Source organism: Mauremys mutica, chromosome 3 (genome assembly GCF_020497125.1).
Source record: "Mauremys mutica isolate MM-2020 ecotype Southern chromosome 3, ASM2049712v1, whole genome shotgun sequence".
In the NCBI taxonomy this organism is placed as follows: domain Eukaryota; kingdom Metazoa; phylum Chordata; order Testudines; family Geoemydidae; genus Mauremys; species Mauremys mutica.
The window spans coordinates 117699984-117844162 of record NC_059074.1 but is presented as its reverse complement, the minus strand read 5'-3'; the positions used below and the strand labels follow the sequence as shown (position 1 = coordinate 117844162).

Below are 144179 nucleotides of genomic sequence, written 5' to 3'. Positions count from 1 at the left end.
GCATGCCTGCGGGAGGTCCACCGGAGCCGCAGGACCGGTGACCAGCAGAGCGCCCCCCACGGCATGCCGCCGTGCTTGGGGCGGCGAAATGTCTAGAGCCGCCCCTGGGTATGAAACAGATTCTGTATGAGGAGAGATTAAAAAGACTGGGACTATTCAGCTTGGAAAAGGGACGACTAAGGGGAGATATGGTAGAGGTCAATAAAATCATGTCTGGTGTGGAGAAAGTGAATAAGGCAGTGTTATTACCCCTTCACAGACCACAAGAACCAGGGGGTCACCCAATGAAATTAATAGTCAGTAGGTTTAAAACAAATGTAACAGGATTGGTCCATCAATGACTATTAGCTAAGATGGTCAGGGATACAACCCCATCCCTAAGCTTGGATGTCCCTAAGCTTCTGACTATTAGAAGCTGGAACTGGGTGACAGGGGATGGATCTCTTGATAAATTATCCTGTTCTGTTCATTCCCTCTGAAGCACCTGGCATTGGCCACTGTCTGAAGACTGGATACTGGGCTAGAAGGACCATTGGTATGACCCAGCATGGCCGCTCTTATGTTCTTAATGCACTACTGGTAGATGCTTGGGTACTAAGGTGATGAGGGCAGTATAAGATCCTCTGTAGAATAGAATATGCAGGGTTATTTCATGTGTTTTGGAATGTGTAACACCACATTTTTCCAAGATGCTGCATCGGCCTTGTTCCCTCTGAATAGACTAGGATTTTCATAATGTTATTCAGAAAGAGCTCTTTTTATTTCATGACCTTGTGCATATTATGTGGGCTACACTCTGTCTGAATGTGTAGGTTATCACGGTCCATTGACTGACAGAGTCCATTGTTATGTACAGGAAATGTGTTAATCCTCTCATAATTAGCACCTTGTTTGGGGTCAGTGAAAGTCAAGGACATAGTCTTTATTCATTTTGTTAAATTTACTCAGCTTTTTTTCTCCTCCTTCAGCTTTCACCCATTTTACTCTCACCTTTAGGTATGACTACTCAGCACAAACTTTTCTTTATTCCCCACACGCTCTTTCTACTGTTACTCTAGTAATACTGTGGCTTACAAAAGAGAATGAAACAATGCAAAGGAAAACTTTCCTAACAGCATCGTTTCTTATTTTGAGCAATAATTGCTCATGGTGGAAGCCAATAGCTTGAGCCACTGAAAACTAGACAGATATTTTTCAAGTCAAACTTCTTTGATTCTGTGACCCTAAGAATAAAATAAATGTGTAAACTCCAAAATGCATTAGTTTAGGCAACATTTATTAGTAGTATTGGTATTATACTAGTACCCAATAAATCCAATCAAGATTGAAATCCAATTGTGTTGGGTGCTGTACAAACATAAAATAAAAGGTAGCCTCTGTCCTACATTATAAACAATTTAAGGCCTTGATCCTGCAGATACTAAAGCACATTCTAATAATCCTGTACCTGACACACTGATTTGCTGTGTGGCCTGGGGAAAGTCACTTACGCTTTCATCCTACAAACAATATGCACGTGCTTAACTTTACATATGCGTGTAGTGCCATTAAAGTCAATGCTCAAATAAGTAAAGTTAAGCATGTGCCTAAATGCTTGCAATACTAGGTCTTAGTATTATTCTCTTCTTGTTCTTTTTTCTTCTTCTTGTTGTTTATGAAAAACCATCTATATGCTTGGAAGACGGTTTTTGACTAGGAGCTTAGATATAGATGTTTAATCTGCCAGATGGAGGGTCAAGGTTGACTCGGTGCAGAAATCTTTGGGAGTTCATTATTGAAAAGCATCTGAAAAAAATGATTTAAGAAGTGATTTGAATGGAGAGAGGGCAGGTCACTGGGTGCAGGAGAAGGGGAGAGTCTGAAGCATGAAGACATGCAAGAAAGCATAAAACTTAAGTAAAAGAGTACAAACAGGGTAAGCAGAAGGAATTGGTAGAAATGAGAGGAATGAATGAGGATGAGATGCTTAAACTCAGTGAGGAAAGTGAGAGGAAGCCAGAGAAGGTATTCAAAGGAGAGAGTGATATGGTCCAAGTACCAGGACAGTAACAAGATTTTAGAAGTGGCATTTCGAATAAGCTAGAGGGGATTGCATTGGGAGGAGAATGCAGTTGTTAAAGTGAGAGATGACCAAGATATGGATAAGGGATGAGGCAGGCATATATGGAACTGGGAACTAACCCCTATGGCTCTGTCAAAAATCTCAGCCTTATGCAACAGGAATGGAGACGAAAGATTGAATTTTAGAAATGACATAAGAGAAGTTGCAATAGGATTTGGTGAATGCCTGGGTGTAGGGGAGACTAAGAATATCATGCTACATATTCACAAAGAGTCTTATTTTTCTTAGTGAAGACTTCTGACGTGTAATTAACTTGAGATCTTGAAATGCTGAAATTCATATCCGTTTGACCAGACAGCATGTGGCTTTTCAGTGCTCATTTCCATGGTATTTAATGTGTGACCTGGCCTTGCTTTGTCCTGTTTCTCTAAACCTCCCCTGCCCATACGCCTTCTCCTCTCCTCCCCCCCAGCCCCCGCCCCGAAGGCCCCATATATTTGAAGATTTGACTCTGAGTTTGTCAAGTGCTCATACATTGAAAATGTGGAATGTGCTTGGGAACGTTTGTCTCAGAGTAAATACTGATTGCTTTTATTGTGAGGTCACTTTTGGTTTATATTGTAAAGCCTACTTCTTCTGTACCGCCTACAGTTCAGCTAGTACGTTGTGATAGTGCCTCACAGAGTTTTCTGGTCAGCTTGAAAAACGTTTAACCTTTCCTGATGCTGACTACTGTTTCCATGGAAATGTGTCCTCTGTTTTATTCTACATATATAATTTGTTGTATGTTTGTTTTAGAACTGACAATGGAAAAAAAGGAAGTCCTCCAAAGCAGCATGATTAAAAATATATCCTGGGTTAAAAAAACCAAACCAAACCAACCATCACCCCCAACCCCCCACCACTACATCACGTGCTCAATTAATATTGCTTCTGTGGTGGACAGGAGTGTTCAATGACAACTCGATGGAAGCCACATTGGATCACAAATGCAGAACGTGAAATATCTCCTCTGCTGTTCATTAGGACCCAGCCTTAAAGAAAAACAGCTGGAGGTGCTTTCAGAGCTGTGTGTGTGGAAGGCTCACTTTCAAATGGCTTATGCCAGTCAAACCTGGGACTCAAGTTGAGGCAGCAGACTTCATTGCCTGAACTGGGTTGCTTCTACCCGTCACATCGTTACCAAAACAGACAACTAGAAGGAAGACTGTAGTCATGTGGCATCCAAGTCTATAAGAAAATGTCGACAGCACTGGGCAATATTTGATTGTATGAGGAATATCTCGAGATTTACTGACTCTTACCATGGGCTGACTCTGCGCTTCAGAATTCCAGGGCTAACCATAGAATTCACAGCTGGAATAATGCAGCTAAAAAATGTCCTTAGGGCCAAACTGCACAGACATACACTGTTGTGGGCACAGTAACCATTCACCTTTGCTTGGATGTATGATCCCAGTCAAGCCTCCAGAGCACAAGGGGAAGTCACATCACCACCAGCCGTATTGGACTATTCCAAAGGAGGGGTGGCGATGGCCAAAGCCCTGTCCCACAGCAACTATCAAGCCACACCTGGTGCTTGTCTAAATAAATAAAAGTACTGCTGTATTCCAGTGTAATACCAGTGTAATGTCCCCAAGTCCTGCAGTAACACTGTTGTAAATCCTGGGGTTTAGGGCATTACTGTAGTATGGTGTTGCATTGTATCTGATAAGGGAGAGACCGAACAAAATGGAAGAGACTGGACCTAAGCATTTCCAGGCAATAACACAGGTGTCGCTAGTCCTGATGCTCTCAAAAGAATGACGTTAATAATCGGTGGCACAGCATTCGATAAAGCCACAGAAATGTCTAAAGGGAAATCTAAAATGCTGCAAGCTGACTATTTTTAGGTTACAGCTAAGCTACTAGAGACCTGCAACTCAGACTCCCCGGAATATCATACTTCACTACACATTAGTCAGAATTATCTACTACCTTCCAATACCACTGAGACAGGGATGCAGGCATTAAAAAAAAAAGGCAAAATACAGCAAGGCAACAAAGAGTTAAAAGGAAGAAAGGTAACAGATGTGCTTCACTGTCTTGCCCCAACTGGGTGACACTTTAATCGCTTTCTTATTCTGCCTTGTTCTGCTAAGAGACTGGAAGACAGATGTCACTTTTCCACCTTAACTGTGCATTTTCTAGTTTGTTTGGATTTATGTCACAACCTTAATGGGATTTAAATGGAATTTTTATATGTGAATAATACTCTGCATTAATGCAAGAACTTTAGGTTGCTGTGCTCCTGGCACAATTTGCATAAAGGTTTTTAAATATGAAAGAAGATTAGCCAGGCTATTGTAAATGGCAAAGTAAAAAATGACACGGGGACAATAGTAAGGGGAGGCAACAAAGCCACCAAAGCACTGGCTTCCCAAGGGGTTAATACTCCAGTATTTAGGGTGCAGGAGGAGAAGCTGAAGGTGTTGCCCATCAGTATTTAGATATTGGAGGATCAGGAAAGGATTAAACGGGTGCAGAGACCAGTTCAATATCATGAGGTTTGTATTTTCTCAGAAAACACCTTCGGTTACATGCAACTACTGGACATAATTTGCAAATGCATATGTACCTGGTTATTTGGTGCCACGTCCCTTTAGTCAGGTAATGAATTCTGTGTGTGTGCCCATATCTATCTATCTATCTATCATACAATTATTTTACATTTTAATTCATACAGTAAAACCTAAAAAGCAACAAAAAGATACAATGAAAATTGTACCACATTGTCCAGCAATATGCAGAGAACCAACAATAATAGTACTTTGTCCTTCTACTTAAAGCATTGTATTTCTTACCAAACTCTGTTAGCTCAGTACTCACCTGTAAGATAGGAGAGTATTTATAGCCCTGTTTTACCAATGGGGACACTGAGGGTTTTTTTTAAGTGACTTCCCCCAGATCACACAGAAATTCTGTGGCAGAGTTGGGAATAGAACCACCAGATAGATTGCCTGATACTTAGTTCTGTGCCTTAAACATAACACTATTCTTTCAATGGATCAGGCCTTAATTGTTGCTAGCAGCTTTGAGTTGAGTTACTGATGTACTGGTATTTTTTTTTGTTTGCATACCATTATTATTTTTTAACATGTATTATTTACAGAATGCCCTTGGTGCACGTGCTGCTTTGCATATGTATAATAAAACATGGTTCCTGCTTTGAGGGGCTGACAATTTAAGGACTTGATCCACCAATCATTTATTACTGGATGAAATGCTTACTACCACAAGTAGTTCCACTGATCTGGCCTTAAATGAATTGGATAACTCAACAAATAAGAAAAGAAAGGATGGGGGAGCCACAGCAGCAAACAAAGGTTTATGAGGAAAGACGGTAATACAAGCTTGTTTTGGTTTGAGTCACTTATTGATTCTCTTCTCAGTTTGCGTTAGATTTTTAATTTTTTAATGTTCAGGTACTGTCCTGCTTTGGTAGCATTATATACCCTCTTTGCATTGATATAAATGATGACAAAGGGTGCGAGGCAGGGGCCCCAAATGACTTTTTCGCATGGATTCTTAACCTGGGGTTTGCTACTAGTGGCAGGGTCTTGTAAGTAGACAATCCTGCTCTTTCCATATTATTATTCTAGGGGTGTGGGAGGATGGGCGGGCTAGATCCTGGCTAGATCGGAGGGGAATTTCAGGACTGGAAGGTGTGGCAGTATGGAAATGAGGATTGTAGTGTGGGAAAGTTTGAGAAACATTGGCTTGGAATGCTTAGTAGGACCCTGATGGTTAGATACACTGGGCCAGATTCAGTACCTCACTTCTGCTGATATCATCCAGCAGAACTGAATCTGTGAGCCTCTAACAACTGAGAGTTCACTTGGGGCATGGGCACAATGGCACAGGGTGCCCACAACTCCCCTTTCACCATGTGGCACAGTCTACAAAGTAGTCTGGGTAGTGGGTGGGGCCAGGGAATACAGGAGTTGTGCTTATTTAGCACAAGCTGACCTCCTGTGATGGAAAGTGGTGGCAGTACCCCTGACTGCCTTGCTCCCGGGGGTGAGTTCTTTGCCAGGTGCAAATGCGGGTGAGGTGAATTGAGTCAATTATAGTCACCATGAAATGGAATACCAAGTAGAAAAACAAAATGAAGAGTGGAACTTGAACAACTTGTACAAAATAAAACCCTTATTATAAGAATTCCAATTCAAGATTTGTTTCTCATCTTTAATCTTTTTGTTGGGATTTCCTCTCAGACCTTTTCCACTCAGTTTACCCAGAGCACCTTGTCAAGTTCTGGGAGAACTCTTCATTCAGTTTTATGGGATCCAAAAAACTTTGTTTGACTTCAGATTTTGTAACTCAGGTATCCTTTATTTGGCATACAGCAAAGTTACACAATCTCTTCCTTTATACATTTACACATTAAGTTATATTTACTATACAGTGCATTACATGTTCTGTCCATACATTGACCATGCTAGACTATTCTTTACCTCATCTCCACAATCCTATCTTATCTTGTCCATTGTTAGTATATGGTTCCCTGAGTGTTCTCCCTCTTATCTTAGCTGGCTCAGACTTTCTGTCTTTTTACGATACTGCCCTATTTACTTGTCTTATTTAGTGCACACATTCTGTTTTCACTCTAATGATCTGTTTACCTCCCTAATTCTCTGTGTGTTAATTACTCATTTCAGGCCAGGCCTCAGCTACATTTTTCCTTTTGACGTATCATACTTCATGTCATAACTATAAAGGGAAGGGTAACAGCCCTCCTGTGTACAATACTATAAAATCCCTCCTGGCCAGAGACACCAAAATCCTTTTACCTGTAAAGGGTTAAGAAGCTCAGGTAACCTGGCTGACACCTGACCCAAAGGACCAATAAGGGGACAAGATACTTTCAAAGGCTTTTGTTTGTGCTCTTTGTTTTGGGGGTTGTTCGCTCTTGGGACTAAGAGGGACCAAATATCAATTTATGTTCTCCAAATCTTTCTGAACCAGTCTCTCATATTTCAAACTTGTAAGTAACAGCCAGGCAAGGCGTGTTAGTTTTATCTTTGTTTTCTCAACTTGTAAATGTTTCTTTTGCTAAGGGTTTACCTCTGTTTGCTGTAACTTTAAACCTAAGGCTAGAGGGGGTTCCTCTGAGTTCTTTAAATCTAATTACCCTGTAAAGTTATTGTCCATCCTAATTTTACAGAAATAATTTTTACCTTTCTTTCATTAATTAAAAGCCTTCTTTTTAAAAACCTAATTAATTTTTCCTTGTTTTAAGATCCAAGAAGGTTGGATCTGGACTCACCAGAAATTGGTGGGTGGGGGGGAAGGAGGGGAAATGGTTTATTTCTCCTTATTTTAAGATCCAAGGGTTTGGCTCGGTGTTCACCAAAAACTTGGTGGAGAAGTCTCTCAAGGCTACTCAGGGAAGGGTTATAGTACTTGGGAGGAAAATATTCTGGGGGGGAGGTAGACAGAGTTTCCCAAATAACTCATAAATAATTTGGGTGGTGGCAGCAAAACCAAATCTAAGCTGGTAGTTAAGGTTAAAGTTTCTCATGCAAGTCCCCACATCTGTACCCTAGAGTTCAGAGTGGGGAAGGAACCTTGACACTTCATAAGAAAATATTTCCTCACCCTCTCAGATCATGATGAAATTAGAGCATCACACTACAGAAGCCTCTCTCTCTCTCTCTCCCTCTCTCTCAAAAACTGCAGGGATAAAAGTTTACTTATGTCTTAGTTTCTTGCTGGGATTTTGAAATCAGTGCAGCACATAGTGGGTTATAAAATGGCATGAATATTTGTATGTCTCATGTTAAAATTTAGTTTTGGTGAAATAAGGAGTAATAATGGCGTGGATATTGGATTAACAGAGGTGACCTCAGATTAGCATCAAATAGGAAATGTATTTATTAAATGAATGAAGAAGTAACTACAAAGGGACCTAACTGTGGGAGAAACACTGGAAAATATATTTATAATACTAAGGACTTTTCTACCCACCATTTTTGTAGCACTCTCTCTAAATGTATATGCAGTAAAGTTACAAGAATAATCTTTACCAGTATAAGCACCTTTATACCAGTATTACTGCATCAACATTAGGGGATTGTACTGCTTCAGGTATATTGGTTTCTGAACCAGTATAGTAATAGTAATACAATGTACTTTATTCCACTGTGGGGACTAAAGCTGAAAAGAGAGGCAGAAAAATAAGTTAACGAGACAGCACTAAAGCAGCTCCTAGAGATTCTAACATACTGCAGGCAGAAAGACAGGAAGAAGGGCAAGTGCCATGGAAATGATTATTGCCAGGTGATGGCTGCCTGGATAGAATGGAAACTGCACAGGTGGTTTCGATAGAAGTTGGTTTGGTGATTCACACTAGAGTTGATATTTAGTGGCTAAGAAAACATTGACAGGGATTGATAGAAGCAACTACTTGGAAACTAGGCAGGGGCTGATTTTCATGGCATCCCAGTTGTTTGAGATATGGCCCCTTGTTTTAAAAAAACAATTCTACCCAACAAGCTGCAGGAGGTTTATTCATGGTCTGCAATCCCACAGTGCTCTTCAGCAAAGTCTAGTACCGTAGAATGTCACTGCTTTAACAAGGCTAGCCCATGGCTAATAAACAGGGTCTTTTTGCAAATTTTTGTTGTATTTTTTTTATTGTTTTTTGTGTGTGGGCTCTTAGACAAATCACATTGTCTCCCTTGTAGACAATCTCCATAGGGGGCCAAAATTATGAATGGACAGGTGCAAAATGATACTCTCACCTCTAAAGCTGGTACCTCATGTCAGGGTTCAAGTGCACTCATGTTCCCACCAGAACCACTCACTCGCCTAGCCATGAGCAGAATTGGGAAATTTACTTTGAAGCAGGGGAGGCTCTATGTTTTTTGCTGCCCCAAGCATGGCAGTCAGGCAGCCTTTGGTGGCGTTTCTGCGGGTGATCTGCTGGTCCCGCGCCTCACGGTGACCGGCATGCCCCCCACCCGGCTTGCTGCCCCAGGCACGCACTGCCTGGAGCTGCCCCTGCTTTGAAGAGGGAGAAGTAATCAGGAATAGTCTGTGTGCCTGCAGAGCTCAGGAGACCCAATGATGTTTTGTGGCCCAGAAGTCCCTTAAACTTTTCCATAAAGCAGAAACATTACAAGCATGAGGGCACCAGACTGCTTGCTACCTATGAGTTGCCATATTAATATTTCATTTGTGGAATCCCCAGAAATAGCATCACTTCACAGCAGGTGACCTGAAGCCTGCTCAACCAGTGAACTAGGTATATGTATGGATAGCAAAAAAACTTGGTCCATCTGAAGCTCAGTTGTGAGCCCCGTCTTCAGAAAGATCTGAATGTAAAATGTTGCAGTTATTAGACTGTGGATCCTGGATTCAGTGTCGGACTCACTCACATGTTTGAGACTAAGTTGCCCTTGAATGTCTGCCTTGTGGCTTTGCCACTGTCCATCCCATCCACTCCCTATGCCCCTGCTGGTTCTGCCCTTCTCCTCCCTTTACCACACCCTGTCCAGTGCAGGTCAGTGGTTGGCAAAAGAGGCTGATATCATCTGCTGCCCTACAGCCTCTTGTGATGTGACTGGTGATTGCATGGTCAACTACAGAAGACTGCTGGGGGGTGCAATGGGAGGGCAGCAAGCAGACAAACTGGTAGACTAGCAGCTTCAAGGAAGCCTGCAGACACCAACTTTCTTCACCTCACAGCATAAGGGGAGTTTCCTGCTGTGAAGGAAGCAGCTTTTCTTACTCTTGCTGGTTCTTGGCTTTCCTTTGCAGCACTCCTTGCTGCTTCTCCTTTGTATTACGTGCAAAATTGCATCAAACCTCTTGCAGACTAATGCTTTTCATTGTGTCTTTTTAGCAGCTGCTGTAGAGTTCCTGGGTTGTGTGAGCCTGGTTAGAATAATATATGGAGATATACCTATCTCATAGAACTGAAAGGGACCCCAAAAGGTCATTGAGTTCAGCCCCCTGCCTTTACTAGCAGGACCAAATACTGATTTTTGCCCCAGATCCTTAAGTGGCCCCTTTAAGGATTGAACTCACAACCCTGGGTTTAGTAGACCAATGCTCAAAGCACTGAGCTATCCCTCCCCCAAATCTTATACCTCTGTCAAAGTTCTGTCATCACTGCCAACCCAGACGTTTGTACCCCCACAGCATCGATATACTGAAGTCCCTCTTTCAGCTCATTACAACATATGAACGAACATACACACACATCCTGTACACACATTCATCACAACTTTGATTCCTACCTAGGATAGTTGGCATTTGGCACCAGTCCCTCAGTTTCTGTGTGTGTTCCTTCATTACTATGTTGGCTGACTTGGATAGGTTGAAAATGCTGAAGATCGAAGGGTACAATATTAACTCCTGACCAAAAAGCTTTTAGAGTTTAGTCTCCTGCTGAGTGATACTGATATGGAAAGGATCAATTGTGGTAGATGCTTTAGGGAAAAAAATCTAATAAGTACTTCAAAACATTTCCCCTTTGACTGGCAGGGGTGGCTCTAGCTTTTTTGCTGCCCCAAGCACGGCAGTCAGGCTGCCTTCGGCGGCTTGCTTGTGGGAGGTCCCCGGTCCTGTGGATTCGGCGGCGTGCCTGCGGGAGGTCCACTGCCCCCCACGGCTTGCCGCCCCAGGCACACGCTTGAAGCGCTGGTGCCTTGAGCCGCCGCTGTTGACTGCTGTGGAATCTTTCTTGTAATGACAGAAAGGAGCAAACAGGATGTGAAATAAGATATTACAAATATAAAAGGCATTCTCCAAAAGAGGAGCTGTTTTCTTATCATGGTAGGTACTGTACTATTTTCATCAGATCTCCATAGCTCTTTTGTAAGGCAAACAAGTTCAACTTCAAATCAGTCTTGACTAGATGGGAAATGGTTTACTTGTAACGCCCTGTGTGTCTGATCTCTATTTTATTGATACAGAGAGATTTTTAACTTACAACTTTTGTTTTGATCTTCAGGATACACTGTCTTTAACTGATAACTGCATACAGGTGATGTAGCAAAATATTCAGTACTGCTCCTCTGAGGGTAACAACCACGATGCTGCGTGTGAATTTATCTTATACCCATGGCCTGTTTAGGAGGGGACAATGTTATACCCTATCTGTTCTATTCCTAAGCAGTTTTGATCCTTATTAAGCAGTGTGATATAATAATATAGCTTTTTTAAAGGCAAGATTGGAAGCGTTTGGAGAAGGATGATAAACATTGAGTTTGACGGCATCTTGGCATTCAAGAATCATTCAATTGCCTGAATGAAAGTATAGAGGGATAAGAGCGACTCCTCAGCTGGTATAAAATGACTTCAATGGAGCTATCACGGTGGACACCAGCTAAGGATTTGCCCCACAGGATTCTCTACTTTCTAGTATTTTTTTTATTTTGAAACTTCATATTTAACTAATAGGGATACATGGATTATAGAATGGCATGCCATCAAACGGTGTGTTGCTGGGCAAAGAACCAGTTATACATCAGTTATACTGATCAATATAGGAAACATCACAAAGGGTCACAAAGCAGTTTTCAGATGTGCTCGTTTGTACTTTACACTGTCCTTTCCAGTTCTCTGCCTCCACGAGAATTTCTTCAGTTCTTTCTTAGGTTTAAAAAGTCTATTTCAGGGCTAGCAAAGTGCCAGCGAAAGGAAGCCTCGTACATATTAAATCAGGTCTCTGTGTGCTTGTGATGTCTGAATGAACCTCACAGCTCTATGCAGATTTATTGTAACAAACATACAAAGCAAATATAATAAATAATATAGTCAGGACAAGTCAAGAGGTCAGTCCAAAAACTGGCAAACCCTTCCTTCTGCCCCACTAGATCTGGTTGTGCTTGGGAACAGCTAAGATTTTAAAATGGAAGGACACCTCCCAGTAGGCCAGGAGGATGCTGCCAGATTTCTTTTTCCTCTAGCCTTTCACTGATATGTAAAATGATAGGGCTAGAGTCAAAAAGTTCCTGTTGACTCCTCTGAAGAATTTTTGAGATTATCTGTCAAGTTCATCCCCTTAAAGACTGATTCATCTGAGAATACAGAGTCAAAGCTTAAAGTGAGAGCAGATCCACCTTGACTTTGAGGAGCAGGGTGAAGTTGCTTGTTTGTATTTTATTGGGGAGGTTGAGCCCTGCACTGTCTGTCTAGACATGGGACTTTCCTGTGTGGTTAATCCAAATTTGTATTGAAATCAGTGACAGAATCTGTTCTAATGTGGGATATGACAAGTATGGGCAGTGTTTGAAGGAGGAACTTTTTTAAGGATGCCGTGCAGGCCTCAGAAGGAGAGTAGCATACAATGGACACATGAGGAACGAGTAGTGAATGATACTGAACATTAATTTGTTCAGCCCATCAAACTGGCCAGGTTCACTAAGGTTCCCCAGCCTATTGAGTGAACTTGGTCAAACAGTGCAAAATGATGTACCTTATGTTTGAACGGTTTTGATGCAAAATCTGGCATCTTACATTCAGGTTTGATTATGATATTTTGTTTTCCCAATGTAAATTCAAAATTCAAAGTGTAATTTGAGCAGGAGCATATGTGAAACTACATGGATCAAACTGAAGAAAATAGTTGCACACAACCTCCGAAGTCAAGTCAATTTTGCACAGCTTTAGACAATGCCAGGGTGAAGAATAGGACAATAGTTTTAATCAAGGGATGCTCCAGATCTAGACATTTTCTATGAGTACGGGTCAATAGGAAAATGATACAAACTTTTGCACATGAAACAATAGTTAAACGAGGAAGAGGGCGTGAGAGAAATCACATCTGATATCTGAATATTGCTGAGCCCAGTACAGAAAAGACTATAGTCGCTGATAAAAATTAAGACAGGAACACTTCATTTATTTTAATTCCTAGAAATCAATTTTGTGATTTCCAACAGTCATATCAGAAAACATTACAGAAACGCTGAGCTTTAGCATCTAATGGAGATGTGTTTGATGTTACTGGGCAACCTGCCAAAGACTCATTGCCAGATGCCGGTGTGGGAATTATTGAGACAATAGGTAAAAAGTTTCAAGGGACTCACATCAATATTTTTTTCCACAGTCATAAATTGGAAATGTTGCTGTTGGGAGAGAGTCCTTGTGGAGTGTATGCCTGCATGTCTGAAAGCCACAGAGGACCAAGAAAATGAACCTTAAGCCAGCAATGGAACTGTCAATGAACATTAGAGTGGACACACCTGCAAGTTAGCTAGGTAATGAGGTGAGAAGAACATAAATGTGGTGAGGGTGGTGGGAAAACCTTTGTATTATGTGCAAAATGACATCACACTTCAGAATTGAGAATGATACCCTCAACCAAAACAAGGGCTCAGGAGGGAAACTATTATCTTCAGTCACTCAGGCCTGATCTACACTAAAAAGAAAGGTTGACCCAACTACATTGCTCAGGGATGTGAAAAATTCATACCCCTCAGTGACATAGATAAGCCAATCTAACCCCTGGGATAGACAGCAGTAGGTCGATGGAAGAATTCTTCAGATACAAACCTCCTGATTGACCCGCTAGCTTGCATTTAAAGCATCACTTAACATGGGCAAGAGATGTGTGTGTGTGAATGGGAGTCAGTTTAGGGCATCACTTGAGTTATACCTTGAGCTAACACTGAAGTAAGGACAAGACCCATGAGAGACCAATGGGTTGATAAGGAAGATGTAATGTGTCAAAGTGTTTATCCAACCCAGAGTAGTTCTTTATGGTGCAACAGCAGGACGTTGAAAATTCTTAGGTAGCACTAACCAAGAAAGATTCTAGATTAGGGAAGTCATTGAGAGGGCCCACCTCCATTTTTATTACCATAGTGACTGGTGTAGACAGCACTAAGTCGACAGAAGAATTCTCCCATCAACCTAGCTAATACCTCTCAGGGTAGTGGATTAACTACAGCAGGGATCGGCAACCTTTGGCATGTGGCCCATCAGGGTAATCTGCTGGCGGGCCACAAGACATTTTGTTTACGTTGACCATCCACAGGCACGGCCTCTCACAGCTCCCAGTGGCTGCGGTTCGCCATTCCTGGCCAATTGGAGCTGTGGGAAGCGGCGGACAGCCTGATGCCCTGAACTACAGTGATGGGAGAACCGCTCCCCTTGCTGCAGTGTGCGGCTATACTGGCGCACTACAGTGGTGTAGTTGCAGCACTGAAGCTGTACTGCTGTATTGGTTTAAGTGTAGACATAGGCTAAGTGACCTGCCCTGGGTCACTCTGAAAGTCAGTGGCACAGCCAGGAAGTGAAACAAGATCTCCAGTGCCTCAGTCACAAGACCTTCATTCATCTCACTCTTTCACGTGCCTACTCCTTTCCTGCTCAAGCTTTCTCCTCTTTTCCTTAAAGTACAGTCACCTAGCTCAGGTATGCCCTGGCATCTATAAGTTATTATGGTCCATTGAAAAAAAATAGTATTGCATTTAGACCAAAAGTAATTAATACCAATTCCATGTTGAGAAAAACATCCTTGCTAATAGGTATTTCAATAAAGTTGAAAGAAAAATGATGCTGTCTAAATTGTTTGAGACAGTCAGACCTATTCTATTACATCTCTGTGGCAGCAGGATATAATAAAGCTTAAGATTTAAGGCAATTTTGACACCTTAAAGCAAAACTGTTAGCACTACATAGACTTTTAAATCTAAAGAGGATTCAACCTGCTCACTTATTGCCTTCCACATCTTCAAAGAGACAAGGTTTCTTTTTTAATCTTTCTGCTTTGCTGTGAAACCATAGGAAGTTATTGACTTGATAGGCACTTTTAGTACACAATCAAGCAAAAAAAGGGACATTAGTGCACTCTGAGGCTGTGAGTTCAAATTCTCATCTCTTTATATCACTCTCCTCTCTGCTCCAAGACAATTTAAAAGTGCAGAACAAATGGTGAGTTGTTATAGCAAGGTTTCATTTTGACCCTCTTGTTGAGCCATAACTATCTGCAGCCTTTCAGGGAAGACTTCATTACCTGACAGCTCTTCAGGGCATCACTGGAAGATGTTTTCCACAACATGATGCGTACTTGTAGTAAGAGATGGTTCAAATTCTGGATCTGAATTATGACTCAGTCTTTTCTCTACTTGTAGCAGCTGTGTGTTATGCTGGTGGTTGGGTGGCTCCAAGGGAGGGTGTATTTGATCTGAGGGCAGTCACAGACTTCATTGTAGATGGTGGGTGTAATAACTGTCTTCCATTCAGGCTAAATGAAGGAGTGGTTAAATGCCTTTTGTTCAGTGATCGGTGAAATAGTAGAAGCCACTGCCCAAATCACAGACCAGCATGGCAAGGAGTTGAGCCATATGATTTGAGGCAGCTTCCCTGGAATCTAAATGGAAACACGGGGGCTGGATACTGTTGGGTGGAGCTGTGTGTGTCTGTGAGTGAGCGGCAGCCAGAAGGCAAGGAGGAAAGCAAGCAGAAAGTCAAGGAAACAGCAAGAGAAGGAAGTGTGGCCCTGAGAGAATTCTCAACAAACTCTCCTGGATGAGTGCTAACTGCAAAGAGTCTTGGAACTGTGAACAAAGAAACGCCTCCTGTGATTTGATTCAGAGAAACAGGACTTTGTACATTCTTTGTAAATAAATAGGATTATATGAAAGAAATACTCATATAATCGATTTCTCCTCGTAACACAAACCAACAAGACCCTGAATATTGGCTAACCATGTGGCCTAAAAAGGGGTAACATAAACTAAATTAATTAATATAAGTAGAGAGTCCCAAACCATTACCTCAGATATGAACTTTGAGGAGGATTCAGAAAACAAACCTGGATCCAGATCCAAACTGAGCAGCTGACCCTTATCTCCGTAATGGGTTGAATCAATTGTGTTGGGTCCCAATTTTCCTGGGTTAGGGTTGTATTGTCTCTAGGTCCTCCATGGTTCCACATAGAAAGCCTTATAAGGCCCCCCTTTGAGTTATCCCCACATACATGAAAGCTCAGAACTGGCACTCTTGCAGAAGAGTTTGACTAAGTTTAAATAACTATGCTCAAAGAGACACTAACTTATTAGCTCTCTTTGGAGGTACCCAGTTGGAAAAAAATGCCAGGATATTCCAAAATAATTCAGTGGGCTTGGGAACTGCAATTTTTGAGTGTCCAATTTGAGACACCTTAAAGAAGCCCTGATTTTCAGAAAGTTCTAAGTACCTGCCCTGTAACATGTGTCCAAATGGGAACTTAACAATTGAGATACCACAAATCACTAGTCCCTTTGGAAAATATTGGACTACAGCTTTCAAGAAAAGTGCTTAGTGGCAATGTACTGAGTAGTGGAGAGCTGCAGGAGAGGTGTTATATAGGTCTTGTTTAACATCTTTGTTCTTCCTCTAGAAAAGAGGGGCAAACCGTATGTTCATTAAATCTGCAAACAGTACTAAATTTCAAGGTGTTGTGCACACCAGTTTGAAATAATACAAAGGAGGGAACTAAAGAAGTTATAAATATGATCAAGAAATAATAGTCTTAGAGTCAATCATAACAAATAAACAAGTTAATGCTGGAGAAAACTAATTATAAAACCCAGACAAATCTTTAATGGGAAGGAGACATTTGGAAAGCAGCAATACTTAGAGATATAGTGGTGATACTGTTATTTTTTTATGGGCTGAAAATATACTCTGACCTCTACTGGTCTGAAGAGTGTCCCTGCGTTGGACAGCTCAGAATCTAGACGAGAAAAATAAGAAGAAGAAATGAGACAAGAAACCCTGAGGGAAGGGGTTGGTTTTGATATTTTTTCTCTTACTCTTGTAACTTTTCATTTATTAAGATTCTGAGCCTCACGGAAGTGGATTTATAGGAAGGATTTGAATGAGAACAGGGTGGAACTCTGAAGTGTGAGATTGAAGAGGGTCACATAAGGGATCAGAAAATTTAACAGGTTTCCGTTTGATATGGCAATAAAAAAGTATGTTAAGTGTTACTAGGTTTCCATAGTTTTCTAGTGGCCCAAAGTTTGGATCCGCACTGTGCAGTCATCCTCTTGATCAAGTCCGGGGATATCTGGGATCCAGTTTTCAAAATAATCCAGTCAAAATTTCTCTTTCCTCTGAGGCAGTAAGTCCCAGGAGTCTAATACTATATGCTTGTGTTTGGTTTTCTAGTAGTTCAATTTCATACATCAAAGCTTTATTAGCCTTTGCCTTCCCATTAAGTGAGGACACCAGCTGTGTGCTCCTGCCCTCTTCCTTTTTCGGCCTCTCAGCAGAATTCTCAGTGCTCTTCTCAATTGCATCCACTAGGCTATCCTCCTGCATTATTCACTCAGTAGGAGAGGTGGTCAAATTTTACATCTCTTGCTTTTACACCAGTTCGTGCCTTTAATTGTTTGGAGAAAGACTTGGGAAAAAATAATCTAGTTCAGGTGATAGTCTTAGCATTCAGATCTCCGACATGTTAGACTTATCATGATGTTGCTCTTAATGTCTGTATTGAGAATCTTATGCCAAATAAATTTAATTGACCTGTCCATAGAAAGGTAATGTAATGAATGCACATCAACATGGGTTTATGGAAAACAGATCATGCCAAACTAGCTTGATATATTTTTTTTATGAGATTACAAGTTTGGTTGATTGAGGTAATAATGTTGGTATAATATATCTAGATTTCTGTAAGGCATTTGACTTGGTTCCACATGACATTTTGGTTAAAAAATTAGAACAATATAAAATTCACCTGGCACACATTCAATGAATTAAAAATGGGTTTCATTCAATGAATTAAAAATGGTTTTCAAAATGTAATTATAAATGGGGAATCATCATTGAGTGAGTGTGTTTCCAATGGGGTCCCGTACGGGACTGGTTCGTGGTCCTATGCTATTTAATATTTTTATCAATGACCCGGAAGAAAACATAAAAACATCACTGATGAAGTTTGCAGATAACCAAAAAAAAAAGGGGTGTGGTAAATAATAAAGAGGATCTGGATTGCTTGGCAAACTGGGCGCAAGCAAACAATATGCATTTTAATGACAAAATATAAATGTATAAATATAAGAAAAAAGAATGTAGACCATAATTACAGGATGGGGGAGCTCTATCCTGGGAAGCAGTGATTCTGAAAAAGATTTGGGGGTCATGGTGGATAATCAGCTGAACATGAGCTCCCAGTGTGACGCTGTGGCCAAAAGAGCTAATGCGTTTATGGGATGCGTAAAGAGGACTCTTGGCTAGGAGTAGAGATGTTATTTTATCTTTATATTTGGCACTGGTGCAAACATGCAGGGATACTGTGTCCAGTTCTGGTGCCCACAATTCAAGAATGATGTTGATAAATTGGAGAGGGTTCAGAGAGGAGCCACAAGAATGATTCATGGATTAAAAATATGCCTCATAGTGATAGAGTAAAATAGCTCAATCTATTTATCTTAACAAAAAGAAGGTTAAGGGATGACTTGATTACAGTCTATATGTATCTACGAATATTTGATAATGGGCTCTTCAATCTAGCAGAGATTGGTATATAACACAATCCAGTGTCTGGAAGCTGAAGCTAGATAAATTCAGACTGGAAATAAGGTAAATTTTAATGGTGAGAGTAATTAACCGCTGGAATAATTTATCAAGGGTCATGGTGGATTCTCCATCACTGACAATTTTTAAATCAAGTTTGGACATTTTTCTGAAAGATATGGTCTAGGAATTATTTTGGGGAAGTTCTATGGCCTGTGTTATACAGGAAGTCAAACAAGATGATCACATTGGTTCCTTCTTGGCTTGGAATCTATGAATCTATGATACCAACATTATGTACGTGTTTATACAGTAGGTAATTTTTCCTGCTGTTCCCTATTTATATAGTCTCAAGTAAAACAGTTCAGACCAATTTAACAGGCAAATTCTCGGTTTTATGTCCTACCTTCTCAATACAATTTTCTGAGTAAATTAAATGGATGTGAAAGTCAGGGTCTAATAACATTGGCCCTGAGACAGACAAGTTTCCCACAGGGCCAATCTCATTTTGCCAAATTATATGGTGGTTTATGATGTGGACTAAATGAAAACACCGAAATTACTTACACTTATGACCTAAAAGAGGGATTGAGCACAAGGCTTGAGAGGTAAAAGACCAGTGTAAGCCACTGGCCTCTCTGGAAACAGTAAAGTTGCTTTGTTATATGTTACTGTTCAGGTCCACCAATTTCTACATAAAACTGAAATAAAAAGACACCAAAAAACCAGAGGGTGAAAAATACCGAATGTTAAGATCTGAGGCAGGGATGCCTTCAGGAGATTAATATGGAAAAGTAATGAGAAGAATTTAAAATCACTTGTGCCACTTCCTAGTGCCGATTTAAGGGCTCCTACTTCCTTTTATGTCATGCAAAGAATAAAAGACCTGATTCAAAATTCAATGAAGTCAATGGAGAGACTGAATGACATTGAAAAATCACATTCTGAAAGAGAAAAGAGCATCTTCCACTTTTGAAGCCAAACAAAATGCAAAACAATGGGGCTGAAAGTCAAGACCTGGAAAGACAAAAAATAAACAAAAAACAAACAGACCAAAAAAAACCAACCTCCCCCCCCCACCACTTGAAAGAATTGTTAATGAGAAAAGCAAACATCACAAAGGTGAAAGTGGCAGAGCTACTAATTCAAACAAGGACAGGCTCTTATTCTTAGGTATTTTGTAATTTAATATGCCCTAATGTAGCTCAAACACAAATAATTCAGGTAATACAAACTTAATCCTTTGGAGACCACAGAAATACTATATATACATACATTCACCGAAGCATTCGTTTGGCTGGCAGTCTGGAAAATTCCAGCATTCTGTGAATGTGCAAACATAGTAATGTGCTGCCATAATTTCAACAAGGGGCTTCCTCCAAAATTTGCCTTCTTGGTTGGTGGTATGTCTAGCTGCCAAATAGGGGTCCTTGGAAAAGGTTTTTTCTTTTCTGTGGGAAATTTTGGGGAAAAAAATGTTTTTTTTCAGCATTTCCCAGAATTTTTTGTTTTGTTTTTTCAACAAAAATCTTGAACTGAACACTGAAACATTTTTGGTTTTTGACAATCAATTTTTTTTGTTTGTTTTCCAGCTTTGTGAGGAGAGAAGGGAGAGAGAGCACAGGAGGGGAACCTAAAATCTGGAAAACAAAAAGTTTTAAATATTTCAAGTTTTTGAAATGTCAAAATGGCTCATGAAAAATGTCATTTATTCAAAAAGCCACTTTCCATTTAAGGTTTTGATGGAATTTTTTAGACCAGCCCTTCCGCAAAGTTGTGTGCAGTCCCACATGGGACATAAATCAGAGAGAATTGCTGATTTCAGGGCAGTGGGAACAGCTGTGGAGTGCAGACAAGAGCCCATCCCTCAGAAAGAGCGTGTATTGTGACTAGAGCCATGCAATTAACTGAGATTTTTGGTTCATTGCCGGAACCATAAAAATGATTTTTTTTTTAAATTGAAAAATGTTTGTTTTGCAGTCATTTTGTTTTGTTTTTTAATTTAACCCTTTTTGGAAAATAAAACTAAAATAAAAATGGAAACAACGTCATTTCAAATCAAAATATTTAGTTTAGGAAATGTCAGAACAAAGCATTTTGATGTTCATAGAACCATAGAAGATTAGGGTTGGAAGAGACCTCAGGAGGTCAGCTAGTCCAATCCCCTACTCAAAGCAGGACCAACCCCAACTAAATCATCCCAGCCAGGGCTGTGTCAAGCTGGGCCTTAAAAAGCTCTAAGGATGGAGATTCCACCACCTCCCCAAGTAACCCATTCCAGTGCTTCACCACACCCCTAGTGAAATAGTTTTTCCTAATATCCAACCTAGACCTCCCCCACTGCAGCTTGAGACCATTGTTCCTTGTTTTGTCATCTGCCACCACTGAGAACAGCCTAGCTTCATCCTCTTTGGAACTCCCCTTCAGGTAGCTGAAGGCTGCTATCCATTCCCTCCTCATTCTTCTCTTCTGCAGACTAAATAAGCCCAGTTCCTTCAGCCTCTCCTCATAAATCATGTGCCCAATCCCCTAATAATTTTTATTGCCCTCCGCTGAATACTCTCCAATTTGTCCACATCCTTTCTGTAGTGGGGGGCCCAAAACCGAATGGAATATCTAGATGTGCCCTCACTAGTGCCAAATAGAGGGGAATAATCACTTCTCTCGATGTGCTGGCAATGCTCCTACTAATGCAGCCCAATAAGCTGTTAGCCTTCTTGGCAACAAGGGCACACTGCTGACTCATATCCAGCTTCTCATCCACTGTAATCCCTAGGTCCTTTTCTGCAGAACTGCCGCTTAGCCAGTTGGTCCCCAGCCTGTAGCAGTGCATGGGATTCTTCCGTCCTAAGTGCAGGACTCTGCACTTGTCCTTGTTGAGCCTCATCAGATTTCTTTTGGCCCAATCCTCCAATTTATCTAGGTCATTCTGGACCCTATCCCTACCCTCCAGCATATCTACCTCTCCCCCCACCTCACTTAGTGTTATCCACAAACTTGCTGAGGGTGCAATCCATCCCATCATTCAGATCATTAATGAAGATGTTGAACAAAACCGGCCTCCGGACCGACCCCTGGAGCACTCCGCTTGATACTGGCTGCCAACTAGACATCTGGCCATTGATCACTACCCATTGATCCCAACAATCTAGCCAGCTTTCTATCCACCTTATAGTCCATTCATCCAATCCATACTTCTTTAACTTGCTGGCAAGAATACTGTGGGAGACCATATCAAAAGCTTTGCTAAAATCAAGGTATATCCTGTCCACCGCTTTCCCCATATCCATAGAGCCAGTTATCTCATCATAGAAGGCAATCAGATTGGTCAGACATGACTTGGTGAATCCCTGTTGACTGTTCCTGATCACCTTCCTCTCCTCCAAGTGCTTCAAAATGGATTCCTTGAGGACCTGCTCCATGATTTCTCGAGGGACTGAGGTGAGGCTGACCGGTCTGTAGTTCCCCGGATTCTCCTTCTTCCCTTTTTAAAAGATGGGCACTATATTTGCCCTTTTCCAATGGTTCAGGATCTTCCCTGATCGCCATGAGTTTTCAAAGATAATGGCCAATAGCTCTGCATTCACATCCAGGGCCAGCTTTAAGCCGATTCCCCCAATTCCCTGGAATCGGGCCTGTGCTTAAGAGGGCCCCGCACCTTAGGCGTCTTTTTATTTTTTAAATTTTTTTTACTCACCCAGCAGCGTGTGTGTGTGTGTGTGTGTCTGCTCCGGGTTTTTGGCGGCATTTCGGGGGTAGAGGGGGGGTGTCTGCTCCAGGTCTTTGGTGGCATTTTGGCAGTGGGGGGGTCCATTGGTGCCACGGAAGACCCAGAGTGGACCCCCTGCCGCAGAAGCGCCGCAGAAGCCCCGGATGGCCGCCGGGGAATTCGAATCGGGCTCCGCCGTTCATAAAGCTGGCCCTGTTTACATCAGTCAACTCCCTCAGCACCCTCAGATCCATTGCAGCCAGCCCCATGGACTTGTGCATGTCCAGCTTTTCTAAATAGTCCTTAACCTGTCCTTTCACCACTGAGGGCTGCTCACTCCTCCCCATACTGTGCTGCCCATTGCAGCAATCTGGGAGCTGACCTTGTCTGTGAAGACCGAGGCAAAAAAAGCATTGAGTACTTCAGCTTTTTCCACATCATCTGCCACTAGGTTGCCTCCCCCACTCAGTAAGGGTTCCACACTTTCCCTGACCTTTTTCTTGTTGCTAACAAACCTATAGGAACCCTTCTTGTTACCCTTCACATCCCTTTCTAGCTGCAACTCCAATTGTGATTTGGCCATCCTGATTACACCCCTGCATGCTTGAGCAATATTTTTTTTTCAGAATGTTTTCCCAATCAAAACAATTTGATGAACTTGACACAAATTTGTGAAATGTTTTGGTCAACCTGAATGTGCATTTTTTTATTAAAAAAAAATTAATCCAAAAATTTTTGCCCACCTGTAGTTGGGACCCAAGGGCAGATAGGGTCTTTGAGGTATCTGCAGAAACCAGGCTGTTGGAGGGAGTGGAGTGCAGCATGTTTTTCCTGGGTAAACTGTTGAGAGTATTTCCAGTCTGAAATCTATAAGAGTTGATCTTCTTGTAAGAGAAGCCAGGGGCTAAGTCTGACTCATCAGAAATGTTCATTAGACAAGACAGAGACATTTTAGTTTGGTTATCATAATGTACTTAAATTAAGAGGAAAGTATCATGTGCTATGTGGGGCTAAGCTGCAATTGTGGAGTAAACAATACCTTTCTCCTAGTGATGTGAGCCAGCGAAACCACATTCTTTCCCTTCCTAATTGAAAAGTCCTCTTTTTACTTTTGATTTTTACGTCTTCATGAGGTTAATGGGTGTGTCCTCAAAGGGAAAGGTAGAGATGTCATACTCTGCTAGTTGGTCCTTTTGCAGAAGAGGAGGGAAATGGTTTTGAAAAATGTTATATATAGTTACTGGGACAGCTAACTCCAGATGTTTTAGCCTGTTGGGGGCCATGTAAGTGGTTGTGTGTGAATTGCCTAATGGGAACCACTTCCAATGGATTAATATTTAAGTCCAGAGCTTTCCTCATATTGATTCAGTAAGTCACAGGGGAGGGGAGTTAGGTAGATCAATACATCAGCCCAAAACAAAGATTTGTCTATGTATTGGCTCTATTTGGATGGCTTTTGCTAGTAATTCAATGACAAGAATTGCATAAAGGGGAGATGATACGGCATATCTCTGCCTAGTACCTCCTTTTAAATCCAAGGGAGCTGGTTGAGTGTTCTAGTTAGTACTGTAGCTGTGGGGTATTGGTAAAAGGGTTGTATCCCAAATCTAAATTTAAATGTTTACACTTTTAACGCGTACGATAAATATTCCTAGGAGATGCTATAGAAAGCTGTATTGAACTCAAGACTGAGAAGCTATACATCTTTTTCTATTGTAAATGATGTATAATATTTAACAACTCTTTAATCTTGCTGATGACTGCACAACTGTAGGTAAAATGTAGTTATAGGTAGATGTATTGGCTTGTAGGAGGCACATTGTTCAATATATTGCTTCACATAGGGTTAGTAGCAAGTGTCTTTATTGTCTTGGTACGCATGCATACACTGCAAGAAGAGGGGTTACCAAAGTGTGTAAAATTGTTAAAAAATGTATTGTTACCATCTGGTCCAACTACTTTGTAGACCAGTAATTGTTGCATTGCTGTATTTATTTCATCTTGGGACACACTTGCTGCTAGGATTTTTGGATAATTGTGTGTCTAACAAGGGTAAAGTTAGTTTGGCTAGAAATTTTATGGTGTTTGGATATGGAGTTTTCTCCAGGGTCTAAAGTTTCTGATGATGTTCTGTAAATTTTCATTTTCTGTGTCAGTCTATTGTTCTGCCTGGAGTTTTGCATTTGAGAGCTCCAATATGCATTCTGTGTTTGCTGAGTGATGTATAAATTTGCTAACCTTTTCCTTGGTTTATTTTCTAATTTAAAGAACCTTTACTTTTGTAAACTATTTGCTACGTCATTCAAGAGAAGTTTTTTATTCTTTTATTGTCCAGGCAAATATCATTTATGTATCAAGGCACCGTGTTGTAAACAGGAGACACTGGAGTCATATGTTTCTTGGGTCTGACCCTTATTGCCATTGAAAGGCAACCTGGTCCAGTTGGGATGGGATGCTGCACTGGGAGCTGGACTTGCCAGTGACCTCCTGTGTGACCTTGGGCAAGTCTCTGCACCTGTTTCCCTTCCTACCATTTGTCTGTCTTGTCTGCTTAGACTGTAAATTGTTTAGTGCAGAGACTGCTCTCTTACTAAGTGTTTGTACTGTGTGTAGCATAATGGGGTCCCAATTTTAGCTGAGGCCTTTGGGCACTTTAATAATACAATTAATTAAAAATACCTTATGTTCTAAAATGATTTCCAATTGAATTTAGTGTTAAGGGGATTGTTTCTGAATTCAGACTGTGTGTAGGGTAATAATTACTTGTAGCAAAGGTTGGTATAATTCCCACAATAGGCAGGGGTTTATGCCGATGTCATTGAACTCATAAAATTGTTTTGTATTAACTTTTATCAGGGTTTTAAAGGATGATCTAGAAAGTAAATGGGAAATCTCCACTTTGAAGTTGAGATTTTGATGCTAGATCTGCTACAACCAGACAGGAATATAATCTGAAATTATAATGGATCTAATATAATGGATGTAATACATCTACCTACCTCGGTCAAAAATGGGTTTAGCCTAGAATAGGGCTTGAACTGGATGTCAGTGGGGCATAGGTCTCATGCTAGCCTTCTGCACAAGGGAGGATTTCACCTTACAAGAATAAAATGAAAAATCTTTACCATTTAGCTTTAAGTACTTCCGAGCTTCAGTAATCTATGATTGTTATTACAGGACAATAGCGATCAAATATCTTATCCAATTAAACCCACAGTGGGATCTGAGATAGGCATAACATGTTGGAATTTGGGCAGGATGCTTATCTGGTGGTAGCTGTTGCTTAGAGTAAGTAGAGTCATCATAGAGTAAGAGACCTTGCTGAAAATATTCAGGCACATAATTTTATATATAAGGAAAATGGCATTTGGAAAACCGGAGCTGAGTGCTATGCAAGTCTGTTATATAAGAAATCCACTAAGATTTTGTCCCCATATGCAGTACAAGGCAGCACTCTGTCATGTATCTCTCTGCTTGAGAGCAGAATGAAATCTTTAGTGTTTGTGTTCCCCTTTGTGAACCCAGAGCTCTGTTGTTTGATTTGCTTTAAAAAACAAAAACAAAGACAAAAAATAAAATGAAAAATGGTTCTTCCTGCAAACTGACCCCAACACAGTTGCTACAGAGAATTCTTTCCCAGGTGTCTAGCTGGTGGGTCTCACCCACATGCTCAGGGTTTAACAGATTGCCATATTTGGGGTCAGAAAGGAATTTTCCCCTGGTCAGATTGGCAGAGTTCCTCAGGATTTCTCACTTTCATCTGCAACATGGGGCATGGGTCACTTGCTTGTTTGACCTATAGTAAATGGTGGATTCTCTGTAATTTGAAGTCTTTAAATCAAGATTTGAGGACTTCAGTAACTCAGCGAGAAGTTATGGGCCTATTGCCAGAGTGGGTGGATGAGGTTCTGTGGCCTGTAATGTGTAGGTCAGATTAGATGATCTTGATGGTCCCATCTGGCCTTAAAATCTATGAGCTCAGGACCATTGTGTTGGATATCCCTATGTGTCTATAACTCTGTGCCTTGCCTGTATAAATTTATATAATAGAACCTCTTGGTTGGAAAATCAAATTGACTTAGATACTTATAATTTAATTCACCTTCTGATCTACCTGTAGGATGCTTTTCTTGTATGACATTAAAAATTAGGGGTCTTATCCTGCCCCATTAAAGTCAGCTGGATTTTTGCCATAGACTTCTATGGGAGCAGGAGCAGGCCCCAGAAGTCACTTATTGAAGTAATCTTTATTCATGCAGGTATTCACACTGAAGTCAAATGGGATTAATTGCAGGACTGGATCCCAGGAAAACAAAATAGTTTTGGTTAGTACAAATAAAGGAGTGGGAATAACAATCAGAGCAGACTCCACAGCATGTTACTGGGAGTCTGCTGAGAATGGGGAATAGAAATAGAATTAAACTAATTTTCACTCACTATTAGATAATGACATCTATCTCCGAGGTATGTGACAGAACTTGTGTTATAGTCTTCATCTGAGAGAGAGAGAAACAAACACTTGCGTCTTTGGAGACTTTGAAACTGCTGTTCGGCCTGATATGCCTGAGGAGTCACTTGATTTCGATGAAGTGAGGTTTCCATTACCAGTTGGATTAGTCTCAGCCAGCAGAGGTCACTTCTCCAATCTAGACATGTCTAGGAAGGAAAATACCCTATTCTGTATTATTGCCAGAAGTACGTCAGTGTCAGATTCAATTATGAGAGAGACAGAGCGAGAGAGATGAGGTGGGAGGGGGGGCACCTTACTTTTAGATAAGGCCTTCTGCCCAATACTGTATATTCTCATATTCCAAGTACTTTCCTTAGTGGTGAACCTATTTTCCATCTTTTTCCATGCATCTTCACATCTCCTTCTTGATATTATCTTGAGACCGTTGAAGTGTAGCTGCTGCTCAATCACTTAAATATCACAAAAACACCCATAAATAGGAAACAAATCTATATGCTACTGTAAGAGACGCACAAGAGCACTTTGGAAAGGAATGCATGATGGACTCAGACTGATTCAAGATGACTTAACTACATTGAGGCTTCTTTCCCCATCCTTTAGATTAATGGGATTAGTCACATTTTCAAATGTTTACTACTTTGGGCGGAGAGAAGGGGAGAAAGTGGCACTGCTACCAATTCCATTAATATCCTTTGCATGGTACAAAGGAATGGAAAGCGTCTCTCTGTTTTTTCTCTTTCTTTTTTCTTTTTCTTTTCACGTACTCACTATAAAAACGGCACAGTTCTTTTGAGGGGAACCTTTATTTACAGTTTCTTTTTGTTTTGTTTGGAGAACATGCCCTTTACTGTGATTAAGGAATAATTGGATTCATTTTGAATTGTGGTAAATGGCACAGTATTCTTTTCATGAAGTTTCTGGATCCGCAATTACATTTCTGCAACACTGTCTAGCAGTCATGAGAGATTAGCAGTGTTTTCTTCTTCTGCCATGCAGTTCTCTAATGGAACACAAATAAATCAAGAAATGTAGATTGTATCAAAACCCACTGTATATTGCTTTGAAACTATTGGGTCATTCTTGGATACAGAAGACTGACACATAAATCTATAAGAACTATTTCCAGAAAATATGTACTGGGCACTGTCCTCCCTTTCTTCCTTTTAGGTTCAAATTTCATAATTAGAACAAGATGAACAATAGTATCCTCTCACAGAAGAATAAAGATGCGCTCGACTCCCTTTCTGCTGCCTTTGAAAGATGAATAAATGGATCTTTTCTTCAGCCTTGCTAAATCTTCTCTTCCTCTTCACACCTTGCTCCATTTTTGAGCATTTCAATAGGGACGAGTGAACTGCTTAGATAAGAGCCACCTCTAGAAAGAACTTCAAAGAAAAAGACAGGGACAGGCAGGCATAGAGAATTCCTTTGGAACACAAAATACAGGTCTATTTGGCTCCTCGGTGTTGGCGGTGACCTTTGTTTTGTTATAATTTTAGTTTCTGTGACAGCAGAAATTGTGCACTTTTTTTTTTGTCCAATAAAGTTGTCAGTTTTGGAAACGTTTGTTCAGGTACAAGGACTGAAGGCTGGCTGGAAGAAAATAACCCTGCATGGTACAGTGGGATGATCCTGTGCCCATCAGAGTGGGACTCTTTCCCTTCTACCCATGTCTACAATGTGCAGACAGGCACCATCTCACAAAATACTTACCCCAAAGTTTTCATCCTATTGTGTGGAGGGTTCAGTGGAATGATTCTCCTTGCTGTTAATGGGAGGTGTTCGGCGGAAACCTTGTGCAAGGCTAACCTCTTTAAAAAGAGAATTTCTTTAGAAGCACATAGAGAGCTCATTAAGTCATCTCTTGATGAGATGTAAGGGAAGGTCTTGAGTATTTTAAACAATTAAAGAACTCATGGAACTTTGCAAAAGAGTTAAGGGTGTAAATCCTGCTGTTCTGGCCAAGTTCCAATTTGGTTAATTACATTCTGCTTATTTAAAATTCCTCCTGTTGTTTTACTTTAAGGTAGTCTTTATGCCTAGCTGCAACTATTTTGTAATGTTACTGTGAACTGTTTAGAACATTGCTGGTCAAATACCAGAAAAATATTTGCCAAATACATTTTTCTATGAAAATTGTGGTTATCCATCAAATATTGTCTCCTGTGAATAGTATTCTAACAGCTTATGGCTGGTTGAATGCCACAAAAGAGCTGAATCTAACAAATTAGTTGACAAAAAAGGCAAAATTATTTGAAATAATGTGTGAATTAAATAATATTTGCCTAGCCATTGTTTAAAGGCTGCCACTTTCCATCTCAGTAGGGGTTACATATCAATGAAGTGACTCTTGTAAAAATAGTTTAGAGTTTGTCATGTGCTTTATCATATTTATTTGAGAGGCGATATCTAAATAGCCATTGTTATTGTAAGCCAACCCTGATTTTCATTTGGAGTAAAAAAAATGTCATTTTAATGCTCAAGTCAATGGGACTGTAGATGAATGGAGTGCCAGTCAATTAATCATGTTTGTCTTTCAGAGAAGACTTTAAAAACCCAGACCTTTGGGACCTTTTCATAAGAATAGGAGTATGCGTTGGTGGAGAGGATGATTGTCCAATAGCTTATAAAACACCCTGGAGTCCTTTCAGATGAAAGGTGCTACAAACATACAGAGTTGTTATATGTAAGCTAATAGGGTTGTTTGACAATGAAAAAGGCTTTCAGTGAGTTTTCTTCCTCAAGGTTGTATTTTTGAGGCATTTAGACTGCTTGCCACAGAGAGAATTAAACCAAAGTGGGTTTACATAAATGAAAAACCAAGAACGCCCTCCCCCAAAGACCTCTCCTTTCCTGTGTCAGGTGCCTCTTTTTACAGTCACCTGTACACTCTCCAAAGTACTGACTGGGCCTTTGGTCCCCAGCCCTGCCTTATTACTCTGCTTTGTCAAAGCAGGGCCTCAGGACATTGCCACACAACACAACACGAAACAAGGAGGGAGAAAAAAGGAACAACAAAAGCAACAAACTTTTAGGCCTTCTCTATATATCATAATCCGGTCTATAAATTTGACCCGAAAAGTGCAAAATGTAGAGAGTCCACAAATTATTTATATCTGTCAATACAAGAGAAGGCTGAAAAGAACTGTAGAGGGACCCAACAAAGCTATGGAAACAGCTGGCATAGGGCTGATGTAAATACAAGGTAATGCGGTTAAATTCATAGATTCGAAGCCTAGACTACTCATACATAAAGCTAGATTCAGTATAACTTCTCAGGAAAGAGAGCAGGCTATCATTGTAGACAGTTCACTGAAACATCTGCGCAGTATGAAGTGGTAGTCCTAAATGCAAATAAAATGCTAGTGTATAAAAAAAGGGATAAGAAATAATACTGAAAATATATATTTATATAAATTATATAAATCAGTGATACTCCTTCAGCTAGAATTCTATGTTCATTTTTAATCAATAGAAGAAATCAGAGATCTAAATTGTAAACAACAAAACTCCTACTTTTCAGCCTGCATTTATACGAGCATCATAAATATGCAAAAAAGCACTCAAGTACCGTTCTTTGCAGGTCACTTTTAAAGGGACACTCATCATTGAGGCTACATCTCACTATCTTACTTTTGGAATAAAATGTGAGTCACTTGCAAAACAATAAAAGGTGAATCAACTGAAGAACCAACCAACCAATCAATCAATCAATGAGTGAGAACATTTGAAGTCCTAAATTCTGTGGCTGCCAGGACTGTAATTAATCAGTTCAGAGGTTGGTGATTTCAATTTTTTGTCTCTAAACAAAACTTGAAGGCTGAGAAAATAAAAGACATTGGCAGCAGGTAAAGCTAATTTGCAATTCCCCTATGCTGGTTATAGTGTTTTACAGGAGACAAGCCTACTAAAGTGATGTAACAGATTGCCAGAGTGCCCAGCAGCACAATGCCAATAAGACATATTCTTTCCCCTTTAAATTGATGGAAACACTATGAGTAATCTTTTCCATCAAGTTCCCACAATCCCTTTTCCTCTAGGAGCAAATATAAGAAAAACTGGGATCTGAAAAACATTCCTCCCACAACAAAGAATGACTGAATTTTCTTTCTGCCCTACATTTGAGCTTGGTGACACTTGGGCCTGTTCCTGCTCTCACTGATGTCAATGGTGAGATTTCTATTGACTGAAATAGGAGTAAATCAGGCCCATTGTGCAAGTCTTCTCTCCATAGGGGACCAAATTTCTGCTGACATAACTCCACTGACTTTGATAATTATGGGGCCTTAATTTTTGCTGACATAACTGTGAATGCATCCTCTGTCAGGGCTTTTGCAATGCGCACCATGTATTTTTCAGGGTTTTTTGCCAAAATAGTGAAGAATCAAAGTTGCTCATGTGCAATTTAGATCTGCATTTGATTCCTTGTTTCTCTTCTATGTGAAAGTTTTGTGTTTTTATTCAACCACAGAGATAATACAATAAAGCTCCAGAATGAATCTCCAAACTATTATAGGACAGACTGTGGGTATGTCTACATTGCGAGTGGGAGTGTTCTTCTCATGCATTGGTTAAGAGTTAACTCAGGTAAGATATAAAATGTTAAGAAAAAATTGATCTTGGTTAAGGAATTTATGCTAATCAGGTCACATTAGTAGATTATTGTTTTAGCAGGCCCTGACAGAGCATTGCAGCTAAAGCTGCTTCAGAATTTCCGTGAACAAACTCCTGTGTTTCTGAGAAGTTTATCAACTTTCTGAGATTGCTCAGAAGGATGCCAGTTTTGGTGATGTGGAAACTTGTTCCCCAAAAACTACACCAACTCATTGCAGAGATACTACCAAACAACCATCAGAAATTAATAATGACCTGGTGATCTAGAGGTGATCTGATTTCAATGATTTGATCCACAGGTGAAATTTTTGTTCTCTCTGTCATTACTGATCTCCTGAACCTATCAGTACCCTCAAAAGAGCCTTGAACCTCAGTGGAAGTGGATAAATGTAATGGTTCAGTTCAGATTGGATCAGGTCTAAAGAAAGAAGGTAGCAACAGGAGGTGGAGAGATGATTTAGCCTTTTTCTTATTTTTCCTCATTTTTCTGTATAGGTCAGTTATTCGGCAGCATGAAACTTGATCTTACAACATTTTGACTAAGACGATGGAGTTGTTTGTCATTAGAAATTCTAATATCCCATAGGGTTTAGGAATAGGCCTCTATGTGACTTCTTTTATAGACCCTCTTTCTCTGTAGTACAGTTACAGTATCCTTTGTTGTAGTGTTTCTAGGCTACCACTTCGCCACTAACACACTAAGCCTATCAAGTCTTTTATTGTGCTATAGAAACCATGAACATATAAAATTCATTTGACACAAATTTTTGCATCCTTTTTCCAAGACCTTAACCCTTCTAACCTTTGAATTAGTTCTGAGTGCAAAAGATGAATAAAAGCAGCCAAGTGCCTCCTGGGCCTGGTAATGGGATATAGAGCCTTTTATCTTCAAGTAAAATCCGGCCCATGTTAGCAGTGGACAAAGTTTGTTTACTTGACCACTTGTTGGCCTATAAAAATGGAGAGATTTATAAAGGGCAGTAGACACCCATACCCAATTAAATTTCAATGGGATGTGAATTGGTAGTGCCAATTCAGATATTTCTGCGTGTGTGTGTGAAACTATGTTCCTCACTCTACTCCTGGCAGGAACCCCATTCCAGTCCCCACTTGTCCATCCCCCCCACACTTCCTGCCACAGAGGCCACAGGTTTCTATTAGCCGAGGGGTCTCTCATCTCTCTTACCCACAACACATGAGCTGGTGGTGCCAGAAGCTGAGTTCTCAGCAGACTTCCTTGCACTCCAGCAAACAGGAATAGACTCCCTGTGTGCTAGGTGGCAGTACCCTTGGGCCTGTCCACAACTCACTGAAATTTGGCCCAGACAAATTTGGCCCTCTGGACATAGGGGCAGCTGGGTCAGATTTCAGTGGCGTTGTGACCAGGCAGCCAGAGTGATGCTCTGGACTACTCCAGCAGCAGCCATACTGATTTAGTAGTGCTTAAAACTGGTTGGGTCATTCCCCTCCTACCAGCTCTGTGGCCTATGGAGCAAATGCAAAAACCTTAGTGAGAGGCCATTTGTTCCCCCAGCTCCCCTAATTGGGGCCACTGATTTGAACCCTTAAATTCCACAGGCTCATTTTAAAATCCTAGACTGTGTTGTTGGCCTTAGCCTAGCTTGTAGTGAACTGGTAACCATATCACAAAATTCACCATCATAACGTAGGTTCCCTCTAAGCTACATGGCCACTGCGACAGACTATTAAGCGCTGTGCAGGCACTCAGGCTGTGGCAGGGAGAGATGCCTCTCTTCCAGCCCCAACCCAGCCCAGCCCAGCCTTGCCATGGCCGGGGGAGAGGTCCCAACCCAGCCCAGACCTGCCACAGCTGGGGGGAGAGGCGCTCCTCTCCTGGCCCCAACCCAGCCCTGGCCTGGACCTGCTGCAGCTGGGGAAGAGGCGCCTGTCCCACGCCCCAACCCTAGAGCTGCCCTGGCCTGCCTCTCCACACCAGCCCAGTTGCTTCTGTGGGGAGAGAGAGCTGGGGGGAGTTCTCTCTCCCCACCATAGTCTGCATAGCCTGCACCCCAAACCTCTCATTCCTGGCTCCACCCCAGAGCCTGCACCCCCAGCTGGAGCCTTCACCCCCCTGAACGCCAGTCCTCTGCCTCATCCTTGGCCCCCCCCCAGAGCTCAAAACCCCAGCCAGAGTCCTCACTCCCCCGCATCCCAACCCACTGCCTCAGCCCTGAGTCCCCTCCCACACTCTGAACCCCTTGGCCCCACCCATGTCACACAAATTTTGTTATGTGCACCAATATGGAGGTGACGTGTCACAAAATTCATCCCACACATGTGTGGGGAAAATTAGGGGGAACACTGATCATAACTGGAACTGAGTCACAGTGAAGCAGTTTCAGCAGCCCAAGGACTGCACTAGCATGGAGACTAAACTAGCTTTCTCAGTATTCTTTTCTGAAGATGTCACTTAGGCCTGGTCTACACTAGGACTTTAAGTCGAATTTAGCAGCGTTAATTCGAACTAACCGCTCAACCGTCCACACCAGGAAGCCATTTAATTCGAACTAGAGGGCTCTTTAGTTCGAATTTGGTACTCCACCCCGACAGGTGGAGTAGCGCTAAATTTGACATGGCTAGCTCGAATTAGGCTAGGTGTGGATGCAAATCGAACTTAGTAGCTCCGGGAGCTATCCCACACTGCACCACTCTGTTGACGCTCTGGACAGCAGTCCGAGCTTGGATGGTCAAAACATATGCTACCAAGTCCTCTGCAGTTCTGAAAGCAACCAATGTCCTGTTACTGTATACAGCCACACAGGAAAAGTCCCGGGAAAATTTGAATTCCTTTTCCAGTCTGGACAGTTAGAATCTCATTTCGTGGTTGGACATCGGGGCGAGCTCAGCAGCACCGGCAGCAATGCAGAGCTCTCCAGCAGAGGAGTTCATGTAATCTCTGAATAGAAAGAAGGCCCCAGCATGGACTGACCGGGAAGTCATGGATCTGATCGCTGTGTGGGGCCATTCTCGGTGGGTCTGCCACCACTGCCCCACCAGTGACCGTGGACTCTGAGGATGGTATAGTGTACCTGGACAGTTCCTCGGCGATGTTCGCCGATGGGGAAGATGAGGAAGGGTTTGTGGAGGACGGCGCAGGCGACAGCGAACACAATACCGCTTGCCCTGACAGCCAGGATCTCTTCATCACCCTCACAGAGATCCCCTACCAACCGTCCCCGCCCGTTAACCCGGACTCAGAATCAGGGGAAGGATCAGGCGGTAAGTGCTATAAACATGGAAACATTTATTTTTTTAAAAACAGGTATAGAAAAAATAGAAATACTATATACAAAATTTTAAATGTCAAACTATATAAATAGTAGGTCCACACATATAGGGATTGAACAATAATCCTCTTGGGACAGTTCAACAAAGCTCTCAGAGAGCTGCTCGAAAAGCCTCCGCAGGAGGTTCCTGGGGAGAGGTGCCTTATTGGGTGCGCCGTGGAAGCACACTCTTCCGCGCCAGAACATCCTAATGTAGAGAGGAATCATCGCCTCCACCAGCATTGCTGCATATGGTCCTGGTCTGTGCAGGGCTTCCATTAGCATCCGCTCTCTCTGACTCCGAGTGACCCGCCTCAGGTGATGTCGTTCTGGACAGGCTGCATCTAAGTAGGGCAATTAGTGTATTGTTTACTATTGTTAATGGTTTAAAATTAGGTTGCATAACAACGACCCTCGCTTAACAGCCACGTGATGGAGGCCACAGAGAACAAGCATACATTGATCTTTCCCGTGCACTGGCGGGAGGGGCTGGAAAAGGCTCAGCCTTTCTGCTTTCCAGATTGCCTTTAGCAGGAGAGCACAGCTATCCACTAACTGATAAGCATTATCTACTTTAAGGCTTACCAGGACTGTCTGCAAGACGGATTCAGCTGTCTCTCCCCGCTTGTCCGCTCTCCTGTGCAATGGCACCGCCAATGAGAGCGTATTCCGAAATCTCGAACTTGTCCTGAGATCTCGTGGAACTTGGTGCCCTGTATGGTCTTGTTCAGAGAAACTGACTAGACTAGGCGGCCCAGCAGAGCCAGTGGAGGGAGACCCTCTCTCAGCAGCAGCGCTCACACAGAGAACGGGAGGACAGGTGGCGGCAGGAAGACCAGCAGGTGACTCAAACGCTGCTTGGGCTAATGAGGGAGCAAACGGACACGCTCCGGCGCCTTGTTGATGTTCTGCAGGACCGCAGGCAGGAGGAGAGAGCCCCCCTGCACTGTATCTGCAACCACCCTCCAACGCCAAGAAGTCCTGTCCCCCCCTCACCGAAAATTACAAGACGGAGGGGCGGTAGGGGCCGTGAGAACTGTCACTGCACCACAGCTGAGCGCTAATGTACCACACACCTTTGACGCTATAACTGTGTAGAAGCGCTTCCCTTACAGGATCACCCAGTCCCAAATCCAAGTTTCATCACCCCACTATGTAGTAGATTAATAAAAGCTGTTTGCTGTTGTTCACTCTTTCCGTCACGTCTTTCGTGTCAGAAGACTGTGTATGTAGGGGGGGGGCAGGGTATTTATAATTGCACGGGATAGCCTACATTAGCAGGGTACAGACTATCGGGGGCAGGATCAACTGCAGGGCACACACAGACTGCAGTCAGTAGTCACCAGGGTCACTCTGTGTGGTGTATGCTGCCCCGGGTCATTCTGTGATGTGTACGCTTGTCCACGGTCCTAGCGCCTGCCACCCCCTAATGTTAAGGCATGCTGCCCTTACCATGCACTTCCACCGTAGGCGCGATCCTCTCCGCTGCCCTGAGCCCCAACAAGAGCCCTTATCCACGGACAGATACTCACCCTTCCCCCACACCCCTCACCCCTTCCTACGCCCAAACCCACAGCTCAGAGCCTGCATCCAAATCCCTATCCAAAGACGGCACCACTCGCCCCTTCCTGCAAACCCACCCCTACATGCACAACCACTTGAAAACGTCCACCACCCCAGAGACCTATGTAGGAGCAGGAGGCTGTCCGTCCTGTATTGTACAAGCGGTCTGTACATCAGTGCACACCGTACCCAGCACAGTATGCGTCCATGTTTCAAACCCTGAACAGAAATGCAAAGTAAAAGAAAGATTTATTAACAATAACTGTTCCGTTTAATTTGTTTTAAAACGTGTTTTGGAAGTGGGGGAAACTTGGAGAACGGGGTATGTAACCGCAGATCTCACTCAACACATAGACACACAGGCCCAGGATCAGCTTCTCTTAAAATCAAGTGGAGAGTCATAGGTTACCCTGCTCTCCGAGGAAACTTGCTTTCAAAGCCTCCCGGATACACAGCGCTTCCCGCTGGGATATTCTTTCGGCACGGGTGTCTGGCTGAGCGTAAACAGGAGCCAGGCGATTTGCCTCAACCTCCCATCCGGCCAAAAAGGTCTCGCCCTTGCTCTCACAGAGATTGTGGAGCACACAGCAAGCAGCAATAACTACGGGGATATTCTTTTCGCTGATGTCCGAGAGAGACAGTAAGCTCCGCCACCTCCCCTTAAGACGTCCGAAAGCACACTCCACCACCATTCTGCACTTGCTCAGCCGGTAGTTGAAGAGTTCCTTCTCACTGTCCAAGGCGCCTGTATAGGGCTTCATGAGCCAGGGCATTAGCGGGTAGGCTGGGTCCCCGAGGATCACTGTAGGCATCTGCACATCCCCAACCGTTTATTTTGTGGTCCAGGAAGAAAGTTCCTGCCTGGAGGCGTCTAAACAGACCAGAGTTCCTGAACACACGCGCGTCATGAACCTTGCCCGCCCACCCAACGAAGATGTTGGTAAAACGTCCCCTATGGTCCACCAGTGCTTGCAGCACCATTGAAAAGTAGCCCTTTCGGTTAATGTACTCGCTGGCCTGGTGGGCTGGTGCCAGGATAGGGATGTGAGTCCCATCTATAGCCCCACCGCAGTTTGGGAATCCCATCGCGGCGAAGCCATCTATGATGACCTGGACGTTTCCCAGAGTCACTACCTTTGAGAGCAGTTGCTCAACGATTGCGTGGACTACTTGAATCACAGCAACCCCCACGGTAGATTTGCCCACGCCAAAGTGGTTCGCTACTGACCGGTAGCTGTCTGGCGTTGCAAGTTTCCAGAGGGCTATGGCCACTCGCTTCTGCACACTCAGGGCTGCTCGCATCCGTGTGTCCTGGCGCTTCAGGGCAGGGGACAGCAAGTCACACAGTTCAAGGAAAGTGCCCTTATGCATCCTGAAGTTTCGCAGCCACTGTGATTCATCCCAGACCTGCAGCACTATGCGGTCCCACCAGTCCGTGCTTGTTTCCCGGTCCCAGAATCGCCGTTCCACACCATGAACTTGACCCATTGCCACCATGATCTCCACTGCGCGGCGTACCCTGCTTTGTGAGAGGTCTGCGCCACTCTCCTCACCGCGCTGCCGGAGCCTCCTCGCCCGATTTCTCAGCAGCTGACTGTGGAAGAGGTGGACGATAAGGTGCGAGGAGTTGACAACGGCCATAAGTGCAGCGATGATCGCAGCGGGCTCCATGCTCGCAGTGCTGTGGCTCCGCGCTGTAACCAACCAGAAAAGTGCGCGAACAGATTTCCCGCCGGCGCTTTCATGGAGGGAGGGCGTGATTGACGGTTCGATGACGACAGTTACCCAAAACCACCCTCGACACATTTTTTCCCCCAGCAGGCATTGGGAGCTCTACCCAGCATTCCAATGGGCAGCGGGGACTGCGGGAACTGTGGGATAGCTTCCCACAGTGCACCGCTTCGAAAGTCGATGCCGGCCCTGTTAATGTGGACTCGGAAATTCGAATTAGTGTATTTACTGTGGATACACAAATTCGACTTCATAAGGTCGAATCCACAAATTCGACTTCAGTAGATTCGAAATAGTCTTGTAGTGTAGACAAGGCCTTATAGAGGTTGAGTTGTGTTGGTGGGGCATTTTGGAGAAACTTACTCTGCTGCTGCCTATGGGATACATTAGATAGGAAAAAAACAACCCAACAAACAACATCTCCTTCGCTCCAAAAGTTGTTGAAGGTATATAAACTCTCATGCATCCAGGCATAAGCCAGTCTATAGCTGATGGGGGTTTCCTGCACTTTCCTCTGAAGTGTCTGGTTTTGGTCACTGTCAGAGACAGAATAGTGGACTCGATGGACAGCTGGTCAGATATGGGATGTCAGTTCCTATGTTCCAGTCCCTTTGCTGTGGTTAAACAGGGAGTTAATTCTTTGGGGCTGTCAAATTTTTGTCAGCACTGAACTGAATTTTAAAATGGCATGAAAATGATAAAAGCAGTTAGTGTCTAAAGTGAAGAGAGGCAGCAACACAGATAAATTTGTAAGACTAGATTCCTGGGGAGGGCAAAATGTGCTTGGTTCAAATCAGGGGTTTGTATGCTAGGGAGGCATCAAACTCCCCTTTCTTTGGCTCTGGTCCTGTACCTGCTTTGTGCATGCCATTCCCCTTGTGCTGTCTAAATATTGCTCTGACTTACAACATCCAGGACTGGTGTGGTGTCGGGATGTCCTGCCCAGCCCCCGCTATCTGTAGCCATGCTCTTCCCATATGTCATAGGTGTGTGCCATACACTTCTCCGTGCTGGCTTTAAAGAATTCCTCCTTGTACTGGAGGGACCCTCCAGGGGCATTTAAAACACATTTATAGCTGCATTATACTAGCAGTGCAGCACAAAGTGGCTGCAGCACACCTGTGGATCAGGCCCATGGTATGAAAAAGAGGAAATGGACAAAGGAAGATACTGTAGTCTGTGTTTGCAGGAACAATTCCTTTATTTGTTTGAATAAGAAAAAAGGATCCACGACTGTAATGTGCTGGAGGAAACATTCTGCAACCAAACTGAAAGAAGGGTGTTTTCCTTGTCTCCTATGGAGCTCACCCCCTGCTCTGAATACTGCAAAATTGTCCCTGCTAATAAAGAGCCTTCTCTCCAGAGCCCATAAGACACTTCAGAGGGAATACCTTTTGCCTTTTGAATGTATTGGATTCTCCAGAAATGTTCTAAAAGACCTTCCCCTTAACATTCAAATTACACACCAGTTGAACACTGCACTACGCTAGCCATATATTCAGTATATTCTTCAGGCAGAAAGTATAGGCTTCCAGAAAGTACTCTTTGTTTATTTGTCAAGTGGAATTGCTCCTTCCTTGCCTAGGGTTATGAGAACACATTTTTGTTTAAATAGAAAAACAAATTAATAGATTCCTTAACCCTCTTCTCTGTGAGCACACACAGCCTGGTTCAAGGTTTATCACAAGCTAAAAGAGATGGCAGCTTTTTCTGAGAGCCCCTTGTTAAAACATTGGCAGCACATCATTGATTCGGGAAGATGCCAGATGTCTCACTTGATGTAAAAACACAATGATTCTAGGAACTGTGGAAAATTTCCAATCTGAGCTATAAGATACTCTGGGAATTTTTTTAAAATTGGCTGCAATCTTTTCACGAAAGCATATATTGAAAAATTAAAAATTCACAAATAAAATATGGTGAAAAGCTGGACAGTTGGTTTAGCTGTTTTTGTTGGCAGCTTTAAAAACAACTTACACTGATTTTCAGATTGCATTAGAAGTCAACGTTGCACTTTTGTGCTGCTGGGGAATATCCTGCTTCTTGAAGTGGGAAGGCAAGATCCTGGTCCATGCTATTGCCTTCTCGCCTCAGTGGAGCCGTGCAAAGGGAGCCGTAAAGGTGCCACCAAGTGGGCAGCTTAGGATTCTATCAGCCCGGGGAAATTCTTGGCTGGTGTAGAGTTGGCAAAGCTGTACTGACTATATGCCACCCATTCCTGCCCCAGGGCATTTGGGGGTTAACCCAAGGAATGGGCAGGCTGGAGCACTGCAGTGCGCTGGTGAGCCACAATGAGAATAATGGCCCAGTGGGGGCTGTTACAGCCAGTGCTAATTAGAACAGCTTCAGGAATGATCTAACTTATGTCCAGGGTCAAAAAGGCCCCCGTCAGCCCCGGGGATCTGGGATGCACAAAAGAGATGCTCAGCTACCTTTGATCTCTACACGTGGGTCTTATATCAATGTACTTCATGCAGTCTCAGACTGGAGCAAGTGGTTTGCTATTTAACCTGAATGGGAGCGTGGTAACACTGCTGTAACAGCCCCACTGGGCCATTATTCTGATTGAGGAGCATCAGAGCACATGCTAATTTCATGGAATAAGTATGTATTGGATTCATATGGAGTATATACAATATAATTTGTTTGGAAAAATGTACAGGATTGGTGTGTCAGAGAAATGGGGGCTTATCTAGTATCAGTGCCAGTGAAGTAGCACTTAAAATTGGATGGCATACTGGGGGAAACTGATGTGAAATATACTATTCTATACTATGCCAGATATCACTGGACAAAATCAATTTCTCAGAAGTTTACAGTACTCAGATTTTGGGGGAAATGGTGGCAGAAAGAAGCAGTACTTTGCTGTAGCACTTTCCCATCTTTTCCCCAGATTTTTAAGTACTTCCTCTCCAGGTCAAGTATCTGGTAGCTAATGTTATGTGTGCTACACATTTTAGTCTTTGTGACCCGAGGGAGTGTGTGTGATTCTCACATGCATGTCCATTATATTCATTTATTTCTTCTTGGTTTAATAAAAAAAACACTCTACAACTTATGGGGGGACTTGGGGCTCTTCGTTTTGGGAGGCTCTTTGGGTCCTCCTGGATTAATATGATTTCCTCTTAAGTATCTTGCACAGTGATTTTAAAACAGATTCCATATTGTGTGGAGAATGTACAAAAACTAGGAACACAGCACATTATTTGACACTATCATTGTCAAACTTTACCTTCTGTGATAACGGCTTTTGTCTTTTTTTAATCTGTCAGACAATTCCTTGGAAAAAGTCTCAGCTGCTTTTGTGTGGAGCAATGGTCACACCCAGTGGCCAGTTGGGTTAATCACATATGTGTATTCCCTATGGATATATGAGAGAGAATGACCCAGACTTCATCTCTTATTTACAAATGTCAGTCTGGAATCAAACTGGATGTCAGAAGTAGGGCCTAGTGAAATTAACACATGCACCTATACTCTCTGCTTTGTTCCATAAAGGTTCTTGATTGATCAAACTGAAGTTCCAGACCATTCATGAAATTAACAGTAGAAAGGAAGTGGACCCCCTATAGAGTCTGGCATTTCTTAAATTAGGTCCTTTGGTTATAATGAGATGCATTTTTAAAGAATTAGTCAAGGACAGGCTGAAACAAAAAGCCTTACTTTTTCCTCATTTTAAATTCACCTTTGTTTCAGCTGTGGAGAGCTTGAAACATTTATACACACAGCTGATTCTTTTTTGATATTATCAATGTAATTTGAAGAAAGACTTTTTCTTTCTTTCTTTCTTTCTTTCTTTCTTTCTTTCTTTCTTTCTTGTGTAAAAATGCACAGCAGTACCATTTATAAATCAAAGGAGGTACACAGATTACTCTCTGTACCCTTTCCTTGTAGTCCAAACCACAGCATCCGCCATTAGCATCACAATGACACTAATGTTGTTTTCTTTCTCTCAATGGAGACTGTTTTGTTAAGATCCCTGTTTTCAATTAGTGTCAATGAATGACACATTAGTGGAAACACTGGCAGCATGTCTCAGTGAATATATAAGTATGGTCCTTGATTTGGGGTGCGAGGGGAATAGCTGATTCTTCAGTGCTGAAAATAGGGAAGGGAGAAGAAGCATTCCCAGTAAATATTAACTTTTAACATTTCCAGGGACATACATTTTATTTTCACTCCATACCTCACATTCTCATGTGCTTAGACCTTAGTGTGGTCCCTTCAAAAGCTCAGATGAGTGCTGTAGGGGTTGTTCACATAAACTACCATGTCACTTATTTGATAATTAATAGGCAGTCTAAATCTACACCATTTAAATCTGGTCACTCTTGCCCCAAATGTAGTTATAAAATATATCTTTAAAAAACTTTATTAGTTGATTCCTTTCCATTAAGTCCTTGTTTATCCTTTACCATCCCCTCCCCCTCGGAATGGGGCAAAATCTTTTAATTATATATGTTTCTGTTCTTCTTCAAGGTCTACTTTTGGTCACCATCAGTTACTCAGTACTGAATGTAATGTGTTATGTGGGAACTGAAAGACGTATCTCCACTTTTGTGCAGAAGAACCTCTCAAAACTGATCACCTTCAAGGTGTGCCACAAAGAAATAATGAAAATTATGTTAAATTTAGATTTTTGTGCTGAATGCGCCCATTAACTAGGTATTTGTCATCATAGAAATACTTTTTAAGCTAGTTCCTCTATGAATTTTCTTGGTGCTTCTTGGTTCACTGAAGATATCTCAGAATGTAACACTGTAGAGATCTAGAAAATGACATCAAACATTTTCATTTCACCTCAGATGGTATCAGTAAGGTTACTAAATGATGCACTCTGGGAGATCTTCAGTGTCTCATGATTCCCTCTATTAAGAAAATCTCACAAAAAGAATATATAATACGCATGTTAAAATTTTGTTTCTGTGATGAATTTCCTTTCACTCCCAGACTGATTAGTGGGGACATTCAGCACAGGAATCTGTGTTTAATTCACTTTTCATTTTTGCTTTGCAGGTCACATTTAAAAGGAAACTTTCACAGCAGAGCAAACCTGACAAAAGAGAACATTTTATACCTACAGAAAAAAAAATGTGCTTAATTTTTGCCTGAGTTCCTTTAGCTGCTTGTTGAAAATATTGGTGATGTAAAGAAACACTGTCAGGCCCCAAATTCAGATTACGTTCAAGAACCAACAAAATATTTTAGACAAAACCTAAGACAAGTTTGTGATTTAATAAAAAATCAGATTGAAACATTTAAGAAAACAATCTCCTCTGACGCTGCTGAATTGTGCTGGTGTATGAGAAATATAAAGCAAAACTGACTAGAAACTGTCTATAAACATAAATGAAACCATCAAGCCTATTTTCATTGTTCAAGCTGAGAGAAATACAAAAAAGTGAAAAGTAAATTAGATTTTAAAAATTCTTCTGGTTTTAATGATCTAAAGTGGTGGTATCAACATAAGTAAAGAAATACGATTTATAATCTGACACAGTCCCTTTTAAAAGGGCCCAGCTTCTTCTGTTTGATACTACAGTGAAATCACAAAGCAGTTCTTGTGACATCATAGTCTGTTGCTATGGAAATATGTTATCACAGTAATAGGACTTCAGTGCTGAATCAAATAGCTGGGAAGAAGCTGAGCAGTGAACAAACATTTAGCTTTCTCACTCTACTCTCCCACCTCAAGACAGAAAAAGATAAGTGGCCAGTCTCTGAAGTACAACACTTGATGGGCCAGATCCTCGGCCCCCACCACCCTTGGCTGCTTTGCGTTGCTGTGGTGGTACAAAGCCCCCAGATTGAAGGAGAGGTAAATGTGCCATACATCCACCTTTGCCCATCCCCTCAGCTGTCTGACCACAGCTCTGTCAGACCCAAGGAACTGGCTCTATGTCTCTAGAGTAGGTTTGCTATGGTTCTTGGCCCACTCTTTTGGATAGGGTAAAGACAGAAGTAGTAGAGTAATGGATATTTACACAGGCCCCATGTGCTCTTGCAACGGAGCGAAATGTTGTGGGATGAGAGAAGAGATTCTGCCTGGATCTGAAGCCCGGTATGACTGAGCTGCTCCCACACTCAGGGCTTGTCTTCACTACCAGGGTAAGTCGAACTAACTTAGTTACTCCAGCTATGTGAATACGTAGCTTAGGTCGACTTACCCTGGTGTCTTCACTGTGCTGTGTCAATGGGAGACGCTCTCCGGTTGACTTCTCTTATTCTTCTTGGAGAGTTGGAATACCGGGGTCGACCGGACAGCGCTCTGCCATCAATTTAGCGGATCTTCACCAGACCTGCTAAATTGACACCTGCTGCATCGATTGCAGCAGCGTCAATCTTCCTGGTAGTGAAGACCAGCCCTCAGCTGTGCTAGGTAGGGTTGCCAGGTTCATAATGCATGCTATGGGAGTGGGGTCAGGTCACATCCAAGGCTATGTAGCTTTATTTGCCCCCCAAGATCCTCTGTTCTTCCCCATGCCTGCCCTGTAGTAGTCTGGCACTCTTTCCCCTTCAAGGAGACCAGCTGCCAGGCTAGGGAAACACTGATCCAGAAGCTAATAAAATAACAGATCTACAGCAAGCAACATTTGTCTCATGCTTCCCCTGGATCTACAGCAAGCACAAGGAGATACATGTGGGTCATAGGCTTTCTATGACAGGACAGTGACAGGATCAATTTTATAAGAAGCCATTATAGTCTATGGTGTCAAAGCTCCACCAAAGTCATGACTGCAGTGGGATTAAAATCCTGTCAGGTTTGAATCTGATATGATGTCTACGGGAGATTTCCGAAGCATACCTTTTGCTCCAGGTCCTCATGCTTCAAGTTGGTCAAGAATGCATTCGGGTGTGCTGAGACTTGATGCACTCTGACGCATCTCAAAGCAGCTATGTCATCTCAATGGAAGGGCCACAAAAATTCCATTAAGATCCTATATGAGAGCAGCACCAATATCTGGAAGGTTTCCAGTGAATTATAATGGCTGCAAAGAATGCAGTACAAAATTATTTGAAGAAAATTAACAGAAAAAACAAACGTGTATAGAAACATTTAATATATCACATACAATACATCCGCAAAGCAAGATCTGTTTATTTTAGTCCTGCTAGTCTCTCTGACTTGGAAACATTCTTTTGTGCTATGGATATGATGACAGTGCAGGCATAAATTTAACAGAGTCAAATGTGTGCCAGTGGTTTGATCATTGGCCTGCTAAACCCAGGGGTGTGAGTTCAATCCTTGAGGGGGCTATTTAGGGATCTGAGGCAAAAATCTGTCTGGGGATTGATGCCACTTTAAGCAGCGGCTTAGACTAGATGACCTCCTGAAGTCCCTTCCAACCCTGATATTCTTTGATGACACAAGTTAATTGAATTGCTTTGAGTTGGTCCATTTTGAGCAATACTATTTTGCACTTACTGTATATAGGGCCTTCACCTGAGGATTTGAAAAAACATTATGAGGCTTAATTAATTACTGTTATAACACCCCTATGTTTTTATATAGTAGCTGCTCTTATGTGGATCAAGTTTGTTCCTATCGCTTTGAACGCAAAAAGTAGCCGATCATGTTATCCATGGCCCCACAAGGGTGACTGTCACAGCTTGTCATGCATATGGTAGTGCTTGAAATATCAATAAGACTGTCTAAGTAGCAGAACTTTTAGTTGCAGCCATCTTTTATTATTGCTTCAATCTTTCATGGGCACCTCTATTCTACCTCTTTTAGAACTTTTGTATTTCATTGTTAAATTAGGCATTCTATAGCCAGTGATTAGGCATTCTATAGCCAGGCATGCTATAGCCCAAAGGGACCAAAGCTGATCAGAATAAAGCCTGTGTTATTTTTCATACATATTACTTAGTTCTAGAGGCTTGATCAAATTAAATAGAGGAAGAAATTAAACAACAAGCAAATAAAGTGAAAGGCATTTTCCAGATGGGGAAGCTGAAGTGCAAAGGGGTTAAGTGGCTTTTCCTGAAGTCTGTGAAAGAGCCAGGAACAGAACCCAGAATGCCTGAGTTTAGTCCCAGGTCCTTGCAAACGGGTGCACTTCTTCTCAGTTTGGAACACTAAGGTTGCATAGGTATTGCTTTAAGTGTTCATTTAAGAGCTGCGAATGACAGTGAATTGTGATTTTAAAATAAAGTCATGATCCAAGCTAAATTCTATTAGAGAATGGATAAACCCTGCTGTAGCCAAAGTGGTGTTTTATCTTTAAACATACCAAAATATTCAGCTCCCAGGATGATTCAATTTGATACTAAGCACATTCATGACCTTACTTAGAATCTCTGTAGAAAACTGTATTGAAAGCATCCCTCATTGAACTGAAATCACTTTCTAAATCACTGCCTATTACTGGAGGTCGGTAGCATTTGTTTATGGATTTGAGACTAACTGCTTGGTGACCACAAGTAGGTGACTGATTTAATGGATGTCATGTTGTCAGATACTGTAGTGACTGGCTGGATTACTAGTGAAAACGAAACAGAATTGGATGGTACCCTGGAAATGTCAGTAAATGGTTAATTTGAATGGGTACTACTTTAATAATGAAATAGTGAACATCAAGGAAGATAATTGCTTGGAACTTGTTTATTGTATTTGTCCAATGAATCAGAAGCTGAGCACTGAGCTCTCTTTAAGGAAATAAGCTTGTCTGGATTGTACAGGATGTAGGTAATGCCTGGTATCTTACCTAATTAGGAGAAGCACTTTTCCCCTGGTTTCCTAGACAGATATGTTTTCAAGGCTTCCTGCTGTATAGTCTGTACTCTAGAAGGCACCTTATTATATTCGGAGAGCTTTGACATGAGCTCCCTCATGAAAAAATAGATGTTTCCTGTAAGAAAAATGAATAGGACATTACTGCTGGCTAAAGTGTTTCCTCCCATAATGGGAGTAACAATTCCTAAGCAGCATGTTCCCATGGGATACAAAGCTCCTAACTGCAAATGTTCAAGTGGGCTGCAATGCACAGGGCTGTAGACCAGTCCAAGACAAAAAGAAAGGGTACAGACTTTTCTGGTGTGGCCAGGGTAGTTGGTCTTTGGATTGGGAGCATTATTATGAGTAGAGTTGGTGGGAAGTTTTCCACCAAAACTTGGTTTAGTTGGAAAATGCTGGCTAGTTGGGGTGAAAAGTTTTGATGAATCTATTAGGCAGGTATTCCAGGGTCCATTGCTCCATGACAGGGATCCTGCCAGCCCCTGCTGCCCTGGCTAGAATGGGGCTCCAGGGGCTCGACTTCCTGCTTTGTGCCAGCAACCAAAGCTCTTGGGGCTGCTAAACTCCCTGCTTCAGGGCAGCTGGGCTCTTGGGCCTGGCTAGGCTTCCTTTTTGTGGCAGGGAGCAAGCCTGGCCCAGGGGCTCCCAGGGATTTTAGACTCCCAGTTCTGAAAGCCCTGGGTTCCAGCCAGGGCTTTGGGGCAGCCCTGCCATGCCAGAGCTTTCAGGCTCCCTGTTTGGAGCTGAGAGTCTGGGAACTCCAGCTCTGCAACAGGCCCTTGGTCATTGCTATTTTTCAGTGTATGTTAGGGGAGAAGTGGAGTTTACAGCTGTATGCAGCTAGAGACACTCATTGAATGCCTCAGAAAAGAGAGAACAATTTAATTCAAAGGGCTCCATAATTTTTGCCTACCTGAAAACAGAGACTGACATTTCTTAGTCCAGGTTTGCAAATAGGTGCTAAGAAAAGCTACCCGTCTTTTCTTTTTTAGATATTGTTCACTTGTGAATATATAATACAGCCATAACATTCTCATACTATAATCTGTTCTACATTACCTAATTGCATCTGTCATTTTACTCTGCAATAAAATACTTTGGGGGAAAAAGAAATATGAAACCTAGCACTTGAACGGCTTTTTTTTTTTAAATTGCTTTTGATTTTAAACATAGAGTAATGACATTTAAAATTTAAAAGGCAAAAACAATCTGCCTGTTATCAGGGTGCTGTACTGTGTAGTATATAACTTGTTTAAATGATTCTTAGGGTAAAGATGTCCTCAAACGAGAATTAAATACAGTCTACATCTTCCTATTTTCTACATATAACCAGCTTTAACCAGTTTATGGACCGGCTGGTTTTGTGTTGTTTAATTATTGTTCCACTGACCTTGCTAATTACATTCTGGCTGTATAATCTGTAGATGGGAGAGGTGCCAAAATATTCAGCCAGCAGCATCTTTGCTGTATCCATGCCAAACTGCCAACAGACATATCTAAGGTGATTATTGATCCTTTTCCTTGTGCTTTTATAGTTGATTTTCCATCTAGTTCTTTTTGCTTCTTTCTTATTCTTGAGGTGATATCCAATTAAAGTGATTTCCTTTGGCAGATCCCATTCCAGCAGTGTGTCAGGGTATGTCTACAGTGGCAGAGTTACAGCGCCGGCAGTTACAGCGCTGCTCAGAGAGTGCTGAAGGGAAACCGCTGTTGTGTGTTCTCACTGTCAGCTGCCTGCACAATAGCATGTTCTCGCTTGTGGCACTTGCAGCGTTATTCAGAGTGGTGCACTCAGGGCAACTATCCCACAGAGCATCTCTTCCTCTTCTGCCGCTAAGAGTTGTGGGAAGGCGAAGGGGATCCCAGGGCATCATGGGTCCTATCCCAATGCCATGTGATGCATGAGTTCACATCCCAGCAATCCCTGTGCTTCCGTCCCCATTTGGCACCATCTTTCAATGGTTTGTGTACTGCGCTTTCTGCCTCTTCAGTCTGCAGGAATGGATCCTGCACTGTTGACCAATTTGCTGCTCGTTCTCACTAACACGTCATGAGTGGCAGTGGAGTTATTCCTTAAACTATAAAGCAAGAGCAGTTCGACATTGATCTTGCCACGCATAGTAGCTATGACATGAGATTGCTTGTGGCATTCACAGAGGTGCTGAGCACAGTGGAATGCTGCCTTTGGGCTCGGGAAGCATGCACCGAGTGGTGGGATCACATCGACATGCACGTCTGGGATGACAAGCAGTGGCTGCAGAACTTTCGGATGAGGAAAGCCACATTCATGGGACTGTGTAATGAGCTCTCCCCAGCCCTGTGGCACAAGGACAGGAGAATGAGAGCTGCCCTTCCGTTGGAGAAGCACGTGGTGATTGCACTGTGGAAGCTGGCTACTCCAAACTGCTACCGATCAGTCGCTAAACAGTTCGGAGTGGGAAAGTCAACCGTTGGACATGTGTTGATGGAAGTGTGCAGGGCCATTAATCGCATCCTGCTCCGAAGGACTGTGACTCTGGGCAATGCGCGTGACATTGTAGATGGCTTTGCACAAATGGACTTCCCTAACTGCGGAGGGGCGATAGATGGTACGCACATTCCAATTCTGGCACCAGACCGCCTAGCCACCGAGTACATTAATCGTAAGGGGTATTTCTTAATGGTTCTCCAGGTGCTTGTCGATCACTGTGGGCTGCAGTAAGATGAGGCCCCGAAACATAAACCCTTGGATCAGAGGCCTGGCATGAGACCTAAGGCCTGAACTAAAGTAATGGTCAAGACTTTGTCAACATAAAGCAAAGTTAAACTGTGAGCCAGAGGCAGGCCCTGCTCAGTGAAGCTGGCAAGGAGAAGACTGAGGTTGCACATATCTAAAAGGTATTAAGCACTAGTAAGATAAACATGTGCCAGGATGGTACCAGAACATTCTGGTACTAACACATTTCACATAGATAACAAGGAACATGCTGACCCATCCTAAAGTCAGGGGCAAAAGGGTAATATGATGGATGGGGTTGTTTTGATTGAACCAACATGTACAAGGTGATAGGCGGCACCTTACTATGTAGAGGGGTTGTACCTCAATACGTCAGTAATGAGGTGTAACTTGTTTGTACCTGTGTTTATAATAATGCACCCCTGAGGGGTTCTCTTTGTCCAGCCTCGGGGGCAGTGGAGAATCCCGCCACTGACTGAGCTTGTCCATTGTCAGGGGGCACATATTCGTAGTATGTCCTGTAGGGTCTGCAGAAAACTATTACTGTGTTTCATTTGGCAATAAACCTGGCCGGGCACCTTTGTACCTTATCGGCATGTGTGGTCATTGGGGGTTCTCTCTGTGTCTGCTGTGTCAGCTATCTGCAGAACCGGGGCAGCACACAGAGGGAACGCACACATGCAGCTGACTGTTATCATCATTGAACAGAGCACAGCACCACGCTGGTGACTTCTGATGACATTGGTGACCCCAACCGCTGATCTGGTGAGTAAGCGAGCTGTCTGCTATAGGAATCATGATGTTTCATGGGCAGTAACACAGGCTGGTCCGGAAAGGTGCATAATGCACTCATCTTTCAGAACACTGGCCTGTTCAGGAAGCTGCAAGCAGGGACTGTTTTCCCGGACCAGAAGATCGCTGTAGGGGAAGTCAAAATGCCCATTGTGATCCTGGGAGACCCCACCTACCCCTTAATACCATGGCTTATGAAGCCATACACAGAGCACCTTGACAGCAGCAAGGAGTGGTTCAACAACAGGCTGAGCAAGTGCAGAATAACTGTTGAGTGTACTTTTGGCTGTTTAAAGGTCCGCTGGTGCTGCCTATATGGGAGGCAGAACCTTTCCGATGACAATATTCCTATGCTTATAGCCATGTGCTGTATGCTCCATAATATTTGTGAAGGGAAGGGTGAAAGCTTCACTCAGGACTGGACCACTGAGGCTCAGTGCCTGGAGGCTGATTTTGAACAGCCAGAGACCAGGGCTATTAGAGGGGTGCAGCGCGAGACCATAAGGATCAGGGATGCCTTGAGGCAGCAATTTGAAGCTGAAAACCACTAATATTTGTTGCTCAGAAGTGCACTAATATTTGTATGCTCAGAAGTGCAGTGGTTGTAATGCTAGGAGATGATTGTGATTGGTGCAGACGATGCACTATGAAAGTTTAAGAAAATTGCCTGTTGCTTTCCATGGCTCTGTTTGCTTTCAATTAATGGAATAAAGATTGCTTTCAAACCAAAACATTCATTTTATTAAAAAACAATAACCGGAGGGGAGAGACAAACAAAAAACCCAATCAGCACTGAAGGGAATGGAGGAAAGGAGGGTCCCAGGAGGAGGCGGAGTCCCGGGATGATAAAAGATTTGTGAATGTCCAGATATCATCCAACCTTCTCCTTTGGAGTGCAATGCAGCGGGTACTGTACTTCAGCAGGGCTAACCTGCAGAGGGATGGGTGTTGAGTGCAATGGGTAATGGGAGTCTGCAGAGTGTGATTGTTATGGGGGAGAAGTGGAATGCAGCAGGTACAGACTTATCAGCCTCCTGGCTCCAGAGTGTGTTGGCGGTGTCTGGGCGGGGTGTGTGCATGGGAAATAGTTTTACGACAGCGGCTGCAGGGGAGGGCGAGCATGGAGCTGCTTGGTTTGTAGTGCTAGTAGTGCCTGGAGCATGTCTGCTTGGCACTCCATAACTTTTAAGAGATGCTCAATGGCTCCGTTCTGGTGCACCACGTTCTCCTTTCGGTCTCTTTTCTTGCTTTCCCACCACTCCTTCAATTCTTGTTTTTCAGCCACAAAGTGCATCATAACCTCACGCAGAAAGTCCTCTTTCATTCTTCGTGGCCACTTTCTAATTCTGCGCAGCCATTCAGCCGGCGATAACAAAGAGGGAGGCTGGGATCCCAAGGTCATATCTGTGAAGCCAAAATGCAACATTTTAGCAGTATTGTTTGCAACACACAGACCACTGATTTAGTGATTTAAAACAGAGTCACCATTCACCTACCTATCATTAACTGGCTGACCCCAGGCAAGCACGCATGAGCCACAAGAGCCCCCAAATGGTGAGTAACCACGGGGGCAGGGGAAATCAGTGTTCCAGGACCATACTATACACTGGGAACATGGCTCTTGGGGAGAGCCATCACTGTGTGTGGGGGAGCTTATAATCATTACTGTCCCCACATTTTCCACAGGCTGTGTTCATTATGGAAGATATCTCGCTGCTGAGGGTGAGCAGGGAATCAAGGGAGGGTCTTCTCCAAGATTGCAGCTTCCGCTCAGGCCCTTATGTGGCTCACCTCTGTGCAGCAATGGTTACCACCCCTCCACCCCACCCCGTGATGGCAGAGTGGTTACCCTTAATGGGGCAAGAAACATAGCAGCTCTGCCAAAGAACCTGTGGCAGCGGATTGCCCAGTATCTCCATGAGAGGTTTCATGAGGCGGATTCCTGTGAAATGAGGGAGTCAATCAACACCCCATTCTGCCACTCAGACTAGATCTGCTTTCTGCAGCCCTCCTGCCCCCAACAACTCGCTTCAGTGATTCCCAAAACCAGAGACACTTACCAGGGGCCTCCTCTCCTGTTTGCGCTTTGCCAGGCTCCGACAGCTGTGACTGGCTAGCCTCCTCTGGGGTAGAGAAGAGCTCCTGGCTGTATGCATCTCTGACCTCTGAGTCATCCTCTGCCTCTGGGTCCCGCTCCTCTTCCACATCCTCATCCAAGATTTCCTCCTCCTGGCTTGGTCCACTCTTGACTGGCACATGAGCCACCGAAGTATCCACAGTGGCCTTCGCAGTGGAAGTGGGGTCACCACCAAGTATTGTGTCCAGCTCTTTGTAGAACTGGCAGCTCATGGGCGCAGCACCGGAGCGGCGGTTTGCCTCCTGCACCTGGTGGCAGGCATTCTGCCGCTCCTTCCCTTTGACCCTGCACTGCAGTGTGTCCCAGTCATGGCCCCTTTCTGTTATGCATCATGAAATCTGTCCATAGGTATCAAAATTCCTATGGCTGGAGCACAGCTGGGACTGGACAGCCTTCTGTCCCCAAATGCTGATGAGGTCATTGCTCCAAGAGGGGGATTGCCTGGTGCGTGGAGCAGACATGGTTACCTGGAAAGATGCACTGAGACCACTGCATGCATCACTGAGCAAACAGGAAGGAATTCCAAGGAATTTAAGGGGTGGAGCTCATGGTTGGTCATCTGAGGGCAGGGCAGTAGAGTTCAAACTGATGACCAGAGAGGCAAGAATGGGCATTAAAGGACACCTCCCGGCAGGGGCGGCTCTAGGTATTTTGCCGCCCCAAGCATGGCAGGCAGGCTGCCTTCGGTGGCTTGCCTGTGGGAGGTCCCTGGTCCCACGGATTCGGTGGCACGCCTGCGGGAGGTCCGCCAAAGCTGCGGGACCAGCAGACCCTCCGCAGGCATGCCACCGAAGGCAACCTGCCTGCCGTCCTCGCGGCAACCAGCAGAGTGCCCCCTGTGGCTTGCTGCCTCAGGCACGCGCTTGGTGTGCTGGTGCCTGGAGCCGCCCCTGCCTCCCGGAGGCCAATCGCAGCGCTGTAATCGACCAGGATGTTTACACTGGCACCATGGTGCTGTAGCCCTGGTGCAGAAGGCTGTATGTCTCTTGTCGGGGTGGTTTTTTTACAGTGCTGCAACTGCGCAGTTTCTGCGAACTAAGTGGCTTGGCAGTTTGTAAACCTCGGGAGTTACAATGCAGAAAGCTGTTTTACTGTGCAGAAACTTGCCAGTGTAGACAAGGCCTCAGTGTCCTGTAACAATCAATGTCAGTTTCAGCTCTCCTTATACCTTTCTTATCTCTGCCCTTTCCTTTCGTGCTCCTCTTTCTGGTACAGTAGATCAAGGATCTGGAAAGTTTGTTCATTATTCAGCGGTTGGGATTCTTGATGGAAATTAACAATGGACTCCTTATTGCCTTTGGAAGCCATAGGCGCCTCCACACAGACCTGTCTCCTAGAGTACCATCACAAAGAAAGTGTTGCCTTCCATTTCACTACATGAAAGGCAAACAGCAGGGATTAATTACTTTAGTTAGCTAAATAAATATTTATTTTTGCATAATAGTCTTCAGAAATATCTGTCACAGCTTCAATATCTGAATAACAGTGAATGGGGCTGTGAATGGCATCTTTCTCAATAGGAGCAGCCATTTCCCTGACACTTTCCACTGGGAGATTTAATGTGATGGTACCCTGTGGATTAAGGCCTTGTGTGCGGAAGAAGGTTGCAACAGTTTAACTAAAAGTGTGATTTTTTTACTGATTTAATTAAACTAGGGCAAACCTCTTAGTTTGGTTTAAACTGGCTTTATTTCTGTTGATCTTAAATCAGTAAGGAATCAGTTCACGTAAGGCCTTGTCTACACTGCCACTTTACAGCACTGCAACTTTCTCACTCAGGGGTGTGAAACCCCCCCTCCCCCATAGCGCTGCAAGTTTCAGTGCTGTAAAGTGGCAGTGTAGACAGTGGGTAGAAATATAAATCTCCATTAAAATTGAATTGGTTTAACATTACATTTTAGCTGGTTTGTAAAATAAGGACAAAACAGCCCACCAGTGTTCAGAGTAAAGGGGCAGGTAAATTTCATCTAAATGATTGTAATATTCTGTCAATTTATACATAAAGAAAACCTTAAGGGAGTGGGCTGCTTAAAGACTCAATCTTGATGTTTCCTGCCACCTTGACTCATCAGCTGACTCATTCCAGATGCTCCATTTTGTTTAATTAAATTAATAATAACAATGGAAAAAAATATTTACCATAAGATACTGTGACAACAAATTACCTAGGCCAATATGTACAATATTTGTATAAAGCTCTCTCTTGAAACTTTAATTAGTTTAACAATTGTGTGCCTGTTGCCTGTATTTGCCTTGCAAGAAAATACACAGTAGCTCAGTAGCACAATACTGTACATCTAACACAGAACTCACTGCTCAGTCCAACATAATTTATGAAGCAGCATGGGAATAATGGGCCAGATTCAATGGAGTTGCACCCAAGATGAAGTTACCTCAGTCAGCTGCATGGCAATGGACAAAAGCTTAAGAAGGGAGTGAGGAGGAGATTGAGGTGAATCACAGGTTAACACACTGGAGACATGTTCCACTGTCTGGGAAGGCAGGGAAATAAAACTATCCTACTCTGACTAGTCTAGACACATCACGAGACACTGCACTCTGGAGTGTGCACAGCTGTTTTATAGACCTACCAACACACGATCCTCCTCATTATCTGATCCCTACACCAGAGGTGGGCAAACTACAGCCTGCAGGCCACATCCGGCCCACAGGACCCTCCTGCCCGGTCCCTGAGCTCCTGGCCCGGGAGGCTAACCCCCCGTCCCGTCCCCTGCTGTTCCCCCTTCCCCGCAGCCTCAGCTCACTGCGCTGCCGGCGCAATGCTCTGGGTGGCGGAGCTGCAAATTCCTGGTGCAGCGCAGCTGCAGAGCCCAGCCTGACCCAGTACTCTGTGCTGCGCAGTGGCATGGCTGGCTCCAGCCAGGCGGTGCAGCTGTAGCGCCAGCAGCCACCTGTGCTCCAGGTAGCGTGGTAAAGGGGCAGGGAGCAGGGGGGTTGGATAGAGGGCAGGGGCGCTTGGGGTGGTTGGTCAGGAGGCGGGGGTGTGGGTAGGGGTCGGGGCGGTCAGAGGGCAGGGAACAGCGGTTGAATGGGGGCAGGGATCCCGGGGGCGCAGTCAGGAAGGAGGGGGGGCTAGATGGTGGGGCGGGAGGCAGTCAGGAGCTGGGGTTCTGGGGGCGGTCAGGGAGAAGGGGTGGTCGGATGGGGTCCCGGGAGGGGCAGTCAGGAATGAGAGGAGGGCTTGGATGGGGTGGCGGGGGGCAGTTGGGGGGGTTCTGGGGACTATACGGGGACAGGGAGTGGGGGGGTGGATGGGGCAGAGGTACCAGGGGGCCATCAGGGAATGGGGTGGGGGTTGGATGGGGCAGGAGTCTGGAGGGGCTGTCAGGAGGCGAGAAGCAGGGGAGGTCGGATAGGGGGTGGGGCCGCGCCATGCCTGGCGGTTTGTGGAGGCACAGTCTCCCCTAACCGGCCCTCCATACAATTCCAAAACCTGATGTGGCCTTCAGGCCAAAAAGTTTGCCCGTCCCTGCCCTACACAATTCCCAGAATCTGTCCTTAAAAGGCCAGAACTTAGAATAGAGGTGGGGTGGACCCCGAGCTGCCCTTAACAGAACTGCTCATCCTGTCATATTGTGAGGGATGGGGGGGGGCAGGTGCAGCTGCAGACTCAGGAATGTTAGGAAAGAGCACAAAGAATCAAAGGCCCCACTACTCCTGAGCTGTTCATGTTGCCCATGCTAGGAGAAGCCTAGGCAGAAATGCAGAGGGGCAGGGTCCATGTGCTGTACACCGCAGGTGCAGGGAGTTCCAGTCAGGGTTCCCTACAGAGAGCTAGGACTCCAGAGTTCCCATCAAGTAACAGAAATTTTAATTCTCTTTTGAGGTGTATGAGGTCAGGGACCGCATAAGACGATCCCCACAGACGGTCTGGCAGCTCAGGTTTAACATTGGGATGGGACAAGCAGGGTTAAGGTTTCCCTGGCAAATACAGTTAGGCCCTTCCATGTCTGAAGTGATTTAGAACCCATGCAATGTTAAAGGAAATCTCCAGTGTTATATAAAAGATATTCTAATGCCTCAGAAAAAGAGCATGATATTTGAAAGTGCCTATAATATAACAAAGGAAACAAATGAGCTATCAAACAGAAGGCCTCCATTCTAAATGCAGATGGAGGTCAAGATATAAGGGAGTGCAGCTATAATTTGGCAAAAGAACAAAGAACAGGAAGCTTTCTTGGTTGCTGCAAGGTAAATTCTCATGTTTTCTTAAACATTTGTTGTTGCTGAGCTGAAATTCTTTAATTATAGCCAGATATTTCAGAATAATTCATGCTGCTTTTTAGTAGCCTTCCAAAACTGCAAGATATACCAGGCTGCTGTTTAATTAACCACACAAAAATACTATTTGCCTTAGCCAGCTTTGAAACCCCCCCACCCTTTTTGGGTTTTCCAATGACTAGAAGCATTTCCTGTGTCTTAGGCCTTGCCTACCCAAAAATGTACCGTTTTTAAACAGATTTAGTTAAACTGGTGCAAAACTCTGTGTGGACACACTTAATTTAGTTTAAAAGTGGTTTATTTTGATTAAGGGCATGTCTTCACTAGCAACATTAAAGTGCTACTGTGGCAGCGCAGCTGCGGTAGCACTTTAATGTGGCTGTGTAGTCACAGCGCCAGCGCCGAGATCAAGCTCTCCCAGCACTGTAAAAACCCACCTCCAAGAGGGGACTAAATTCAGTGCTGATGTAAATGGTGGTGTAAGTTGGTCAGAAGGCAGGTATGTATGGGAAAAGTAGCGTAACTTGCACCAGTTTGGCAAGTGGTTGGCACTCAGTGGTTGTACAAAATGAATGTAACTTACACTAACATGGTGTCCTATGGACACCAAATTCAGCTCTGCCATAAAATAAGGAGGGGGTTCCATCCACTTACTCCAGGATGCAGTTGACACGGCCTGTTCACATGTGTTACACTGTACCGCTGAGTTCTAGCCTGGGAATTGAGAGAACATTGAGGTGACCCGTGTTCTAGGTCTTTAGAGAAATGGGGATGCCCCCAGGTATAGATTTTTGAAAGTTGGGTGCTAATACCTCGCTAAGTTTGTACTAAGTATGGAAAATATATTTTGCCTAGTTCTAAAACAATTGGCACGATGTGGGTTTGAGAGTAGATGGTGCTCATGGCTTTTTTGGATTCACATTCCCGCTGCATTCAGCACAATAAGAGGAGTAAACTTCTGGGCTGTTAATTTGTGATCTCTATCTAGATCCCCCTCATTACAGATCCCCACTCTGGGATTTGTACTCTTATATGCAGTCAGAGCATGAACTCCTAAAGCTCTAAGCTGTTTGTTCCAGTAGGGGGCAACATGTGCCTGTCCCTGTAATGGAATCCAAGACCTATTTAGGGTATGTCTACCCTGCATATTTAGGGTATGTCTACCTATTCCAGCTGACTTGGGCTTGTGGGGCTCAGGCTTGTGGGGCTGTTTAACTATGATGTAGACTTTTGGGTTGGGGTTGCAGCCCAAGCTCTGGGACCCTCCGACCTTGCAGGGTCCTAGAGATGGAGCTCCAGCCCGAGCCTGAATGTCTACACTGCAATTAACCAGGGCCTTAGCCTGAGCTCTGTGAGCCCGTGTCAGCTGGCCCGGGCCAGCCACAGGTTTTAACTGTTGTGTACATACCCTTAGTGCTTCTAATTGCCATTTTTTTCCTGACTTTGTTTGGTAAAGGAGCAATCCTGAGCCACTGCATCAGAGCTCGTAACTACCTGTCTCACTTCAATGTCTCATCAAATTTAAAAAAAAAAATTAAGACCAGAACAGACTCTGTGATCATTCAGTGCCACCTCCATCATTTTGGTGTACTGTGATTTCAGCCTCTTGGGCACTTTTGCCTTAAGGAGCTCCAATTCTCTTTTCATTGGTGTTTGATGTTGCTTGTGTGTCCGTCAGTGCATTAGGAGGAGTCCATGCCATGCAGTTTCGGCTGTCAAAAGATTTTAATTTTCTTTTTCTTTCTTGCTTTCTCTCTTGCACAAGTTGGCTTGACTTGAGGATCAGGGCCGTCCTGTCCCAGAGCTCACTTATTGACAGTTTAAAAAACAAAACAACGAATAGGCTTAAACTGCCTTATTTTCTCACAGCGAGCCACATTCTCTCCTTAGTCAATGGGGTTGTAAGGGTTTCATTGAAGGCAGACTCTGGCTCAACATTTCTACCAATCAATGGCAGTCTCTTGCAAACAATCACATAAAAAAGCTTAAGAACTAACACCTAGGAATCAAAGTAGGCTGTGGGTTGATTATGATGCAGTGTGGTTTCTAGAGTGTGCCAGTATGCTATACAGAGGCTGTAAGTGAAAAAGAGCCCCATTTTGACTTAAAAGAAATAGCAGATGCACAGAAGAGAGAATCCATGACTCCATTCCAACACACTGGTATTAGCATGTCTGTTAGCAATGTCACAATGTAGGCACAGGGGAATGGGGTTGATCTTCTGACCTCATTCAGCACACATGCTGTAGTTCCCATTAGCAGTAAAGGGAGCTGTATATGTTGTTTGGGAGGAACATATAGCCACCGAATGGGAATTATAAATATGCCACCATACTAAATGAATCATCTCATTACTTTTAAGAGGCTGGTGAAAGTAAAGTACCATTGTCTTGGTTGTGGTTGCCATTGTACATGGGTGCAAATGGGATAGGGAAGAAAATAGGGAGAGCCTTCCTGCTTGCCCATATGTTATGAGCAATGGCACTGCTTGAGCTCCCCTGAATAGGCTGGCACTAGAGGTAGAGAGTGTCCCTTTAGCACCAGCCATTGGAGCTGGCTGAGTGATGGGGGGGAGGGGCATGAGGTTCACTGCCTCTGGGAGCTCCCACTATGGTGGTGCACCTCACATTTACCCATCCTGTGGGTTGTGGCTTCAAGCCCACAGTAAATCAGGTTTTAAAAAGGTGGTAAAAAAAATCCCTTTGGGAACAGTTTGGAACAGGAAGTTTTGCATGAAAATATTTTATGTGAAATATTATTTTGGTTGTGCATTTTCAAAATGAAACAGTTTCTGTTGAGTTTGAATGAAAAAGTGCAATGAAATGTTAAAAAACAAAATGTTGAAACAAAACAATTTTTTCATTTAGAAGTTTCCCATTGAAAAATAATACAAAAAAGTAATTAAAAATGATATTTTCCCAGGGAAAAATGTTCAACCAAACTCCATTTTTTCAGATGGAAATGTTTTCATTCAAAATTGTTGGATCAGCTCTACTTTTGAAAGGAAAAGCCAAGTATGTGTGTGTAATAGCATTTATCCTTCAGGTGACTCCTTACAAACATGCTGCAGTGTCTGAAGGAAGACTTCCAGGAAGAATCCACAGTAACAGAGATGAATAGGTTAAACAATAACTCTTCATTGAGAGAGGTTGGCCAACCTCTCAACAGGATCAGAAGTCTTTTGAGTCTCTACCCTTTCTGGAGCTTTCACTCAGAACACTGGATGCTGGTCACTCTTCTAATTTGAAAGTGATAATTCAGAACATGTACTGGTTACTAGTAATTGCTAAGTATGCCACAATGTCCGTTTAAATCTCTAAAACATCCCCATTTTTCAACTGTTCAGTGCTCTAAAATTATTGTTTTATTTTTTTGAAGTATGAATTGCTGGAAATTATTGTTACTTTGACACATCTGAGCTACACTGAAGGTCACAGACTGGTCTCATGATCCAACGGGATCATAGGATCACCATAGGATGGCAGGATTGCTCCACAACCTCGCCTTAATGGTTTGCCTCAGGTTTGTGGTTCAGTAGATGAAAGATATTTAAAAAAATAGAGGGAAAATCCTAAAAAAGATGCTTATTTATTCCTTTCAGAATCTACTTAGCTTTGCTTCGCTTATTCATACATAAAGATTTAAATCTTCTGGTGTTTCACTGCAAATTTTTAAAATTATGTTTTCATTTTTTTAAAATCAATTTTCATTAGATTCAGTTTCATTAGATCTTTGCACATAAGTGCATTTATATATTGTTTGGTTTTCCATTTGGGATTTTTTGTTATAATTCTTTTGTTCAGGGATTGCTTTGGTTGGAACAAGACAGAAGGGTTCCTGTTGTCTACTCCTCCAAAACATAGCTCTCTCCTTTCCACCAAGACCGAAAATACAACCCACAAAAAATGCAAACTCAGAAGCAGAGAATAAAGATTCTCCAGCTACCTGATGCTTCCCAGGAATTCAGAGTAGTTCCAAGAGGATCTCCAGGTAACTATTTAATTGAAATAACAGCCACAAGATCTGGCTATAGGACTTACTACTGTGAGTGTGCCCACTGATTTTCAGTGGAACTACTCATGGAAATAAGAACTAATCTTGGTAGTGTTTGCAGAATCAGGTCCACATATTTTATCAGGGCTTCTGATCCCATTGAGCTCTTCTTACTGTTAATGGTAAATCTCTCTCCCTTAGAGAGCAGTAGTGATCAGAAAGTTTGGGGGAAATGGATTTGGAGAAAGGGGCATGAGATTCTATGAAACAAGTTTGGGACTTGAAGAAAGGGGTTAAAAACCCCTAAGAGGAATGCTAAGTTTTGAGAACAATACTGGAGTTTGGGAGACAGAAATATGCTGAATTGAAATCCAGAGAGGTAAAACTCCCAGACCTTGAGAAATGGCAAGGACATAACTAAAAGCAACCCAGGTGGTCTTTTGTGGTTTGGAACAAGTGTTGTGAGATAGGAAGATATTAGTAATCTGTACCTCTATCTTTCTTTTTATCTTTGGGAAACTTGTAGAAGGCAGCAGTCTGGAGGGATCTCTAGAGACAGCTTAACTTTCACAATGAACAGTTTAACAGAAGTGACAGTTCAGGTAAAACAGTAGAGAAAAAAATACCCCAGAAAGGGAAGTGTCTACATTTTGTGCCTTGAGAAAGAGAGAGGAGGTAAGATGAGAATGATCACAACTACTGTGTGTGTCTTTTCTATCCGTGAAATATGTGTAATCATCACTATTTTGTTTTTCATTCTGTGGGCTTAATTCTTCTGTCATACAGGTTTTTTATAAGTGGCGCTCCATCAATTTCAGTGGAGTTACTTTTGATTTACACAGCTGTAAGATGGAGAGGAGACTTGGGCTATGAATTACCCCAATCTGATAGTGCCTAAAAACAACCTATTTAGCAGCAAAATATAAAAAGGAATTTTAAATAATTTAGCCAATGCCTTTCTTTGCCTCAAGTCGTTATGCTTTCCCCCCTTAAGTAAAGGAGCCCACAACTTCTTATGCAGATGTTATATGATTTTCACAGCACATATTTTGTGCCCTGGGTACAATTCAGGTTTTACATATCAAATTGGAGACCTTGAAAAATATGTGGGCATGTTACTATGTTTTAAAAGCTTTTGTTTCCTTGCAGAGATGAAGTATGGATGTTAGGAAACACCCAGCTATCCCACAGAAAACCTAAACAATAAATAAAAAGTTTTTGTGTATAAATCATAGAATCTCATGAGGTCATCTAGTCCAACCCCCTAGTCAAAGCAGGACCAATCCCCAGATTTTTGCCCCAGATCCCTAAATGATTGAACTCACAACCCTGGATTTAGCAGGCCAATGGTCAAACCACTGAGCTATCCCCTCCTCCTTAAAATAAACATGCTTAAAATACCACGCTTGATAACCAATTATATTTTGAAGAAGTAAATTCAAGTAATACATGTTAATTACGATGTATCATACTGATAGTCTCTGTAGACATGCATGGGCAGAAGTAAAATGGGATTTAAGGGCAAGTTTCAGGGAGAATGTGCTGCAGGAGAGTGGGTAAGCTGAAATCTTTTGTCTGCCATAATTTTCAGTCTCTTAATGTGCTATAATAACATTGTGCTATAATGTGCTATAATAACATTAAAAAAAAGATGTTTTTGACTGACATGACATTTTGTGACTGACATGACATATTAGGGACCGGCTGCCACATTTAGCCCTGATCAGGCCAATACTTATATGTGTGAGTAATTTTTGACATGCATAGTCTCATTGAATTCAATGGAACTGCTCGTGTGAGTAAAGTTGCATATGTGTCTGTTTACTGGATCAAGCCTTCTTGCAGAAGGGTAGACACTCACATATTCCTCACAGATCCTGAAATCCTTTCAGTTCTCACCCCTGCTCCTGGGATCATCTACTAGCAGCTCTCAATCTAAATACTATCTGTAATAGTAATAGGGCCCATTATTTCAGAGCTTTTCTGCCCAGAATGAGCTATATAAATACACAGAGTGGTCCCAAAACAACAGAGAATATGTACCATATAGCCCCCACTTCATATACTAATCTTCCTTTCCCTTCAAACTTGGCACACAAATGTTGCAATGATAAACAATTCAAGAAGAACCCCAAGATATTTCAACCTAACCTGAAAATCATTAAGTATAACTCAAAGAAAAAAAGAAATAGATATGTATTCACATCCATGCTGTTGAAAAATGTATGAAAATTATGTATTTAGCATCTTCCTGCCGATTGTGATGTGTTCTACATAAACTTTAACTTCAAAGCGCAAAGGGCAAAACTCTTCTCTGTGATCCTCTCTGTGTGCGTCTCTCTCTTATCCACGGTGCTTTCTGTTTCATATTCTGTACACTTGTCCTACTCACGTAGCTATGATTGACACTTAATGGGAGTTGTGGAACAATAGAACAATTGTAGAATATGAGCAGCATTGTAAAATTCTCCATGCCGACCAGCCAAACTCCAGGAAGTTTAGTTTTTTTTACAGGTTTGTAAAATATTGTTGTGTCCTTATTCTGGCTGTTTGTAGCAAAATCAGCATTGAGGCCCGAATTGTGCCCTCCCACGGAAGGGACAAAAGGAGAGAAAATCTCTGAGAATCTCCTTGCAAGAATCCCCATTTGGGGGGAGACTCGAGGATGAGGAGTTGGTCCCCTACATGGAATAACCCTCTAGACCTGTGTCCAAAACTATTGGATCCCCCAGATAGCTGCATGCATCTATGGGAAGTCAGAACCAATTGGATGCTACCTTTGGCAACTGGTGACTTGATCCGGTTCTCTAGCAGTATGGCTGTACTGGAACTGCGTCACCAGGGAACCCCCTGGCTACTTCTACATTCATAATCATTGAAGCCAGAAGGTGGATAATGTGTCCCTTCCCCTCCCCTGCACACAGTGTCTGACCCTTGCACAGATTTGGATCCATGGAGTACCCTCACCTGGGGATGGAGTGGGTTGTGGAAATTGTGCAGGAGAGGTAGTCAACCTCTCGTATGTGCTGGCCATTGTATTGGCAAGTCCTCTCCGTTTAGACTGTGTCCGTTGGTTTCCTCCTCTGTATCAGGTTCAAACTTTTTGTCCTAACTAGGCCTTGCATGACTCTCATGCTCCCTATTTGTCCACTCGTGTCTCTTATTATGTTGTCACCTCCTCCTCCCTGCTATGATGCCAGCCTGCACTTACCTGCTTCTGCCCCACAGGGCTTTGAGTTTTTTCCCATGGCATTCTATAAGTGCAACTTTTCCTTCCTGAACTGACCCATAAGGCTACTGCCCTCTCCTCCAAACACTTGTTCACACAATTCTGAAGCAGTCAAATGCACTACAAAGCATATCTCAAAATGGCAGATATGTGATATCTGCCTTGCCCTTGAGTATTGGAGAGGGATCATTTGTGTCCATACATTACTTAGCAAAATGGAGCACTGGTCCTGACTAGGGTGGTAGGGTGCTACCTTAACACAAATATTAAATAATAATAGAATCATCTTTGCATTTCATTCAGCTTGGCCAGTGTAGACTGGTCAGTTTCATTAATTTTCTGTTCATAATTTCATTTCTTGTTTCTCATGAACTGATGTTTCTGAGTTTGAGTGGCCAACAATTAAAAAAACCTATCATCCAAACAAAAAGAAACAAACATTATTTCAATTTGAAGAAAGAAATCAGAACAATATCTCTGTTCACTTAAATTGTGAATTGAACCCTGTCGTTACTAAACATATTTTTTGTGTCTAAAGTACTCAACAGCATTTCTCTAAGCAACTAAGGGCCTGAACCCAAAGGCTATTGAAATTAATAGGGGCCAGGACTTCAGCTGGTCTAAATTGGTGTAGCTCTGTTAACTTCAGTATTCCTGTGTTGATTTGTGCCAGCTGAGGATCTAGCTCTGGCAGATTTTTCATTGACTTCAATGGGATTTAGAGCCCACTTTTTATAAAAACTAAAGTAAAGGAGAAAGTGTGGCTTTCTAGGATCCCATAACTGGATTACTATGCAGTCAACAATAACTTTAAAATCAGCAAGTACCTGAAATATCAAAAATGTGCTCAAGAAGGATGTAGTAAGTAGCATCTATACAGCACTAAAATCCCAAAAGACAAGAAGTAAAAAGAGCCCTGACTGGCAGAAAATAAAAGGTTATTAACCACACAGAGATGCATCTTTGGGCTGTGTGAAACTGAAAAGCGAATGGGAAACAATTATGAAGATTGTAAGTGGAGAGTGATAATAGATACGAGGGATGCTTTTTCAAGGAATTTCTAAGGAAATTGGATTGTAATTAGAAAAGGAAATGTAATTGAGAGAAGATTTCTAAAAGGTGAATGAAAAGGCTTTTATAAATAGCAAACATACAAGTTAAGATGCAAAATAAGCAACGAAATATGACTGTGTTCATTTATTGGTAATTTTTAGCATGAAAATGATTGAGAAGTGTGTTTTAAACTCAATTGTTTGAATATTTGTTTCCCCTTCACTTCCCTGCCAAGAACTGAGTTTAAGATTCCATGCTCGCTTTGAAACAGCTGATATATCACAGCCACCGAGGAGCCTGATTCTGTAAAATGCATCTGCTTAACCTTACACCCCAAGAGTAATCCCATTGGTGTGAGTGGGACAACCCAGGTGTGCAAAGTTAAGCATGCATAAGTGTTTGCAAGATTGGGGCCTAAATCAGCACTCTCTCCTTTGGTCTGGGGCTAAGATGATCTCCTTCTGGTGCAGGAAACACATGAATGTAGGAGTTGGAAGTGCAAGGATAGGTATCAAGCTGTTAATATACAAATCAGATAATTTATTGTTAGTAAGGGAGGGATGTTAAGAAGAAGAGCAACTACAGCTAATATCCTTTCAAAGACTGGGGCAAACACGATTCCCAAGGGCATTGTTCACAGAGTTATACAGAGAGCAAGACGCAAAGAGAGGAAAACACACTAAGCCAAATCCTGAGCTCCTTTTTAGTACATATTCAGGCAACCACCCCTTGAAATTACTCATAAGTGTAATAATTAAATATCAGAAGGATAGCTGTGTTAGTCTGGATCTGTAAAAAGCGACAGAGTCGCCACAGGCAAGTATCATTATGTTCAATTTACAGATGGAGAAAATAAGGTAGATTGTGAATAAGCAAAACTCCCACTGAAGTCAAAGGGGCCAGGGTTTCACCCAGTTTTCAATTGACTTGCCCAGGATTATAAAGCAGGTCACTGGCAGAGTCAAGAATGTCTATTGTTCTACTCATTGGACTACGCCTCCAACCCTTGGCCTTGAGTGCGGCGGGAGTGGCATGACTTCTATGCATATGCTAGACCAGGGGTTGTGGTTAGTGGAGCCATATAAATATGGATCCACTGGTTGCACTTCTGCCCCTCCCTCACTTCATCCCTAAATGTCGCCATTTTGTCTATGCAGAACTGGCATGGAGGCATCTCTGCTATACATAGAAAACGTATAGTCTCTTTGTGAGCCCGCTGGCCAGGAAAATCATAGCAGTCCTGCTACATGGGCTGGTCTGTAGGAAAGATTTTGTGAAATTCACCCAAGCTGAGTAATACTGGTTTGTTTATTTTTAAGAGAACTTTAATTATTACAGCGACAAAGAGACCTGTGGTGACTTAAAGCTTAAAGGTAAGCTTTATGTTATTTATTATTATTCCATTCCTCTAGTCCTTGCATTGTGCTGGAATAAAAAGCAAATTTACTCATGTAGGGCCCACATAGAATTTCACCTCGGACAAACAACAATAAAAGTGAGAGTAGAAAAATGTTTGAAAACAAATTTTAAAAAAATCACTGAGTGCAGAAGAAAAGGCAAGCTGAGTTAGTATTATTTATTCTGTTTTGTATTTTACCAACTTTTGAACATATGAAAGTTGCATATTCCTTGCATTTAAGTACTGAGAAAGGAACAATAGAGATGAAGCTGGATGACTGGAAATATAGTTCAGTGAATAATTCATAACAAATAATTTCTTCAGCAAATTTTGCGTCTATCTTCTCACAAATTACTTTAAAACAGATCACTATGTTCTCAAATTCACTTATTAAAAATTATTTACTAATAATTGTAACTTGTTTTTTAATATTAAATGTTAGAAAGTTGAGATTCTTTGATTTAACATACAGGCCATATGATATTTTTCTGTTCACTGAATGGATGAGTATAACGCTTTAAGATCCAGTCCTGACTTCATTGCTACAGGGACAGGCATCTACCTGTGTGGAGCAGCTTCTAGGATTGAGCCTAAATCAGGATGCATGGTGCAAATTCATTATTCCATTAATATTTGAAAAAAGTCACTTCAGATTCACTGTTTTGTTGAACATCTCTGTCAGTAAACTTCTTGGCTAGAACATATACAGAAAATAAAAACAAAACATGGGCAAACCTTGTTGAAACAAATTTGTTTCACAGTTAAAAACAATGTTCATGGAAATAGTGCACTATTCAACCTTCTCTCACTGGAGTAAATACTTGTGTTAAAAGAGAGAACAGATTGGGAAGACTTTAGAGAACCTTCGAAGTAAGCTACTGGTTTTAATTTAATTTAATGTTTATTAAAAGTGCAGGCTTGACAGCCCAGGAGAATGAGTTTGAGAAGGTAGTTTAGTTTACATATCCATTCAGCCAAACCATTTTTTTCCTTAATGCTGGAGTAGGAAGGAAGATCTAATAGGGATTCAGGGGCTGAGGGACTGGGGACTTTGCTTCTCTGGGTGCCAATTGGATATTCTGCTACAAGTATTTGGGGTCTCCTCTTGCCCCTAAAACAAAAACAATTATGTTTTGCCTGGCTTGATGGCAAATATGAACTCAAACAACTGCAGTATATGCTTGAGGTTTGGCTGTGTATGTGTGCTACTGATGATCTGTCTGCAGAACATGCTAGTTGCTTTACTTAGCGTAGGTTGATAAGAGATCAATTAGAGTGAGAAAGTTCACAGCCCACTTAAGAAGCAATATTCTCCCTTTATCTCATCTCCTTCTCAGGTTTCTGTTCCCCACCCCCTTGTATAGCTGTGTGCCTGTTGTGTTAAATGCTAATGTGAAAATTCTTCATCCAGCACCAGGCAGACATTTCTCTGGAAATTAATTCTATCCCCTTGCACTTGTCTCAAGCTTGTCCACATCCCTATCCAGCTGATCAAATTATCACTCTGATATTAAGGGACAACACCTTAGGTACATGGATTGTTGCCCTTGTCTGCTAAAGATGCTCTGCTCCAGCTGGTTATTTCAGAACAACTTTCCTGAGATCATTTTATTTTTGAAGAGAAGCAAGGAGTTAGGGTGAGAAGCCAATCAAATTATTCCATTTAAATAATATTTTAATAAATTAATAGACTTGTGTTCATTATTTAACCAGTACTATCAGTAGTTGAATAGTATTCAGAAAATAACTCATTCGGCAGTTTTTCTTCTTTTAATCATTGCATAATATTTTTCATTCTTTGACCAGCTCTTCTCCTCAGTGATTATTGGCCTAATTGTCTCTATTCTATTCATGTTCTTACATTGAGCACATCACTGTGGTGTCTGAACATCAGATCAATGGCATGTAATTACAGTCACACAGAACACAATCAACAATTATAGTGATCATTTTTGAGATCTTTCAACAAGGAAATCCTATTTAAGAAATTGCTGCAGGATTTCAGATTTCCAAATGTTTGCTCTTGTAATTAAGCAGATGGAGAACCTGCTGGCAATGAGAAACCAGGTCTCAGAACTTCTTCCACAGCTAATTTCTGCTCAGACCAAAGTAAATTATGCTGCAACAATTCTTTATCAAGGTAAATAGCACTGTACTCTACTTGGCAAAGTGCCTAACAACAAAACCCCAAAGAAGTGTCTAAAGGTTTTGCACACAGTAGGAGATTTTCACACCACAGTAATAAATGCAACACAGCAAAAAAACCCTAGCTAGCAGAAGGGAATGCCTTCTTATCTAACTACTCTGGAGGATATTTGCTGGATCAATCCTATGAAAGGATGATATGCTTCTGTGTGTCCAGAGGATGAAATAACAAGCCTGGAGGTAATAATGCTCTCATACCATGTTTGTGAATTTTACAAATACAGCATGAGGCTCTGTGACTCAGTCTGAATGGAATTCTGTTTAGCCCATGAATTTTACATGATATTTCAATGCTAGCTCTTTTGGGCAGCTTTCCTAAAACCGTGAGATGTCAGTTTTTAGGCGATGTTTTTTTAATCATAGTGGTAAACATCATAACACAATTTGTGAATTGTGTGAGAAAGGCTCTAAAACCTTAAAATTTGAGAATTACAAGAATATTTGATTTGTCTTCTTTTACTTTTGTAAACTTTCCAATAGTTTTAAGTGTTTGTGAGAATCAACAAAGGATAAAAATGAAGAAATACAATTTAGTGCAGTTTTTGTGTGGTTTCTCTTCAGACTTTAAATTCTGGCTGGTATTAAAACAACATTCCCAGTACAATAAATAGTTCCAGATTCATCAAAGAAATAACAAATAGATATGTAGATTTTTTTTCTTTTTAACAAAAAAGTCCATTCCCTTTCGTTGTTTCCAAATTTCTACAAGTAACAATTCTAAGTGATTATCAAATTTCCATATAGAAAACTGGTATGCATGTGGGAGTGTAATAGTACAATCTGATATTCTTGAGGCATCAGTTTTCTATAAATAGAGAAATATGTTATTTATCACTGGAACTCTTCATTAACTTAAAAATATATACATTATTGGGCATCTGTTCCTACATCTGAAGTTGACTGAGAACTTTTAATCCACCTAGCTGCCATTAAGTGGAATCTCACTGGAATTTCAGGCTTTGAGATGAGGCATCTAGACTCATTTCTGTAGTGTTGCCAGATCTCATGATATTTGGTGATTTTTCTTAAAGCACCAGCATCTGAAATTAGGTGACTTACATGAAAATCTCAGTTTTCATTTAAAAATAAGATGAAGTTTCTAGCTTTCATGGTTGCAGAGTAAAGATTGAAAATATGAATCCTATTGGCTCACCCTCCACCCACACCCGCAAGTGACTGCAAATAAAAAGAAACCCACATTTATTATATTTTAAAAACTCATGATTTTTTAACCAATTCCCTGATTCTTGGGAGGCTTGACTCGTAATTTTAGAATGTTTGTAGTAGTATGTCAGCATGTGCAATACCGACTGAAACCCCCCAAAACCATTCTGTGGTATTGTAGATTGTTCATTCTTCAGGGCAGGGACCATGTTTCCCTCCGTGTTTGTAGCATACTTTGCACAAAAGGAGCCGGATCCTGCTTGGCAGGCATGCCATTTCAGATTTTGGTAGGGGGAGCAACTTTAACCGTGATTCCAGGGACTACTTAGGCACTTGAAAACTCTAGTTTTTTGGCAGATAACTTAGCAGTTAACTGACAGGAGCACTGCATCTAATTCCTATATAAAAGAAAGAAAATTAAATAGATATTAGACCTGTACAGATCTAATACTAACATGTTCTGACATCTTGTGGCACGTCACTTAGGGGACACTGGTTAGGTTTAAAATTTTAATGTATATTCTTACTTTGTTACTACTCTGTGGCGAGAGAAACCCTGTCAGGAGTTCTGGGTTCCATCTCAGCTCTGGGAGGGGAGTGGGGTCTAGTAGGTTAAAGCAGGAGGCAGATACATCTGAATTCTATATAAGAACATCAGAATGGCCATGCTGGGTAAGACTAATGGTCCATCTAGCTCAGTATCCTGTCTTCTGGCAGTGGCCAATGCTAGGTGCTTCAGAAGGAATGAACAGAGCAGGTAATCATCAAGTGATCCAGCCCCTGTCACACACTCCCAGCTTCTGGCGAACAGAAGCTAGGAACCTGCAGAACATGGTGTTGCATCCCTGCCCAGCCTGGCTAATAGCCATTGCTGAATCTATCTTCCGTGAAATTATCTAGTTCTTATTGGAACCTTGTTATAGTTTTGGCTTTCACAACATCCCCTGGCAAAGAGTTCAAGAGACTGACTGTGAAGAAATATTTTCTTTTGTTAGTTTTAAATCTACTGCCTATTAATTTCATTGGGTGACCCCTAGTTCTTGTGTTATGACAAGGAATAAATAACACTTCCTTATTCAAATTTTTCCACACCATTCATGATTGTATAGACCTCTATCATACCCTTGCTTAGTCATCTCATTTCCAAGCTGAAAAGTCTGTCTTTTTAATCTCTCCTCATACAGAAGCTGTTAGCTATGCCCCTAATCATTTCTGTTGCCCCCCTCTCTGTACTGTTTCCAAATCCAATATATCTTTTTTGAGACGAGATGACCAAATCTGCATGCAGTATTCCATATGTGGGTGTACCATGGATTTATATAGAGGCAATATGATATTTTCTGTCATATTGTCTATCCCTTTCCTAATGATTCCCAGTATTCTGTTAGCTTTTTTGATTGTCACTGCACATTGAGCAGATGTTTTCAGAGAACTATCCACAATGACTCCACAATTTTTTTCTTGATGGGTAACACCTAATTTAGACCCCCATCATTTTGTATGTATAGTTGGGATTATAATTTGCATGTGTGTTACTTTGCATTTATCAACATATAATTTCATCTACCATTGTCTTGCCCAGTCACCCAGTTTTATGACATCCCTGTGACGGGTTGGATCACAGAACCCCACTTGGGAGCTGCCACCTGATGTGCCAAGACTACCTCAGCTCCTGCTTTCCCTGCCAGCTTGGGACCCCAGCACCCTGTCTTGCTGAGCCAGACATGCCCATCTGCTCCAACACAGACCCAGGGTCTGAATTACTTGCCCCACACAGCTGCAGGCTTAACTGAAAGCAACTTACAGAAGTGTTCCTGCCTGTAACACTCAGATGCCCAACTCCCAATGGGGTCTAAACCCAAATCAATCCGTTTTACCCTGTATAAAGCTTATACAGGGTAAACTCATAAATTGTTTGCCCTCTATAACATTGATAGAGAGATATGCACAGCTGTTTCCCCCCCCCATTATTAACACATACTCTGGGTTAATTAATAAGTAAAAAGTGATTTTATTAAATACAGAAAGTAGGATTGAAGTGGTTCTAAATAGTAACAGACAGAACAAAGTGAATTATCAAGTAAAATAAAACGTGCCAGTCTATGTCTAATACAGTAAGGCCTGGTCTACACTAGGACTTTAATTCGAATTTAGCAGCGTTAATTCGAACTAACCGCTAAACCATCCACACCAGGAAGCCATTTAATTCGAACTAGAGGGCTCATTAGTTCGAATTTGGTACTCCACCCCGGCAGGTGGAGTAACGCTAAATTCGACATGGCTAGCTCGAATTAGGCTAGGTGTGGATGCAAATCGAACTTAGTAGCTCCGGGAGCTATCCCACAGTGCACCACTCTGTTGACGCTCTGGACAGCAGTCCGAGCTTGGATTCTCTGACCAGCCACACAGGAAATGACCCGGGAAAATTTGAATTCATTTTCCTGTCTGGGCACTTTGAATCTGACGTCCTGGCTGGACATCGGGGCGAGTTCCGCAGCACCTGCAACGATGCAGAGCTCTCCAGCAGAGGAGTTCATGTTATCTGTGAATAGAAAGAGGGACCCAGCATAGACTGACCGGGAACTCTTGGATCTGATCGGTGTGTGGGGCGAGGAGTCTGTGCTTTCGGAGCTGCGCTCCAAAACAGGGAATGCGAAGACCTACGAGAAGGTCTCCAAAGCCATGAGAGACAGAGGATACAGGCGGGATGCAACGCAGCGCGCGTGAAAAATCAAGGACCCCAGACAAGGCTACCAAAAAATCAAAGCGGCAAACGGACGCTATGGAGCCTAGCCTGCCACCACTGCCCCACCGTGACCGTGGACTCTGACGATGGGACAGTGTCGACGGCCAGTTCCTCGGTGATGTTCGCGGACGGGGAAGATGAGGAAGGGTTTGTGGAGGACGAGGCAGGCGAGAGCACTTACAACGCTGGTTTCCCCGACAGCCAGGATCTATTCATCACCGTCACGGAGATCCCCCAACAACCTTCCCCGGCCATTAACCCGGACCCTGAATCAGGGGAAGGAGCAGTCGGTAAGTGCTTTAACCATGTTAACTTTTATTCTTAATATAAACAGGAATCTTAACTGTGTGAAAAGGAGGTCTGTCTAGATATGGGGATAGAACAGAAATCATCCTTGGAGATCTCCACGAAGCTCTCCTTGCGTTAATCGAAAAGCATCAGCAGGAGGTTCCTGAGGAGAGCTGCCTTATTGGGTGCTCCGTGGTAGCACAGTTTTCCGCGCAAGGCTTTCATGAGGTACTCAGGGAGCACTGCCATCCCCGAGCACGGCTGTATCGGGCCCCTGGTTCGTGCTAGCTTTCACGCAGCATGCGCTCTCTATCTCCTTCAGTGACCGTCCTCAGGGTGATCTCACTCGGAGACTCCTGCATCTAATTAGGGTAATTACTGTAATTTTACGCCTGGTCCAAAGTATTTTTAAAAAATCTACGGACAGACGGCATAGCACAGACTCAGCACGCAGCTGCGTGACGAGCGTAACGGAAAAGCCAAAAGAATTATAATGGACGCTCATGGAGGGAGGGGGGAATGAGGACGCAAGGTATCCCCACAGTTCCTGCTGTCTCCGAAAAGTATTTGCATTCTTGGATGAGCTCCAAATGCTTCTAGGGTCAAACACAGTGTCTGCGTGGGTCAGGGCATAGTTCGGCAATTTGCGCACACACACCCCACCCACCACCAGAAGTGAAAAACAATCCTCTGTTGACTCTTTTACATGTCACCCTATCTTTACTGAATGCTGCAGATAGACGCGATGGTGCAGCACTCAACACCAACATCCTTGCTCCCCCACGCTATGGATGGCTGATGGTACAAAACGATGGAAATCCGTCCTCATCATCAGCCTATTGGCACATGGGGCAGTGCAAAAGGGCTGGTAACCATGCCGACTAGCATCAGTAAGGTCGATCAAGGGCGCCTGTCCCTAATTTTTCATGGCAGATGGTGCAATATGGCTGGTAACCGTCCCTCATCCATTGCAACAGGGGCTGAGCTCCATCAGCCCCCCACCCTTCATTGTAAATAAAAGATTCGATTGCCCCTGGACTAGCAGAGGGATGATGGGCTCCTTCATCCACACTCCTTAATGTCCTGCCTGGACTATCATTGCAGCTGGAGGCTTCCTTCCACTCATTTCTCACAAACAAGTCACTGTGTCTTATTCCTGCATTCTTTATTACTTCATCACACAAGTGGGGGGACAATGGTATGGTAGCCCAGGAAGGCTGGGGTAAGAACGGAATGAACAGGTGTTGTTGTTGCAGGAGCACCCCCCCTGAATAGCAAACAGCTCATAATTTATGCAGGATCGGACACAGAGCAGCTGTGCTCTCTGGTTCTATGATACAGTGGTTCTCTAGTACACTTGCCCATAATCTAGGCAGGACTGATTCTATTTTTAGATACCAAAAAGGAGGGATTGACTCAGGGAGTCATTCCCAATTTTTGCTTTTGCGCCCCTGGCTGCTCGGCCAGGGGCACTTATGACAGCCCCAAATGGGGCAGTGCAAAAGGACAGGTAACCATGCCCATCTTATTACCATCTTATTACCAATTTATGTTATGGTTGATGGTACAATATGGCTGGTAACCATCTCTGCTGTCATGCAAAAGCAAAAGCATGCTGCTGTGTAGCGCTGCTGGCCCGCCTCTGTCAGCAGGCACATCTAGTACACATACGGTGACATACACAAAAGGCAAAACAGTGTCCATGGTTGCCACGTTATGGCGTATGCCAGGGCAATTCTGGGAAAACGGGCTTGAAATGATTGTCTGCCGTTGCTTTACCGGAGGAAGGAATGACTGGCGACATTTACCCAGAATCCACCCCGAAAATGATTTCTGCCCCAGCAGGCACAGGGGTCTCAACCCAGAATTCACAGAGACAGCCTAGACTCAGTTAATTGTTCGCAAAAATGTATCTTTGCAAGGAATTCACTCCCTGTTTCCCATCTCACAGCTTCCACTGTCTCCAGACCTGCCACAGCATCCCCCTCGCAGAGGCTGGCGAAGATTAGGCGGCGAAAGAAAAAGACAAGGGACAAGATGTTCGAGGAACGTATGGGCTGCTACCTAGCAGAGGCGGACCAGCAGAGCTAGTGGAGGGAGACGCGTCTCTCTGTGCACAGCGCTCAGACAGCGAACGGGAAGGAGAGGTGGCATGAGGAAGACAAGCAGGCGACTGAAAACAATGCTTGGACTAGTGAGGGAGCAAACGGACACGCTCAGGCGCCTTGTGGATGTTCTGCAGGACCGCAGGAGGACAGAGCCCCCCCTGCAGTGTATCTGCAACCGCCCTCCCCCCCGCCACAAAGTCCCATAACCCCCCTCACCGAAAATAATCAGGAGGAGGGGCGGCCGGGGACGTGAATACTGTCACTGCACCACAGCACAGTGCTCAAGTACCCAAAAGCTCTCATACCGTACATTTGCCGAAGTCCTTCACTTCCAGACTCACAGTAGTCCCAATCCCCAGTCCCATCCCCCTAACTGTCTACTTAATTAATAAAAATGATTTGCTGTTAATTACTGTTTCCGTTATGTTTTTTTCAAAGAAGACTGTGTTCGAATGGCGGGCGTGGGAAGGGGGTGGTTAATTGCATAGGACAGTCACCTTTTCCCAGGGTACAGACACGGGGGCAGGATCAGCAGCGGTCACACACACGGTGCAGTCAGTAGGCAACCTGGTCCGGTTTTTTGGAGGTGGTTTCCAGGATCTGTGTGGGCGGGGGAGATGTGACTTTGCAGCGGGGGAGGGCAGTTACAGATCTTATACAGCGGTCCTTGTCCTGGACCGCTGAGTCACGCAGCTGAGGAATCTGTATCCGTCCTCCACCACCACAAGGTCACATATCCGCCCGCACACAGAATTCCATAAAGAGGGATGGCAGGCTCCGTTGAAAGAAGCCTTCCGGCACTGCGGACCGCTCTAGGAGCAGGAGCCTGTCATTCCTTGAGTTTAGAGGGCGGTCTTTACATCACCCGCAACACCCTACCCAGCACAGCCTGCGTCCCAGTTTCAACCCTTTCACGAAAAGTCATGAATAAAGAAACCTTTGTTAAGTAATAATGGGACATGTATTTTATTTTTACACGGTGTGCTGGAAGTGGGGTAACGGGGTGAACGGGGTATGTAACCGAAGAGGAGAGTCAACAGTCAGTGGGTAAAAGAAACAGGGGCAGGTTCAGCTTCTCTGTAAAGAAACTGAACAGTCACAGGTCACGCTGCTCGCTGCTCGCTGGTATTTGAAGAGTTCCTTGTCGCTGTCCCAGGCGCCTGTATAGGGCTTCATGAGCAAGTGCATTAGCGGGCAGGGCTGGGTCCCCGAGGATGACTATAGGCATCTGCACATCCACAACAGTTTATTTTCGTGGTCCGGGAAGAAAAACTACCTCCTGCAGGCGTCTGAGCAGACCCACAGTTCCTGAAAACACACGCATCATGAACCTTGCCCGGCCACCCGAACGTTGATGTTTGTAAAACGTTCCCTATGGTCCCCCAGTGCTTGTAGCACCATTGAAAAGTAGCCCAATTTCTCAGCAGCTGACTGTGGAAGACGTGGACGATAAAGTGCGAGGAGGAGAAAACGGCGATGATCGCAGCGGGCTCCGTGCTTGCAGTGCTGTGGCGTCCGCGCTGTCACTGACCAGAAAAGTGCACGAACAGATTGCCCGCAGGCGCTTTCACGGAGGGAGGGAGGGAGGTTGTGACTGACGGTTCAATGACGACACTTACCCAAAGCCACCCTCGACACATTTCTCCCCCCAGCAGGCATTGGGGGCTCTACCCAGCATTCCAATGGGCAGCGGGGAGTGCGGGAACTGTGGGATAGCTTCCCACAGTGCACCGCTTCCAAAGTCGACGCTGGCCCCGTGAATGTGGACTCAGAAATTCGAATTAGTGTATTTAGTATGGATACACAAATTCGACTTCATAAGGTCGAATCCACAAATTCGAACTAACTTGATTCGAAATAGTCTTGTAGTGTAGACAAGGCCTAAGAAACTGAATATAGATAAGATCCTCACCAGTTCCAGAATGCTTCCTTTTACAGACTAATTTCCTTTTAGTCTGGGTCCAGCAATCACTCACACCCCTTGCAGTCACTGTCCTTTGTTCCAGTTTCTTTCAGGTATCTTTGGGGGTGGAGAGGCTCTCTCTTTAGCCAGCTGAAGACAAAATGGAGGGGTCTCCCATGGGCTTAAATAGACTTTCTCTTGTGGGTGGAGACCCCCTCCTCACTCCTATGCTAAGTCCAGCTGCAGGATGGAGTTCTGGAGTCACCTGGGCAAATCACATGTCCATGCATGACTCACAGCTTTTACAGGCAGAAGCCATTGCCAACAAGGTATCTTGAATGTCTTCAGGAAGGCTTCTTATGTGGATTGGAGGATTCCAAGATGAATTGTGCTTAAGTGCTTCCTGACTGGGCACTTAACTTTGCGAATTTCTTCTGGCAGTGGTCCAGGAACTAACCAAATGCTCTACTAAGGTTATTTAGAAATCAAGCCAGAGCATGGCCAATATTCATTAGGTTGAGTACAAAAATGATACATGCATACAAATAGGATTAATATATTCAGTAGATCATTACCTTTACATAGATATGTTACATGGCATATGTAGCACAGTACATATTCCAGTTATGTCATTCATAAGCATATTTCCATAAAGCCTTATGGGGCGCCATCAGAATCCCTTTGTAACTCTTTGCAATCTGCTTTGGACTTAACTATCTTGAGTAGTTTTGTATCATCTGCAAATTTTGCCACCTCTCTGTTTGCCCCTTATTCCAGATCATCTGAACAGCACTGGTCCCAGTACAGATCCCTGGGAGACACCACAATTTTCCTCTCGCCATTCTCACCATTTATTCTGACCCTTTGTTTCCTATCTTTTGGGGAGCGTTGAGTTCAAAAGGACTGCAGGTTTAGGCCCCATATGGAACAAATTAATGGCAAAATTGGGAATTCATGAAATCTCATTTTTTCTCTGATAGCCTGGTGATCAATAATCCACTCTCAGCAATCAATTTAGGGCCACTCATGGAATGCTATCACTTGTTAACCCTTGTATTTTACAAACAGCATCTTATAGCCACAGTACAAACATCTGGACTGATGTTTTCATCACTGTCTTCCCAAAGAAACCTGTTGCTCAGGTGTATGTAGCTTCCAAACAAATGTGAGTATTGCAGCATATTCCAGAATCACTTAGCCCTTCCCTGCAACTAGTGTTTGTCATTTGTTGCCCCCTTGAGGCTTCCACACAAACACTGGTCATTTAATTTCTGTGCGTTTTCCTAAACTGCCTCGAATTACACACACTTAATTCAGCGATGTTGCATGGGATGTACAGGGGATAGAAGTTGACCCTCCATCTTTTTCCCATTTGGTTTGCATGGATAGTGATTTGATTGACTGTTTGTTTTTTTTTGTCAGTATTTGTCTTCCTTTATACTTCACATGGTGTGTGTGTCTATGTGTGTAAAACAATAAATTAAAAAATCCCCACTCTTATGATTTAAGATGGCAAGCAGCATGGCAGCAGGAGGCGTAATGTTCCACATCCTGACTTTTTAGGGGAGGGGAATTTCTTAGCTTACAGGGAATAAATGAGACAGTTTAAAATTGCAAGCTTTACTTTCCCTTAGTCTTATTTTTAAAGATTCAAAGCTTTGCCTCCACAAATCAGCTTAAACTGTACATTACAAGGCAACTGTTTGACCTTGAAGCAATCCTTTTTGAGGGAGAGGTGACAAAGGGTTGGCAGGCAGAATTTATTGCACTCTGGGGAATGGAGAAGGAGCACGTGAGCATAAATATATAGAGGCTTGGGAGCAGGAATCCCAGATGGATCTGGCAGATAAAACTTGGGCATGTATCTTTGAATAAGTAGGTCAAAGTGCGATGGTATCGTCTCCAGTGGAAATGCAATTCAAAATCTTGTTTGGATGGTATATGATGCCAGGCAGGCTTCATCAAATAGATAAAAAATTATCTGCATTATGCTTGTGAGGCTGCAGAATAAGTAGAAAACTCAACATTTATTCTGAATGTGAGGGGTTCTGGGGGAGAATACCAAGGGTGATTACAGAAAGCACACAAAAACAATTCTTACTGAATAATTTTAAAGCCATTCTAGGGCTGGTCTCTGTGGAAAGACACTGGCCTGGGAAGACTGAAGCTTGCAGCTTGTTGTTCTGTAACTAAAGCTTTCTCGCACACTTAGAGAGCTCTGCCCAGAGTAAAACAATATACAGGGGCGGCTCTAGACATTTCACTGCCCCAAGCACGGCGGCGCGCCGCGGGGGGTGCTCTGCCGCTTGCCGGTCCTGCGGCTCTGGTGGACCTCCCGCAGGCGTGCCTGCAGAGGGTCCGCTGGTCCCGCAGCTCCACCGAAGCCGCAGGACCAGCGGACCCTCCGTAGACATGCCGCCGAGGGCAACCTGCCTGCCGCCCTCCCGGCGACCGGCAGAGCGCCCCCTGTGGCATGCCGTCCCAAGCACGCGCTTGGCATGCTGGGGCCTGGAGCCGCCCCTGACAAAATATATATATATATATATATATATATATATATATATAGATCCCAAGAGACGGCTGGGGTGTGGTATTCTCCAGCCACTCTCTCAACTTGTCTCCCAGTCCCTCCATGTTCCCTGACATATTCCCTGCACCAATGCCTGTTGAAGGGAGACATGTGAGCTGACTGCCTCTTTCTCGGACCACAAAGCAAGTGGAAAAAGTGAGGGGTAGAGTTGTTTTTGAAAGAATATTTTTGCTACTCAGGTTGCAGAAGTTGGCCATCACTGACATGATGTATATCACAGTAGTCTAACCTCAAGGGGATGAGGCATGGGCTCACAGGGGTAAGGCCTACATCTGGCAGAAAAGCTCTTGTTCTCCTTGACAAGAACGTATGGGAAAAGGTGCCTTTGGCCTTCCCTGGACCAAGAAAACACCCACCTTTTGGACTTGATTTGCAAATGGTGGATGCACTCCATCAGACAGATTCACTGATATAATCGTCACTAGCTCTGGTAGTACTCTACCTAGTTTACTTAGAACCCAGTAGTATAGAGTAGCACTATACTTTCTGGGAGGGCTCCGTGAGGGGTCAAGGCCCTTTTTTGCTAAGTTCTTGCATTTACATACCAACCAAGTGTGATGAGGTGGGATTTTTTTTTTTTTGGTAAAATTTTTGTGATGCCTGTATGTGCCTCAGTTTCCCCCTGCAGCTTGCAGGCTGCCCAGCAGGATTGGGTCTGCTCTCAGTGAAGAAAGGGAGATGTGTGTGGGCATGTGTCACTTAGCTATCTGGGCCAATAAAGAACAGGCAGAACCTGACCCAAATCAACAGAGGGTCCAGCAAGACAAATTGGTGCCCCAACACCTGAACAATCCATACCTAAGAACAGGGAACCCCGGCAGGTGGGACCTGTAAACTGAGCTGGAGATCAAAGGGGAAAAAATACCTTAGGTGACAGGGAGAAGGGCTGCTCTTGGGAGGGACTCAGGACACCTGGGTGTACAAAGGGACAAGCGGGAGCCAGAGATGGAATCCTTCACGGCTTGACTCTCTAAGCAAGACACTTGTTTGACCAGGATGTATTTGCCTTAATTTTTGCCTCTCTATGCTAATCTAAGGACTTTCAGATTCTGTGGGCCAGTTGATTAATGAGTGGTTACCTTGTTTTGGAAAGGCTGCCGTGTCATTGTGAATACTCAGAGCACTGCACCCTGAAGGGGCACAGGACAAGCCTCCTGCAGGAGTCTCAGTTGGCTCAATTTGCTTCAGGGAGCCAGAGAGAGAGAGAGGGATTGTGGTGAGGAAGGCCCATTCTTGCGGTGTTGGAGACCATGGGTCTGCCCCTGTGGAGCTGTGTGGGTCCTTAGGCCCAGCACACTACAGGGGTGTCACCATGCTGCAGTGGGTCTCTCAAGGCTGATTCCCCACTCTGGCACTTCGAGTGCAGAAGGTGAGGGCCCACAAGGGTTATGTAAATTAATACTGGCCACTCCAGGCTTTTATTAAACTCCCAAAGTTACAGCTTTTCTCTGCCCTTGTCTTGGTAAACGCTGCCATCACCCAAGTGAAAAACTGCCTCTTGCAAATCCTGGAAAAACTCACTTGGGAAGTTTTCCCTGAAGCCCCTTGGCTTTTCCAACCCTCCCTCAGGGAAGCTGAGAAAGAAAACAACAAAAGGGAAACCCAGCTGTTGCCACCAGCTAATTAAACAACATGTGCACAAACCTCTTAGGGACACAAAAATCCAATCCTGTTCTTAAAAAAGGTAAAATTCATTAAAAACAAAAAGAAAGGAAATACATTTTGGAACTTAGGCTTTTTGCTAGATCTTGAAGGAGCAATTCCAAAAACTAAGCACCCAAAATACAGTAGCTTTCTTGGGTGTTCAGCTTAAAGGTTACAAGCAAACAAAAGCATCTGGGGTTAGCACAGAGGAGTCCATTAGCCATAAGAAATAAACAGAAATAACCCTAATCACATCTTTCTAAACATTCCTGATCTACTTACACATTTAGGAGTTCCAGATAAGTAGTTCTAGGTATGATCTGATGATCATACCTGGCTTAAGCTGCTTACAGCATTGCTGCTCTGTGCCTCCGCTTTCCGGAGAATAAACAACAGACAGACAAAGGGGAAGTTTTTTCTCAATTTTAAAAAGTTCTAGCCTTCCCATTGGCTCTTTTGGTCAGATGCCCACTCCTTTTCTTTTACCTGTGGGCTTGTTAACCCTTTACAGATAAAGCAAGTAGAGAACAACTACTAAGAGGAATTTTATAGCTAACTGGCTGGGTGGGTGTTTATAAAAGGGGAGCTATTCCCTCTCCCCTTCATTTATCACAGGTTCACTGCTGAGAATACCAGATTCAGGACAAACTGCTGAGAAGTAGGGCAGACTCACCCAGACTGGTAGTTATTCTACCATTAGGTTGTACCAACCCAGTAACAAACATGAACTTCTGTCTCACCTCACTGGTTAACAAGAAGTCAAATTTGCAGTCTCCTTAGGTATTCAAGCACTTATTTAATCACCCAGACACAGACTTTATGATGAGTGGTTATTGAAAACCAATGTCATCAAACAAAGGGTTCTTCTGAACTCAAGAAAACAGCCACGTAGCCAAGCCAATATATAACACAGATCTTACCCAATAATCACGCTGCTGCCAATCCTTTAGTAACTAAAATCTAAAGGTTTTTTTATAAAGTAAAGAAGAAGAGAGTTAAAATGGTTAATAGATCCAGGGCTGGAGCACTCATGGAAAAAGTTAGTGGGTGCTTAGCTCCCTCCCTTCCCCCAGTGCCTCCCGCCCTCCAGCAGCTTTTCCTCCTGTCTCCCAGTGCTTCCCACATGCCACAGATCAGCTGTTCTGCAGGGTGCATGAGGCACTGGGAGGGAGGGGGAAGAGTGGGGATGGGGCATGCTTGGGGGTGGGGGCTAAATCTTAGCCTTAGGCATCAACACAAACATTGGCTGGCTTCAATGTAGATTTTACCTGGTGGGTGTTACCCCAGAAACAAACATATTTGGGATACAGATATATAGCCAATATTCATAATTTCAGATACAGTGATGATAAATTGATTTAAACAGGATTTTAGCAAATCATAACTTTTCCACTGACACCTTATAGGACATACTGTGTATAAAATTTGTAGCAATTGTCTATCAGTGGCAATAGCAATAACATACATGGTGACATTTCAATCACACAGCATCACAACTGGTCACTCTCAGGAGAGTGGTTACAGGCTGGGGTATAGATCAGACCCTGTGTCTCCATGATGGCAAGTAAAGCTCCAAAACAAACCTCTTTTGGTGAAAGCCAGAACCCTTTGCCAACTCCAGGCTCAGTCTGTCACATCCTTTCAGCCCAGCACCATCTTCCACAATTCTACCATTCCTCCTCTCTGAGCACTCGGGGCTCCAGATGGCCGAGAGATGGAGAGAAAATGCAGGTTCAAGACACGGAAATAAAGAACTAGAGGAGAAAGGAGATGAGGGGAGGGGAAAAGAGATTGAGACAGAATGGCTGCAATGCCACAGATGTCTGTTTATTTAATTTTTGAAAACAAAGGTGGGGGTTGTTGCTCTTTCCAACTGCCCTCTTTCCCACCCCCACCCCCTTTTTTTTGTACTAGCTTCCTTCTGTCTTCTGCCTCTTTCTTCTCTGTGTCCTCCTCTGCCTTTGGAAACAATTGAAATGTGGCCTTTCACAGTGTGGATGTTGGGTTTTTGGGCCCTTGGGTGAGGCCTGCCTTATTATGTACAGATTTGATAATGTGGTAAAGAGTTAATTTGACATAACATTTGGCTAAAATTAACCACTGTGCGCTCCTTTCAGTGCAATTTTCTGGGAAAGCATCTCCTGCGCCATCCCTCTAGAGGAGGGATATTAGGAGTCCCTATGTACTTTCAGGTGTCCCCAGCCTTTTGAGATGTAATTTATGAACACTGAAGTGTCATCATAAGTGTTATGATATTTTGGTGTTTTCCTGAAGCTTCTGGGATCCCATGATTTTGTGGGGATCTCATTTGAGAATCTCACAGAAGTTGGTCCGATAAAAGACTACATCATGCACCTTGTCTGTTTACATTATATGCACTGTTAATAAAGCTTCAGTTTCAGGGCATAGGCAATAGCTTCAGGTGTCAGGAAATAACTTTTGCTTTGTTTCCCTTTCTGTCTGCTCCACCTCTCTCTCTTTCATACACAACTTCCTTTGAAACAACCCCATGCTTCGGGTCCCTATACCTCCAACTGCCAGAAGCTGGGCCTGGATGACAGGAGGTGGATCACTCAAAATTGTCCTCTTCTGTTTGTTCCCTCTGAACGAAGCATCTGGCATCAGCCACTGTTGGAAGACAGGATACTGGGCTAGATGGACTATGGTCTGATCCAGTATGTCTGTTGTTATGAAACATTGAGTATTGGCCACTGTCCAGAGCAGGATACCGGACATGGTGGACTAATAGGCTGAGTCACTCTGACAAATCCTATGCCCATTTTTTCCCCATGAAGATCCAGAAAAGGAAAAGTTCCTTTTAATTAATCCTCAATGTCCAGTGCCTAATATTCTGCTGCTGTATACAGCAGGAGCAATAAATGGCTATTCAGTAACTAGTGTCTGTATGTGCTGAAGAGAATATACTTTCATGTATAGAGTAGCTGCTAGCCTTGTAATGTTGTTCCTTGTAAACTAGGACAGCAAAATAGTTAAAGAAAGGGAACTGGATGTTTATTAAAAAAATTCTCTAATGTCCTTATAGGTCCAGATTCTGGCCTAGAATTAGGGTGACCAGACAGCAAATGTGAAAAATCAGGACAGGGAGTGGGGGGGTAATATGAGCCTATATAAGAAAAAGATCCAAAAACCATAGAGTCTACTTCATCTCCCATTCTTCAGAGACTACACTCCAATTAAATTGCCTCTGTAACTTCGATTTAATCGGGACACCTGGTCACCCTACCTGGGCTACATGTGTGCATCTTCCCATTGAAGTTACAGAGGCAATTTAATTGGAGTGTAGTCTCTGAAGAATGGGAGATGAAGTAGACTCTATGTACCTCATTAAGTGTATGGTGCCAATTTGTACTAGGCACTTTACACACAGGTAAAAATATAAGGTCCTTGACCTGAAGAATTTACAATCTAGATAGGTTCAAAAAATTGCATGTGGGAGACAGGATGAGAAGAAATGTGAAGTAATTGAGCAATGAAGCTGAGCACATCTGGGTAATTTCATGATTTTTATATGGATATTTTTTCTTTCAATATGTATCATGCTTAGTGTCCAAGACATCCAGATGTCACATTAGTTAACAATTCATTATGGGTAAGTCTGGGGCTCATGGATTTTTTGGTCAGAGATGTATTTGAAGAAGAACTTGGAGGACAGCATGGAGACATGGCATACTGGGTGAGGGAAGGGTTTTCAGGTATATGGGACTGCTCAGAACAAGGCCCAAAGATGAAGGAGATGGGGTAACTTGGGCTGTTTGGAGAGAGTGGAGTGGGGAAAGTGAGGAGCAAAATGAAACCACAGAGTTGGTGGTATCTCTTGACACTGTTAGGAGTTACAAAGGTATGTTGATGGCAGAGTATGTTCCAATGTCCTTTCCTCGTCTTTTTATATGAAAACATCATTATTCAGGGAAGCCTGTCTGACCCTCAAGCTAGAGGAAAGGAAGGTGACTGGTTTGAGAGCAGAGTTTTGGATGTACATGTGCTACCACGACAGCACATTCCCTACATTTCTCTAAAATTGTTCAGACTGTTCTGTGAATGTGTGTGAGAGAGCTGTATGGTAGGCAAACATAGCACAGACACGATGCATTTTGCAAAGAAAAAAATGCAGGTAAAAAGCGTTTTGCACAAATCAACATGAAAATAGAAGCTGCTGTAATCGTTTTGAAAGGGACAGGTGTTAGGATTCCACCTTTAACTCAACTGGCCTATTATATCTCTGAATACTGAAGCTCATAATGTTTTTTTCCCTCCAATTTCAGAAGTGTCAGACAGGAGACACAGTGCCAGTGGAAAACCTTATTCCGATCTCTTGTTAGCTAACTGCAGTGTTTTGTTCCATGGTTACATGTCTGCACAAGGCATCATTGTGTCAGTCATTATTACCACCTGTTCAGTGGCTCCCTTCAGGTTTCATCACCTTTGCAGTATTAAGCAGCCAGCTGCAGGAAGGAGAGTTGACTGCCCTGGAGCAGCAAGCATCCAGCTCTGGATTTCAGAGTATAATTGCTGCCTGAGCACAAACATTTCCCCTCCTTTGCCCTCCCTCCCACCCCACAAAAAAAAATAGACTACCCAATCTGACTTACTTTCTTTGGCAGAGAATAAATGTTGTTTTTGCCCTGCACTGAAATACACACTCTACCTTCTATAAAAGCTACAGTCTATCTGCTATTTGTCTCTGGTATATGATTCTTTACATGAAGTATCCTATAACACAATTAGATAGTTTGGAGATTTTTTTCTAGGTGAAGCTTTGAGGGACCCATGTATACCCCACTTACCCTCAAAGCACTATGTTAACTTAAGGCAGAGGCCAGATGCGTACTTCTTTGTGCCAATCAATAGCTTTCCTATTAAACAGACTGAGAGCCCGAGATTGGAAATCAAACCAGACCTCCTGGATGTAATTGCAGAGCAGCACTGCCTAGCCAGTCAGTAGTTTTAACTGGGATTTTTTTCTTCCCTGTTTTCCCACTTCGTTTTGTAATTCAGCATTGGCTGTCTGACCCAAATGAACGTTCCTGCCAGCAGTCATGTTGCATTTTGTAACTAGCTATGGATTGTGGACAGTTTGCTGCTGTGATTGTCACACTCTTTCACTTAAACATATGGCACATGGAGACACAAATTGCGCCAGCATGTGGCTTTAAATGACAAACTTTGCATATTCATTGCAGACGTGGTATGCTGCTGCTGAGATATGGCCCAAACTTGGGAAGTGCTGAGTACCCACAATTCCCACTAAAATCAATGCAGTTGCTGGCATGCCGCATTTCTTAGGCTCTGGCTCAATTAGGAATGGTGGTCTGAGAGCCAAAGAGGCTCATGGTCCTTGCTCAGTCCAATAAAAGTATTGCTTCTCAGAGGAGGGAGAAGTCACCTGTAAATGAGAGGCATTAACAATACACCTCTACCTCGATATAACATGACCCAATATAACACGAATTCGGATATAATGTGGTAAAGCAGTGCTCCGGGGGTGGGGAGGGGACGGGGCTGCACACTCCGGCGGAGCAATGCAAGTTTGATATAATGCAGTTTCACCTATAACACGGTAAGATTTTTTGGCTCCCGAGGACAGCGTTATATTGGGGTAGAGGTGTATTTCTCAATGAGAAAAAAGGATTTCCAGAGCTGGGTGTGGAAGGGAGGGATGAGAAGAGGGATGATGTAATTTAATTTTAATTAGGGACAAGGTGTAACTTAAGGTTCAGAAGTCCAGTCTGGATATGCACCCTGCCATTAGGATGTTTGAGTCTCTCTAGACTACAAAATTGGTCTGAAACTCTTCTGAGCACTCACTTTTCCCAGCACTAACATCCAGTCCCAGGTAGAATGAGGAAGGAAAAAAAAGATATTGCATGTGAAAATGAAAGACAGTCCCCCTCAATTCAAAATGCTCTAAATCTCCAAAAAGCTGAGCTGCACTTTGAGGGACAGATGAAAAAGATTCTGCTCAGTTCTTTTATTTATCCAGATTAATTCATCCCTCTTTATTTTCATGGGGTAAACCAGAGAAAAGGAATTAAATGGATTTTACAGGAGTTAACTGACATGACCTGCTGAATCTTTATCCGACGTTGGCAGGTCACAACAGAGAAAATTCTGCAGACTTGTCATCATCTCATTGCTATCGGTCATGTGGATGTTGGTGCAAACATGAACATGGGGGAGCCAAGAAAAAGGACTTGGAGCTATTCTAATTTTTGAGTAGGGGCAGAGCAGTTTAAACTTGCATATTTTTCAGGTGTTAATTTGGTGTGGGTGTAAGAAAATTGATGGTAAAAATATCCCACTTCTTCCAACTTTTTTAGGGGGAAGAGTTAATCACGAATCATCAGCTGGAAAATGGAGCAGCTGCTACACTTTCTCAACAGATTTTTATTAGTTTTGCATGCTGCTAAATTGAGTGATAGTGAAATATGGGGCATTTCATGTTAAGCTGGTTTCATCAAAGATTTTTAGAGTCACTAAAATTGGTTTAAATTGTGGCAAATCTCTAAAACTTTCTGGCCACTTTAGTGTTCAAAGTGCTCTTGGGACCGTCATGATGGAAGGTGATATATAAGTGAATACATAGGTATATGCCACTATTGATCCATACCCGCCTTCCTGATATCTTGATCTACTTTGGCTTTTGAAACTCTCTCCTCTCTTGGTTCTCCTCCTACCTCTCTAGTTGTTCCTTAAGTATCTCTTTCCGTGGGTCCTTTCCTCTTCTACTTACCGTGGGCCTCTAACAGGCCTCCCGCCTCTAGCCAACTCTTCTTCTTTCTGTACATCTCTTAGGTACCCTTATCTACTCGCATGGCTTCAGTGACCATCACTATGCAGAAGACACACACATCTATCCCTCTCCTCCTGATTTGTCTCCTTCTGTCCAATCCAAGCTGGCATAATATTACTCCAGCCCCTGATTTACCATAATGGTCCAAAATATCATTCAATTTATTCATGTGAATTTTATTCCTATTGAAGTAACTGGGATTACTTGTGTGAGTATGGTGAGTAGAGATTGGCTCAGCCTCTCTCAATAGAAATTTAATGGCACCAAAAGAGAAAAGGACTTTAGGCTCCCATAGTGTCTCATCTAATACATTTTAGGTATTGCTCAGGTACCTATCTCAATCTGATCTCATTACAATTTACAGATGAACAGACTAGTGATGAGCATAAACCAGAATCCCATATATGAACATCATTGGACTTTGGGAAGGTTCAGATCTAGATCAAAGCTTCGTTGCTTGGCTCCATTCTGAAAACAGACTGAACTAGCATAAAACCCACTTAACAACAGAGCAACAAGGAAGCATAAAATGATCAAATATATTGCATCTCAATCACGGAATAAGATTGGATTGGAAATAAGGTGTAAATTTTTAACAATGAGGGTAATTAACCATTTTAACAATTTATTAAGGGTCATGGTAGATTCTGTCAATTTTAAAATCAAGATTGGATGTTTTTTCTAAAAAAATATGCCCTAGTTCAAACAGGAATTAATTCAGGGGGAATTCTGTGGCCTGTATTATGCAGGAGTCCCAATGAACCTTTCTGACTTTATAATCTATTAATCTAAGTATCAGAGGGGTAGCTGTGTTAGCCTGGATCTGTAAAAGCAGCAAAGAGTCCTGTGGCACCTTATAAACTAACAGACGTATTGGAGCATGCGCTTTCGTGGGTGAATACCCACTTCGTCAGATGCATGCATCCGATGACATGCATCCAACGAAGTGGGTATTCACCCATGAAAGCTCATGCTCCAATACGTCTGTTAGTCTATAAGGTGCCACAGGACTCTTTGCTGCTATTAATCTAAGACACACAAATGATTTGGGAAAGAATTTTGCAAAAAACTCCCACCCACCCTCTATCACCAACAGTTGTATTTATTTTTGGGTGGGAAGGCAGAATACAGCTAATCGTAATTGTACAAAACTTTTTCCTAAATATTGATATGTGGAAGTTTTTACTCTGCTCTCAACAAGGGAACGTTGGAGGGATTGGTGAATAGTTCTGAATAAAATGAATCTATTTAGAATTAGCCAGCCTTGAGTCAGCCAAAGCAAACTTCAACACTGTGGGTCTGATGTTGTAATTTGATGATGTTTTCAATGTGATTTTATCACTTCACTATGCTAGATCAGAAAAAGCTCATTCGTGTGGTATAGGTGGCAAAAGAGGTTTGGCCATATGTAATGTTGTTATTTCTCTGGGTGTGTAAGATTATGCTAGGTAGCACCCAAAACAGAAAGAAGATATGATTCCTGTCCCATGAGACTTGCTAATTCAATTAGACATGTGAATAGGGTGGTGGAGGGAAGACAGTGGAAACATAAGACTACACAGTTATATAGTGAAGTAACTAGGGTGGTCAAAATACAGCAAGAACTTGTAATGGTTTCGGGGCTGGCTGCACCTCTTTCTCTTTGCTGGTCTCTCTGAGTGCACCCCCTCAGGTGTAAAGCCTTGTGCATTTACCTCTCCTGAAGTGGAATTCCATACTTCTTCCACTTTAAGGATACATCTATACTACCTGCCGGATCGGCGGGTATGTTTGATGTATCGAGAATCGATTTATTGCATCTCATCTGGACGCGATAAATTGATCCGCTAATCGACGCCCGTACTCCACCTCGGCAGGGGGAATAAGTGTGAGGATGGCCAGGTAAGTCGAACTAAGATACTTCGACTTCAGTTACGTGAATAGCATAGCTGAAGTTGCCTATCTTAGTTCGAACCCCTCCGCTAGTGTAGCCCAGGCCTTAGACTGGACTCTGGGCTACAGTACCCAGCGTATCCACAGTGCAGATCTGACTGATTGCTGGCACCTATGCTTCTTCCTTTTAGGAATCTGTGACTGTGGTGAATACAGTGACCAGAAAACCTCTTTAAAAACAAAGTATTGTTTACTTTGCCAGTAGCAATAAAACAATTAGCTAAAAATAATATTAGACACACCTGTAGACTGTTTCTTGTTTTATCTTACCTCTAAGCTTACCGCAGAGCCAATAGCTTTCCCATTATCCTATAACAACCTCAAGTGTTTACTGTAGGTGGCTCAGCTTGTCATTGTTTCCTTCCTGTTTTCCTTACAGCCTGCTATTAAAAGAACGTATTCATACAGTAAACATCACATTAACCAGGTCAACATACCATAGTCATAAATTATTACAGAGAATGCCTGTCACATGACTTTCCATGAAAGATTTGAAATGAAAAAAATCATGCTGTTCAAAAAAATTCACAATATTTGGGTACTTTCAGTGAAACAAATTGATCTTTCATTTCAAAGCAAGAATGTTTGTTTCATTTTGGTTTTGGTTCCCTCCCTCTTCCTCCTCCCTTGCCCTCCATTCCCCAATCAGGGAAGAGGGTAAAGAGAGGGAACCTTTGAAACTAAGTTTAAAATTTTGATCAAAATTGAAAACTTTTATTTGATTTGTCATGTTGAAAAATCAAAACATTTAAAGGAAATGAATTTTTTCACATAAATTTGTTTCTTTCAATAACTCATCTTGCATTGTAAAATATTTTTAATTATTATTTTTTTACCAGCTGTAGAGGTAATTTCTCCTCAGGGAGAAGCGGGCCAGAAGGCCAGCAGATGACTTCTGCAGCATGTGAAGGACTTTGAAAGGTCTGGAGACCAGCGCATGGCCTATCACTTCCCCAGTGTGTGGCCTGTGGTAAGCCAGCATGGCAAATTCTGATCTTTATATTGGAGTACGTCTTTCTGATCCTGCATGTTTAACTGGCTACCTTACAGGGAGATGGGCACCTTACAGTATCTGATATGTCGATGTTGTAATGAAGTTTCGGTTTTCCAAATGTAATCAAGTCTTTGGCATTTGAATCCCAAATTCTGTAAGAACATAAGAATGGCCATACTGGGTCAGACCAATGGTCCATCTAGCCCAGTGTCCTGTCTTCTGACAGAGGCCAGGGCCAGGTGTTTCAGAGGAAATTAACAGAATAGGTAATCATCAAGTGATCCATCCCCTGTCGCCCATTCCCAGCTTCTGGCAGAGAGAGGCTACAGACACTCAGAGCATGGTGTTGTAAATTTGCCTTACTTGAGTACGCACAGCAGCTTGACTGAACTGATACAAAAACTAAGAAACTAAGCTGTATACCTATTATTAGCTTCAGAGTATTCACTACCTTCAGCTGTTTGGGTGCCTGTGACACTGTCACTGATTGGGAGTAATTTTTTCTTGATAGAAGAGAAAACCCAAATTTGGCTAGATTTCATTGGGTACAATCTGAGCCATAAAACTGTGACCATTTCCCATATAATTTAGTGAAAGGACCATCTATTTTTTTTAAAATATATAATGCCACAATTCTGGATTCTCATCCAGACTTGTTTGGGCTGCATATCTTGGTGAGCTTTCAAAAACTTCGGATGATTGGAGAAACAACCCATCTCACAGTACGTCAGTACTTTCACTTCCCATCCCGGCCAAAATCACTGAGTGCAAGAATGTTTGACATTTCCGCGCCCCCCCCCCCCCCGAAAAAAAACAGTTTACTGAATATTTTTTACCTCAGGTCAGCTAAATTCAATTTGATTGAAGTTTTGGGCAAACATTTAACTGTTTCTTATTGTTTTATCCATTTTGGGTCACTTCAATGCAACTTTGTGATCAAAATTAAGCTTCAGCTGCCATGGTCACAATTATAAATCAGGACAAGATGGGGTGGATATTAACTGAGGGGAGTGGAGATATCAAATCACATTTGATTTCTCATGAATTGTCAGAAAAACTCATTGAAAGTCAAGAAATCTAGGGAATGATGGAGCCACCTGCCTCTGGTTGGTGAATTGCTTAAGAATGAGTATTGCACGTACAAAAATAAGCTTTTTGGACACACTAAAATGCCAGGGTGTTTCTCTATAGCCATTTTGAAGTATTTAAAAGACAGATATGCCCAGACCTAAACCCTGAACTTTGAAGCAGTTCAAAATCCAAGCCTGGCTCTGAATGTAGCAGCTGGCACATCTATTTCTAATGAGTTATTACTGTTGATTGCTTGCATTGAGGTATTACCTAGAAAACCCAATCCACATTATGTTGGATCAGATGCCATACAAACTAACAGTATGTCTAAGTTGCAATTAAAAGCCTGTGTCTGGCCTGTGCCAGCTGACTCAGGCTCGTGGGGCTTGGGCTAAGGGGCTGTTTAACTGCAGTCTAGATGTTTGGGCTTGGTCTGGAGCTTGGGGTCTAGGATCCTGCAAGGTGGGAGGGTCCACATTGCAATGAATCATCCCCTTAACCTGTGCCCTGCGAGCCAGAGTCAGCTGGCACAGTCCAGCCACACGTGTCTAATTGCAGCGTAGACACACCCTAAAAGACAGCCCCCTAGGCCCCACCCCAGAGAACTGACTGTCTAAACTGTGGCAAGACACGACATGAGGTGTAGGATGTAAGGACAGGGAGGCAAGGGCAACAGAAGTGGGAAAGTAAGGTGGCAATTATTAGCGCTAAGTGTGTAACACAGCGGCATCCAAGCTTGACTTTTTTCAAAAAAGTTTTATCTACATTGGAGCTATGATTCCCAAACCTTCTGGTATTCAAAACTCAGATCTGAATCCAAATCTAAGCTTTTGACTCAATCCTGCAAGGTGCTGAGCACTGAGTTGAGTACCCTCAACTACCACTGAAAACTGTTAGGAAGCTGAGGTCATTCAGCACCTGGCAGGAGATACTCTGCATCTCACAGGATTGGGCCCTTTATAGCTCAGGTCCATCTTTGATTTAAATAAGGTTTTGATTTTCTGGTGTTCCTCAGTGTAACTAATCATTGTCACTGTTAAAACACAAGGACAAACTGTTGGCACACACAGAGGTGTATAAAAAGGCACCTGGGTGCAATATCTGTAGCAAGATTTGAGACAACTTCCTACTGTACATCTTTGGGAGGGAGCCAAGTGCCTGTGCTCTGTAATTGTGCATTCAGTCACTGAATATGGATAGCATTTACAAGTGCAGTGTAACATGTTGACAACCCTGCACACATAAATATGTATCATTTATTTCAGCTGTAGCCCAGCCAGAGAGAAATGAAAAGGGACTGTTTTTATTTTATTCTATTTTTTGCAATGGCTAAGCAAACTATTACATGATTTATAAAGGAAAGTGAGAGTCCTAATGGCTTAACTGCCAATTCAAGATAAAGGACTTCAGAACTACAAGCTCTGCTTCCTAAAACATTCGTATCTCTGGCTCAGATCCCACCAATTATTCCTTCCTTTGCAGCTATTAGCTCTTGAACTCCCCAGTTTGTTCTATACCTCTTTTCGATGACTTTTCAAAATTCAGATCATTCTAAAGTAAAAGCTTTAACTATCCTTTAAACCAAGACGTCTCTTTCTTTCTAACATCAAGACTTCTCCCTTTGATAACTTCAAATGCTTTTCCCCTCTCTGCACCAAGTACATAATTCTCACCAATGGTTTTGCTTTTCGATCATATCTAGCAATAACAAACTGCATGTTGTTTATCTCCTTTGGTCAGTTATTTTTTTATTTCCCAGCCACGTTGGTATAAACCACACTATTACTTATATAATACTGTTGTGGGTTTTTTCCTAATTATGTAAAAAGTCACTTGCTCTTTAAACCAAATGTAAGCTTCCTTTATGTGTTAGCAGAGCTGCACAACTGGGGTTTTCATCCTGTGCATTGCTCTCTCGGGCTGTGAAATAAATAAAAGCCAAGATTTTGCATTTCATAACCTTGAAGTTCTCTGAGTAGTTTCACCTCCAGGGCTGGGTAACTGAGCATTTTCAAGCAGCGGGGGGTGGGAAGGAAGGGAAAAAGGCAGTAAATGAGAATATAATTTGAAGTTTTCATGATTCAGATTAAACTAAATAACAAATAGCAACAGCAGCAGCAGAAAAGCAAACCTAGAGTAAGTGTGAGTGAAAGGGAATGGTTTTATAATTTAAAACGTATAGTATATTAGTATTTCAGCTTTGCATCATGAAAAAACCAGTTCATTGCTCGAAATGATTGGTATTTATTTAGCATCTTTCATCTCATAGTATTCTAAAGTGTGTTACATTCCTAAGAGACTGAAGGAATCTCTTAAAATCACTTCACCCACCACTGAAATGCAGCCACACAGGGGGTGTACTGCAGTGCTATGCAACAGTTTTGGACTGGAAATGAGAGAGAATACCACAGACATTCTACCAGAGAAATGGATTAAGTAGAATTAAAATAGTGACTCATGGGTGGTGAGGAACTGGACTATTTTTACTGAGATCACAGGGGTAATTGTAGTTAAGAAAAATGTTGCTGCTCACATTAGGATTTGGCCAGGATACCACCTTTCTCCTTCCCCCCGGTGAAATAGCAAAATTTGCAGATGACAGACAATTATTCAAGGTAGTTAAGCCCAAAACTGACTGTGAAGAGTTACATAATGGCAGATGAAATTTAATTTTGATAAGTGCAAAGTAATGCACATTGGGCAAAATAATCCAGCTATTCTCTAAAAAATTCAGCTTAATGTGCAGCAGTTAGCAGAAGGCTAACAGAATATTAAGAACTATTAGAATATTAAGAACTACTAGGAAAGACACAGAAAATAAGACAGGAAATATCATATTATATAGTTCATATATATGGACTATATAAGTCCATGGTGTGCCCATACTTTGAATACTGTGTCCACTTCTGGTCACCTCATCTTAAAAAATGATAAAGTGGAAATGGAAAAGGTTTAGAGAAGGACAACATAAGTGATCAAGGCTATGGAATGGCTTCCATATGGGAAGATACTAAGAAGATTAGGGCTGTTCATCTTAGAAAAGAGATGAACGCAGGGGGAATATTATAGAGGTCTATGAAATCATGAATGGTGTGGAAAAATGAATAGAGAAGTGCCATTTACCCTTTCCTACAATACAAAAACCAGGAGTCACCTGGTGAAATTAATAGGCTTAATACAAACAAGAGGAAGTACTTTTTTACACACTGCACAATTAATCTGTGGAACTCATTGCTAGGGGATGTTGTGAAAGCCAAAAGCATAACTGGGTTAAAAAAAAACTAGATAAGTTCATGGAGGACTGGTCCATCAATGGTTATGCAACCCCATGCTTGGGGTGACCCTAAACCTCTGATACCAGAAGCTGAAGGCAGGGTAAGACAGAGGCGAATCACTCCAACTGTCCTGTTCTATACACTTCCCTGAAGCTCTGATATTGGCCCCTGTCAGAGATAAGATCTTGGGCTAGATGGATCCTTGGTCTAACCCAGTATGGCAGCTCTTCTGTTCTTTACATGCCACAAGGTCTTTTATTAGCACAAGTGGTCATGAAGACCTTTGTTTTCCACTTCTAAAAATCAGTACCTCTAGCAGTTCAGTGCCCCTGAGCACCATATTGGCTCACTTGTTCTATCAATACTGACTCAGAGAAGAGAGTATCACAGAATTTTCAGTACTACGTACTTCCTCTGGCATCTAAGTTTACCTTAGAAATTTCTTCTCCAAATTCTTGATCCAGTTTGCTTAGTTTTTGAGCTCTAATAGAATCACAGCAGAAGCTAGTACAGCAGTTAGTAAGTATGCTAGCTTTTCAAAAATACATGTGCACTTTTGCACCACACAGAGCAAACTCCAGCACATACATGCAAGCAACTCCTGATTTAAGTATGCATGTACTTATATGCTTGTGCAACCAAGGGGTATTGACAGGAAAAATATAGATTGTTTGTTTGACCACAGTGAAGCCAAGCTTTTTGAAACATATCACATAAGTAAGGCATATCATAGAAACTGGAGAAATTGGATACTTCTGATGATAGAATATTGGTGGAATCACTGGTTCCAGAATCTGAATAATCTTGTAATATGCCAAGTGGCATTGTCTACACGTGTAACAAAATGCCTTATATAACCAACTTAATGATATTTATCTTTTGAATGGATGACTGTTTACTTACGGCCAAGTAGTTGGTTGGGTGAGTTTTTTTGCCACTGTATATTCTCTGTTTGTATGAAGTGAATTTTTTTCTGTTGTAATGTTTTACTATAATATAGTACAGCTGTAGTCTGCAAAAGAGACATAATATGTTTGAAAAACAAAAGCAAGGGCTGAATGAGTATGCTGGGGCTTGTGCCCATACACTCCTGATAATCTGGCCCTGTATGTGTAAGCTAATTTAAAGAAGAAAAGGCAATATGAGACTAATGTTTACTACAGCAATGTCATCTCCCTGAAATGATTGTTATTTCTAAACACAGGGATAGCCTCCAAAAGGGTTGAGGAGAAAGCGAGAGAACTAATATACAAAGCTGCTAAGTTAATTTCAATTTCTGGTGTGCACTTTGGAAAAATATGAATTATGACCCTAACCTTCTTTTATCCAGTACTTTTCACTCGGAGATCTCCCAGTGCTTTAATAATAATAAAAGATAACGTCTAGTGCTTACATAGCGCTTTTCATCTTTAGATAACAAATCACTTTAGACAGGTGGGTGAGCATCAGTATCTCCAGTACCTCCAGTAATGTTCAACATATTCATAAATGATCTGGAAAAAGGGGTAAACAGTGAGTTGGCAAAATTTGCAGATGATACAAAACTACTCAAGATAGTTAAGTCCAAAGCAGATTGCAAAGAGTTACAAAGGAATATCACAAAACTGAGTGGGCAACAAAATGGCAGATGAAATTCAATGTTGACAAATACAAAGTAATGCACATTGGAAAACATAATCCCAACTATACATATAAAATAATGGGGTCTAAATCTCAAGAAAGAGATCTTGGAGTCATTGTGGATAGTTCTCTGAAAACATCCACTCAATGTGCAGCAGCAGTCAAAAATGCTAACAGAATGTTAGGCATCATTAGGAAAGGGATAGATAATAAGACAGAAAATATCATATTGCCTCTGTATAAATTCATGGTATGTCCACATCGTGAATACAGCATGTAGATCTGTTTGCCCCATCTCAAAAAAGATATATTGGAATTGGAAAAGGCACAGAAAAGGGAAACAAAATTATTAGGGGTATGGAATAGCTTACATGTAAGGAGAAATTAATAAGACTAGGACTTTTCAGCTTGGAAAAGAGATGGCTAAGGGGGGGCAGATATGATACAGGTCTATGAAATCATGACTGGTGTGGAGAAAGTAAATAAGGAAGTGTTACTTACTCCTTCTCATAACACAAGAACCAGGGGTCACCCAATGAAATTAATAGAAAGCAAATTTAAAACAAAAGGAAGTATTTCTTCATACGACACACAAGCAACCTGTGGAACTTTTTCCCAGAGGATGTTGTGAAGGCCAAGACTATAACAGGGTTCAAAAAGAACTGGATAAGTTCATGGAGGATAGGTGCATCAATGGCTATTAACCAGGTTGCAGGGATGCAAAACCAAGCTCTGAAGAGTCTCTAGTCTCTGTTTGCCAGACGATAGAAATGGGTGACATGGAATGGATCACTTGATGATTGCCTGTTCTGTTCATTCCCTCTGCGGCACCTGGCATTGGCCACTGTCAGAAGACAGGATGCTGGGCTAGATGGACCATTGGTCTGACCCAATATGACCGTTCTTATGTTCTTAATTTACACCTTGGGGAAACAGAGGAACAAAGCTGTTTAACTGACTTGCCCAAGGTCACACAGCAAGTCAGTCACAGATCCAGGAATCGAACCTATGTCTCCTGCTCTGATGTCCAATTCACTAGATGCTGCCGCTTCCCATTAGGAAGTTTGTACAACATAATCTTGAAAGAAACATAGAATAAGTTGTATTAGTTAACAATTGAATTTTCAAAAAATGCATTGCAGAGTGGCTTTTTCTTTAGCCCACTTGGATGAGGGGATAGGAACTCCTGGTTAGAATGAGGCAACCCAAAATCCCAAAGAACTTGTGTGAATTATTTTTGCAATGTAAGGTATTGTGCTTTTAAGTGCGATGTTCTGTTACTCCACTTAAGGGGGAAAGCAAGGTCCAGAGCAGTCATGCTGGTGAGGTTAGTTTATAGAAGCTGCTGAGCAAGCTACAGGTTGGACTGAAGAGATCTGGTTGTATATGTAGGCGGTCTTGTCCTTCCCACTTGTGAGGGAAGTGGAAATCCCAGGAGACAGCTGGGGTTTGGAAGCCAAACAAGGGGAGGAGCTGTAAGATTTCCACAGGTGAAATCTTGGCCTCACTGAAACCAAAGGCAAAATTTCCATTGACTTCAATGAGGTCAGAATTTCACCTCAAGAGGTCCCCTGAAGGGCCAAGTCCTTGTGACACCTGACAGAGGTCTGGGAATGCACGCAGCTGTGAGTTTCCATGTTTGTATCAACCTTGGATTGTCCCTACCTAAGGCAGAACTTCTTGAGAGGCATCTGAGTATCAGCTTACCCACCATCGCACACTAGTTGGAACTGTGCCTCCTGACAGGGCCGGCTCCAGGCACCAGCATTCCAAGCTGGTGCTTGGGGCGGCATTCTGCAAGGGGCGGCAGTCCCCCTTGTTTTGCCCTCAAGCAGTGTGCCGAATTGCCGCCGCGGGCCGGGCGGGGGCAGTCTGTGTGCTCTTAGGGCAGCACATGCGTTTCCGCGGCAGCGGCAATTCGTCGGCAGCTTCTATGTTTAGCTGTCCGGGGAGGCTTCAGCTAAACATAGAAGCTGCTGCCGAATTGCCACCGCTGCAGAAACGCGCCTGTCCCCCCCCGCCCCCCGCCGCCAGCCCATGGCGGCAATTCGGCGTGCTGCTTGGGGCGGCGAAAACTGTAGAGCTGGCCCTGCTTCCTGAAAAGGCAGAATTTAGGATGAGATGCAAGAAAGACTTTTCTGAGCTCCACAAAATCCATTGTGTTTTGGATGATTGATTAGTCCCTGCATTCTACTGCAGAGCAGAGTAGGTCTCTGATGGGACTGGGAGGCTGCATGGATGCAGCAGCGATTGTAATGGAGTATGCAGAGAGATACATTCAGGGACAGCAAGGACTTCTTGACTAGTGCCTAGAAATCAGTGGTATAAGGAATCTGTAGTCACCCAGGAACCAGTGCAAGCGAAGAGAAACAGAAATAAGGATGTGAAAGCAAATACCCAGAAATGGATGAACTAGAATGAAAATAGTGACTCTTTTACTTAAGGTGGAAGGGGAAAATCATGTTTATCACAGCAATGCCTAAGAACCACCCAAATCAGCACTCCATTGCCCTGGTCCTGTGCAAACACAGAGTAGGAGACGGTCCTTGCCCTGAAGAGCTTACACTCTCATAGACGTTACAGACATGGGGTTGGAGAGGGATGTATCACACAAGCCAACTGAAGAATGTGATAGTAGCAAAGGACGTGTTTGTTCCACTGTTTTTGAGGGTGGGTTTAGTTAGGAGAGGATCAGCTAAATGTTAAGAAAAGGGGAAGGGAAGGCGGTTACGGGGGCAAGGAAGGGGAGGACAAGGTAAGGAGGGGCAGGTGTGGAGTAAAGCAGAGATGAAGACTGGGAATGGGTTGGAGCAAACAGCCAATCAGCACAGGGCAGAGCAAGTCAGAGACCTGTCTGCAGTTTTGCCTGGAATGTCCAAAGCTGAAAAAGGTCCCTGGTTTCGTTGCTTCTGTTTATATCAGCTGGAGTCTCTGGCCAGCTCCCCTCTGAAGATAAATTAAATACTATTGGGGTGATTATCAGGATTATCACCCTAACAAGGGGGTGACAGAGTATGCACCTGGTCTCATGAGGAAGGATATTAAAACTCTAATAAATTTAAAGAAGTGATGGACTTAAAGGACACCCATAAGGTACAAGACAGATTTCTATGGAACAGTAATGGAAAAGGAGAAACAATATGAATTGACAGCAGGGGTGGCTCCAGGCACCAGCACACCAAGCGCCATGGGGGGTGGCCTGCCGGTCACCGTGAGGGCGGCAGTCAGGCTGCCTTCGGCGGCATGCCTGCGGGAGGTCCGCTGGTCCCGTGGTTTCGGCGGCAATTCAGCGGTGGGGAAGCCGAAGGTGTGGGACCAGCAGACCTCCCGCAGGCATGCCACCGAATCCGCATTACTAGCGGACCTTCCGCAAGCGCGCCGCCGAAAGCCACCTGACTGCCTTGCTTGGGGCGGCAAAATATATAGAGCCGCCCCTGATTGAGAGTAGCAATTTAATATGTAAGGATATAAGGTGTTAAGGCCCCAGTGCACAGAACACTTAAGCATGATGTTAGTTCCACTGAAATCAATGAAATTATGTATGTTCTTAAAATTATGCATGTGCTTAAGTGATTTGCTAAATCAGGACCTATATGCGTCTATTAAGCTGACTCATGTTTCTGATTGGTGAAAATCTTTAGGGATGAAATTGAATAGCTGAAGCTGAGTTTAAGAAGGTAGATTGTCAAATATTAGTCTGAGGGCTTGTCTACATACCCGCAGTATCGGGTAATATATAGTGTGTGTAGATACTGGTACCTACGCAGAAGATTACAACACTTATTTGGGCAAATTCTGCCCTGGATAATGCAGTAAAAGGAAGTAAAAGATGCTGCTTGATGCAATCTACCAGCCAGGGTAGGATTCCCTATGACAGAGGTGAATGCTTTGCTTGCTGATCTTCCGAGCAGGAACAAAGTGTACCACAACCTGCTGTGAGCTAGCGCTTCCAGCTGACCACAGCATATGTGCTAGCTGGCTGAGGGAAAGAAATGCCCACTAAGCCGTATTCATTTGGGGGACATGATGCACAAGCCAGGGCATTGACCATCTATCATTCTTAGTGCCTTCTTGAGAGATATGGAGATATCCTACTCTACTGCTTATAGAAGGGGAAAAACGATGCCTATGTTTTCTTTCAGCTCGCATCCTTGAAGAAAAGGAGGGCAGAATACAGGGTCTAATTGATGCTATATGTAGTTACTCTACTTACTATGTACTGTAAAAGAACAGGTAGCGTCTTTTGAAGGAACTAAGTATCATACATTGTTGAAAGAAGGGCCAGACTCTGATCTCAGTTATACAGGTATAAAACCGAAGTAGTTCCTCCAAAGCAGGAGTCGCTGCAGATTCACATTTGTGAAACTAAGGCCAGAATCTGGCCCAAAATGATAATAAGAATCAAAGGTAAATTAAATCTCCATATCATATTTTATGAATACTTAAAAGATTTTACAGAGCTTCAAAATATCAGAAAGGCAAAGAATGTTGAATAGATAAGCAGAAAAATATAGGGTTGCCTCAGTCTGCATTTTGAAATGTCTAATCCAGGTCATGAAGGACCACACTAAAACTCTGTGCGTGTTAAGTATGCAATGCCCTAAGGTGTGTGTCAACAATACATAAGTGCTTACTGACTAATCTTGTGAAAAGGAATGGAGGTTCAGAAAAGCTGCATAGCCCAGAGATAGAGGGAGAGAAATGCAAATGCAGATCGACCCTGTAATGAAAAACCTTCTTATTAAACTGTGCTTTATCTTGGAGCAGTCCTTCTTTTCGGAACACATCCAAGCAGAGATAAAGGCATCTTACCATACTCATTAAACTGTGCATGGTTTGATGCAATCAGACTCGTATCATTTGCATATGGATCAGTTTAATCTAGTTCATCCTGTTTCGCACCTATTGTTAATCATGCCCAGACTCCCCCCTCCTTTTCTCTTTCCCCACAACCCTTTGATTCAAGTAGATAAATGAATAGGCATAAGGACATCAACATCTTTGTGAGTGATCATCAGCCTTGTACACTCAGAATGTCCCATGCTTTGCTGATTATGTCTTGGTTGGCGTTCCATATGTTCTCGATAGCGTCTGTCTTTACTGATTTAGGAAAAGCCGTACATAGGGAGTCTGAGAAAGATAGAAGAAGATTATTAACACATGCTGCAGACCCAAGTTTAAGTTAATCTCTAGCCACAAATTAAATAAGATTTGTGTGCTAAACTTATTCAGCAGGATGGAGTTGTCATTAGAGAATATATCTCTGAATGGCCCTGCAGGTTACATTAAGCCAAACCGTTCTTTTTGGTTACTTATATTGTTACTTATGAATGCAAGTAGGTCAGAAATAGTAAAAAACTGATTTACTCAGACATACATTTTGAATTTCTTGGGGGCAACACTTTTTTTGTTCTTAATCTGGTCTTTTATTAACAATTTGTTAGATCTCTGTTAATCTTAACCCGGAATTACCTGAATTTTTTTATGCTTGATCTGGGGATAATTCAACATATTTGTAACTTTTTTGTGCCCTTAAATTCTTCCAAGATTTAAATTAAATGTAGTTTGCTTGTCTAGGAGACTATATGTAATGGTATCACATCCGCTGTACCGAGGAAAGTATGGGGATAACTATTGTTTGAGGCGGGAAGGAGAGCAACATACTGGGCAGTTTATGTACAATATTCATTGCAGTGAATCTTCCCCAGAAATGTGGTGCTATGCATGGCAGTGGAAGAGATGGTTACATGTCCACATTTAAAATTGCAACCTATGCTTTCAGCCCTTGTCTGCCCCTGTCCATAGAACACTCAGGGCTGGTCTACATGGGAAAAGTTACATCAGCATAGCTACATCTCTCAGGGCGTGAAAAATCCACACCCCTGAGAGACATAGTGAAGCTAGCTAACCCGTGGTGTAGGCAGCGCTAGGTCGATGGAAGAATTCTTCCATCAACCCAGTTACCACCTCTTAGGAAGGTGGATTACCTACAGTGCTGACAGAATCCCTCCTCTACTTGTTAAACTGTGCTATAGTCACCATCTATAGGTTATCAATAGCACAGTTACATAACATGGTTATAGTGCACTAGAACTATGCTAGCATGTTTACACATGATGCTGTCCAGTGTATTTTTGTTTTATGTTGCTCATTTCTGTAATATCTGAGCAGCTGAAGTTACATAGTGTCCTTATACTTCATAGTGTCTGTTACTGTAATATCTGAGCACCTGATACTGTATAATCTGTAATGTGGACAGAGGCTAAAGGAGTGAGTTGGGGGGGGGGGGAGAAGGGGAACTGGGTTGGGGAAAGAGAACCAACATTAATATCATCTCTACACACACCAGCTGCCATCTGCACATGAATACCAGCCATCAGCATTGAGTACTCTCAATCTTCTTAGCCTTTGTGCATGCTAAATTCATCATTTATACATGCAGCGGGATAAAAAGAAAGTTTAAATATTCAGTTTGTAAATGAGGTAATGATTACATAAGAAACTGATTTGTCATTCCTTTTTCATCCTGCAATGTGCTTTCTTATTTTTTCTGGGAGCCAGTTCTTGTTAGTGGGGCTTTCATGCTGGAGCCATTCCAAGGTATGCCAAGATTACCACTGAGTCCCTCAGAAGTATATATATATTACAATATATTATTGTATGCTGTTGTATAAAGGCTGTTTCAGTGTGAGTTTGGGATGATCACATTACTCACAACTGGTCCTCTAATTCAAGTCACCTGATGTACTCTAAAATTACAAATTTACGCAGCCAACATTTGGCTAAGTTATCCATAGTGTTGCCCTTTTTCAATCTGAGAAGCCAGTGAAAGTTTGGGGCCCTGGGGATATTCCAGTTGGAAGTAGAAATTGATGGAGTCTGGTATTTGGTGCAATCTTGCTTAATGGCAAGGAATGTACAAAGTCTTGGTTTTCCGAATGCAAGAACAAGAGGAGCCGTTTTTCAGTTTGCAGGCCTGGGCCTCCCCTCAACACCAGACCCCAAACCTCTCTGTCTCGCTTTTTCCAGGGTCACACTGTGCTCACCAACCACTGCTTGGCTTTCTTGTCTTTTGCCTCTGCTTCCCTTTCTGTTCTGTCTGTTTTCAGTTCCTGTGTGTTCTGTCTTCCTTCCACACACAAAGCACAAACAATACTCAGCAAAACACTCAGTTGAAAATCCTGGACAGGTTCACAACCCACTTTTATCTGAGATGGGGGGGCTTCTGGTTAACTCATCCTGTTGGTTATGTTAATTGAAGGGTGTGTTCACATCCTATCTCAATGAGGTTTTAACTCAATCCTGTGATGTGTCATTCCATATTCTTTATGAAAATATACTTATGATATGAATAAGACATAACTGAGATATATTTTATGTACTATGGCTCATGTGAATTATCATTGGGAAGGCTATGATTTACTGAATATGATTATCCTATTTGTTTGCATATATAATTTATGTATCTGAAATTAGGAATATTGACTATGTATCTGTATTTCAACTATGCTACTTTGGGTGACACCCATTGCTAACACTTCAGGTACAAAAATGGAAAAGCCAGATAGGGCAGGTGGTCCATCAACAAGGACAATGGACTGTAAAAGTGCTTAGTCTTCCTGTGAAGGTGTGAGTCAGCCTCTGAAGAATGGCTACAAGGGGCCCTACAGAGTCAGGTGGTCTTGTCACCTGATACTAAAACATTACCTGGGACTTCTTGTAACTTTCCACTGTAAGGGAAGGGGGGGAGGTGTCAAACTAGGAAACAAAGGACTCCTGCCTTTTGCAAATCCTATTAAGGGTGAGAAATGAGGTAATCCTGGTTGTCAGTTCTCCCCTGCTCCCCCACCCAAGATGACTGCTGGAAATAACTAACACTGAATGAGGGAATGAACTGGGCCTATGCTGGAAGGGCATCTGGCCTGTGAAGAAGATTATTAGAACTACATTAAGGGTGAGAACTCACATGTAACCAGTTTCTTCAGTGGGTTAAGCTTAGTTTGCGTGCTCTGGTTTATTTTCTTAGTAATCTGCCTTGTTCTGTCTGCTACCTCCTTAACTACTTAAAATACACCTGTTATAGTTAATACATTTATTTCTGGTTTATAACCCACTTTATGTGATTTCTAACTGGGATGGCAAGAAATTGTGCATACCCTCTTCTTCATTGAGGGAAGAGGCAAATATAATACATCTTTGGGTCTGTATTCCAAGGGAGGTGGGCATGCTTTTGTTTTTAACATGAACAAGGTATATTAACCATTATTCAAGGGCAGGTATCTTATTTATCCCATCTAGGGTCTTATGCCATCAGTGTAGTATCACAACATTATAAACTAGATACATAAAGATATGTGTTTTGCTCTTTCTTTTTCTCCTCCTTCCAGTCTGCAAGGGCTGGACTTAGTTTGTTATTATTCTTGGTGGGATTTTGTGGGGTTATTGCAGGAAGGGTAGGTCAAGGGAATTGATTTTATATTTGGCTCTGATGTTTCTGGCAACCCCAGTCTTTTCTGGGAGTCAGTACTACATTCATAGGCCAGTAAGAGAGAAAGATCATGCACTCGTGAGGTTCACTCTTGAGGCTGCCATTTCCATTGTTTTAGAGGGAGTGGGCATAGTGAAGTAGTATCTCTGATAATATGGGCTAGTCCTGTGGAGAATGAGTTGAAGAGAGCAAAGTACTGGAGTGATGTGCTCTGGGAAGTGTACATTCTCGCTGCTGTGTTCTGACTAGACTATACACTTTTGTTTTTAAGTCAGCAGTTTCACCTCTTATGAATATATGCGCCAAAGGTGTTAACGTAACCCAGTCACCATCCAACATTAAACAGTGTTAAACAAGGTTAAGGGTTTGCTATACAGAGACCTCAGTCTGCTTAATACCATGGCAAACAGACTATTAAAAGTCCTTGTAATCTTTTATTAAAGATCAAGAAAAGAATGAAAACAGTTAAAAACATTTGAAATGTAAAGTGCTAAATCAGGCTTTCGTTTTAACTGCATCCCTTGTTCCCTTTAGCCAGAGAGAGTTTACAAGGAAACCTCCTATTTTGGACAGTCTCTTAGATGGTATCGAAGATGTTGGTAACTGTCCCTTTGAGGAAAGGAGAAGTTAGTTGAGATGGGCTGGAGCTATTGTTGTTCCTGTTGTTAAACTCAATCCCATTTTATCCCAGGTGGTGTTTGGGATTCAGCTAGAACCAGCAGAGATGGTGATGTTATCTGGGTCCCTCTTTCTGGCCTAGTCTGGTCAGGACATCTCTCAGGATTAGGATGACAAAGGCCCAGGGTCCCAGCCAGGAAATGGTGGAGTGGCAGCCATGATGATGAAGCTTGCTTTAATATCCTCTTTCCCCAAAATCTCTTTCTTTAAGGACCCTAAAAAGGGAGTGGTGGGTGGAATATCTCATCCCATCATTATTTTGTTCACCAATTAGGCCTAGTTTCCAACATACCAATTTTAGTTCGTTAATTTCTGGACCCACATTTTCTTATTTACCAAGCATGATCTTAACACCGTCATTAAGTTGTATCAGTAGGCTTTTTTTGTTTAGACTTATTCAGTCTTTCTGTCTCCTTTTTGTACCCTTTCCCATCAACATTTGTTGTTATCGGTTACTGTGACATTTTATGAACTTTTGCATACTTTTTACAGTTGAGCTTACAATTAGGGGAAATTTATAGGCCAATTATCACAACACATAGTTATAACTGGAATAACACAATTTCTATCAATTTATTAAAAAGGATATCATGGCTAATGAACAAATTAGAAAACTATATAAAATCCGTGAAAACAGTTGGTCGGGAATTTTTTAACAAAAGTTTTTTTTCAAAGAAAAGTGCTGATTTGTCAAAACCAAAATTGTTTGTGAAACAAGGCTGGTTTTGACAAATTTCCCATAATGACTTTCATTTAAGAAATGACTTTCAGAATGACTGTCATTTTAATATTTAAGCTAATTGACTAAAATAAAGATTAAAAAACAATAAAGTAAAAAAAGTCCAAATCAAAATGGAACATTTCAAAGTTATTGAAACAAAATATTTTAGTTGACTAAACTGGGGGAAAGAATGCTTTTTTCAGTTTGCAAATATTTTCAAGTTTTCAACTTTTCATCCCATTTGAGACAGAAAAACATGTCAAACTCGAAAACAAGAAAACAATTTCCTACCTTACTAATATCTTAATCTTTGAAATTTTATCAATGGAATTAAAAAATATTTGCATAGAAGAATAAATGAAATTGAACTGTTTTTTTTTCATTCTGCAAACACAAAAAGGAAAATTTCCAAAATGTATTAATTGCTACTCTGTAACTGTTGTATAATAGGTGATGATTTTGCTAAGAAGTGGAATAGTACATATAATTTTCCTAATAGTGAAAAATGTTGGCCTTATGCAGTGGTTCTCAAACTGGGGCTGCTGCTTGTGTAGGGAAAGCCCCTGGCGGGCCAGGCCGGTTTGTTTACCTGCCAGGTCCGCAGGTTTGGGCGATTGCGGCTCCCATTGGCCACGGTTCGCTGCTCCAGGCTAATGGGGGTTGCGGGAAGTGGCGTGGGACAAGGGATTTGCTGGCCGCTGCTTCCTACAGCCCCCATTAGCCTGGAGCGGCGAACCGCGGCCAGTAGGAGCTGCGATCGGCTAAACCTGTGGACCTGGCAGATAAACAAACTGCCCTGGCTTGCCACCTGCTTTCCTTGAACAAGCGGCGGCCCCAGTTTGAGAACCACTGGCCTTATGTTTATAAAGCCTCTCTCTATACCTACCTAATTAGACAATATCACATTTCTAGAGGACTTATATTAGTCCAAATTTGTTCTTTATGGGCCTGATCCAACTTCCAGTAAAGCCGATGGGAATTTTGCAATAGGCTTCAATGAGAGTGGGATCTAGTCCAAAATTTGATATATTTGACTCAGCTGCAGGCTAGAGGGCCTGTAGCAGAAGGGATTTCCTGACAATGACAGTCTTAAGGTGTTCACTCAGCTGTTACTAGCTGTCAGGAAATGCCCGACCCTAAGGTATTGGTGACTTTGATCTACTGTGGTAGGAATGTTCTTTTGTCAAATATTTCCACTCTCCTTATTTATTTAAAAGACAAATTAATCTCATGCTAGGTGGGCTATGATGATGGTCCTTTCTTGCACCAGTTGCACCTTGTAGTTAATTGTACTTTTCTCAGATTGGAAATCTTCCAGTCATATTCCTTTTAAAATAAACAGGTTGTTACAATCTGGCATGCTTTATATGGAAACATAAGCATCAAAATGAACACCTGTGTTGTTTCTATTAAGACATAACTCTTTATCACATATATGAAAAAGATATATATAACTTCTCTCTAGTGGGATAGATTTGTTTTGAAGGGATGGCTTTTTTTGGCTGAGTCTCCATGTCCATTCAATCTTTGGCTTCTCTGGTGTGATTGCCAGCAAGGGAGCCAGTTCTGATGGCTTTTCTGATACTGTCCAGTAGAAATTGAATTTAAACTGCCAGTTACCAGATGGGAACAATTTTTAGATGCTACCAAAATTTGGCTTGATTTGAACTGGTGAGCTAGAGGTGAAAGACGTTCTTTGGTGTGTCATCCATTCCCCCTAGAGCAGCATTTTAACAGCACTGACAGAAAGCTCTTTTATTACAATCACAAATCAGGTGGCTAACAACATCAGTGTTTTAATCTTAATCCAACCTGCGTTTTCCCCTTGTTTCCCCTTTCCCTTCTGCCCCTAAACAATACATATACAAATAGAGAGTTTTCCCCTCTATAAATACAATGGATGTTGTTGTCAGTTCAGATAAGAGCAAATGCCAGATAGGATAGCAATATTTTCAGTCCTGGCAAATGCAATCATAAGTTCAGTTTATTAATATTGCAACAGTTGCACTAAATGAGATCACTTGGATAACAAAACATTTATCAACAAAACGCTGCCACCTACTGAAGTTTTGCAAACAGCCCAGATGATTGGATAAGATCACAAATTCACTCTGTCACAAGCTTATGGTCTTTGCTGAAATCACTCTGAAAAAAGAATGATAACCGGCAGAACGAGACAAGACATCTCTTTCAGGCAGTCTGTTTGGAAAGTGTCAGGGTAAATCCTGGAGAGCAGCATCCAAACAGAGAAGGAGTTTTTGGCTCTTGTGTTCAGTTTGTTGTGGAATTTTCAAGTACAGTGGCTGGGGGAACACTTCTAATCAACTGCTAGGACTTGCTGCTGCCTGTTACAAATGTCTACTCCTCTTTACATGCTGATCTTCAGCCTGTAGTAAAATGACATTAAAAAACTAGTTTTAGCTTCCCCCACTCCAGAGAACAAATGTCTTTGTAAATAAATAAATAGAGAAGGGAAGTCTAGTAAAAAAAAATCTTACGCTTATACTGTGCTTTTCATCCCACAGGATTCCAAGCAATTTACAAACTATGGGTCTGATTATGATTTCAGTTACATCAGTGTAAATCCAAAGTAATTCCACTGAGGATGATGCAGTTACACTGTTGTGAAACCAGTGTGAGATCTGATCAGGCCCTCACATTCAGGAGCCCCTGTGTGGTAGAATGCCCCAGCTGATTAGGAATACACAATATTACATAGTTTAGGACAGGAAGTTAAGAACACTGTATCCATGTGAAACTGCAGGTGGAATTCATATGTGTAGAATGTAATAAAAGGTGCTTAAGTCCTGCTGGAATGCTCTGGGATTCTTCTCCGGCATTTATTGTGGTGGGAGCTGTAATGGCATCTTATGGCACTACTGGTACTTGTGTTCTGGCACTTCTTGAGTGCAGCACTCACCTGCTGGCAATAACCTAGATTGGAATTTGGCCATGGCTCTGGAACTAACCTCTTCATCTCATGTGAGAATTGCCTTAGGATATTGGGTTACTGATTTTTTGGTTATTAATTTGTATTTTATTAATTTATTTAATGTTAAACAGAATTATTGACAGTGCAACTATTTTATTACACAAGCAATAGAAGTGAGGCTATCAGATAAACAAGAGAAGCAAATAGGAAGTGTCAAGGCAGCACAGGTTATGAGTTATAGTAATTATACTGTTCATTGTTATAAAAGTTATTCTACCAATGGCATTTTTAAATCAGTCCGTCTCACTTAGTCCCACTTAATTAATTTGTTTTGTTAATAGAAGTAGTAAGTTATTCCATATCTCTTGGGGTGGGATTTTCAAGATGTGTATAATTTAGGAGCAGAAGTTCCATTTATTTTCTCTCTTTTAGTTTTTAATTATCACATTTATATAGTGGATATTTGTTTTCATAATTCCAGTATTGAAATAAATAATATACTGGCTGCAGGCACAGTGGGTGAAATCCTGCCTCTATTGAAGTCAGTGTTTTTGTTAATGATATTCTCTATTTCAAGCAGGAATTATCTGGGGAAAATTCCATGGCCTGTGTTATGCAGGAGGTCAAGACAAGATGATCACAGTTGTTGCTTCTGGCCTCATAATCTATGAACCGGGGTTTTGCCATTGGCTTCACTAGGGCCAGGATTTCACTCAAGGATTCTAAACAGGGTATCTATCTTCAAGTCCAGCAAATCTGGACCCTTCACTAACATCATGACCACTGGTGATCATAAATCTGATTTTTTTTTTTAAAGAAAAGGTACTTTGAGTAGTTAAAAGATCTACTGTGCTTTAAGAATAATTGTAAATCTTTTAAGTAAGAAATAATGGCTGAAAGGGAAGGATTTCTTGAAGCTGACTAGCTCACCTAGGTAGTCTCTTGCTGCTCAGAAATGCTCAACCCAGGGGTCATTATTACTATTCCAAATGTAAGAGAAAATATTCCTCTGTGGCTTTCTCCCTCCCCTCTCCCCCAGCGTGTGTTGTATCTTGGGAGCTGCATTCTGACCCTGATGCCGTTCTCTTGTTTATGTAATATAATGTTTTCTTAGCCGTTAATGGCGAGTCTTGGAGGACAGAATCATAGAAGCTGGAGAAACTATATTAGGTTATTGAGCCCACCTGCCACTGCAGAATTGCTCTTTATAGTACCTTTTTAGCTCTTCTACAGTCTCGGTTCTGGGGTGTGTGTGTGTGTGTGTGTGTGTGTGTGTGCGCGCACACACAATAGCACAGGCCACTCGCCTGGGAGGTGGGAGACCCTGCTTCATGCTCCTATTCTGCCTGATCTGGATTAGCAGCTTCCACCTGGACCTTCCACATCCAGGTGAGTGCCCCAGTCACCAGAGGGTTGGCTATTCTGCATTTTTTCACAAAAAAATTGAAAATGGAAATAAAAGGTGTTAGCTCTTTTCCTAATCTCAAGACACCCAAATGAAGCTGCATCCTTGTGTTTCCTTTCAAGCCCTCCACTTTGTTCCCTCAAGACTTAGGGGGTGGTTTAGAAAGGTGGTGCTTTTTTTTAAATGCATCAGTTGCATACAAAATGCAGGGGGAGGCAGGAAATTGCTTGAAACTAGTTCAGAAGGAGGCTACAAAAATGAAGAAAACTTAATTCCTCATCTCTGCCCAGTGAATGAAAAAAATCAGTAATGGTGAACTTAGATTTAGTAGATAACTGTTTAATATTAAAACCAAATATTTTCTCTTAACCCCTAAGCTAGAAAAGCACATGCATAACTTGATGCATGTGAGTAGTCCTGTAACAGGGTGCTGGGCAAAGGGTTCCTGATTCAGCCCTCTCTCAGGCCAGCTCTCATTTAGGGGGATAGATTAGAGCTGGTTGGAGATAACCTGGCCCTAACTGGAGAGGCAGAAACAGCTGCTGCCTAATTAGCCTGGGGCTGTATAAAAGCCTCAGGGGAAGGAAGCCCATGGGAGTGGGGGAGCAGAAAGAAAGGGAAAAGGCAGGGAGTGGAAGTAGGGAGGTAGTGCTTCCCTCGCTCCTGCCTGCAGACGGTGAAGGGTCAACTGTACATGGTGAAATGATGGGGACAAGCCTATGAATAAAATGCAACAATGGTTACTAATGCCAGGGTCTCAGAGTGACTTTGCAGATTTAGCAGAGGCAGAAGCCAAGGGGGCCCTGCCACGAACTGCTATGAGTTCTATTGGAACTACTCATGTGCTGAAGTGCTTTGGGGGATCAAGGTCTTATTTTATGTATTACAAGACTTCCATAGTTACAAAGCTCACCGAAAATCTAGAACTAAGTATTACTTTCCTACTTGCTACTCATTTGAAAGGAACACTAGAATGTGGCTTCATTTGGATTGGTCTAGATTATGAAAAGAGGTTGAAGTTAGGTCAGAGTTGGTGTACTGAGCCCTGATCTTTTTCCTAGTCTGGAAGTAGGTTTACACTTTTAATTTTGATTTGGTTTATCGAGATCAACCTTAGACTCCCCCTAGGCCTGACCTGGACCATATGTGTTAACTAACCCTGACCTAACCTCAACCTCTTTTCTTTAACTAAACTTTCTCTTCACTGACAAGGAGGTGTGTTTTTACCATGGGATAACTAATGCACATTAGCTATCCTGCTATAAAATCCTAGTGGAGGCAAGGCACCTGTAGTTTTTACTGTGAGTTAGCTAGGCAAAGTCAGCACTTTACCCCTCACCGGTGGTTGACAATGCCTAGTAAAACTACAGGTATCTTGTCTCCACTGGGATCTTACAGCAGAACAGCTAATGTGTGTTGGTTATCCTGCAGGGAAAAAAGCCCCAACTTTTTTTGCAATGAAGACTTAACCTTAGACAAACCCTAAAACTCTTGCTTTTGGCCACATAGAACTCATGTTTCCAGAGGTAAGCATGACCTACTTCAGGCAGGCCTGGGTATGAATTACCCTTTGGTGCAGTTGTTCTGCAGCATAAAGGAACTTGACTATTCTCCGGGTCCGCTGGAGCCAGCATGACTGCTAGTTGCTCTCTAGACAAAAGAGAGCGCTTAACATGCACAATTTCCCTAACAACCATGCAGGGGCAGTTGCCAGATGGAGCGCCTTGGACCAAGCCTTCAATGTTTAATCCTTTGTGTAGAGTTTCATATTTGATACTTATACCAAAAATTCATAACATGCCCTTTACGGACATATTTGCTATTATAGTATAAAGGCACCAGCAACTCCCTTTTTCCATTCCCACAACAGGGCTGCTGCACGCTTTCAAATAATAAGCTACAGCAAACAGGCTGCCCCGGTAGCCTGTGAGTCTCAAGTATAAGGCCAATGTAAACTAACGAGACTGTGATTTACCTTCATTATTCCAGGGATTAATGGCTTCCCTGACACTGTGGGGACATATTATCCTTGTCTTGTATTATCCTTCACCCCTTTAAGCCCCCAGCTTTACTGAGCTCTGAATAGCAATTTCGAAGAGGCTGGGAAAAGTATACCATTGAAAGGGATCTGATCTGATATAAAGTGAAGTTCAAGCACAGGAGCTGTGGGATAAAGTTAAAAGGGTTAAAATTATGGACTGGATTGTGCTTCTAAGATAGGATTCTATCGGAAGAGGGAGGTAGTGCGAAGGAGGTCTACTGCAACAAGATCCTCAAGAAGAATTTTGAGCAACTCAGCCAGAATTCCTGTCGTGCCAGCTCTAACTTCCTTTGAAAGGGTACAGTGCACACTTCTTTTACACCCAGCCAGCCTCAAAAAATCCTCCGTATCTTTTGGCACAGAACAATCTCAAAACAAGATCTATTGACACAGTGCAGGCAAGAGGATCTGAGCACCATCATTGCCAGGAGGCGATGGAGATGGATTGGCCAGGTGCTTCGGATGGAAACTGATTCCTTCACCAGAGTAGCAATCAGATGGACACCTGATTGAAGTGAAAACGAGGCTGGCTGAAAACAACATGGCGAAGAGCTGTGGAAGCTGAGCTGAAAAACCTGAGGCACAGCTGGGGAACCATTGAAAGACTTGCCCGAAACAGACAGGAGTGGAGGAGCTTTGTCACTGCTCTAAACGCCAGAGGCGTAATTGGAACCTGATGATGATGATGAGTTCTGCTGCCTGGATGTGAAGGCTGGCAGGGCCATGGCTTTTTGCATAAGCACAGTAGATGCACTATTGACATGAAGGACCATGTATTTAAAGTAGATAAAAAAAATGAGAGAACTCAGGGTTGTTTCTCGTTGTGAGTATGTCATCGTGGATGTTGACACTCTGTGGTGAAGTGACATTGCATCATCCTGTGTGATGAGAAATAGCATGGGGAAGGAACAACTGAATAAATGTGTCAGAAAGGAACCCATGGGTAACATTTTCAAAAGTGCCTCAGTGATTTAGAAGCCTAAAGTCCCACTGCAAATCACAGGTGCTTTTGAAAAATTTTACCTCGTGTCCACAGATAGGCCTATAAAGTCAGCCAAACAAAAGTGTGTGTGCATGCGTATGTGTGTGCGTGTGTGGGTGCGTGCATTCACACATCGTGTGGAGCTGTGTGGGTGAAAGCATCCTTAGTTATCGATAGGGCCCTACCAAATTCATAGCTGTGAGAAACACAGCATGGACCATGAAATCTGATCTTTCCTGTGATATCTGGCTATTGTAGGGGAGAGGCAGGGCTGTAGGAAACTCCAAGGCTGCTGGCTGTGAGCCCAGATCTGAAGGCAGCAGAGAAGTGAGGGTGGCTGGGTGAGCTTCCCTGGCAGCCCAGATGGGGCCCGCTTCCTGCTCCTTGAAGCCCTGACTGGTGGCCACTTCCCCCTCTGGCAGCCCTGCATCTCCCATCACTGCCCCTGGAAGTAACCTGGGAAGGTCCAGAAATCTGCTGCCTTATGCCTGGAGTGGCCTCTGCTGCTGGACTGGTGTCAAGTCAAAGACTTGCTTGCTTGGTTGATATCAAGGCACATGCTTCTCTGAGCTTATTGGCTACTCTGAAGTCATTGGATCAGTATCTCTACCTCGCGACTTTAGCATGCTAGGCTGATGTCAAGGCACAGGCTTCTGGCAGGGTACTGGATCAGCAGCTATAGTTTGTTGGGTTGATGTCAGAACTTAGGCCTCTGTGGGTCTACACTGCAGAACAAAATCCCAGTGGTAGTGAGTCTCAGAGCCCAGGTCTACAGACTCAGGCTCACACTACAGTGCTAAAAATAACAGCGTAGATGTTCCTGCTCAGGCTGGAGCTTGGGCTCTGACCCCCCCCCCCCCATCATGTTTCAGAGCCTTATCATGTTCCAGCTCCAGCCTGAGCAGGAATGTCTACACTGCCATTTTTAGCTCCATAGTGCTAGCCCAAGTCTGTAGATCCAGGATGTGAGATTTGCTGCCGCAGGTGTTTTTTTGCAGTCCACATATACCCTGTGATTTCATGAGACCTACTGTGATGTCTAAGGCTCAGCATCTCTAGTTTGCTGCTTTTACACCTAAGTCACTTTTGTAAATGGGACTAGGTTCCTAAGTCACCTGAGCTGCTTTTGAGAATTTTACCCAAAGTCTTTCTTGTTTCTCTTAAAGCCACACAGAAACATTTCAACATGAAGAACTCCATTAATGCAATGTTAAATTTGAGAATTTAAACCTACAAAGGTCAGGAAATTCACCCTGTTGCCTAAGGCAGACAAAGAAGGTCTGACATATGAATCCTTTGGCGATTTTAATCTATAAAATAAAGAGTATGGCATAAGTATGTTTCCTTGCTCTTCATTTAACATATTCCAACAAAACACCAGTAATGCTTTTTTGACGTGTGTAAATTACCATGAACTGTTGTGACCACAAGGATTTTTAGCTAATATATTTGTCATATTGGTTAAAATGTCCATTTTATTTATCATCAAGAAAAATGAAAATTTTCACACCTCTATTCTCATTTTTCTCAACATGGTGAGTAACAACTAACATGGATATTAATAAACAAAAATATTAGAAAAAAGTTGTACAGCTCATTTCTAGAATCATGTTATCATTTTAAATTAATTTTCAGTTTTCCTAAGAAAGCATAACCTAAATACACCATTGTTGCAATGAAACTGTCTAACAAATCATGGATTTCTTTAACATCCTGCAAGGTGTGTCCCATTTCCATACATCCATGTTAATCAGTAGCTGCTGGAAGATTGTCTCATTGCAAACATATGAAAGACCTCGTCTATGGAACAAATCTTGTTTTTCCCACTGCAGGTATGGAGGGCCCTGCCTGCAGCAGAACCCATGTGGTGCAATGTAAGGCAGGGAGGCTGGGGGCTAGGATATGACTAGTGGATCTGGTATAAGGGGGAAGATCCACCAGCCATTCCAAAGCCATGGAATGAGGACACGGGAATATCCAAGGAATGTGCTGCTGCTGCTTTGCTGTCTTGGAGGGTGGGTTCCATCTGCTCTTGTCCCCATGTACTCCTCACTCTCCCCACAGTCTTTAGCAACCTGCATGGAACTTGCAGGAAGGACCACAGGTTGCAAGGGGGAAGAGTTTGGAGGAGGCACCAGGAAGTCAGTCTGTGTGCACATGGCCTGAATGCTATCAGCAGTTGCAGCATCTCTGTAAATTATTCTCTTAATAAAGAGCCAGTTTACTTTTCGAAACATGGAGTCCTCTCACGTTATTATCAAGCAAGTGGTACATGAAACACAGCCCAACCACTCAGGGTGTAACGTACCACATATACTATATGGGGATAGGATTTGCCCCATATTGTATATGTGGTACAAGGGATACATTTAAAGTTGCTTTTGGAGCTGATGGTGTGATCCTTAGCAGGTGGAAGGCAGTGTAGCTCCATTGAACACCGTGGAACAATATCAGTCTACATCAGCTGCAGATCAGGCCTCTTAATTCTCAGGGCCTCTTGCACATGCAGTTGTGCACCTACAACTGCACACTCAAACTGCTTGTGGGTTTAAATGCACCAACTTACTGACAACAGTGTGAATGTTGTCTGTTTGCCCCGTCTGAATCTCGTTATTAATGTTTCACAAAGCCAGCTCCTGGGGAAGTCACAAGCAATGACTACAACTTTCCTACTGTTTGGCATGTGTTGTAAAATCACACTGCCAGCTTTTAATACTGGTGGATGGCAAAGAGATTAAATCTTCAAATGCCAACTCAGTCGTATAGGGATGGCACAACTCCTGTTGTATTGCTAAATTTACTGGAGTGTGTGTGTGGAGCGGAATGGGGCTTTGAGAAAAATGGTTTATTTACTAAGATAGCAAATGAGGAAATGAGTATTTGAAAACTGTAAATGTTGTATTTGGAAAGGTTTGGCACCGGGCCCCGGGTGCTGTCAGCATTGTTTGAAAATTACATAACTATGAGTGCAATTTCTGTGTGGTGGGTTTCTTTTTGTGTTTGTTTTTATGGACAGTTCAGAGTGATGTCTAGGGAAATTGAACACCAATGGACTCAGTCTGGCTGTAAAGAAATGTTCATGCATTTTCTGGTTGATGGATTACTAAACCACAAAAGTACCAAGAGCTCATTAATGCAGCATTCTCAGAGTGTGGCTCATGGGGATGGGGAAGAGCTCCGGAGAGAGAGAACGATGTGCGCCGTTGTAAATGTGGCCTCCTGAAGCAATGGATTATGGGAAGGGAACAGCCCTGTAATAGTTCAGCTCAGCCTTCCCTGGGGAGCATTAGAATGTTTCAGCCAGTGTTTGAATGAGGCAGGAGGAGGGAGGTAAGACTGAAGAACACTATTCTGCCCCAAATATCTCCTCCTAGTTTACAAACAGACGCACAATGGAGACTGTGTGTGAGTGGTGGGGGAGTGGAATGGCATAACTGCTCTACTCCCCAACATGAGCATTGAGAACACATAGCAGGCTTTTGAAGAGGAAAGGCAGCCAGTCCAGGATGGACCCGTAACCTTTTCATGTATTGAGAACAAGTCTGTTAATGGAAACTCCAAACACTTTGTGCTGTGTACGGTGTTTATGAAGAGGAGACTGTCATTCATGGAGATCCTGATCCTGCATTAATTGGACATAAAACATTTCAGTGAGCAGCAAGGACCCAGTTCTGCTCTCAGATAGGCACACATAACTGCCATTGACTTCAATGGGAGTCATATGGATGAATCTTGAGGGCAGGATTGAGCCCCAAATCAGCTACTAGTGACAAAAAAAAAAAAAAAAAGGGGGGTGGGGTGGGTGGGAAATAATTGACCATATATTGTTCACTTGGACAATGCAGATTTGATGTGTTAGAGCTGTTCCATCCTTCAAGTTACCAGATGTCCATAAAAATTCATAGCAGGCTATTAAATTTAGCAGATCCCATCTTAATTAGATTAGCTTCTGCACAGCATGACAGCAGAGTATTTCACTGATGCAGGATTTATAAAGATTTCTGGTGGGAATTCTTTATGGATGATGTCATCTTTTATCCCATGGGATTTACAAATAGGAAAAAAAGTAACCCTGATAATGACATACAAACATTGTCATGGGATGTTCGAATACAAATGGCAGCTCTTATCTTGATGTTTCCTTTTTATTTCTCTTAAGAATATGGAGAGCGTAGGTATGGTTGTTTTCATGTCATTGCATATAAGGCCCAGCTAGTATAATGGCATATGACTGGTGGAAAACAACAAGCAAATTCTTGTTGTCAAATTCCCTCATAAATCTAGCACCACAGGAGTGCTTGTCAATTCTTGAGTTATTTTTTCACCTACAGGAAACAGAACCGCACAGTTCATATTGGGTTGGTTTTATGTGCTGCAGTCCAGCAGCTATCCATCTGTTTAAGGCCACTGCAAAACAACCCAAATAAACTCACTTTTTTGTTGCTTCTGCCTCAGCCTAATGCCCACAGTGCTCTGGCTTGCTGCAAACACAGTTTTATGGAGGATATATACTGTTCATGGTGACATTGGTGTCACTGTCAGGATCCAAAAAGGGGCAACTCACGTGCTCTATGCCCAGAAGTAGATTACCACCCTTTAAAAAAAAATGAAGTAGGGGCAGGGGATGGATACTTTTTCTTGTCACCTGCTTCCCCATCTAAAAGGTCACTTCCATTTAAGAAAAGACAGTCTTCCCTCTGAGATGTCTGGGGGAGGAAAAGAAATGTCAGGAAAAGCAGAAGAGAAGCAAAAAGGAGAAGCCACAACAGAGTTTTCATGTGGTAGCACAGCAGCCCTTCTAAACACAAGGGCACAAAAAACCCAGAGCATGTATGCTGGTGGCTGATAAAAAGAAAGGCCCATCGTTTGCTCATGCCGCAGGCTGATAGCATTCACATCATACACCGTTTGTTACTAGGCAACTGATTAAATGTACGTGCTGGTCCTTCAAGCAGTGCTTGCAATTAATTAACCAACCCATTTTCATTTGGACTGTCTTCCCCTCCCCCCACCCACCCCGCCCCACCAACCACCTTCCCAAGTCCTGACATCTGACAGAAGTGCAAGTGATTTGATGCTCCTCCTGCACTCTGATGTAATAAAATGATGGACTCCTTCCCCAGCAGAGATGGTTGGCACACAGGTAGTGTTCACCTCTGAGCACATTTGCTGTGTCTGGTTGCAAGCACAACAGGCTTTTCTTTGTTTGTTTTGCAAGTGTTAGAGCAAACTGAGATGCTGACACTACAGGGCAGTGTTCTGAAGACGATCCCCGCATTGCACACTTGCATGTGATTGCTTTGGGGGATTAGGGTATTTTAAGAAAAGCCAGGACTCCCAATCCTAATGTCTTTTCTGGTCAAGTTTAAATGATTATTATTATTATTATGTATTTATATTGCAATAGCATCTGGAGGACCCGGCTGAGATTGAGGGCTCTGTTGTACTAGGTGCTGTGCAAACCAATGGTGAAAGTTATTCCCTCCCTGCAAAGTGTACCCTATAAATAGATAAGACAGGCAAAGGGTAGGTGGGGAAACAGAGACACAGAAGGTTAGAGTGATTTGCCCAAGGTCACCCAGCAGGTCAGTGGCAGAACTGGGAATAGAATTTGGATCTTTGATTTGAGAAGGAATTCTATAATAACAAAATCAAGGATTCACCCCACCCAACGTTTTCCTCCTCTAATTTTGTAATACACTTTTCATATTCAACTTGTATGAAATAGACTGGCATTACACATGGAAAATGGATAACTACATGAATCCTGGAAGATCTGACTCTTCCTATTACACTTGATCAAATACAACTGTCTGCTGCTTTGGCAGAGATCACCTCTGATGATTACAAGGAAAGGACTACATTACAGGTGGGTTCAAAGGCAAAACCTCTAGCTGCAATCCACAATTAAACAGGAACAGGTATTGTTCTGCTTGCTGACTGGGAACAGAGCTTCAGTTTTATTGGAGTTCACAGGCTTACTGCAGTGCTTGCCTTTGATGAGACACAAAACCTTTCTAAATGAGTGCTCCCTGCCCTGCTCAAAAATCCGAGTGCATTAAAAGAAGTAATTTAGGTTTTATTTGAAGGGAGAAAAAATATAATGTCCAGTTGTGTTTCTTTTTACCCCTCTCCCCACTGGCTTTCTGGGGTGGGGTTTTGAATGAGTGGTTTTCCAGCAGTACTATCTAGTACTAGAGTTGGGTCTATAATCACTAGACGTGTGTGAAACATGAATAAGGAAACACAAAACTAATGAAAATTAAGGGATATTTTTCTGAATATTGGGCAGATCCTCAGCAGGTTGCATCTTGTAAATGGAGCCATGCCAATTTACACCAGCTGAGGATCAGGCCCTCTGTAATGGAGTCAAAATTGGAATAATTTCTATGTAAAATGTTCTTTGGGTATGTGACTCTTTTGAAGGAAACATGACCATTTTCTAATGTAAATTGACCTGTTTTTATTTTGCACAATTTTGAAAAGAGAGCAAGTGTTGGGTGGTGGTTGTTTTTTTTTTTGCATACTTTCAGTGTAAAAATAGACACTTCAGCAAGAGATTTGCATTGATCAGAAGTATACATGTGTAAGTAAAAGGAGAGTCAAGTCCACAGTATATTATGCTTGCAGTATATAAGTACAAACCAGCCGTTTAAGGAGCCTCAGTTTATCTCATGTTGAGAAGTCAGACTAAGTGAAAGACCCTACTTTTGGCACCTGAATTGCAGCACATAATATACAAAGCAGTCCCACTGGAGTCTTGCACACCTTCTAAGTGGCGTTGCTGACCTCTGAATGAGGGGGGGGGAAACATTAGAAAAGAGTTATTTTGTACCAACATCAACAGCTATGTTATAACAGTCAGCAATGGAAGCACAAGCCATCAACCTGACCCAAAGAACCCAGCCTCATATGACAGCTGTTTTCCTAAATGGGAATGCTACATTATTAATCCAGCCGGTGCTTATCAATGAAATAAGATGAAGGTTTCTCACCAGCCGAGGAGTGACATTCTGGAGCAGGCTTCCAAAAGGAGTTATGGGGGCAAACAACCTAACTGGTTTTAAAATGGAGCTTGGTATGTTCATGAACAGAATAACATGAAGGGGTTGCCTTTGACAGTAGAGGACTGGACTTGGTGGTCCAGGAGGTCCCGTCCAGTCCTATGTTCCTAATGAGAGCTGATAATCCCACTCAGAAGATTTGAAGGTTGTCCCCTCTGCCAGTTCAGACACTGCTTCTCTGCCTTATTAATCCAGGGCAACAGAGAAAATTGGAAAACATCTGTATTTATTTTGAGGGTCTTTTCCTGTTGTTCTTTTCCTGTCATCTCTGTAATGTTCTATATTTAATTATGTCTTCATTTCTCTTCTTCTTTTAGTCTTGCAGGTCCCATGCCCAAGTATAATCTGTCACCAGCTCTGAGTTTTCCATCTTACTTAAGACAGTAAATCCAGAGGGGCTAGGCAGGAAAATTGGCTTGCTAAATTCAGGCAGGAAGCATATGTATAGGCAGCCAGAAGCCTCTGACCATGTGTCTGTATAGCGTGTTTCAAGGGGTGCCTGTGGCAAGCCTGGGAAAACTTCCGTCCTTTGCTAGAGGCAAATCTTCCTATTGCTAGCATAAGCACAGTAGAGGTATGTAGGCAGAGGACCCTAGGGTTCCTATAAACACTAATGCACATTATAGTCAGTTACATTAATCTATTCATACGTCTAAACAGGAGACTTACTGACCTTGGAGCTGGATTCTTGGTAAGGTGCCTATCAGCAAACAAATCTCTGGGTTAGGCAACTTGTCTTCACCATTCCTTAGCGTCACTTTACCCTCCTCTCTCCCACATAGAGCTATTTTAACCTTTCCCCATTCTTCCAGCATGCCCTGTAGTCCTGGGGTATACCCATGCAAGATCAGGGGCCAGTTTCGCAACTGCCATAGCTCCACTGAAGTCAATAAAGCAGCTATGCCGATTTACCCTGACCAAGAATCTAGGCCCACATTTTTATATCTGTCACTAATACTTACCATGCGGTACCAGTTGGGGGGTCTGGTTGCTATCTGATTCCCTATTACGCTAATTCTGCTACAGTAATTTTATTTCATTCATAGCTTTTAAGGCTAGAAGGGACCATTGTGATCATCTAGCCTGACCTCCTCGGAATGATTTTACTTTCAATGGACTGCTGTTTGTGACAGTGCGGAGGGGGAAACAACTCCTATCCCTGTACAGCCTCAACATCTTAAATCCCTCACTCCACTTCTTCCATGTTTCAGCTGCAAAATGTTACGCTAATTTTGCTTGCAGCTTCAAGTCAGCTGAATTTCCGGCTGGCTTCAACTTAAGCTGTTTTTATTTCAAACAAGGCAAATTACCAGCTTCAGCTCAAGGCTCAGTTTCCAGGCTACTGTTTTGTTGGTTTTCAAGCTCCATTTCCAGCAGTTCAGCATAATCTCTTTGGAATGTGTGTCTTCTGTTACTCCTGTGCCAGGGATGTGCTGTTGCGTTTGGCTGCTCTATCATCTCAGGACCAGGAACATTCCTCTTCCTCGGCCTTTCCAGCTGAAATCACCAGGAGTTGTTTTTCTCACCTTCACTGAACAATCGTTTCTAAGGTCTGGTCTACACTGGGGGGGAGGTCGATCTAAGGTACGCAACTTCAGCTATGTGAATAATGTAGCTGAAGTCGAAGTACCTTAACTCGAATTACTTACCGTCCTCACGGCACGGGATCGACGTCCGCGGCTCCCCCTGTCGACTCCGTACCGCCATTTGCGTTGGTGGAGTTCCGGAGTCGACAGGAGCACGTTCGGGGTTTGATATATCGCGTCTAGATGAGACGCGATATATCGAACTCCGAGAAATCGATTGCTACCCGCCGATCCGGCGGGTAGTGAAGACATACCCTAAGAGATGCTTGCCTGCTCCTGGTCCCATTCATGGACGCACGGAGCCCCATTTATTTCAGATTTGCCAAACCCTTTGGCCATAGAAATGAAAAAGATAATGTATGTGGTGGAGGAATTTAAATAACCTGAGGCGTTTGATAACTATTTATTATTTGTATTCCTATAGTGGCTGGACACCCCAACTGAGATGGGAGTTGGGTGGGGGGCTGTGCTAGGTGCTATGCAAACACAGGAGACTATCTGTGCCTTGGAGAGCTTCTATTCAAATAAATAGCCAAGAAAGACAAAGGAGGGAGGAGAAAATTAAGTATATAGAGAGGTGCCCTGACTTGCCCCAGGTCAGAGGCAGAGCTAGGGACTCAGGTCTTCTGATTCTCAACCTAGTGCTCCATCCACTGGGCCATTCGGCCTCTTAGAGAACCATGGAACCTGTTTAAGTGTATTCTAGCCCCATGAACATTACATTACAAAAACCAAACCAATCAAACAACTGCCTGACCTCAGAAGATTGACCAAAGCACCCCAATATCATACAATGAAAAATAATGTTTCTCTGTTTACCTCAGGATCAGCTGACGTTTTCCAGTGACAACATCTTGTAGGCACAAAACTCAGGTGGATAACTGCTCAAGGGCACAGTATGTACTTGCTCCTGGGCGTAATTGACCTCTGAATCATTTTCATATATGTGATCTGTTTGGAGGTTAGACTAGATGACCCTTGAGGTCACTTTTAACCCTAAGATTGTATGATCTTTGTAGAAAAAGAGTTGGTGTGATTCAGACAGCATCTGCCAGAATTTCACTGTAATTTGTGAAAGGATTTAAAAAAAATTATTGAGGAGTGATTGGCTGAAATCTTCGTCTTGTGTTGTTCATCTGTTTCTTATCTTTTTCTGACTTACAAAGTAGTTTGCGGAGGATGTCACACCATATTTTAATATTGTTTTAATAACTGTTCAGGAGACTGTGAGAGCAGGCCTGATTCTTCTGGCTTATACCAGCAGCCTGCCTCTTTTAGGAACGTTGGATTAGTGATCCTCCTAGTTAGGTATGCTGTTTCTGACAATGGCCAGTTCTGGATGTCTCAGAGAAAAGCATAAACACCTCAGAATTCATGTAGACTATACTAGACAGTTAATGATAATTCACACCCTGAATCTTTCTATTCTGTTTTGTTTATTTAAGTTCTTATATCATGCACATCACCAGGGTATCCCAACACCAAAGGGAGATGATGGAACTTATAGTTTTAGTTTAAGTAGTATAACTGCAGATTCTACTCCTATTACCATATAGTGTCTATCTAGTACATTGTTGAATCTTTAAGTTCTGTGTTTCCATAGCATTCTCCAGCACTATGTTCAACAGGCTAATTAGACATTACATTGCATTAAAATGTATTTCCTGTATCTGATTTAAATGTGTGCAGTTGCCTTTATAATTTAGGTAAGTTGAAAAATCTGATGTTCTCTGTACAGTTTATGATTTTAGCTACACTACGTATATATAGTATACTGTATCTCTGTTATGGGTTGCTTTACTCTTCTACTTCTGAACCATAACAATAAAAATCCTAGGCCTTCTAAAGTCTCTTGTTGCAGCCCTTCTGCCCATGCTGACAGTCATTCTGGTTGCTCTTTTCTGAACTTTTTCTATTTCTTTCTGCTATTTTTTTCTTAGTGAAGATGAGGTGGCTGAAACTGAATGCAATGGGCAAGGCAAAGATATACAATACTGTTGATTAGTACAGTGTCACTGGATTATAATATTTTCTTTATTATTTTTAGACCCTTATTAATGCAACCTGATGTTGTCGTCTACTTCTTCTTCTTCTTCTTTTTCTTTTTTTTTTTTTGGACCACTGCTGCATATATAGGAGTTACCTCCCTTGAGCTGTCCATATTGATGCTTGGATATTTTTTATGAGATAACTAATTCAGAACCTATTAGTGTGTTTGAGTCCTTTAAGGAGTTCTTTCTGATATGCACCATGTTTCTCTTGCCTATGCTGAATTTCATCAGCTATCTTCGTTTTTCTTAAGTTTTTCAGTTCTTTACTACCCTCCCTCGTCTGACTAACCTTCAGAATTTTATGTGTCAGCAAATTTTGCCACCTTCTCTATTCACCACTTTCTTCAGGTCATGAATAAATATACTGAACATGAGTCCTACTACTTATCCCTTGGGAACCCCACTATTAACCTCTTTCCATGCTGAGAATTGGCCATTTGCTCCTACTCTTTGCTTCCACTCTCTTTTTTTTTAAATACATGACAGGACTTTACTTCTCACCTTGTGGTTACCTAGCTTCCTTTATAGCCTCTTCTCAGGAACTTCATCAAAAGCCTTTTGAAAGTCTAAATAAAATATACCCACTGGGTCTCTTTTATCCACTGTTTTGTTAACTCTTTCAAAGGTTTCTAACAGGATAGAGGGGTATGATTTCTTCTTATATAGAAACCATCCTGGTTTGTCCATATCATATTACACTCATCTACTATTCTTGCTTTATAACTTTCTTTAATGATTTTCCTACACCTGCAGTGTGTGGCTTGAGAACAGAAAGCAGAGGGAGATATCTGTCTATGGAGACTTTTCCTAACAACCTTCTAGCTGGATGGTTTTGTAGCCTGTAAGCCCTGAGGTAAGGAAACAGGAAAACAGATTAATAGATATAGCAATCTTCCCCAAGATACTTTTAGATAAACACAGCCTTGGGCATTTAGAAAGTCGGATTTACTACACCTTAAAAGAGGTTTCTGAAAACTGTAGCTGTTTTATTTTAAAGTATGCAGTGAAAGGCCTGCACTTCTTTAATCTTTGCCACTCTTCAATGATAGACAACCAAAAATACAGGTCCCTGGATTTAGAAACAATTGTGTATAAACTGGAAACAATCTAAGTGCTGCTTTATAACAACAAAGATCTTTTTCAGGGCACTGAAGTGCATTTGAAGACAAGCCAAAACACATTTCCAATGTGCAAGCTTTACAGAGCTAGATACACATACACAAAAGCTATTGGTAGGATAATACCCTGACTGATACTTTCCTGGAAGTAAATGAAAGTGCAAAAAAATATAGTGAGATGCTCGTAGGTGGGTATCTTTTACAGACATAGTCATCAGTAGGTACAAGGACTGATGATCAAAACTATACCTCATGTTTCTGATTTGATGATCACTCTAAGTACTCATTCTGTAATACTTTAGAGCACAGTTGTGACCTGTGTTATGCATCCACCCCACACAGGGGACCAAGAGGCATAATGCACCCTTTTATTATTCTGCACGGGCTATCTGTATTGTGGGGTCACAGTACCAGGAGGCAGAGAAATTAATGTACATTCTAGTGAAAAAACCTGAGGTTCAAAAGTTCAGTTCAAATAACCCCAAAGCATGAATGAATATCTGAACCTTTCCAGACATATCTGAACAGTTGGATTTCCTGAATTGGGCTGGAGACCACAGACTTTCTTGTGAACTTTCTTTTATTCAGCCCAGAAATATCACAACTGTCTTTTATCACTAGAATCAGGAAGTAGAAAGGTTATTAACATACGAAATAACAGGGCAGAAACATTTTCTGAGAACTGTTTTTGACTCTCAGAAAAGGCTAATTTTCTTTGAGTTTGTGGGAGGAGTGAGTGTAATTTGTTTGCTTATTACTTTGGGAATGTAGAAGGATTGAGCAAACTGGCTGAAACTGATTCTGTATCTCTGTCAGAACAGCACTGACATCTTAGATTTTCTGTTAAAATGGCCATGTTTCTGAGGGGTCTCAATCCTGCAAGCTGCAAAGGAACTGTGGGAGGTTCTGAGTACCGTCAGTTCCCATTTAAGAAACAGCCAGTGTAGGTATAGAAGAAAAGATACAGAAACAATGGTATTGCTTACAATCAGGAGTCATGAGTGATATGGTTTAGGAGAGCAGTTTTTGTCTGTGATTTTTAGAACTTGATGTTTGGGAGCCAGATACACATAGAAGCAAGTATAATAGCTAGTTTCTAAGGATAAGCATCAGTACATGCTGTATTTTTGAGATCAGATCCAGCACCTTATTTTCTCTCCTCTTCTCTTTCCCATATCCCCTAGTTGTGTCTGTGTAATCTACACATGGTATTTATTGTCCTCCACTTGTGGTTTATTCTGTTTCTGCTCTGCTTGATGCATAGTTTGCTCAGTCTGAAGTGATTTACTAAAGCCTGTGAACTGTTTGGAATTCCACTAAGCTGTTTTGGCAGACTTGATGCAGGTATTTCAGTGCCCTGCCTTAGACTGATAGTGTTACTTTGGGAAGAGAAGGCAGCTCTGGAAATTGTTTGAGTTCAAAAGGAAGGAGAATCACTTTAATCATTCAGGCTCTTAGGAAACCTAAGACCAGCGAGACATTCGTTTCATAATCAAGACTGTCCCAGCCGATCAGGGGCATTTAAAGCAAGAAAATAGCCATGCAAAGCTTTGCAGTGCTGAAGAGGGCCCCAAACTGTGCAAATGAAACTACTACCTCCCCTAAGCTAAAAAATGTCCAGAAGAGGTTGGGGCTCTGAATTTCAGAAGGGGACTTTGTATTTGGCTTTCCCCCACTTCCTCTAGAAATATGTGAATGGGTTTGGGCCAGATCCTCAGCTAGTGTAAATCAGCATATTTCCATGATCTAGTGCTAGTTTAGCAAGATGATATTTAGGACCAGATCCTGCATCTCTCTCTCTCTCTCTCTCTCTGACTTCTGTGGCATTGCGTCAGACAGCACAACTGCAGGATTGGACCTTAATCCTTTCCCCATTCATTTAAAGCACCCTAAATGGTTAGTGATTACAATGTCTTTCAGTGCTGGCCTGACATTTATTTTATTCTGGAATTATTTTTTTTGGTTGTTCTGCATCTGCTTTCTATCGTGTTTTTCCTTTGGCAATTTCACTGGCTTCACTGGTATTTGTAACTTGTAATTTCACCAGTGTGGTCCAGCACTGTGAGACCTACCTTGAGAAGGTCCCCACTTTCCCCACTTTTGCTCACTAAAATAGATGGTCTTGCATCCGAAGAAGTGGGTATTCACCCACGAAAGCTCATGCTGCAAAACGTCTGTTAGTCTATAGGTGCCACAGGACTCTTTGCTGCTTCTACAGAACCAGACTAACACGGCTACCCCTCTGATACTAAAATAGATGGCTGATTCCTATTAAAGTTTGCTCTACCAGACCCAAATAGTGGGCACATGTCTGGATAAAGGATTATTTCAGGGAAGGACTCAGGGAAGGATATCTGTTGAGTGTGGTCTATCAAAGGAAGTTTACTCTGAGAACTCCAGTTACAGGTTAGTGACCTTCCTTTCTCCATCAAGAGCTGCTTCCATAGATTCCCACCATTGACAGTCTGACTAGCAGCAGCAAGCCCTGGAGGAGATCCCAGGAATATTACATAAAGAATGAAAGCCTGCTCTTCTGAAATAGTAATTTTATTTGGTGAATTGAAGTCCATGTGTCTGGCTTACAATTTTTTTGACAGATAAGACATTTCTCAAACATGCTATAAAATTTGCCTTAGATCTTAGCTGAATGGGCTCCCAGAGCATCTGTAGTGCAACAGCTAGCTGTAGGGGTGAACGTAATGGATGCCTAGTAATGAAGAAGCAAGGCCTGGCTGTAGTACTGACTACCAGGTAAACACAAAGGAAAGAGGGTGTAACATTAACATACTGGCTGTGTATCTCTGTCCTCTGCTGGGTAGGAAAAACAGACCTCTAAATATATGAAAGGAAGAGATACCATTTTGGATGATGGAAGGGAAAATGTTTTATGAACTTGGTGGTTACTTGTTGGAAGTGCAGTTTTGGCACAAAGATTGAAAATTGAACTCTACTGCTAAGCCTATCAACATTGAATTGGACTGATAGAGGTTGCTTTGAGCCAATATCAAGGTGTTTTAGGCATGGAAAAGAGGGGTCTCCTTTAGTGGGCAGTGATCTTTCATCTTGCATCACAGCAGCCATTTTTCATTTGTACAAAACTGTTATTTATCTGGGTGACATTTAACCACACACACTCTCAGAACCAGAGCATCAAGCTGCTATTACAACTCCAAGCAGAACAGATGAAAAGCTTTTCACTGTGCATATAGACCCTGAGAAAATGTGAGTTACATTTTTCAGATTAAAGTGTCTAGTTTTTGTCTGAAGTTGTGGATTTCTTGGAAATAATGTGGAAATTCACCAGGACTTATTTCTATGCGGTTTGCCCGTCAATGGGAATTATAGATTAGTTCCTCAATATGATGTTTGATGTAAGGCTGTAGATATGCTAAACTGTAATGTGCATGTGATCATGACTCCCTCTAGTGGTTGATCCCAGACACTGTACAGCCTATTTCTTTCTTACAGCCAAAAGAGTTCTTCAGCTCCAGTCGCAGAAGTTGGTGCTGAAGGTTCTGAGTTCGATCCCCAATAACAACCATGGTTTTGGTGTGTGTATGCAGCTCCGCTTGGTACTCAAGTCCTTATCGGTTTAGAATACTCATGTGCATAACTAACTAGAATCTCCCAATGTATTTCCACAATATTTTTGCAGCTAAAGCACTCCTTTTGATGACATTTTGAGAAAATTTGACATAAGCAAAACGTAAATGACTTAAGGGCCCAGCTCCTTAGCTGGTGTAAATCAGCATAACTCCACTGACACCACCAGCTGAAGTTCTGGCCCAACAGCTGTGCAGTCCTGGACAGACACGCAGAATGGAACTTCTTAGATTACAAAGCCAGCATGGTGATCATTTGGTCTGATTTCCTGCTTGATACAGGCCCTAGAACTTAACTGAGTAATGCCAGAACTTCAGTTTCCCTCTCTCCCTTTCTTTCTTTCTATTTCCCATGCATGCACTTCCTAAATAACTCCACTTTTTCTTCTTTTAGTGACATTCTTCAGAACCAGTAGCATAACTATTGTAGGGGAAATTTGGCCCTGGAGCTGTATCCAGAGCCAGACTTCCCCAAAGTCTAGGGTTCTTCACATCCAGGAATTTGGTTCAGACCCATCTAGTTTGAAACTGAAACCCAGTTTTGGACTGACCAGGGCCAGGAATGAGAAGCATCTGCACATCACCCATTGGTATAAATAAAACAGAGAAGGCTTTTGCAGGGGATTGGAAGAATGGTTCCCTGGCACATTTAACCATATGGCTTGTGAAACTGCAGATACCAGTGTGTTTCAGAACAGAAAAATAAGAGCCACGAGTAAGAACAAATGAGTGGAAATATGAGGCCACATCCTCTGTCACAGCAACGTAAGTCAATACTAACTCCACTGAAATCAGTGGAGTTATGACAGTGTAAAACTTACGTTATGTGAAAGGAGAATCAGTTCCATGGACATATTTTGACTTATGGTATTTAATGGTGGATCCTATTGTGGTGTACTGTAATTAAGAAAAAGCTACACTTCTAACCAACAACAAGGATTGTACCCCAGCCACATTAGTATAACAAAATATGGTATAAGTGTGCGATAGCACCCTCTAGCTAACTCCAAATTAACTCAAATCAACATGTAATTTCTACTTCATAAGATACTTTCTTTCTTTAGCAGAAATAATATCATAATGATAATCATTCCTCAATAATACTTACATTTTTATAGCTGCCAAGTAGTGATCAGACTTAACCAAAATAACACTTTCTAATCGTAAATATTGTAGTATAGTAACCTCAGCATGAAACAACTGAAAACAAAAGAGGTTATAGGCATTTACGATTTTTTTGCACATATAAGTGCGCCTCAGATTATAATTTGAAATTAGTTAAGCACTGACAGTGTACTCGGAAACTTGGAACAAATTAATTTTGTGGAAGAGCATTGATCTTTTGTTCCTGATGTGAGGTTGCAAGGTGAATAGCATCCTATGTTTAGCCATTGTTAATGTATGTGTGTAGCTAGACCTTCCTGCTTCACAAGCTGAAATGGGCCACTGGACTTAAGTTGTCCAGTCTTTATAAATCTATTTTTATGTTTTCTTACAAAAAAAGCTATGGTGGGATTGGCATTAGTGAGTACCTCTGTGTACCATTCACTTTTATCTGACTTTTGTTAAATTATGTCTTGTACATTCTGTTGTGTGCAATTGTGTTCAGAGCTATGCAAACATTACCAAAAACTCTCAGATAATAGTTAAATTATTCAAACAAACTAAATTGTTTTGACTGCTCACATCCTTTTTGTGCTGACTTTCTTCAGCTATTTTAGTGAATGAATTTACTGGCAGAAGTATTCATTAAAACAGCAAAGTTTAAGTAAATATTATAGGATATTTGCAAAAAGAAAATTTCTAATTCGGAATTATAAGTATTCACTCAGAAACCTGATTTGAAGAGTCACATTCAGCCAATCAGGGAACAGAAACATGTAATGTGACGAATATGTCCAGTCAAAAACAGCTGAAATGTTGAATATCAATCTTGTAATGAATTGCTACTGGCAAAGACACATTCAGCAAATAATTTGTGGTAATAATTAATGAATAGATTTGAGCAAATCACAACAGCTCATGAACTGAAAAAGTTACTATATTAATTGAAAAAGTTATTCAATGCAAATTATTCGCCCATTTCTAACTGTGTAGTAACTTTTGTTCAGATTTAGGGCTTTGGAGAACATTAACCATTAACTTAGGCTTCTTGCTTCTTCTGTGCATTAGTCCTGCAGGATACATTTGAGTTGTTGCATGTCAGACTGGCAGTTATGTAAGAAATCTATAGTGAATGATTTTCAGGATTTCCCTTCTAGGTCAACAGTTTGCAAGCAGCCTTTCAAAACTATATTAAAAATGTTCAATTTCCCATCAGTCTATGGATAATAAATGGAAGAAGCCCTAGCTTTTGTGTTGCTCTCCTTCAGATCTTCTCTTGAAGCTGGAGTTCATTGTCAGACACAATTTTCTTCACGATTAAAATTTGTTAATGAGAACTTGGTTACTGGAGTGAAAGTACTCTGGGGAAGTAATGGCTACTTCTATTTAATGAAATAATCAATTGCAGTAATAGTATAACAGCAGTCCTCTGGTACTACTTGAGAAGGTCCTACTATAGCAATAGAGATCTTTTCTCATGTAGAATCAGTGAGGGAACTTGTGACAAAAAGTGCCACATATGACAGCTATTTTATTAGGCTTTGGCTCAGAGTCATAACACAGTGACTTTGTCATGCCTGAGGTAGATTTCCCAGGATTTTTATAGCCCTCTCAATTTGGAAGTTGAATCCTGGCTGTCAGTAAAGATCTCTGAGCCTTCGTTTGGTTTGGACCATTCTCTGTTGAGTTTCTAACAAGTCGAATAGATCTCATCATCATCATCATGTTTCCATTACCCCTCTGGTATTTAGGGCAGCAACGAAGCTCTTCCACTCCTGTCTGTTTCTGGCAAGTCTTTCAGTGGTTCCCCAGCTGTGCTCCAGATTTTTCAGGTCAGCTTCCACAGCTCTTCGACATGTTGTTATTGGGCAGCCTCGTTTTTGCTTGCCTTCAGGTTCCATCTTGTTGCTATTCTGGTGATGGAATCAGTTTCCATCCGAAGCACATGGCCAATCCAGCTCCAGCACCTCCTGGTAATGATGGTGTTCATGTCTTCTTGGCTGCACTGTGTGAATTGGTCTTAGTTTGAGATTGTTCTGGGCTAAAAGATACAGAGGATTTTTCTGAAACAGGTTGTATGGAATGAATAGATCTGGGTTGGATCTTAATAAGAACAATCAGCCAATGAGTGCTACATATCACATTTATTATTATTTTATTAGTAGTATTAAAATAGTGTCCAGAGGTTCTAGTTAGAAGCAGAACTCCATGGCGGTGTGTGCTATACACACATAAAAGTAGAAGACAGGATCTGCCTTGAGGAGCTAGATTTAACCCATCATAAATGTAAAAGATGCCATAAGCATCTGAAATCAACATTTTTATGATTTATGGACATCCTTTTTTAAAGCAACCTCCTGTTTTCGGTAGCACAGGACATGTTTCAGATCAGATGTTGCTTTTGACTGTTGTGTAGCACAGTATTAAGATCACCTGTCACAGGTTTCCACAACTTCTTCCAGTTGTTGTCATAGGCAAGTAAGGCAAGCAATCTGCATCAACTGATATTTTCTCATCCTAGCTTGCACAAAGTGTTATAGAAAAGTAAAACATCAAGTGAACAACCCATTGTGCGTGTACAGTTTGATTCCCTTAAATCCAGTTGGATGGTAGAGGATGTTGTCTCTGAAGCAAACGTATGTTCCAAGATGTACATTTTTTCAGTTAACCAGACCCAGGCATGTACTTCTTTTTCAACCATAGTTTGCTTGGTCTTAGTTACTGTCTCCGGTACAATTGTTCTTTCAGACTTATCATATCTTTATAGAACTGAGTAAGTGTTTCACCTTTGTATTAAGTTAGTCAGTTACAAGGCTTTTAGCAATGCATTCTTCAAAATAGGACTGAATAGCATTTATCAGGAAAACATGGCATTAGAATGTAATAATGTCTGGCAGGATTCAACTACTCTTGCATAATATGGAATAAATTTGACATAGACATACCATGAAATACATGTCCCAGGAAAGAATGACAAAGAACTACTGTTTGTGGAGAGCAAGTTGCAGAATCACATGCACAAGTCTCCTCAGAAACAGAATTTGAAATTCACATGCATAAGTGTTCTCGCCAGAAGTGCTTGTGTAGCTCCGGAATCAAAAGGGGAACAATGTCATGTGACAGATAGCCCAGTCATAACTCACCAATACCTTATCATCAAGTTGGATTGAATACTCAGAGGACACTGTTTGTGATCAATCCATAAATTTTAAAATTTGACACAAAATGTTTAATTCAATTACTGTAGAATCCAATTGCAGATAGTATGAGAGAAGATACTGATTAAATTTATGTGATACATTTATTTGTTGGAAGTTACTTGCTCAGCTGTAGTTCTGCTTGTCCACACCTACTAGACTGAGCATCTTCTAAAGGTGGCTATGGTCAGAATAGCTCCACAATGGTAGGCTTTGACTATCAGTGCATGTCTTTGTTTGAATAAATAGAGGAAATAGACATGTACAGGGCTTCAGAGATATGAACTGGATTCTGTTTGCCACCATTTTGTTGGCCACCCCTAGAAGATTGCCCGGTTAGGCCACAATCCTGCAAAACAGCAAACACAGGCTTAACCTGAAGCATATGCATAGTCCCATTGGCTTCAGTGGGTCTACTAGATGCTTGAAGTTAAGACACATGCTTAAGGGCCTTGGTGAATCATTTTCATTGAATTAACTGTTTGGACATAGTCTGTAGTCCCCATAGCAATTACTTTAGCCTCTGCTTTGCTATAGCAGACTAAATATGGCCAGCAACGTTCAGGTATAACTGAATTTGTTCGTGTATAGATGCCTTATATTGCTGCTTTTCTGCATTAGCTGCTCTTGAATCATCTCATTTAATTTAAGTCCATATTAGAACATATTAAGTTCCTGTAAAGTATCAATAGATTCCCATAAAGTAGCAATGCATTAGTCAGTAGAGTGATAGAGTTTCCATGCACATGGTCAAAATGTGTATTGTCCTACAGCTACATTCACAATAGACATTAAGACCTGGGGAGCATTCTGGTTATCAGGGACAGAAGTGTGTTGACCTCTAATACCAAGACTTTTGGGGGCCAAATTATGACCATTAGCCACAGCTGTTAAAGTTGTGCGGGGGCAGGCAAGGGCAGTGTTTCATTACCAATAACTGATGCTGCAGATAGGCAGAACTGCAGGAAAGAGATCTTGGTCAGTGTTAACTCTTGTGATTTTATTACAAATCTCATATCATTTGTTTTTTCCCCAAAACCCAGATACTAGAATCTCCACTTTCATTTTTAAAAAAAAAAGTGAGTTTCTAGCCCTCACCATTGTGGGGAAAAGATCTAAAACCTGAAGCAAGTGCACCCCAGAGGTTCAGAAGCCAGAAAGCAAGAATAAGAACCCACGTGTTTTAATTTTGAAAGCATGCTGGGAGGCCAATGTTACATGCTGAGGTTCTGTTGATTAAGTGGTAACAGCCTGGGTGTGTTTTGCAATCCTGAGCCTCTGGTGCCACAGATTGGGTCCCTCTTGAAACATGATCCTCTAGTTCCACTCATCAAACAGTAGGCAGGGCAGTAATCCCACCTCCTCTGGGGTGCTGGAAACCCCTGGTGGCACACAGAGAGGTACGCCCCTATGCTTCTTCATCTGCAGAGACTACTGAAACTGTCCTAGCTTATAGTGCAGGGCCTTGAAAGGGGGAGGTTCCTTGTGTTCACCCATAACCACACAGCTTCACTAGGGGCATGTGACAGTCTGACCCTACGCTTCTTCCTGGCATCTAGGAGCACATTTCCAATAACAAAATTATAGCACTTAGAAATGGAAACCTAGTTATAAAAGGTAATAGAGAAGGGCAGGACAGAAATGCAGAAGTAAGTTCAAGTGGGCAAGTAGCCATCCTTATCACCACAATGTTAAATAATAAAGCTGTATCACTGAAGCTAGATCACATCACACCAGTGGTCACCTGGTTCTAGTAACCCAATGTTAAGAACAGTGAAGTCCAGTCTGTTACTGTCTATTTTGAGTCAAGATTTATAGGAGAGCCTTTGAGGAGGTGGCATGAAGTGTTGTGGACTGTTTTTAGAAGCTTGGGAGAATTACAGACATATCTCTTACTGTTGGATTCACTGCAACAATACCCTACCTTTTTCTATACTTTGCTACAACAACTGCAGCTGGGTTATTATCTACAAGATACTATTCTTTAGCTGGAAAATTGTCAGTTAAAATTATTAATTTTAACATAATTCAACAGTAATGAAGGTTCATTTACATTTACTTTGTTTTTTATTGTTTTAAATGGTATTCCAGTTAGATTACCCACATGCATTATTACTGTAATCTGCGCTGAGATCTATGGATGAAAAGCACTATCTGAGAGCTCAGTAGTATAATTATTATTACTACATTGACACTTATCGATAAGCTAGACATAATCTATGTGACATGTCACTAGCGCTGAAGTAACCCAGAATTATGCTATAGTACACAGGAGGGGCTCTTACAAGAAAAAGTACACACATGGAATGCCACCGGATCATTTTTTTTTTTGCACCTCCCTCATGAGTCTGAAATGCCAACGTGGTTGAGCGCTAGAAGTAAGTAATTTATAACTAAAATGAAGCCTGCTATGGATAAAGGTCTGCAGGAGACTGGAGAGTTTATTTGCTGAGTTACTATGCAAATTTAACAATTAAATCGTAACTCAGCTCCTGAGGGAATAGCAGGGATTACTAAAGGAAAGGGAATTCAACATGATTAAAAAAAGAAGAATATAGAAGAATACCCTGCAGTTGATCATTTCTGCCCTGCACAGTAAGTATCACAGCAGTCAGTGGGAATTACTGTACAGAGTTCCAGGCATAACTGTACACAATAGGAAAAATACATCTAGGAAATATAAAACATTCAACACATAAATCAACTTTTTTGTTTGTTTTTGTTTGCAAAATTGAATTAAAGAATTTATCTTCAAGGCCTTGACTGAATTCCAGATTCCTTGCTGCTATGTGCAGCCTGGTGAAAATAACAAAACAGGCTCCCCCCTTTATCCCCCAACTCTTTGGTTAGATTGAGCTGAGCCTTTTTAATTTATTTTTACTACCCACACTTTCTAAGTTTGGTAGTTCGAGCAAGAGACTTCTCTTTTGACAGGCTGTCTCTTGGGTCCCCCACTGAAAAGGCCAAAGCTCCCAGTGCAGCAGCAATTGCTGCCTTTAAACAGGAGACGAGCACTTCTTGCTTTCCTGTGCTGCATGCAAATATAGAGGCTTGGTGCTACACCGCTCTACCCAGCTTCCTTGTGATGTGTCCTGCATGGCAATGGCCAATACAAGTGATCATCCAGCACTGTGTCTTTGAATGTGTTAATGGCTCTGACCCTGGTCCACTGATCACCCACTTCAGCGAGGGACTCCTCATCTGTACAAACGGCATTTTCAGTCCCTGCAGCCTCCCAGCTTTACGTGTCAGAGAACCTTTCTTTCTGCTCTGGCTGTTCAGGGGAGGTCGATGAAGGGGGCAGGGGGGCTCACTCTTCCGCACTCGTAAATAGTAATTCCATGACAACTCTTTGTTTGGGTTTGTTGTATTTATTTTTTTGTTAAAAAGAAAGCATGTTTTCTTTTTTAAATAGAATAATAATGGCATTAATTCCATTGTCATTGACATAACACCACCCACAGTGTATATCCGGGAGTAGTTGGAGGTTTTTAAGCCAGAGGCAAGAGTATCTTACTGCAAAAAACTATATTTAGTCCTTCCCTCCTCCCCCTTTGAGGTGCCAGAGACAAATCTAAATACATATGTTCCAAGACACACACAAAACATGTGTTGAACAAAACAGGAGAGCTTGCTACACAAAAAGTTACAGAAGTTGTGAACATTCCCATCAAAGGTTGACAATCTGCCCGTATGATTTTTTGAGGAGAAAAGTGAAAAAAGAAAGGAACAGCAGAGAGAGCTACAGAAGAAGTGTGAACTCTGGAGGAGGGGAAACCAGAGCGGCTGTAGGTTACCTTCATGACCGTCCAATCCTAGAGCCAACAAGTTTGGACTCCGGTAGCAATTAACTGAGTAGGAATTCACAGTCCCTAATCTGGCTGTGTGGGGGTTGGTGGGAGGGGGGAAGGGGTAGACACAAACTAGTCATCATATCTGTTTTCAATTTGCTTCCTATAGAGATTGGTTCTGGTTCTGTCATGATCCAACATGAGACTGTACAAAATAGCCTGGTCATACCTTGCACATCTTACACCAACTCAGCTAATAAGCCACCACTGAGCACTGTTTAGATATTTTAAAAATATTTTTCATGTTGATACAAACAAACATTAGATGTTACAATATTCACCAAATAAGTCCCAATAATGACCATCTATTTGCAGGCATTAGTAAACAAAACCAATCCTATAATTCTGTGGTCTGAATTATTTTCCCCACCCCATGAAATTATTAACGGTGAATCAAATTTCAAAATATCTTTCAAAAAAATGTTGTTGCTAGGTACATTTCTGCAACAGCAGTATTTAAATATATGATTATATTTATATGTACATGATTATATAGCATGCAATGCTTACACATATTTTAATGTGCATATAATTTTCCTGATACGATCTTTAAAGTCTTTCTTCTCTTGCTAACACAGGCTGGGCTGATGGATGTCAGCTGAAGTGTATGAGGACACATGGGACACATCTTGGGCCTGATTCCCCCCTGCCTCCCCTCTCACCATTGACTTCAACTGCCATAACCATGGACAGCAGCCAGACAGGCACAGCAGACCATAACTAAGAAGGATTTACACAACACACTGTAATTGAAGGCATTATAGCATGTGGGGTCAAAACACACTTGTAAAAATGTGCCCTATGGAGTTTTCCAAACCCATTAGGATAGATTGGGTAAATAAAGTATGTCCTCAAAATGAGTCCAGGTCACTCTTTTTTCATTACCTTAGATCTCCCTGTGCCAGATAACATTAAAGGCCAGATTGTCTCCCTGCAGGGTATGAGTAATGGCCATTGACTTCTGAGGTCAGTGCTTTGCCTTGATCCTCAAATGCAGGAAGGAGGATGGTATAAGGATATGGGTACTATTTCTTTAAATCTGCAGTGGGAAGCCAGACACACGGGGCCTGGGGAAGGTTTTAGATGCACTCTCCACAGTGAAGCAGAGACAGGAACTAGATGGATAATACTATTTCTCCCTGGTTAATGCTGGAAGAAAGCGATGCTTTCTGTGATTCTTTAACACCTCATAGAGCTTAGGAAGAAAAGGAGGGAGCTGGGGGCTGTGGAGTGACTTAGCTGAGCCCACTCTAAGCCTGAAAGAAGTGCAGGGTGATTTTGGGGGATGGTCAAGGCTCAGGCTGCTGCATATTTGGCTTGAGCTGGTTCTACCTATCCCAGTGAAATGCACTAGCATTTCACTTCTAGAGCCCTGAATTTGTGTGTAAATTAAGTTCAGAGGTTCCACGGCAGCCATTAGTAGGACTGTTATGCCTCACAAATGTGCTACACAGTTTGGCACAATTCAGCAGGGACGTCTGCTCAAAAGAGATCCAGGAGGTAGGGGTGGATGATGGATCTGAGGGTAGGTGAGATCAGAAAATGCCCATGAGTTTGCCCTGCCTTCTAATGTAAACAAGGGGCAACAGCAGTACTCTGAGAGTAGGGGCAACCAATTCTTCCTAAAAGTGGGGGATTCTTCCCTCCAGTGCCCTGCCCCCACCTCTCCTCTTCCCCCAAGGCCCCATCCGCAAGTCAGAAGCCAGAGCCAGGGAGCTCAGGTCCCTCCACTTGCCTGGGCTGAGGAGGCCTCTGAGAGCAGCCCCCTGCCCATGTCCCTGCCCCCTGGGCCCTCACCCAGGGCAGGTGGAGGGTCTGCAGATCCCCACAGCTGCCTGGGATCCCCAGGCCACTCTTATTTGGGCGGGGCTCCAGCTTCCAGCCTCGCTGGGGGCCAGTCCTAAGAGAGAAGAGGAGGGGCGGGGAGGATGACGCATGCTAGCTAGCTCCAGGAGGGAAGAGAGAGAGGGAGCTGGAGGCCTCAGCCAGCCTGTGGGAGTAGAGAGAAGGGTGTGTGCATACCCCAAAGTGAATAAGGATAGAAGAGAGGAGAGGGGACAGGAAAAACTGGAGGAGAAGATAGAACAGAGGAGAGAAAAGATATATGCAGTTTTTTAGCTGTTTTGGTTCCAGGATATTAGAGAGACAAGGTGGGTGAGTAATATCTTTTATTGGATCAACTTCTTTTGGTGAGAGAGACAAGTTTTTGAATTTACACAGAGTTCTTCTTCAGGTCTGGGAAATGTACTCAGTGTCACAGCTAAACACAAGGTGGAACAGATTGTTTAGCATAAGTAGTTAACACGTATTTCAAGGGACCATTCAAGTGAAATGGCACATTGACACCCTTCCAGTCACAGGGAGGAAGGAAGAAGGAGGTGGGGGTTGTTAGTGGGTTACAGCTTGTTGTAATAGGTCATAAATCCAGTGTCTCTGTTCAGTCCATGATTTTTAGTGTCTAGTGAAGTTATGAATTTAAGCTCCCAGGCTCATCTTTTGAAAATGCTGTGCAAGTTTCCTTTGAGGATGAGGACTGATAGCTCAGATATAGAATGATCGCTTTGTGATGCTTTTTGTCTTTTATTTTCCTGCGTAATTTCATGTGAGTGTGCAGTGATCATCTGGTTTCACCTACATACTTGCTATTACAGGCATTTAGTGCACAGGATGAGGTACACGACATGTTGTGATAGGTATGTGTAGGGCCCATGGATCTTGAAAGGTGTGTTGTGAGCAGTGTTGATCATTGTAGCAGTGGAGTTATGACTGCAGGTTTTGCATATGTTGTTCTGGCAAGGGCTGACGCTGCTTTAAGCTGGTGTGTCCTGGTCTGTGAGGAGCTTGCTTCTGATGAGCTTGGCGAGGTACAGGGGTTGTTTGAAGGCCAGAAGTGGGAGTTCAGGAAAGATTGCTTGCAGGATGGGGTCCCCATCAACTGCGGGTTGTAGCTGTTTGATAATACCTCATATGGGTTCCAGTGTGGGGTGGCAGGTGACAACTAGGAGTGTGCAGTTGGCAGGGATTTTATTTCTGTATTGAAGCAGTGTCTCAGGGTATTTGGGTGGCCGTTCCATGAAGCAATCTACTTCTTTAGTGTAGTGCCCTTGTTTTGTGAAGGTAGTTTTGAGCATGTTAAGGTGTGTATGCTCTGAGGATAAAGTTTACCAGACACGAAGAAGAGCTCTGTGTAAGCTCGTCTCTCTCAACAACACAAGTTGGTCCCATACCTCACCCACCTTGTCCCTTGAAATATGTGTTAACAACTTATGCTAAACAATCTGTTCTACCTTGTATTTAGCTGTGACACTCTGAGTTAGTTTCCCAGACCTGAAGAAGAAGCTCTGTGTAATCTCAAAACAGAGTTGGTTCAATAGAAAAGAGGAAAGCTAGAAATATATAAAAGGGGAGAGGTGAAGGCGGAGGAAATATCCTACCAGAAACCATGCTTGTCAACTTTGGCCAGGAGGCGCTGCTGGAAGAGCTGATTCAGGAATCTTCTGACCTAACAAAGGGAAATATTGAAACAAAAAGGACCCTGTTTATTTGAACAAATTACTGTTACTCCACTGTCTTTTTGGGCCTCTGCTGCCTCCATTCCAGCAACTTCTCACTTGTATCAGCTGGCTTGCCTCTCCACCCACTGCAGCCTGGCTCACATTTCCCCTAGGCCTCATTCTCCCCTCTCCCTTGCTTTCTCCAGTACCTTGGCCTGCCTCTACAATTGCCACAGCTTCCCCACAGCATCTCCCTTCCCCAGGTTGACACTATTTTCTGAGCCACAGTTTTCCACAACCTAACCCCTAGGCCCTGCCATTTGGAGCCCATTTGGCTACAGACAAGAGCCTTAAATTTGCCCCTGCCAGGACTGGGTTAGCAAGGTGTGATGCAAGTCAGGATTCAGGGGTGCTGAGAAAGTGCTGTGTAAGGAAAGCTTGCCTAGCCAACACTCCCAATCCCTCACTTTTATGAGCACTAACTTCACCCACAAAGTTGGAAGGGAAAAAAAATCCCACCCTGGAGCAAATTTTCACAGTCATGTTAAACACTCTTCTCTTGAACAGCAGGGTTTATAATGGAAATGCTGATACAACCTTAACCTTGGCAGCATGAGCACTGAGGCTGTAATAATCAATTTAAAGAGCAGAATCAGTGCTACAAGCATCAACAGGAATCCTTGAGAACATGGTATAGACAGAACAAAAAAGGGTCAGAGATGAACAAAAAAGGCTTAGAAATTTGCTTTAAATTCTGCTGAGATGCTGAAGGTCCCACCCCACCTTGGTATGGAAACAATAAGGCAATAAAATACAAATTGCTCATGCCTTTAAAGATTAAATAACGTCACATCTGAGTCTAGCTTCCTTTTTATGCAGCCTGGCAAAATATCAGAAGAGCAGCTCCTTGGTGGGTGGGTGGGTGTGTGTGTGTGTGTGTGTGGTGTGTGTACAGTTGCAAGGGAGACATCCCTTTCATGAGGCAACAGATATTCTGAGTTTCAGGTTCCTCTTACGAGGCTACTAGAAAAAGTTGAAACTCAGCCTAACTAGGCTGCCAGTGGCCTTTAATGAAAATTTCCATTTGGAAAGGCTTGATGTTGACTTGGCATGACACCAAACAAACAGCCTGCTGCAACATTTTACACCAATTGTATTTTTCCTAATTAAACCCTGTCTGACCTCAGCATTAAGAAACAATTTGTTTCAGGATATAACCAGCACATATAAGCTGTTACATTCTGTTTGCCCTATTAGCATTATTTGGCTTCTACGCCTTCCAGTGCTGCTACTGTAGTGAATGCTGCCTGGGAGCCAGAGCTATAAAAAGCTTGAACTGTTTAGGTTGGTTGGGTTTTGGTTTTTTTTTAGACTGAGAGTATCATCATATTTTAGCAAAGCTGTAGGCTCTGGGAACAGAGTTACCAGATGAAACCTTCATGTTTATTCTGTGGAGGGTGGGGAGAGAAAAATAAGACTTACGTGGATCAGACATTGAATGAATCTCTACATTCATTTGCTACAATTAAAAACAAAACCCCACCACCTGCAGCGAAACTAATAAAACTTGATGTTATTTCTGCCTTCTTATTTTTCGCAGTTCTCTACCTTCAACTCCTTTCCACTCAGCTGTGGCCAGCAGAAAGGAAGGACTTTGGATTTCTAGCCACGAGCACTGGGCACTGCAGGGCTGCTTTAGAGGAAATGTGCATTTAAAACAAAATCCCTTCAGAAGAGACCATAAAAAAAATCTAGTCCCCCTGCTAGATGTAGGGGTCTCTTGTCACCAGTCTGTGTTTCTCCCAGGTCAGGAAAAGAGTCGCTATGGATACAGGACAAATAATTTGGAGATATGGGGAGAAAGAGAGAATGGATCAGTTAGATATTTCAGAAGTTGAGGTGCTGAGTTCTTGGGAGCATAGTTTCTCACACTGAATTAAGAGCAACACTTACTGGCAACTCAGTGACTCACTACTCATTCCTAGTTCACAGAGAGAAGCCCGATTTGCTTCGTCTTGTTTGGGAGTATGCTTTCCCCTTTACCTGGTGCTATGGAAGCCCTTCCACTGATGCATTGCAGGGTCAGGTTTCTGGGATTCAGGAGAGGTGTTATCAAGATCAGGTGGAAGTTGAGTGGGACCTGGTGAGAGGGCCATTGTCCCATGCATCATCTGTGTCGAGACCAAGGGGACTGTGAAGCATAAGATGATGCTGACGTTACAGTGGTTGTCCCACCACTCAGTGAATCCCCCCAGCCTCTGAGAGAGTTAGTGACATCACTGAAATAGAAAAATGGAACAAACAAACAAAATTATAGCTAAACTCACCCCACTGTGTGTAGATATTGGAGCCCACTTGCTGTTTGGAGATCTCACCAATGCTGATCCACGGTAGCGTGGGCAAAGGACTAAGTTAGAGCCTTATCTCTCTACATTTCCTTGCAGTTTTTAGTCTAAGGAAAACGATTTCATCTCCAGATTTTCAAAGAGTTGACTGGAAGTTAGCAACAAAACACCTCTGTGCCCAGGCTGTTAACCCTGTATTACTGCCACCACCAAACTGTACAAATTATTAAATGAGCAAAAGAGAGAGATTCACATAACACTTTGACAGTGATATCTGGGTCAAAACAATACTTTTGAAAACTCTGCCTGCATTCAGATTTTACACACTAGACCCTTAGAATTGTTGTGGCTTAGTGAGAATGTATGCATTGAAAATTTTCAAAATACTCATTTACGTGATAGATTCTATTGGCTCCTTATAGAGAAGCTTTTAAACTTGGATAAATAATATGTATTTTTAAAAATTGCCTAACCACATTCATTTTATGTTCTATGTATTTTCATATTTATGCAATAGACTATAAATAGCCCATTTACTGTCGCTTGCTACACACAAGACAGTCTGGCTAAATCCTGTGCAAACTTCTTGAAAATGTGGGGCTTAATGTTATTTAAATATCCATTTGTGTAGTTTAATTTTCTTTGTTGTTTTGGCTTTTTTTCATGTTAGTATTATACTCACACACAAAATAAGAAACTGCAAAAAGGAAAGCTTGCCTGGAACTGTCTGAGAGCAGAAACATCATGTGCTTTACAGTCCATTGTGTAAATATGAAAATACATGGAAATGGAATGTATTTAGGCAAGTTTTAAAATGCATAATATTTATTCAACTCTAATAGCTTCTTATTAGGAGTCAATAGAGTCTATCAAGTAAATGGGTATTTCAACCATTTTCAATACAGACATTATTTACTCAGTAGACCAT

General features: G+C 42.4%; 1 long non-coding RNA gene across 3 annotated transcripts; it reads left to right on the top strand.

Moving 5' to 3' along the window:
- Nucleotides 1–43558: 43558 nt before the first annotated feature.
- LOC123367296 lies at nucleotides 43559–138257 on the top strand. Of its 3 annotated transcripts, none has more exons than XR_006578397.1 (4): nucleotides 43559–43761; nucleotides 60371–60557; nucleotides 61087–61162; nucleotides 137991–138257. It is a non-coding gene; the product is annotated as an uncharacterized LOC123367296 (long non-coding RNA). The 3 variants fall into 3 exon arrangements; XR_006578399.1 differs by having other exon boundaries at nucleotides 61087–61235; XR_006578398.1 differs by lacking the exon at nucleotides 61087–61162.
- Nucleotides 138258–144179: the final 5922 nt, after the last annotated feature.